The 144,179-nt window shown below is 36.4% G+C and overlaps 5 protein-coding genes, 1 long non-coding RNA gene and 1 pseudogene across 10 annotated transcripts; 2 read left to right on the top strand and 5 right to left on the bottom strand.

The window, feature by feature from the left end:
* Positions 1-27,576: 27,576 nt before the first annotated feature.
* On the top strand, positions 27,577-30,304 carry LOC132123194 (geminin coiled-coil domain-containing protein 1-like). Of its 2 annotated transcripts, XR_009426467.1 has the most exons (4): positions 27,577-27,877; positions 27,985-28,101; positions 29,099-29,972; positions 30,234-30,304. XR_009426467.1 is itself a non-coding variant. In XM_059533767.1 (3 exons), exons 1-3 carry the CDS (start codon positions 27,578-27,580, stop codon positions 29,897-29,899), a joined length of 1,218 nt encoding a protein of 405 aa, XP_059389750.1. In that variant the 5' UTR covers position 27,577; the 3' UTR covers positions 29,900-30,203. The 2 variants fall into 2 exon arrangements, 1 of the variants encoding a protein (XP_059389750.1); XM_059533767.1 differs by lacking the exon at positions 30,234-30,304 and having other exon boundaries at positions 29,099-30,203.
* Positions 30,305-46,385: 16,081 nt separating this feature from the next.
* si:dkey-23k10.5 (GTPase IMAP family member 8) lies at positions 46,386-50,040 on the bottom strand. The gene is made up of 5 exons (XM_059534119.1): positions 49,919-50,040; positions 48,719-49,381; positions 47,380-48,084; positions 46,634-47,302; positions 46,386-46,522 (listed from the first exon to the last, which is right to left on the bottom strand). Exons 1-5 carry the CDS (start codon positions 49,947-49,949, stop codon positions 46,386-46,388), a joined length of 2,205 nt encoding a protein of 734 aa, XP_059390102.1. The 5' UTR covers positions 49,950-50,040.
* A 9,886-nt stretch (positions 50,041-59,926) lies between these two features.
* On the bottom strand, positions 59,927-67,507 carry LOC132123023 (GTPase IMAP family member 8-like; annotated as a pseudogene).
* Positions 67,508-70,179: 2,672 nt separating this feature from the next.
* LOC132123022 (IgGFc-binding protein) lies at positions 70,180-82,318 on the bottom strand. The gene is made up of 17 exons (XM_059533554.1): positions 82,152-82,318; positions 81,470-82,040; positions 80,677-80,942; positions 79,813-80,151; positions 79,095-79,677; positions 78,617-78,816; positions 78,395-78,536; positions 77,953-78,281; positions 77,235-77,811; positions 76,554-77,155; positions 75,028-75,592; positions 73,592-74,187; positions 72,428-72,989; positions 71,478-71,680; positions 70,937-71,317; positions 70,528-70,814; positions 70,180-70,332 (listed from the first exon to the last, which is right to left on the bottom strand). The coding sequence occupies exons 2-17, from the start codon at positions 81,882-81,884 to the stop codon at positions 70,323-70,325; spliced, it is 6,057 nt and encodes a 2,018-aa protein (XP_059389537.1). The 5' UTR covers positions 81,885-82,040; positions 82,152-82,318; the 3' UTR covers positions 70,180-70,322.
* Positions 82,319-97,696: 15,378 nt separating this feature from the next.
* si:dkey-262k9.2 (uncharacterized) lies at positions 97,697-115,209 on the top strand. 3 transcript variants are annotated; one of them, XM_059534116.1, is made up of 8 exons: positions 97,697-97,842; positions 106,443-106,494; positions 106,962-107,009; positions 107,994-108,020; positions 109,193-109,288; positions 109,377-109,442; positions 110,168-110,210; positions 114,591-115,209. In XM_059534116.1, the coding sequence occupies exons 2-8, from the start codon at positions 106,452-106,454 to the stop codon at positions 114,634-114,636; spliced, it is 369 nt and encodes a 122-aa protein (XP_059390099.1). In that variant the 5' UTR covers positions 97,697-97,842; positions 106,443-106,451; the 3' UTR covers positions 114,637-115,209. The 3 variants fall into 3 exon arrangements, with proteins under 3 accessions (XP_059390099.1, XP_059390101.1, XP_059390100.1); XM_059534117.1 differs by lacking the exon at positions 97,697-97,842 and adding an exon at positions 99,745-99,832; XM_059534118.1 differs by lacking the exon at positions 107,994-108,020.
* A 3,144-nt stretch (positions 115,210-118,353) lies between these two features.
* LOC132123193 (uncharacterized) lies at positions 118,354-122,152 on the bottom strand. The gene is made up of 3 exons (XR_009426466.1): positions 121,847-122,152; positions 121,541-121,586; positions 118,354-118,901 (listed from the first exon to the last, which is right to left on the bottom strand). It is a non-coding gene; the product is annotated as an uncharacterized LOC132123193 (long non-coding RNA).
* Positions 122,153-123,044: 892 nt separating this feature from the next.
* fxyd5 (FXYD domain containing ion transport regulator 5) lies at positions 123,045-132,685 on the bottom strand. Of its 2 annotated transcripts, none has more exons than XM_059533764.1 (6): positions 132,495-132,685; positions 128,494-128,539; positions 126,253-126,351; positions 125,800-125,940; positions 125,152-125,205; positions 123,045-123,978 (listed from the first exon to the last, which is right to left on the bottom strand). In XM_059533764.1, the coding sequence occupies exons 1-6, from the start codon at positions 132,504-132,506 to the stop codon at positions 123,905-123,907; spliced, it is 426 nt and encodes a 141-aa protein (XP_059389747.1). In that variant the 5' UTR covers positions 132,507-132,685; the 3' UTR covers positions 123,045-123,904. The 2 variants fall into 2 exon arrangements, with proteins under 2 accessions (XP_059389747.1, XP_059389749.1); XM_059533766.1 differs by having other exon boundaries at positions 123,071-123,978; positions 126,259-126,351; positions 132,495-132,669.
* Positions 132,686-144,179: the final 11,494 nt, after the last annotated feature.

The following is a 144,179-nucleotide window of genomic DNA, read 5'->3' as shown; positions in this document are numbered from 1 at the left end:
AAAAAAAATTTCATTCCATACCAACTTTAAAACAAATGTTTCCAATTGATGTACATCTAATTTCATTGCTGTTTTGAAGAACCAATTAAAGTAACAGTAGCAATGTTTATAATCTGTGAAAGAATTATTCTTTTGAAAAATATATTTTCAATTAATCACTTGATCCAGTTTGCGAAGCCTGAATGATTCACCAATTAATTCACAAATCAGACTGCATCAGTTTTCAAACTTACTGACTCAGTTATTTGGTTTCAGCCCATTAGAAGTGAAAATGATCACCAAGTAAAATCTGGTCTGTTTGGAACACAAAGCTATTGTACAGCTGTAGATGTCTAGCACACACATTTTATAACACCTTTATGATGCTTTTAATGCTTTGAAAGCTCCTGTCTCCAACTGAATTAAAAAAGTTCAAAATGTTTTCTTTTGTGTTTTAGAGAAGTAAATAAAAAGTCATGGTTTGGAATGGCATTATGGTGAGTAAATATGTTTTTGTTTTATGGGTGAATTATCTTGTTTTCTTTATTTAAAACCTTAGTCTTATGGGCATGATACAGAAAAAACAAGATGAAGAGCAAAATCCATTATGGTATGAGAAAAGTGAAGAGTAAGGATTGAAAGAAAGAAACAGGATGAAATGAGAGAGCAAGAGAGAGGAAACCTGTTTCTACACTTATTGAGATGTGGATCTGCAGTGTTCCGTTACCCAAAATCCTTAGGGTGAGGCCAGATCTGTGTGTATAGCGACCAGACTCAACACAACCCCATTTAACTTTAATCAGACATGAAGATGTGTGTGTGCGTGAGATCGAATCTGTTTTTGATCGCTTATCTTCAAGTCCATCAGTTGGCAAGCTTCTCGCTGAGACTCTTGCATCCAGGTGGATGTGAAATGAAAAACACCTCTTTAATTGCACGCATTTGCTATTGTGTGTGTGTGTGTGTGTGCGTGCAGCTGAATATCTCTTGTGGCTCTGCCATTTAATGCTGTGTGGTGTCGGAAGCGTCTCCATGACAATGCTCTTTTAAAAGAGGAAGACCGTCATGTCTGGACCGAGCTTTCAGGATCCCCATGCTCTCTTGAACATGATAGCTTTCACAGTGATCCAGGCGTCACATGAGAGTGCAAGTGATTTTGGGAGTTTTGAAAGTACGCTAAATAAGATAATTCTTGGGTGCACCAACACACACAAGCATACATCATTCTACATCTCAAGATCTGAACAGTGATCCAAAAATGATTGTCATATAACAAAATCTATAATCAAACATACTCAATAAAGTGAGGATTTTGTTACTTTGATATGTTTAGCTTTATATAGATAATGTTTGAATATTTGGTTACATTTTTCTTACTAACTAAAATGTACTAAAATGTATTAATATATGATAAAACACCAACTAAATATAAAGGATTTTTAAATGTATATTAAACAACAACAACAAAAATGTATAAAAATTAATACTGGCATACTTATAAATTTTGTGTCACCAATAGTGAAAATGCAATGCAATGGCCCAATAGCCCATAATGAAAATTTTAGAAAATATATGATATTATTCATAATCAAGTCAGGATTTTGCATAATAAATAAAATGTTTCAATATTCATTTTAACTTTGCTCTTTCTCATAATTAAAACTATTATTTTTTGTATAAAAAAGAAAAGAAAAGATTTTATATATATATAGATAGATAGATAGATAGATAGATAGATAGATAGATAGATATTAATACTGGAGTACGGTAGATGAATAAATGTACATTATGGGTCAAAAATGTTAAATAAAACATGTTAATGTTAAGGAAAAATGTTAATAAAACATACTGTTGGCCAAAATATGACAAGAACAAATAATACAGCATGATCTAAAAAATATGTTTTATTTAATCATAATCAATGATATATATATATATATAATATAATGTTTGGATTTTCGTTTTGATTTAGCACTTTCTTGTCAAGTAAAATGTAATTTTAATAAACTGAATGAATTGTTATTTTAGTAAGATTAAAATGAATGAATATGACAAGGGATATTTTCATCAAGACATAAAAACAATGACTTAAGTAAAAATAAATTTGTAAAAATGAATACTGGTGTCTGTGCATAAATGCACATTATGTGTCGCCGTTTTGAAAATGTTGCATTTGTGAACTCAGTTTGACTTTTGTACATTCATGGGACATGTGCGTGTGAGAAGACTCTGATGCTGGCAAAGCGGCGCCCTGTCCCATCTCAGTCTTGGCCTACATAGTGTCCATTCAGAGCGACGAAGGGTTTGCTCACTGTGAAAACACACCTGGCCTACTAATGACACTACTAATACAACAATAATGTTCGAGTAATGTCAGAATAATGTCGGAAAAAACAGCAAATCCCCCTGCTAGTCATTAATGGGACCCTCTCCGATGGTGATGTCATCCATCCCACCTGCCGTAGCAAAGAAAGGACTTCCGTGTGCTCCAAGGAGACGGGGGTCACGGGGTCAACCACTTAGTGTTCACGTGAAAGGAAGGCTAAGAGTAGCCAAACTGGTCACCAGAGTGATGTTCCCGCACACAAACACACTCACGGTAGCCCGAGCTGGAAAAAGTGAGCATGTTACGTGCTACGCTGAGCATGTAAAGGTGGCTACATCTCCCAGCTTCTGCCTCCCAGCTCTTTGCTGTGTTGTTTTAGTGGTCTGATCCTAATCTCCTTTAAAATGTCAATTTTCACGTAATCAAAACACCATCTATATTTAGTTTCCTGCAGGCAGGGTCATTATGTTTTATGTGCTATGCTTGATAGCCTAGCCGGACACACTCATTCGAACATAACCTCAGCTTTAAAAACTATTAAGAGCTTGTCTTTTGGATGCACTCTGTAGCAACCTTTAAGAAAGGTCTCTGTGGTATATTTGAGTCACTTTTAAGTCAAATTTCTTTTAAAGTTCACTGTAATTGTGTCAACTGACAGGATGTTAGTGCTAATACAGCTAGCTAGTTTCTATGGTAATCAATGGGATTCTCTCTCAAAATATGCTCTGTTTTCTTGGCAAACCTTTAAAATACAGATGATAGCGGTGTGTGCGCGAAAGGATTAAAAGAAGCGCGCAGCTGTGCTGAGTGACTCTGGGAAGGAAACCTGATCGGATGAGAAGTCCGGACAGAAGACGAAACAGGGTGCAGAAAATGAGAGAAAGAAGGCTCTTTTTTTCAGTCTGCAGATACAGCGAGATAGTTTTCTCAGGCTGTTGTTTTAGCCACTGAGAGAAAAACCATGTGTGTGTTTTTCCATTTTTGTGTGAGAAGACCCTGAGAAGCAGAGAAATTCCCACTCTCCACTTAATACCTTTGTATGATGGGACTTGTCATTTGGCCGGCTGCAGGGTTCTGTGCACCTCTCCGAAGCTTAAGCTTAAGAAAACGTCATGCTGTAGAGCAATGGTGCTCAACTGCTGGCACGCAGGTCTGGTCTGTAAGGGTCATGGACAGAAGAACAAAACAGGTTGGAAAGGTTGCGCATTATGACCTCCTCCTCAAAAACCATTAACAAAACTACACAAGATAAAAGACAATACAACCTGGATTAAACTTGAAACAAGGTTAAAGAGTCCAGGAACATAGGAAGTGAACACTGTAAAAAAAAAAAAAAAAAAAAAAAAAAACTGTGCTTATTTTTTCATTTTATTATCAGTGTCAAGGTTAAATGTGTTAAAATAGGCTACCATAATTTTTTTAGGAGATGACTTTCATTTAGCAAAGATGTATTAAATTGATCAAAAGTGACAGTAAAGGCATGTACTGTAAAATGTTACAAATGATAATAAATAAAAAAAAATTTGCAGTACAACTGTTTTCATCATTGACTATAATAGTAAGAGGTTCTTGAGCAGCAAATCAGCATGTTAGAATTATTTATGAAAGATCATGTGACACTAAAGACACTGAAAATGTGGTATGGAAGGCCAGGTTTCTTTGACAGGGGCCCTTCAGCTCATCATTTGCATTTTTGGTCTCTTGTTTCTCATTTTCCTCTTGACAATAGCTCATAGATTCTCTATGGGGTTCAGGTCTGGTGAGTTTTCTGGCCAGTCAAGCACACCAACACCATGGTCATTTAACCAACTTTTGATGCTTTTGGCAGTGTGGGCAGGTGCCAAATCCTGCTGGAAAAAGAAATCAGCATCTTTAAAAGCTGGTCAGCAGAAAGAAGCATGAATTGCTCCAAAATTTCTTGGTAAATGGGTGCAGTGACTTTGGTTTTCAAAAAATACAATGGACCAACACCAGCAGATGACACTGAACCCCAAATCATCACAGACTGTGGGAACTTAACACTGGACTTCAAAAAACGTGGGCTATGAGCTTCTCCACTCTTCCTCCAGACTCCAGGACCTTGGTTTCCAGATGAAATACAAAACTTTCTCTCATCTAAAAAGAGGACTTTGGACCACTGAGCAACAGTCCAGTTCTTCTTCTCCTTAGCCCAGGTAAGACGCCTCTGACGTTGTCTGTGGTTCAGGAGTGGCTTAACAAGAGGATTACGAAAACCATATAGCCAACAAACATACTAAAACATTATATCGGACACAGACTACATCACAGGAGGAAAACAGACAGGGGGAGAAGCTTTGGTCTCTGGTGTCTAGAAACCAATCCACCAAAGGTGTTGACCTAAAACACAAGCATGAAAGCCAGAGGCCCAGACAACCTCCTTTTCAGAGGTGGATGTAGACCAGTCGGTAGCCACACTGTTGTTGTCTAGGTATTAACATATACCATATAGATCAAACAAACATTGATCCTGTCAAGGTCATAAAAATATAATGTTTTATTTTATTTTTTTGTTCGGGAGCTTTTATTAAAATAGAGAGATTATCATTCATTCTAAATGTTAACCAGGGTGGCGTAGATGTCCGTAGATGTACGGAACTATTATTACTTATGAATTTAACCACTTACAAGGGGCACGCAGGAGCGTGGTTTTCAAAAGGAGGGCCAGAGACGTGGATACAAAAAAATACAAAAGCTTTATTTCAGTAACTAAACAGCTGTCTAAAAAACCAACAACACTTAAAGATTGTGGGACCAAATTAACATACATTTACGACAAAGAAACGAAAAGGAGGCCAAGGCTTAACAATGGCAGGTACACTATTTTAATGAGAACAAGGCTCCTATATCACTCTTTCACCTTGTGCACAGGTCTCAACTAGAGGGTGACATGCAGAGGTGTCAAGTAACGAAGTACAAGTACTTCGTTACATCACTTAAGTAGAAATTTGGGGTATCTATACATTACTTGAGTAATTATTTTTCAGCCGACTTTTTACTTCTACTCCTTACATTTTCACAAAAATATCTGTACTTTCTACTCCTTACATTTTTTACAAATATTAGAAGTATATGCTAAGAAGTATATGCTAAATGATTAAAATATACCATTCCGACACCCTATTGGTTTGTACGCGGACATCGCACCTGCACATGACACAAATCACATCACACTCCAGCGAGGACATAGCCAGTTTTGGGTTCGTTTATCAAAAAATATATTTCTTAAAAGTAGGGTTGGGTATGGAACCGGTATCCGATCGCCTCAGAGTCAGTCCCCTTAAATTTCATATGAGACCGGCGTCAGACCGGTCTCCTATCTGTCTTTCAGCACACTCTTCAATCCACAGAACGCGAGCGGAGCAGCGCGAGCGCACTTAAACACAAAAAGAGGACACAAGGTATGTGTTTATCGTTAGATTGTTAGAATATCCGTATCTGTGCAGTTCTTTGTCATAAATACAGTTTACAAAAGGTCTCGGGAGCAGTCGGTTTCTCATCTACTGTAAAGTTTTCGCTTGTCACCGCTCATCAGACCACAGCCGTTTCCTCCAGTGAAAATCTAGCCCTTAACACATATGAACGAACATATACTTTAATTACACTTATTTAAATATACTTAATCTAATCATACGTACTTTATACATACACTACTGTGCAAAAGTCTTAGGCACGTTAGTATTTTCACTTAAAAGAATGGTGTTCGGCCAGTTATTTATATATTTTGCTGTAGTGTGTCAGTATAAAATATCAGTTTACATTTCCAAACATTCATTTTGCCGTTGTCGGACTGCTTGTGCATTCAAAATCGCACTAGATTATTATTAAAATGAATGGCAAACTGATATTTCCTACTGACACACTACAGCAAAAGATATAAATAACTGGCTTAAAACCCTTTTTTGGGGTGAAAATACTAATGTGCCTAAGACTTTTGCACAGTACTGTACTTTACAAACAACATTGTTCCTACTTTATAAAGAACGACCATACAGTAATTCACAGAACTGATTAAAGACAGTGACAGACAGCACTCATCTTAACTAAATATCAGAGTGAGTGACAGAGAGACAGTAGAAACATTATGTGTGGTTTTGTATTAAATAATGACCCAGATTGTGAAATACATTTATTAGCCTTAGATTAAAGGTGCTCTAAGCGATGCCGGGAGTCGTAACTGCTTGTTGACGTTCAAATTGTTGTCAAACAAAACGGAGGCATGCTAGACCATCCCTCCTCCTCATCTGGCACTAACCCCCCAAACCCCACCCCCAAATCTTTCTTGTCGGTTATTGGATGGTACAGTTTGTTATGTTTTGTGATGCGGGTGAGCCCAGTTTGTTTTTCTTGTTGTTTGTGGAGCCTGTGGTGTCTATAGAGACCCCGTTTTTTTACAGTGTGTTCAGGGGACAAGCAGCTAGCAGATAGTGAGGAGATGTTTGCTGGATGTGACAAAAAATGTTTTGGCCTAAAAAATGTGTGACATCACTTAGAGCACCTTTAAGGGAAGCACAACTTGGGAAATGAAAGCATCCAAGGTGAAAGCTATAGCCATATTCCTTTACACCAGAGGCGGAAAGTAACGAATTACATTTACTCGCGTTACTGTAATTGAGTAGCTTTTTTGTGTACTAATACTTTTTAAAGTAATTTTTTAAATCTGTAATTTTACTTTTACTTAAGTATATTTTGTTTGAAGTATTTTACTTCGCTACATTTTAAAACACATTAATTACGGAGTAAAAAAAATAAAAATAAAAAAAATAAATCGCTCCCTGGAAACTACGGCATAATGGGCAGGAGGGCAAACTGGCACTAAAATCACAAGAAAGATGCAGACGGACAAAACAGGCGTTAGTGGTGCAGACACCGCTGAAAACGAAACCCCGTCATATTCTGAAGTTGAACTCGAAGGAAATGAAGTGAAGTGAAGTGAAAAAAAAAAAGGTTAGAGAAAAACGTACCGTGCCATGGTATAACAGTAATACTCACTCTCTCAAGAAAGTAACTCGTAGTCTTGAACGCAAATGGAGAAAAACTAACTTGGAAGTTTTTAAAACTGCATGGAAAAACAGTATGTCCAGGTATAGACAGGCTCTAAAAACTGCTAGGGCAGAGCATATCCACAAACTCATTGAAAATAACCAAAACAATCCAAGGTTTTTATTTAGCACAGTGGCTAAATTAACAAATTACCAGACGCCACCTGATTCAAATATTCCACCAACGTTAAATAGTAATGACTTTATGAATTTCTTCACTGATAAAATAGATAACATTAGAAATACAATAGCGAATGTAGATTCTACAGCGTCTAACACTTCAGTTACATCCATCGCACCCAAAGATAAACTGCAGTGCTTTACAAATATAGGACAGGAAGAGCTAAATAAACTTATCACTGTATCTAAACCAACAACATGTTTATTAGATCCTGTACCCACTAAATTACTAAAAGAGCTGTTACCTGTAGCCGAAGAACCGCTTCTCAATATCATTAACTCGTCGTTATCTTTAGGTCACGTCCCAAAACCATTCAAGCTGGCGTTATCAAGCCTCTTATTAAGAAACCAAAACTAGATCCTAGTGTACTGGCAAATTATAGGCCTATTTCAAATCTTCCATTTATGTCTAAAATTTTAGAAAAAGTTGTGTCTGCTCAATTGAGCACCTTCCTGCATAAAAATGATCTGTATGAAGAATTTCAGTCAGGTTTTAGGCCCCACCATAGCACAGAAACTGCACTTGTTAAAATTACAAATGACCTGCTTCTTGCGTCAGATCAAGGCTGCATCTCATTTCTAGTCTTACTTGATCTTAGTGCTGCGTTCGACACCATAGATCATGACATACTCATAGATCGATTACAAAACTATACAGGTATTCAAGGGCAGGCTCTAAGATGGTTTAGATCCTACCTGTCCGATCGCTACCATTTTGTTTACTTAAATGGGGTGTCATCTCATTTATCATCAGTAAAGTATGGAGTGCCACAAGGATCCGTCCTAGGTCCCCTTCTATTTTCAATATACATGTTGCCCCTTGGTAATATTATTAGAAAATATGGAATTAGCTTCCACTGTTATGCTGATGATACTCAGCTATATATCTCAACGAGACCAGATGAAACTTCCCAATTATCTAAGCTAACAGAGTGTGTTAAAAATGTAAAAGATTGGATGACAAATAATTTTCTCCAATTAAATTCGGATAAGACAGAGATATTAATTATTGGACCAAAAAACACCACACAGAATCTTGTAGATTACAATCTGCAACTAGACGGATGTACTGTTACTTCCTCTACAGTCAGAAATCTGGGTGTTATATTGGACAGCAATTTGTCTTTTGAAAATCATATTTCCAATGTTACAAAAACCGCATTCTTCCATCTTAGAAACATTGCCAAGCTACGAAACATGTTATCTGTTTCTGATGCAGAAAAGCTAGTTCATGCTTTCATGACCTCTAGACTGGACTATTGTAATGCACTTCTAGGTGGTTGTCCTGCATCGTCAATAAACAAGCTACAGGTAGTCCAAAATGCAGCAGCTAGAGTCCTTACCAGGTCAAGAAAATATGATCATATTACCCCAATTTTACAGTCTCTGCACTGGCTACCTATTAAGTTCCGTATCAGTTACAAATTATCATTACTTACCTATAAGGCCCTAAATGGTTTAGCTCCTGCGTACCTAACTAGCCTTCTACCACGCTACAACCCATCACGCACCCTAAGGTCACAAAACGCTGGACTTTTGGTAGTTCCTAGGATAGCAAAGTCCACTAAAGGAGGTAGAGCTTTTTCACATTTGGCTCCCAAACTCTGGAATAGCCTTCCTGATAATGTTCGGGGTTCAGACACACTCTCTCTGTTTAAATCTAGATTAAAAACGCATCTCTTTCGCCAAGCATTCGAATAATGTATCTCTTAAATTGTGAGTGTAGTTGCATCTGCATTTTTATTCTTTAGCTTGGGTTAAACTAATTTTACTTTGTTGGATCAGCAGCTATGCTAATGATGTCTCTATTTTGTTTCTATGTTTTGCCACGGGATTTACATCCCGTGGTAACTAGGATTTACACAAGCTCCAGTCTGGATCCAGAACACCTGAGAAGAGATGATGCTGACCCTCAGAGGACCCCAGATGATCCTAACCTTGAATCAACAAACAGAACTAACAATTATTGCTACATGTGTGACTGCATCATATAATTACTATTAATTAATAATATTGATAGTTCATCATCTAGCTGACTACGTCTTGTATTATTATTATTATTTTTATTTTTCTAAAATCCTGTCAAACGTGCACAAACTACTAGCTACTACTAAATATTGTAGAAACATAATTTTCTGTAAAGTTGCTTTGTAACGATTTGTATTGTAAAAAGCGCTATACAAATAAACTTGAATTGAATTGAATTGAATTGAACCCCTGGCCATATGTATGCTCTATTATGCAGTGTAAGCTGTACTTGCCTAGGAAGACCAAACTAGCAGCTTATAAAATCTCGACAAGACATCGCAAGAATGTAAGCTAAATAATTGCATCGTTGCATTGGTGGTGCATTGGTGCATTAAAATGAAGCTTTGACATTTTAGCAAGAGGTTTTGCACAAATTAGCTAAAAAGACCGTGGTGAGGAGTGTGCTATTTTTGTTTTAATGATGTGCGCGCGCATTTATAGTGCGTTCTTTCACTGTGTGATTCAGTCTCCTAAAATGCATTTAGAATGATCACAAAATTGAAGATATAGGGGCAGAAAATTCACATATTTATATAATTTCATATATTAAATCAAAATCACACAAAGAATGCCATCGTTTCCTCCAAAAATCATCATGAATATATACATAGCCTACATATACCTATATAACAGTTCAGTAAACAAGTTAATTAAGAGACTTGCGTTTTAGACACCATATTGCCTTTTTAGCTCTATTTCTACAACAGAAAATAATTCCAAACACAGCCACCAAAGCACAGTTTTGCGTCTCTGAGCAACGTGACAGTGTTTCGTTCCTGAATGAATCAACCGTTTAAATTATTCGGTTCAATCGCAATGATTCACTTATTAACAGTGACTTGCTGATACATACTGGCCATTTTAATTTCACATTTAAAGTATCTTTTGATTTTTTTAAATAATTAATTTCTTATCATTTCAAATGAGTATTCAACATTTTATGTCTTGTATATCAAAACTTTATTCATGCATTTGTAACTGCAGGTTAAATGCATTCTTGTCCTGCACTAAACAGTGTAATACATCTAAATGCCACTTCCAATGAATCTTCTGCATTTCCTCTGCATTAAAAGATGAGTTTGTTGATACTGATTTGCCTGGTAACAGCCCAAATGTTTTATTATTCTAAATAACTGATTCCTTTAATTAAAAACAACTAGTTTGAGATTAATAGACCTATCCCAGGGGTGTCAAACTCAGTTCCTGGAGGGCCGTAGCCCTGCAGAGTTTAGTTCTAACCCTGCTCCAGCACACATATCATGTAGTTTTCAAATAAACCTAAATAATTAGATTAGCTGGATCAGGTGTGTTTAATTAGGGTTATATCTAAACTGTGCAGGACTGTGGCCCTCCAGGAACTGAGTTTGACAACCTTGGCCTGTCCCATTTTGACTCCCTCCCACTGTTAAAATGTAACTAAGTAATTTTTACTCTGAGTAAAGTTTAAATGAGCTACTTTTTACTTTTACTTGAGTAGATTTTTAGACTGGTACTTTTACTTGTACTTAAGTAAAATTTCATTAATGTAATGGTACTTTTACTTGAGTAGAATATTTTTGTACTCTTTCCACCTCTGCTTTACACGTCTGTATGCCTTGACCCCAGCTCAACCCTTTCCTTGTAAAGTTCACTCAAATTCTTGAATTGAGTTTGCTTGTCAATCCTCATAATGCTGCGGTTCTCTCGGTTGGTTGTGCATCTCTTTCTTCCACACCTTTTCCTTCCACTCAACTTTCTGTTAACATGCTTGGATACAGCACTCTGTGAACAGCCAGCTTCTTTGGTAATGAATGTTAGTTGCTTACCCTCCTTGTGAAGGGTGTCAATGATTGTCTTCTGGACAACTGTCATATCAGCAGTCTTCCCCATGATTGTGTAGCCTAGTGAACCAAACTGAGAAACCATTTTGAAGGCTCAGGAAACCTTTGCAGGTATTTTGAGTTGATTAGCTGATTGGCATGTCACCATATTCTAATTTGTTGAGATTGAATTGGTGAATTGGTGGGTTTTTGTGAAATGTGAGCCAAAAAATTCACAATTAAAAGAACCAAAGACTTAAACTACTTCAGTCGGTGTGCATTGAATTTATTTAATACACAAGTTTCACAATTTGAGTTTAATTAATTTATTGAGATGCACCTGTATGCACAGAAATTATAAATTGCATTGACTGAATTTAAGAACTTTTTTTATACTTTACTTTAATACTAAAATCTGAAACAAAACCAGTTGGTGTAGAGATCGAGATGCTTAAAAATAATAACACACATTAGCACTGATTATTCATTAAACATACTTGGTGTTAGGAGGAATACTAATACTGATTCATGTCTTGCTAACAGTTATAAAGGACAGAAAGGAAAATAAAAAAAAGAAACAGAATGAAGGATAAGTGTGGTGGCAGTGTCAATAATAGTACAGCATTTCAGAAGAACAGACAAAGTGAGAGTGAAGCCATATGTCATTGCCAGAAATGGAAAAATAAGCAAGCGATTAGTGTGACACACTTTTCCCCAATCTGAACTCATAATCACTTGCTCCAAACCACTGGGGACTGAGTCCACCTCACAGAGAGAAACAGAACGAGAGAAATGATGACGACACTTGTCACCCTGGAAACGGGCAGTGGTTACCCTAGTTTAAGGTAAACTTCCCGTCCACACACCTCCCCACTCCAGCTCTCTGCTTCTCTGGGAGGAAATTGGGGTTACGCTCTCACCAGAGGGCCAAATCTAAAGTTTCCCCACATTTATTCTGAGGGGAACCAAAGCAAGAGCAGTGCCTCGGGTTACGGCTCTGACTGAGAGAAAGACACACACAGAGAGGTAAGGATGGAGTGAAGGCAGTCAAAGGGTGTAGACAGGAGAGAAAGAGGATGGAAAAATCTGAGGATTGTTCAACTAAATGTGTACCATTTGTGTCTTTTGCATAAATATGGGTATAAATGATTATAACAACGATTAGCTGATGCCAAACTCACAATGTATTTGTACAGATAAATAAATATGAATACACTATTTGAGGTTGGTAGGATTGTTTATTTATTTTTGTTTTTGTAATGTCTCTTAAGCTCGCTTAATATCAAAAATACAGTAAGAACAGTAATATTGTGAGATATTAATACAATGTCAAATGCAATTTCTGTGATTCAAAGCTCAATTTTCAGCATCATTATGCCAGTCTTCAATGTCACATGATCCTTCAGAAAACAATCTAATATTCTGACTTGGTGCTCAAGAAATATTTCTTCTTGTTATCAATGTTGAAAACAATTAGTCCTGCTTCATATTTTATGGAAACCATTATACTTTCTTCAGGATTCTTTGATTGATATAAAACAGCATTCATTTGAAGTAGAAATCTTTTGTAACATTATAAATGTCTTTACTGTCACTTTTGGTACATTTCATACATGCCTTATTGACTAAAAGTGTTTATTTCTTTCAAATTTCTCAGTGTTCATTTTTTTCAATATTTTGAATAAATAAATAAAATATAATTTGACTTAATGTTTAAAAAGTCCTTCAATCGAAAAGGCCCAATTTCCTAGAGTGACCCAGGAATGAGAAAGAGAGGGAGCTAAAGGTGCAGTCAGGGTCCTGAGGTTCGTCAAGCCATTGAGCCGTGTGATTGCACTCATTGTTGAGTAAACATCGGCTGACAAGAAAAACAGTAATGCTTCCTCTTTCCCAGAAACCCACTAGGGCTCCTCAAAAACACTGATGGACCGCAGCGTGTGGCTGTAGAGCCAATCAGATAACTCGTCATGTGTGAGGGGAATTTTGAGTAGGATTACAGGATAAAGATGTGCACATGATCGACGGCGGGCCTGAGAGAGAAGAGAAATAAATAAAGTTTCTCACAAGATGTGAAGATAAATGACTAGTGCTGATTAAAGTAAAGGTAATAATCCAGACAGATTATGGTTGCATTCGATAACAGAGGTTTTAAAAATCAATATGATTTTGAGGTATTAGGTACAGCTATTAGATTATGGCATCATATAAAAAAAATAAATAAATAAGGGATGCTTGGGGTAATTACAGATACAGCACTCAAAATGATCACTTACTTTCAGAAATCATTATAATATGCTGAATTGTGCTCAAAAACGTTTCATATTATCATCAGTGTTGAAAACAGTTACTGATACTACAGTATATACTGATACTAAAAGTCTGGGGTAAGTAAGATTTTAAAAGAAAAAATACAACTTTTATTCAGCAAGGGTGCATTGAATTAATCAAAAGTGACAGGAAAGACATGTATGATGTTACAAAAAAAATGATATTACACATAAATGCTGTTCTTTTCAACTTTTCATTCATCAAAGAATCCCGAAAAAATTTATCACGGTTTCCACGAAAGGTATTAAGCAACAAAAACTATATATATTGTGATGAATAGAAATAAATGATGGGAATTTAGGGGTAATTAATGTACACGCCCCCCTTCATCGCAATGAATGAGTGTTGCGTAATTAAATGAGTGTATACAGCTGATGTGGGAGGAGATGAGGATTATTTAAGGACGTTTTGAGTGCTGCTCGGGAGGGAGAGTCGGGGAGCTCTCACTTGTGGGGACACGCTAGACGGCCGCTCGGGATAATTAGTGTCTCCGGCGGTGAAGACAGACAGTTAGTGGGGGGTAAATGTGTCAGATGGTTAGGGAACGACTGCCGGCTAGGAGAGCTCCTGATCGATGCACCCATAAACTGTACACTACAGAGAGACTGGAGAGACTGCTTGTGTCTGCCGAGACTGCTTGACTTGTGTCTGTCGAGTGACGCAAACGTGGAAGGGGAGTTTCTGTGTCTCCTCCTCGTCGGACGTTGAGCTCGTCTGCTTGTGGACCAATACACTGAAAAAGGGGGGTAACGTGTTTTTATGTGATGGTGTCATGTTTTAACAGTTAATAAAGAATTGTGTGTTACTGACATCCGAGTGTGCTGATCTCTGCCCCCTGAATTCCGTGCGGTTGTTACAATATATTGACAAATGATAGCACAAAAATAAAGAAAATGGTTTCGTAAATCAGAATTAATGTCTTGCATGTCCTAAAGTGTTATATTTGTTTATTACAAACCACTGTGAGGCATTTAGGTTCGTAAAGTATAGCCTAAACACAATGCATTTCATTCACATTTCAGTTTAGAAAATGGCTTTTGGCGTCCTCTATTGGTTACAAAAATAGCATAGTTAGCCTGTTAAGAGGATTTAAATTTGTCAAATGTGTAAATTATTGTAGCAAAAGTCAAATATCCAAAAGTTTTTAAACAAACACTTTTTAAAATATACATTCCACATATAAGTGAACAAAACCGCAATAAAAAATATTTTTATTAAGTAAAAAAATTCGGCTAATTTGTTCTTCTGAAACAAACATATCACATTTGTGTTAAAAATTAGGGGTTAAATTAGGGGGTTTAGATTGTGTCACCATGTACTCTCTTTCTATGCTAATATATGAAAACACAGTCTACTGATATAATGTGTAGGCTACTAATTTCAGATGACATTTCTGAAGGTGTTTTATCCTCTTGTTTTGTCAGGGTGTTGGATGCAGAACTTTCCACCAGCAGATGGAGACATATCACCGCTACGTCATACTAATTGAATTTCATTCATGTTATGTGTGTGTGTACGCGTGCATGTGTCGGGAACGTTTCCCATCAGGTTTGTAAAAGGCTTGTAATTTCTGGATTGGTTCCTTTTTCCTCCTCTGAATCGTCTTTCTCTTTCTCATGCCACCCCTTCAGGCTTGGCCCCTGTCCAGATCTAACCCTTTTAAATCTGGCACACTTGGCGTCTAAGACGCACGCACAGGGTTCAAATTCTAGTACACAACATGAACATACTATTGTCCAGGTTTGTCTATATAACAAGAGTAACAATACATTTACACAGAACCCCCTGAATTTAATTTAGGGCCCGAATGTCTTATCAATCTACCAAAAACAATCTTTCTGGCTTTTTAATCAAGTTGAAACATTAACACAGATTGAGCCACTATAATTGTATTAAATATTCTGAAAATGCATTATTTAGAGACTATTCTGCCTCACACATTATGTAATTTAAGGTGTTACTAGAGCAGTTTTAGGCCTGATTGTTTTGTTTTGAAGATGTTGTGATCTAGGACTCATCATGACAGGGGAGAGGGGGTTATTTCTTGGGCTAATTGGGGTGCAGCTGGGGTCGATGCCAGGGCCCCCTTGAAGCAAGAAGTGCACCACAATCAGGAGTTCTGATGGGACAATAGGGTCATCATCCGAGCAATGCTGACAGCCGGCAGAGCGCCACACACACAACCATTCCAACTACACAAATTCTGTGTTTGTATGTTCAGACAAAAGGGGTACAGACAGACCCCCTCAGAAGATCCCCAAAAGTTTGAACTCTCTCAACTTTCTCCCCTCCTCTTCTAATTCCCAACGCATACACACACACACACATTTGTTTTTGTGAAAAGTGGGGACATCCCATAGGCGTAATGGTTTTTATACTGTACAAACTGTATATTCTATCGTCCTATATACCAACCCTACACATAACCCTAACCCTCTTTGTGCATTTTTACTTTCTCAAAAAAACTCATTCTGTATGATTTATAAGCGTTTTGAAAAATGGGGACATGGGTTATGTCCTCCCAAGTCACCCTCTCCTTGTAATACCTGTGTCATACCCATGTCATTATACAGAGTTGTGTCCTGATATGTCACAAAAACACACCCACAGACACACTATAAATATAAAGTGAGGTCACCTGAGGTCATTAGAGCAGAATAGTCTACTAGTAACACACATAACACACATACAGTAAATGCACATACATTAATGCAAAGCATTTAGTCATTCTTTGATTATATTATAAATTATGTTTACACAACCTTTCAAAAGTTTGGCTATTTTTTTTCACTTATTCAGCAAGCATGCGTTAAATTTACAATAATAATAATAAAAAATCTAAAAAACAATCATCTCATATATTATGAGCAGAATCATGTGACACTGAAGACCAGAGTTAAGCTGCTCAAAATTCAGTTTTGTCATCACAGGAATAAATTACATTTAATTATTTATAAAATTGAAAACAGTTTTTTAAAATTGTCATAATATTTCACAATATTATTGTTTTGCCGCAGTATATTTGAACAAATAAATACAGCCTTGGTGAGAATAAGAGACTTTCAAAAACATAAAAAAATACTGACCTGAAACCTTTGAACGGATGGTAACAGGGAGTTTCAACAGGGAGGATAACCTCAGCTTTCAAGAAAAATGATAAATGGTTTTATCCATTCAGACTGAGCTGTAATTGTTCCAAGAATATAAATAAAATGAAAAAACTTTAATTTGATTATAGGAAAATACAAAAAATAAGAGTTCTGAAAGGGTGTTTTTGCAGTGATGCCATAGAATAAATTTAATATTAAAGAGTGTTTAATAATAATAATAATAAAATATATATATATTTTATTTAGAGGAAAATATTATATGGTTAGAAAAGATGGTCAAGACCCCTGACTTGTAATACCTCCCCTACTACATTTACTTTATCTTCCTCTCTCAATGAATGAGGTCACTTTAAATAGACAAGACATTCAACACCCATCATCTGAATTCCCAACAATTAGTCTGATAAGACATCTCACATTTGACTAAAATATCGTTTTTGTTATTAACCCTGTGCTTTGTGCTTCTGCATCTCAAAACATTATTCTGTTATGCCAACAAATCAAATAAATATATGATCCATAGACAGTGTAACATAACACTTGAGAATTAGTTTTACATGTCAAACATCAGGGTGGAGTCATACAGAATTATAGAGTAATTGTTGTTCAAAAGCACTTTTCATTAACTGTCTGTTGACTGTGAATGCCATGTGTGAATCCTCAATTCCAGTTCACCAGCATAGCATTTACACTCAAGACAAATATTCAGAGGATTCAGAGCTTCGAAAACGATGGAGAAGCAAGAGAAAGGGAATCAGACTGAGCCAATAAGGATGCTGTTGGAAGATTAGAAAGATGAGACAGTTCAACTGTCATCCTCCCCCTGTCAAGACACTTTCTGCATCATTTGTTTTGCTCTAATGTTCAGTGATCAGTACAAGTGTGTGGGATTTGCAAGCTATCAATTATGTGATCATGTTTTCTCTAACACTTTCAATGCAGTCTAAAATCTTTTATGTTGTGTCAGATTATCTGACTGAAAGATTTCTCTGTCATTATGTCTCAGAGACACTCCTGGAGATCAGATAGATGGGAGATCATCCCAACTGCTGACGTCCCAAGACGGTGTGTATGACCATTCAGGAAAAACAGACTCTTCAACAAGTTGCTCAAATGGCAAGGGTTGCTAAAAGGTTAACCTCAATAAACAAACCTCAGAAGTGGTGCAAGTCCTCCCCATTAGGGTGAAAAGGTTATTCTTTAAAGTTGAAACAGTTCATCGCTCATGACATATAGCTCATGACATATAGGGATCCTGAAGCCAACATGGCAGTTTTGTCACAAAATACACTCTCAAAAATTAAGGTTCTTTAATTATATCAATGGATCCATAAATAACCTTTAACATCCATGGAGCCTTTCCATTCAACAAAATGTTTTTCATACCAAGAATATAATGATTCTTATAACAACTCTCATTGAAAAGTTCTTTGGAGAACCAAATATGGTTATGGCATTATTATGAAAATCCTCTTTTTAAATCTAGGAGTGTACATGCAACTTTGAATAAAGTATTTATATCAACTTAATTCTAAGGTGACACAGTGACTTTAAGCAACAACTAAAAAATAAACCATGCATCAAAATACCACTCCAATTAAGATTTATTTTAAAGGAAGATTGCACAAGCACTCTTTCAATTTGTGGACATTCTGGCACCAAAAAAGCATTATATATTGGCTCTAGCTCTATAGCATGTGTTAGAAACTTTAATCAGTTTGAATTATTGGTACATTTATTCAAATAATCACAAGCTTCTGCCTGTTTCTGCGTCTGTTGGCATGGTGATCTAACGGCTAGTTCATTGCCTGACTGTTGCCACTTGCAACGACAAACTCATTGTCTTGTTCGGCATAACTCCATTTATGCTGAAAATTACAGTGAGCAACTGTTGCTTTTTGTTTCTCGTATCAAACATTCACCTCTGTTGTTCCAGTCTCATCACAAGTCACCTAAATAGAACTTTTCATACATTAGATCAAAAATATAGTGAAAACAATACATATAATTTATTCCAATGATGACAAACTTTTCAGCAGCCATTATTCCACTATTCGCTGTCACGATTCTTCAAAATTTATTCTAATAATCAGATTTTTTTTCACATTATTTATTTTTGTAATATTGTCTTTTCTCTCACTTTTGATCAATTTAAGGCATGCTTGCTAAATAATTCGTTTCTTTGCAAAAAATAAAATATAACATAAATCTTACAGACACCAAACATTGTATGCCGATGATGTATTTGGGATTAACTCAATAGGAAACTCCAGACGCAACTACTAAATCAGTAAATTATGTTTGAAATTTGACTTTCACGGATCAGTGCTGAGTTCAGGTTTTCAAAAATATTTTAAGACCACTAAATAATAAGAGATTTGTGGGCAGGCTTGAGAGTTTATAAGATTCTTTTTAAGATTCGAACGGTTGCATGACTGTTATTAATCCCTACATAGAAAAAGGACTGCAGACATAAAACTAAATCTTAACTCAAGTGAATTAAGTGGTCTTTAAAGTAATTGAATTAGATTCAGCAGTATGCACTTTCTGATCATGCAAAATACAACCTACTCTCAGGAGATCATAGAATGCTTCAGTGATGATGTATTTTTGAAGGGTACCCCGAAAGTTTGCATCACCCTGGTTCCCTTGACAAAAACCCAATAGGATCTTTCCAATGGCTTTTGGTTTATTGCAGAAAATAAGCTCTGTGATCAACAAAAGTTTATAATTCTTACACATTTTGTACATCATGATAACATTCACAAATTAACAAGACTTTTATGAATTTTGAATCCTAACTATAACCGTCAGAAGTCAAATGTTTGATCAAACTACACCACGGTTTCATGACTTCAGTGTCATCACCACTAATCTTCAGACAACTCTCAGTCTTTATTTAAAAAAATAAAAATAATAGTAATAAATCCCTGAAAGTTTGAGTTTGAAAGTTAGAATAGTTTGCAAGAGCATGATTATAAGTACAGCAAGGCTGTAAAAGTAGACTAGAGAGTAGATTATTTTATGTCCTGAAATCCTCCCATTTAGCTGTTTGTCAGCAACCACCTTTTTCAAAATATAAAAGCTTTAAAAAAATCAAAAGGGGGTGTTATGATGTATTCTATTGTCATGGAATAAAATGTGAAAATATTTCAAGCTTTAGTGAACCACTTACTTTATTTCAGGCATAAAAATATGGCATTCCTGCTGCACTTTATTGCAGCTTATTTTTGGTAAGAACTGTCCACTTTTTTATATGCCTTAACGATAATAGACTGGCATTGAAAGTTTAAATAATGGTAAAAAAAAAAGTAAATGAATGTGTATAGCAGACTTTGTAACTTTAGGCAGAAAAGCACAATATAAAATTATGTTTAATGTCATCTAATTTGTTTGATAATAAATGTAAAACTCTTAAGCCACTAAAAAACTTTTGACAAATGTATTTGCTACTCTCTCTAGCCAGTTACCTTCACAACGCGACTTTTGTCAGACCAGTACAAATGAGGCCTTCATGAGGTGTGTTTGCAGGTGATGTGATATGAACTGAATGAATGATATCACTCATTTTTCATTCCAGTCAATGTTCATCTGGTCTTTTTAAAAAAGTCAGAACATTATGCTCCTTCATTTCATTTAGTATTATATCTTGGGCTGACCTACATCCACATATTTTTGAGTAAACGCCCAGGTGAATGACCCTAGAAGAGGAACACCATAACCTAAACACACACACACTGGCACACACCCTCAGTAGTAGATTAAAGGAAGTTTTCCAGGAAGTTTTCTATTCCTCACGCTCCACTGCTCCTGTAGAACACTTTGTCTATTAAAAATTTCAACCTGCAACCTTCTCTCTTATCAACATCATATGATCCGCCCGGCAGCCAATCAGAAGCCAAGTTGAGGATTATGTAATGGTTAGGCGGCAGGCCCATTGTGTTCGAGGGGAACCGAGTGGGCGAGTGGAGGTGTTGTCGGGCGCTGGGTGTCACCTGAGATCAGGTGTGTTCTCGGTGAAGTTTATGTTGTAGGTGCCAGACTGGGGGAAGGTATTAGACATTCCACTGTAATCTGTCTTTTCACTGATCATCTAATAGTTTCATTAGAATAAAGAGAAGAAATGAAACACAAGCACATAATCCCAGGCAGTGCACAGGAGTGGGTTGTGTTTCGGTAATACTCACATTCCACACTTAAACACTCGGCCTATACACATCTATACCTGGCGGAAGCCAAGAGTGACTGAGTAATGCAAGAAAGGTGAAGTGAGTTAATGAAAGTGGGTTAGAAACACATTTTGATTTTACACTGAGTCTAAAAAGGTGCAAAGTGTCCTGTACATTACTGTTCAAATGTTTGGGATCTGTAAGATTTTTTTGTTAATGTTTTTAGAAAGAAAGAAGCCTTTTATGCATACCAAGGCTGCATTTAAATATATATAAATATATATATATATATATATATATATATATATATATATATATATATATATATATATATATATATAGTGAAATATTATTACGATTTATTAAATGAATTCAGTGCACACTGAAGTAGTCTAAGTCTTTGGTTCTTCTAATTGTGATGATTTGGTTCACATTTAACAAAAACCCACCAAATCACTGTCTAAACATTAGAATATGGTGACATGCCAATCAGCTCAACTCAAAACACCTGCAAAGGTTTCCTGAGCCTTCAAAACGGTCTCTGACAATCATTGACACCCTTCACAAGGAGTGTAAGTCACAAAAATTAATTGCCAATAAGCTGGTTGTTTGCAGAGTGCTGTATCCAAGCATGTTAACAGAAAGTTTAGAGGAACAAAAAAGTGTGGAAGAAAAACATGCACAACCAACCGAAAGAACCGCAGCCTTATGAGGATTGTCAAGTAAACTGGATTCAATAATTTTAGAGAACTTCACAAGGAATGGACTGAGGCTGGGGTCAGACATACAGATGTGTCAAGGTATTTGGATACAGTTGTCGTATTCCTCTTGTTAAGCCACTCCTGAACCACAGACAACGTCAGAGGCGTCTTACCTGGGCTAAGGAGAAGATGAACTGGACTGTTGCCCAGTGGTCCAAAGTCCTTTTTTTTTTCAGATGAGAGCAAGTTTTGTATTTCATTTGGAAATCAAAGTCCTAGAGTCTGCAGGAAGAGTGGAGAAGCTCATAGCCCAAGTTGCTTGAAGTCCAGTGTTAAGTTTCCACAGTCTGTGATGATTTGGGGTTCAATGTCATCTGCTGGTGCTGGTCCATTGTATTTATTGAAAACCAAAGTCACTGCACCCATTTACCAAGAAATCTTGGAGCACTTCATGCTCCCTTCTGCTGACCAGCTTTTTGAAGATGCTGATTTCATTTTCCAGCAGGATTTGGCTCCTGCCCACACTGCCAAAAGCACCAAAAGTTGGTTAAATGACCATGGTGTTGGTGTGCTTGACTGGCCTGCAAACTCACCAGACCTGAACCCCATAGAGAATCTATGAGCTATTGTCAAGAGGAAGTGGAGAAACAAGAGACCAAACAATGCAGATGAGCTGAAGGCCACTGTCAAAGAAACCTGGGCTTCCAGATCACCTCAGCAGTGCCACAAACTGATCACCTCCATGCCATGCTGAATTGAGGCAGTAATTAAAGCAAAAGGAGTTCCTAACAAGTATTGAGTACATGTACAGTAAATGAACATATACTTTCCAGAAGGCCAACAATTCACTTAATTTTTTTTAATTGGTTTTATGAAGTATTCTGATTTGTTGAGATTGAGGGTTTTTGTTAAATGTGAGCCAAAATCATCACAATTAAAAGAAACCAAAGACTTAAACTACTTCAGTCTTTGTGTGTTGAATTTATTAAATACACAAGTTTCACAATTTGAGTTGTATTACTGAAATAAATTATCTTTTCCTCGACTTTCTAATTTATTGAGAAGCACCTGTATTGTTCAATAAACTTTTCTTATTATTTTCAATGTAGCATAAACTGTGCAGCTTAATATTTCTTTTTTCTTTTCAGGTTTCTTTTGATTAATAGAAAGTTTTTTTTGTTTTTTGTTTTTTACAGCATTTATTTGAAATAATCTTTTGTAACATTATACATGTCTTTAATGTGACTTTAAATTAATTGAATGCATTTAAAAGTATTAATTTCCTTAAAAAAATAAGAGAGAGAGAGAGAGAGAGAGAGAGAGAGACTGGCCCCAGTCTTTTGAACGGTAGTGGTGTATATCTTGTTTGAGATTAGTAATTTGACTCTTTAAGACTAAATGTTTTTAAATGGCAGACTTCAGCCTCATTGTCTGTATAATGTGTTAAAACTTTAATGAATGCATTGTACAAGCCAATATATTACTCAGCACCAGCCAAACAAGTTTGTCTGCTGATATGCATTACTCAGACAGAATGAAATCTCAGATTTCAATTTATGAATCATTTTATTTCTGATGCTAAAGGGCTGTTATGGTGTGCACATGACATCTGTTGCGCAAGAGGCTTCAGTCTACACCCTTAGAAATGACATCTACATTACTGAAGTGGCATATGGAATGTAAAAGAAAATGCATTTATACATGTTTTTACATTACATATGCCATAATAACAACATAATAGCGGCATAATAACACTCTAGTGAAAAAGTCCTTCCCCTGATGTACTCTTACAACAAAATCCACCAGAATATTTGTTTAGAACTCTTTTGAACTGGATTTGCTTGTGAATGGTGCTTGATCTCTTTTGATTTAGATGAGATGACTTTTACAGGAGAAAGCAATATTATGAATAAAGGACTATATTTTAGTCGCACGTAACACTTTGAAGTTGAGAAGGTCTTGATGCATTTGTTTATTATAAACATGCAGCTATTTAATCTAAAAAATATGTTCATTCCTGGACTGGTGTTATGTGAATCACTTATGGATTATTTAGATTTCTATCAGCTATTTGGACTCTCATTCTGACGCCACCCATTCACTGCAGAGGATCCATTGGTGAGCAAGTGATGTAATGCAAAACTTTTGCCAAACTGTTCCTATGACCAAGCAAACTCATCTACTGTACGTCTCGGATGGCCTGAGAGTGAGAACATTTTCAGCATATTTACATTTTTGGGTGAGCTTTGTAAGCTCTGATGCAACATTTCATTTACTAAGAACCAGTAAAAGCAGTGAATAAAAAGAAAAATAGACATACAGTAACTCGGGTATTGTGGTTTACATACAAAAAAGTGACATATTACTTTACTCCAGCACACAAGCAACACTGCACACAAGTACTTTGGCAACTTTTTGACTACAGACTATAACTCTCAACTTAAAACAACTTAACTGGCACAAACTTCTAAAAACTAGAAATACTCCAGAATAGAAGGAGTGGAAGCACCATAGATGAAGTCAGGCCTGGCAATGAAAAAGAGGGTGTAACATTAAACGGATGTTAGCGGGGCAAAGGGGCGCTGCGGCACAGACATGAGCAGTAATTTTATCTACACGGCCTGTATATCCTGCTGAAACTAATATGGCTTTGCTCACACCACACAAACGGACCCCTCCTTAGGGCTGCCCTACATGTCTCTTTACTGAGAGAAGGGACCTTCGAGATCGGGCCGGAACATGGGCAGTCACGGCGGTTGGCGTAAGAGCCCTGGGCTTAATTGGCAGTGTGTGCTCGGCTGGAGACCATTGTTCAGGTAAAAGAGGCTTAGTATCGTTGCACGCTAACAGCACAGTCTGCTTTGACACGCGTACGGAGCGTAATCTCAATGGAAGGAGGGAGCAGGTAATAATGAGATAGAGTGAAGCGGGGAGGGGATGGAGGACCCCTGTGAAGAAGTTAAGGGCTCGGTTGACTTTGTTTTGACTTTTCATTGATGTATGATTCTCAGATAATTGGCTTATCATTGTTCCACAGGTCCAAGGACCCCATAAAACTATTTTAAACATAATTCTGAATTTAAAAAAAATGCAATCTGTTCTCAAACTCATATTCACTCTCAGGTTGGCAAACAACCAAAAAACAATCCACAGAAACAGAGCTGAAAAATCAGACCTGTCAACAGACAGAACATCAGACCTGAAAAAAATAAATAAATTCTGCTCTGCCAGCAGACTGACTGATAAACAGTTAGAGCACCTGACAGCAAAGGACAGAGGCCGTTTGAGGTAAGACGAGAGTGACAAACTGCCATTCATGTCATATTGAGGCACCTGACAACAGCTCCGCTCTTAATTACCCAAGCTGCCTCCTCTGATATAGTTAACACATACACGGGTGTTGGGTGCACCAACACACACACTCATTTCACACTCCTCAAGAGTGGACTTTCTTCAATAGACTCCCATCTCTTGCATATTCTACCACACACTTATATATTCTGTGGTTTGTATCATAATTTTATATATAAATTGACATGAGCTCTTTCCAAGTCATAGTGTACATGAATGTTACTTCATAGTATGTTTGACAACCTAACAGTCCACGTCCTGAAGCAGCATTCACAAAAGGTGATCAAAATGCAGGTTCACTGCACTTAAAAATACCATTCAAAGGTTTGATTAAATCACTTTTGATTATTTTAATCCAGTCATTATTGAATAATTTAATGCATCCTTGTATTGATTTGTTTGGAACTATAAATTCATTAATTGTGTGTTTGCAGGTTATGCAGGACTGTTTAGGAAAAGTTTATGTTTAAGTTCAGACATCATTATTTGTGATTGGAGCACATTCTGTCTGTTTTCTATCATCTTATTTATAATCACAAATAGCTATAGCTCACATACAAAGATTAGTGCACACTTCTGCAGAATTTGAGCTACTGGGTTTTTGTATCTCTGGTATCAGGACTATGAGAGAAAGAGAGAGGGTGTGAATGAGGTTGGACAGAGGTTACAGATGAAATGACAGAGCTTTTAGCCTGTTTAATTGGCAGTTACAGTTAGTGAATTAAACACTTTCACCATGTCCCTCCTCTCCTGCCTCGACATCTCAGCTCCTTTCTACACACAGGCAAAGCTGCTCACGAAACCTGCATAAAGTCATTCTGAAACCCTGCAATTAGTGCCCACAGACCTCTATACATCTAAATGGGGACATGCCACAGACCTCTATTGCTTTTTTATATAAAGCTGATAACAATTATTTATATATTATTTATAATTATTTATAATATATAATTATTTATATATATATATATATATATATATATATATATATATATATATATATATATATATATATATATAGGGGAAACACTTTAAATGAAATACAGCACCAATGGTTGTCAAATTGTGCTATATACAATCATAAGAAGAACCCATTCTCCTCCTTAGATTTAAGATATGCTACTTCACTCTCATATGTTTGCTATATATGGGAATTGGATGCAATGACAAAAGCTTCTGAATCACATGCTTTCCTAGGTCAAACTTATTATATACGGTGTGCATATATATATATATATATATATATATATATATATATATATATATATATATATATATATATATATATATATATATATATATTCAGTATAATCAATACATCTATTTTTTTCTAGCCATATAGCTTCATTTGGTGATGTCTTCCAAATCAGGTGCAAAGTACAAAACCCACGTGAACATTAAAATTATAATCTTTCTGTTTCATTTTGAATAATAATAAAAATAAATAAAATACTGACACAAATGCTCAGAAGTGTGTTAATATGTCACTCTGTGGTATGCAACTCTCATTTAACTCCGTGAGAGGGGGTCATGAACATGTCCTTTAGCTCGTTTGGTTAAATTAATTCATCATACTTCTAAACTATCAGTTGAACAATTATACATTAACCCACTAGACAGCGCGCAGCACCCAGATGCGCAGAGGAACCATCTACCTCTCCATCCCAAAGCAATAAAACCTTGCGCGTGGTGCATTAGTAGTACAGTCACGCATCGCTTTCTGCTCGAGCGCTTGCTCATTGCGCATCTACAATCCAACAGTTGAACGCGTCACGTCATCAGTTTGACAGCTTCCCAGCGAGTCAGGTTCCCGCTGAGCTCTGGAGAGAGTGTCAGAGCAATTTGAATCAAGTTTTGCGCACTTGTCTCTCTAAGTCTTTGGAGAGCTCGCACCTACCCGTGCCACCCTGTCCCAATAAGTGGTAAGTGCTTCTTATTATGTATTCACCTGTTAATGTAAAGCAATTGGTTGGCTGGTTTTACGCGCACCTGCGAGAGTTTTTTTTTTTTTTTTTTTACTGGGTCTCCGAGTACCATGTGCATTCATCTTGATGTTTACATGCCTCTGATACACTGACTTATTAGACATGCATAATTATTGCTCAAAAGCAATGCCAACGCTAATAATGACCCAATACAAGGAGAGCTGGCTGCTGGAGTCAGTGTAACACGTGGGTATTGTAAGGGGCATAAAACATGAAACGGATGTCAATTTTAATAAATCATTGAATAATAGCTATGTCAAAAGGCGTCTTGCTCTTTGATATGGAGTTTTTTTTGGAATATTTTTTTTTTTTTTTTGCAGTTGCACATGTTTTTGTCAATATAACAATTTTCCTATTCATTTATCGTGACAGAATCATTTGTGATTTCTATTATGTTTCTTTTTTTTATAATAATAAATTAAACTGGATTAATCAGATAGCCCTATTAAATAACAATACATTAAAAATGCAAATAACTTTTCACTGCAAGTTGTAACTTTGGCACCATTTTGGAGACTGACGTTTACAATGTAAAAACTGTGATGGATTTTGTAGAGCACCATGCTGTCCTGCCAAGACCTGAGCTTTGCAGGAGGGCAGCGCTACGACTACTCCGCCTCCACGTCAGCTGAAGGCAGTGTTGACGATTCCACAGCAGCGCTCGTCTCCCTCTGGGAAGCCGGTCCCCTGGACAACGCTGCCCGCCAGCACGAGCCGCCTCGGCGGGGTAAGTCCTGCAATATGCCGCGACCAGCGGCGCGAGAGGCTTCCCGCCTTGACAAACTGGATTTTTTCCATCTCCAGTGTCATCGGCCCATCTGGCCTGACCAACTGTCACCTCAACTTCAACGAAACAAACAGGTATTTAAACAGATTGAAAATAGATTATAATATACTTATTACGTATCCAAAGCTACACATTGTTAATAATTGTGCTAAAAAAAATAAAAAAAAAATTCCCCATAAAGCTTCAAGATACCCTAATGCAAAGAGAAGAAGAGCTGGCCAGACTGCAAGAAGAGAACAACAAGCTCAAGGAGTTTTTAAACTCATCATATGTTAAGTCTTTAGAGGAAAAAACAAAGGTAAGAAATCTCACAACTTATTACATATCTTTAGACTATTGTGTGTATCATGTACACTGTAAAAAAAAGTCAGTAAAATATACAGTAAAACACCGTCAAATTCCAACGGTAATGGAGCGTAAAACCAAAAACTTCATTTTACTGTATTAAATAGATTGAATAACCGTTAATTTTGAGACTGGATAAAACTTTGTTTTTTTACTGTAATAAAATGTTGAAATTATAAATATTTTCTGTGAAAACAAATTAATATGCATACATTTTACAATTAAATATTTTAATGTTGAAAATGTCTGAAAACCTTAGATTTTACGGTATTATTTGAGTAAAACTACATCTTTTGGGGTTGTGCACATTGGAATTCACAGTATAAATCTGTAGATTTTTAAGCAAACAAAAACATCCATTTTTACAGAAGCAAGATGTTAAAAAATAGGGTCCACCGTAATAATACAACCAGTAAATACCATTTAAAAAAAGCAAATATCAGCAGTAAAAGACAATAAAATTGATAGTATTTTTTTATTTTAAAATTCAGATACTGATATACAGATTAAAAGTTCACTGTTAAAAAAAAACTGTCAAATTTACGGTAAAATACCGGCAGCTGTGGTTGCCAGGAATATACCGTGAAAAAAATGTGGAATCTGTAAAAGACAATACGGTATACTGGTTTTGTACATTTTACAGTAGACAACGTATTTTTTTACCAAAATCATGGTAGAAAAAAACAAATATATTTGTCAATTATACAGTAATTTTATGTAAAAAATGCAACTTTCCACAGCTTTTTACGGATATTTGCAGTAAAAAAAAGTTATAATATAATAGTGTGTCATTTTTTTTTCTAAAACTAACAGTTTACAGAGAAGGATTATCTATACTGCATCCATTTTCGTGTGTTGGTGTGGACGGCCCTTTATTGTCGCTTATGTCAATATTTTTTTTTATCAACTCTTACATTCTTTTTTCCACTTTGTCCCTCTTCAAATCACAGAGACTCCTTTCTAACTGCAAGGTTCCAGATGGTCCAAGACATCGAAAGAGAACTTATGATTATTTCCAGAACCTGAGCAAGTTATTTCAGAACGGTGAGGGGAAGCAGACTTGCCGCAATCTTTCTTTAGAATTTTGCTCCGCTGAAGATTTGCCGGCCACCCCACCTCTAGACTCATGGATTCTAGAAACTCTTGGCCTGAGAGACGAGAACACTGTTGACCCAGAACACAGTTTCAAAACCCCTTCTTTCAGCTGTCCAATCCCTACAGAAGATCCTTACAGTACAACAAATGTGAACAATGCAGTCGGCTTCAGCCCTAATGCCGAGGCATGCTGCGATTACAGCAGCATCGTAGACTCATCGAGCAACTGCAGTCTGTACACCTCCAGTGGCTACAGCACATCCCAGAGCTTGGGTTCAGATTATTCAACCCTTGACCCCTCTGCTCTATACACCATCACAACTACAGGCTCACTGGTCAGCTCTCCACCATTGATGACCATCGCTCAACACTTCACACCACCACGAGCTGCCTCGACTCCATTACATCCCCAGGATGTAAGCCCGGGTCCATACTACAACACACCAGGCTGTGATTCCTCCAGTCCACCAGGGGGCAATAGTCAACTTTTCTCCACACCTCATGTGTCCCCTAGCAGGACAGACCTGGCATTTAGCATGTCACTTAGTCCACAAAACAGTGTGAAGACACACAGTTTCCCTCAAGGACAAGCTTTTACACGTAGAGATGCACAAGGGGGATGGAACTTCACCTGGGTTCCTAAACAGTGTTCCTAGAGACATTTTTGAGGATTGATAACTCAGCCTGCTCCATATTAACAAGAAACACAAGAACTCTTCACTTTTACAGGTGATATATTATATATTTTGAAAGCTTTGTGATTTTGTCATGAATTTGTATATAGGGTTTTTATTCATCGTGATTGAAAGGCTTTGATATTGAATGCACGATTATGACTGAATTCTTTGAAATCAAACCTTTTTCTAAGTAAATGTTTTATTTTTTCCAAGATTTTGGTACTTTCAAATTGTAAAAGAAAACATTAAGACTCACCCCTTAAATTAACATTGTCAACACCCTTTTTTTTTTTTTTTTTTTTTTTTTTTACAGATTTTACAAAGCTGTCTAATACACAAACACAGCATATGTCACTAGATTTAAGACACCTGTATCAAAAACATAATAGTGCTACACTATTAGCCCTAACCTCTCATTCCCACAGCTGTCCAGCTTTCCTTCCCTCCTTTCCCTATCACTTTCCCTCCCTCTGTTACTCTCTAGTACATCTTCTCCATTTTCCTGCCACTGTGAGACAAAAGAGAGGGCTGGCTAGTCTCGAGGGAGACTTCCTTCCTAATCTGCACTGCAAGTCTGAGACCCCCATGGGGGTCTAAAACGGGATACTTACACCCCTCTATCCCTCCCCTCTGCCCAGTCTCTTACTCTCTGCTCTGCACTCAGGGAGCTGGGGACGGTAGGGAAAGTTTGGGCCTTGAGTTAGCCATGGAGAAGCCAGGGTGAGTGGTCTATCTCTAATAACACGGTTAAGCCCCCTGCAGATGGCCTCCAGATTGAGAGCAGGAATGAGCACCTTGAGGAGTCTGGAAAAAATGGAGACAGGTTGAAGAACAATTAAAAGGAGACTATACATGGTTGGGGGTGAGGAAAAGGAAATGTGTTCAATACATAACATTTACCTACAATAACTAAATTGTCATTCTGCAATTCAATATTATACATAAAACGTACATATACTTGCTTATATATTTTGTCTCAGATTAAACAATAGCCTGTTCCCATTCAATCTCAAAGTTTTGGACATTCAACTCAATGGAAAATAGAGTGCTGCAGTGATAAAGCATATTTTTGTAGACCAAAACCCATAAACGAGTTTGCATTTTAGCACTTCAGTGCTAAATCATTGTTGGGGGAACCGGGGTGATGCTTACTTTTGTGTTTGCCTACATTTGCATCACTCTATATACAGTACAATGGAAAGGACACCAAGCCAGCCAGCCAGAGCAGCGTTTTAATTTAGTTAAACAGATATTATTTTGCTTTTCTAATTTTACATGCAAGTATGTAAAGTATATCATTCAGTCACTATTTCATATTTATGCCGTTGTTCTTTCTCCCTTTCCCCCCGTGATTTTGTCTATATCGCGAATATAAGACGACCCCCCCATTTTTTAGGACAAAAAAGCCTATTTTTAGGACAAAAAAAACTTGTCTTATATTCGGGTATATACGGTAATTATATATTCAATAGTCATAATATTTAACAATATTACTGTTTGTTGTTGTATTTTTCAAATCTTGAAACTTTGTGTGTGTGTGTGTGTGTGTGTGCCTATATCAAACAAGTAGCCCTCAAGACTATTTTATCCCTTCAGGGAGCCCCCACTCACAAAAAGGTTGGAGACCCCTGTCATAATGAGTAATTCTCAGAGAAACAATTCACAGTTCAGTGGCTATTGTGAGGGATACTAATTCAGAAGCAGCAGCTATGCTTATATTTGAGTGTAAGCAAATAAATCCTACCTGTAGTAAGTTGGTTTAGGTGTTATACATTGGGAGAATACGCAACAGAGTTAAAGTTAATGTGTAAACAGGCCGTGTGTGCATCTCTAATTAAGGAAGCCCTGTTCTCTTGATCTCTAGTAGGCCTGAAGTAATACATCATGTATAAAGTAGAGAGAGTATGCTGGAATGCTGTTCTGCCCGGTATAATAGTTAATGTGTTTCTATGGTTGTGAAGCTTGAGTAACACACTGTAAAGAAATGTAAAATGTTTAGCTGCAGCTGTGAAATATCTTCAAATATTGCTATGATTCAAATATATATATATATATATATATATATATATATATATATATATATATATATATATATATATATATATATATATATATACATACAGTACAGACCAAAAGTTTGGACACACCTTCTCATTCAAAGAGTTTTCTTTATTTTCATGACTATGAAAATTGTAGAGTCACACTGAAGGCATCAAGGGCTATTTGACCAAGAAGGAGAGTGATGGGGTGCTGCGCCAGATGACCTGGCCTCCACAGTCACCGGACCTGAACCCAATTGAGATGGTTTAGGGATGAGCTGGACCACAGACAGAAGGCAAAAGGGCCAACAAGTGCTAAGCATCTCTCTGGGAACTCCTTCAAGACTGTTGGAAGACCATTTCAGGGGACTACCTCTTGAAGCTCATCAAGAGAATGCCAAGAGTGTGCAAAGCAGTAATCAAAGCAAAAGGTGGCTACTTTGAAGAACCTAGAATATGACATATTTTCAGTTGTTTCTCACTTTTTTGTTATGTATATAATTTCATATATAAGTCCGCATGTGTTAATTTTTGATGCCTTCAGTGTGAATCTACAATTTTCATAGTCATGAAAATAAAGAAAACTCTTTGAATGAGAAGGTGTGTCCAAACTTTTGGTCTGTACTGTGTGTATATATATATATATATATATATATATATATATATATATATATATATATATATATATATATATATATATAATGGGATACTAGTTTACTTCTTATTGAGTGCTGTGCAATAAACACTATTCAGTATATTGACTACTTTTGTTGAAGCATAGTCAGTTAATCACTGGTGCAGTGTGCTGTGATTGCTATTACACATTTGTTTCCCCATGCATTCACATTTTGCACACAATACTCATACAATATACTGCAAAAGTATAGTAAAAGTATGCTATTCTGAACATAGCTCTGGTTTAAAGTAGTCTTCAATATAAGATAAATATTGACTGTCAATAGCATACTAGCTACTCACTGAACATTGCACAGCATAAACCATATGATGCTAAATATATTAACAAGAAAACAGTAGGCATTATTCTATAATAAATGTTGGCATAATAATTCAGTGAACAGCATCCAGTTTTCATCTTGTAATTATTTTTTTATTTTTATTTTGTATATTTAAATACATTTTGCAAGACAAAAAGTAATTTACAGCTGATATTACTTCAATTGTATTTGTCACTGGAAATGAAAGGTCAGGTTGAGCATACTGCACTATGGGTTACAGTATTCCACTATACAGTATTGTGCTCTGAATACTGCACATTTTGTCAAATGCAAAATGTGCATCCTGCAAATAGTATTCAAATGACATACCTTTAATGAGTTAAATATTAGATCATTAACATTAAATTTTTTTTTTAAATAAGAACAAGTTGAGATTATGGGAAATTTAGAAATGTCATATTTTGCAGGTAACTGAAGGAACATTTTGATCTGTTATTTTTTATATTTATTTTGTACTGGAATATGCATTTTTTTTTTTTTTGCTTCATTTGTTGTGTGCTGATACACTGTGGATAAAAACATTCTAAATATTAAAAATACAGAACATATACAGTACAGACCAAAAGTTTGGACACACCTTCTCATTCAAAGAGTTTTCTTTATTTTCATGACTATGAAAATTGTAGATTCACACTGAAGGCATCAAAACTATGAATTAGCACATGCGGAATTATATATGGAATTACATACATAACAAAAAAGTGTGAAACAACTGAAAATATGTCAACTTCAAAGTAGCCACCTTTTGCTCTGATTACTGCTTTGCACACTCTTGGCATTCTCTTGATGAGCTTCAAGAGGTAGTCACCTGAAATGGTCTTCCAACAGTCTTGAAGGAGTTCCCCGAGAGATGCTTAGCACTTTTTGGCCCTTTTGCCTTCTGTTTGCGGTCCAGCTCACCCCTAAACCATCTCGATTGGGTTCAGGTCCGGTGACTGTGGAGGCCAGGTCATCTGGCGCAGCACCCCATCACTCTCCTTCTTGGTCAAATAGCCCTTGATGCCTTCAGTGTGACACTACAATTTTCATAGTCATGAAAATAAAGAAAACTCTTTGAATGAGAAGATGTGTCCAAACTTTTGGTCTGTATAGCCTACTTAAGCGCCGGCAATAATGTAATAATTATATTTTAGTATTCTATTCTGAACATAACCGGCTCACAGCGACACCTACTGGACACACACACACACACACACACACACACACACACACACACACACACACATGCTATGCAACTCTCAGCAATCTCTGAAATAAGGCGATCGTAATTGCTACAAAATAAAACGTTACTTTGATTAGGAAAAGTTCAGAGAGATGAGGATTTGTGTGAGAGAAAATCATTTCGTTGGTGGCAGATGGAGGATTTTGGTTACCGCACATAACACACAGAGGTGTCACTGTAATATAATGAAGCGCGCAGAGAAAGCGTGACAGAGAGCAGTTAAACTATTGTGTGTGTTGGTGGGTGTGTAGTGTTCCGCTCCGAGGATCGTGTTGCTGCTGTCGCGTGGCGAGTGTCTGACTGGAATGCGACGTGACCACATGACTCGACCCCTCACGCAGCTGGAGAGCTGACATCGTCCCACATATTCGCAAATACAAACAATTATATCTTTAACAAACACTGCTATTACATGGATATAAAACCGATATAAAAACACCTGTGCCTCGTTTTGATATTAAAACATATAAATGTAGCCTACGGAATTATTATTATTAAACGTGCAGTACGTAACGTTACTCATGTTTATTCAACGAAGCCTTTTTGAAAATCGATCAGTTTTAAAATTGTGGCGAGTCTCCAAAAATAAATAAATGTATGGGAAACACATCCCACAGCACAACCACCTGAGCCCAACTTCAGTCTACTCATCACCTTGACTTTAACTGCGTTTGTAGACGGCACCGCTAGGCAGACCGATATACACAACACAGACCGGAAGTTAACTTAGGTCCAGGCGCGTGCGCCCGATGAAACCGTCTATACAACATGAATGCACCAATAGAGCAACACATTCCACAGGCCTTCATTTGCACACAGGCTTTAATATAATCTGTTTTAGACTAAAAAGAATGTTTTGAGTTCCGAAACCTACAGGATGTTTTTTACAGTACAGGGACTATATGTCTATATGTCTATATGACTATATGGGATTATATGTCAAAAGTTCAAGGGAATTTTGGTTTCTCAGTTAAAGATAAAAGCTAAATGCTAAGTTGAAAATAAATTATTAAAAACGTGATAATGGTAAACACGTTAAGTCACATGGTTACAAAACAAAATATTATACTATTAATATTGCTATGTTACATGTACAGTACAAACCATAAAATAAATACCAGTGTTACCGTTCTAGATAAAGTGTGCAATTTCAAAAGCTGTTTGTAGTTAGAGCAGCCAGTCACAGTGACATCACGTGTTCAGTCATATAATAGTCTGGTGTGCTTTTTCAAAAACATAGATCCATACACCCATTTAAAGGTGCTCTAAGCGATGCCGGGAGTGGTAACTTCTTGTTGACGTTCAAATTGTTGTCAAACAAAACAAAGGCTAGCTAGACCATCCCTCCTCCTCATCCGTGCACTAACCCCCCCAAACCATAGCCCCAAATCTTTCTTGTCGGTTATTGGCTGGAACAGTTTGTTATGTTTTGTGATGCGGGTGAGCCCAGTTTGTTTTCTTGTTGTTTGTGGAGCCTGTGGTGTCTAGAGAGACCCCGTTTTTTTACAGTGTGTTCAGGGGACAAGCAGCTAGAGGATAGTGAGGAGATGTTTGCTTGATGTGACAAAAAAATGTTTTGGCCTAAAAAATGTGTGACATCACTTAGAACACCTTTAAAGTTGGGTTTTCAAAATATGAAATCAAATTTTACTGAAGAATTGTATACAGTGCACGTTTGATAAATGACATATTCACAAAAATGAAGCCATCAGTTGAAAAAATACTCAAAACATAGTCAGTAAAGATTTGATTGATACTGATTACTGAACATAAGTGACTTTTTCGTTCCCTTCTGTTCTCTATGTACAGATCTAAACAGGTAATAAAAATGTATAAAATAATAAAATTACGTTTTTTTAATTACCTCCAGTAATATGAAGGTATCTCTGTGGATAAGGAAGATTGTTGTGTTATAAAATAGAGCAGGCTATATAATTAGAGGTTAAAGTCCCTTAAAGTTAAATTAGTCCACTAGATGGATAACTAAGTAATGTTTTCAGGCAGTCTATGCAGGCATCTAAGCAAAGCAGCTATTTACTTAAACATGGAAAGACAGAAATTGTCTCTGGTTATTGACTGTAACCCTGTTCCCTGAAAAAGCGAGAACGAGATGCTGCGCTCAGTAGCGCTAGTGAGAACATTCTTTGTTCGGCCGGTTGTGAAGCATATGTTAAACACGCCAAGAATTGGCTTAATGACCTTGGCTGGTGACGTCACTGATAACGTGAACCTGCAGGTTAAAAAATGGACGTGAAACGGAAACATCCTCAGGTTACCCCTTTGCCTGAAGAGACGTCCGGACACGTCGAGCATTGACGTGCAGCATCTCGTTCCTGCTTTTTCAGGGAACAGGGTTACAGTCAAGTAACCCGAGACGTTCCCTTATCAAAAGCTACTCTCGATGCTGCGCTCAATAGTGCTAATGGGAATGAGAATACCAATGCCGCCTCACTGTAACTATAGATGTCTGGTGTCCTGAAACGTGGCAGGAAGAAACAGAGCATGTATCATTTCACTGGAGGTCACTGCCCCCCGAAACACCGGTGGTGGCGGAGGTTGTTCAGTGATCCCCTAAGGGTGCCAGGAAAGAGCCTTACACTTCTGATGGAATTTTCCATGGCTCTCCCTGAGGGGACACACCCTTTGTCCTGGGCACAGCTTAAGGCCATTGCTTTGGTCTTGATGACCTTACTTTAGTCCAGCTCCATCTGCGGCTGCCAAGTGCTACAAGCTACAAGCTGCTCCCCAGTCTTATGAGGGGGTGCACAACTCGCCACACTCTCTCTTTGAACCTCCTGCCCCAGAGGAGCTGGATCGGGTCGGGACTGTTTCATTTATTTATTTTTTTGACAGCCCCGACACTTGAGCACAGTGAGTGAGAAACAAATTAAAAGTCTCCTCCTGGCACTCAGATTTTTTTTTTTTTTTTATCAGCCTGATATGCATGCAGAACCCATGGTGTGTAGGGCAGCACTAGTCTGACCCTCAGCATGAAATGTGTTCCATCCAAGTGTAGATATTGCTACATGGCTTGGCAGGGAACAATTGCTGTCTTTTTGTATATATATATATATATATATATATATATATATATATATATATATATATATATACATTTTTTTTAATGATGTTGCTCCTGTAGGGGAGAGATAGCTGCTAGCATCTCTCTTACCTATCAAATCCACCCCAGCAAACACAGAACGTTGTGAGGACGTCGCCGGTTCATCGTCATTTGGTCAGCGCGACATTACCTTATATCGACGTTGTGAGGACGCCGTGGTAAAGTTCCATTTTTTGGAATCTCGGCTAACGTCCCGGAAAAGTCGTGGGCACGTTCTCAAAAGACGTTGCTAGTTAGTCCCATTGGGGACGTTGTAGCAACGTGGTCTGCTATTCTCCAGATAACTTTTCATATTATTGCACTACATGTATTATTATTATTATTATTAAGATACCATTTGAACAGCCTATTATTTGTTATTACATAACAGGAGGATATCCAGACCACCAAACTGAGAAAAATATAATTAGGAATAAAGTTCCACAAAGACCCTGGATTCTTTCTAAACTGTTTTAACCAATTAATTTTAAAGGTATAGTTTAAAGTACTAAAATCCAGAAAATATTAAGATCACCCTTTTCACTTATGTTCATTACAACGGATTTTCTAATATAATGAATTTAGTTTTTCCACAAAAACTGAAAAAGTATCTGGTCAATATTTTTACTGAGCTTTGACTCCAAATGAACAATTTGAGCAGCATAAATAAGCCTTGAGAGGCCTTCAGCCTTTTTAAGAAGTACCCTGCCTCTCAAAGAGAGATCTCTTTGTAGCCACTGGTTAAATCTCTTCTGAATTTTATCTGTAAGGGGTTGAAAATTAAAGATGCATCTTTCTTTTTGGTCCTTCACTATATAAACTCCTAAATAACAAACCATTTCTTTCACAGGGATACCATGAATAAAGGAGTCATTGCAGTTTTTTTATGGCCAAAAGCTCACATTTTTGAACATTTAAATGCAGGCCAGAGGCTTTGGAGAAAAACTCAATAACACTTATTGCCAAAGGGATCTGCATAGCATCCCTAAGAAAGAGGGTTGTGTCTTCAGCAAGGTGACTGATAATCACCTCTCTTTCAGCTATAGCTACTCCTTTCAGATTGCTGGATTTTATGAGCACAGAGTAGCTGAGCAGCAACAAGAAAAAGATACGGTGAAATGGGGCAGCCCTGCCTTATTCCTCTTGAAATTTAAAAACAGTGGGTAGCACCATTATTTAGAATAACAGAACTACTGCCATTTGTGTATAAAGTTCTTATGGCACTACAGAAAAAATCTCCAAATCCAGAGTTTTTCAAGACACTGAAAAATAGAGCTATATGCTCTAGAGTGTCGAAAGCTTTATAAAAGTCCAAAAGAAGCACAAAACTATCATCAGCAACTAGAAAGGAATAATCTAAGATATCTAAAACTAAACGTATATTATTTGATATGTGTCTATTACTAATGAAAAAAACCCTCTATTTATAACCTGCAGGTGCACGTTATCAGTGACGACGTCACCTGCCGAGGTTATTTAAGCCAATTCTTGGCGTGTTTGACACACATGCTTCACAACCGGTCGAACAAAGAATGTTCTCATTAGTGCTATTGTGTGCAGTATCGAGAGTAGCTTTTGATAAGGGAACTCTAAAAATGATTGTCAAGATTACATTTCAATAATATTTGAAATGAACAAATACTGACAACAATGGTGTAACATAATAGTTTATTTAGTACAAATCTGCTTAAAACTGGCAGACCCTGTTAATGTGTAAACTCTAGATCAGGTTTTGATTGGCGAATTTAACAGAAAAGTGGGCCTATTCTATTCTATTCTATTCTATTCTATTCTATTCTATTCTATTCTATTCTATTCTATTCTATTCTATTTTATTCTTAGAAGTGCCATTTTGTGTGCTACAAGTTCTCTTATTCATTACTGTATATAAAGGGCCTTGTTCTTTCTCCCCTTAAACGGTCTCTGGTTAAACATAAAATCAGTATAGAGAGTCATAGAAAAGCTCACCAGTTGTTTTTGTCTCATCTTTCAGTTGTTGATTTTTGATCCTTCTTATGTTTGCTCTCTTTTGCTGTTCTCTCCTCTTCTCCTCCCTGCTGCAAAATCTCTCTGTTTAATTCATAATGTCTGCCTCTGTTTCCTTGTACCATCTCCTGTATTTTCTTAAGCAGTTCTATGACTTGAGATCCATTGCTTGAGATCCATTGCAGTTTCAGTTTTAATTGAACTAGAATGACTCATGATGTAAGTTATAAATAATGTGATACAGGAAGCATTATTTAAAAGCTTTATGTACTGTATATAATTTATATAGTTTTATTTTTAATGCTGCTTCGATGACATTAAGTCTTGATATGCTGATGCATGAAACGAGTAAACAAAATAGTTCCCTTTCAGTCGGTCATGTTCTACGTTACGTCAGAAAGAGACTGACAAATGGGGGATCTTGCCCGAGAGCCCAATCACCTTTGAGTGGTTACAAAACAAGCCAATGGACACAGAGTACCTTGGTCTGCGGAATTTGCATCGCCACCTCCGCCCCGCACCCGAGCCGAGCCCATCCCTTGCTGCTTTCACCGGAGTGTTTACAAGCGAGTCGTGTGACGGCACGATTCAGCGGTTCATCTGGGTTTCCTGCAGTCAGCTCCCGCGTTCCGCTGAGTGCTTCAGCACCACTGAAAGTGGTTTTTCTCTCACTAAAAGAGTAAACAGGTTGCGTCTTTTTAAAGATGTAATTTTGACTGTGTGTTTCTGGGTGTGGTCAATAATATCGCTCCTCGTGACGGCCACGGTCGCTGTGTCATGTGCCAGGCTTTTCAGTACAAGGTTCTCCCATTCGGGTTGGCCCTATCTCCCCGTGTCTTTACGAAAGTCGCGGAGGGAGCCCTGGCTCCTCTCAGGGAACGAGGTGTCAGTATCCTCAACTACCTTGATGACTGGCTGATTCTAGCTCACTCTCGAGCATGGTTGTGCAAGCACAGGGATCTGGTGCTCAGACACCTCACCCAGCTGGGTCTTCAGGTCAACTGGGAAAAGAGAAAACTCTCCCCTGTGCAGAGGATCTCTTTTCTCTGTATGGAAATAGATTCGGTCGCCATGTTCGCACAGCTTATGAACGAGCGCATGCAGTCACTGCTGAATTGTCTGAGACAATTTGAGGGCAAGAGAGTGGTTCCAATGAAACTGTTTCAGAGGCTCCTGGGGCATATTGCATCTGCAGCGGCAATCATACTGCTCGGGTTGCTCCATATGAGACCGCTTCAGCACTGGTTTCACGACCGAGTCCCAAGATGGGCATGGCAACAGGGCACACTCAAAATGACTGTCACTCCGGCATGCCTCTTATGGTTGCGCCTTTTTGGCCCAGCCGGACCTGGTTCCCCAAACTTGTACTCCTCCCGACAGCCCCTCCCTAGCCAATTCCTCTGAGGAAAGACCTTCTTTCTCAGAGACTGAGCACCCTCTGGTACCCACGTCCTGGTCTTTGGAACCTACAGTACACGTGTGGGTTCTGGGTGGGTCATGGAAGGTTTAGGTACCTTGCCACCTCAGGTTGTAGCTACTATCACTGAAGCTAGAGCCTTGTCCACCAGACATGCCAATGCTTGAAGTGGAACCTCTTCATCACTTGTTGTTCTTCATGTCGTGAGGACCCCTGGAGATGCCCGATCAGGTCAGTGCTTTCCTTTCTTCAGGAAGGGTTGGAATGAAGGCTGTCTCCTTCCACCCTGAAGGTCTATGTGGCCACTATTTTAGCTCACCATGACCCTGTTGAAGGTAAGTCTCTTGGGAAGCATGATCTGATCATCAGGTTCCTGAGAGGGGCCAGGACGCGCAATCCGCCATGCCCTCAGCAAGTTCCCTCTTGGGACCTTGCAATGGTTCTATCTGTACTGCAGAGGGCTCCCTTCGAACCTTTGCTTTCAGTAGAGCTAAAGTTTCTATCATTGAAAACTGTGCTCCTATTCTGCTGCAATATGCTACCCAGTGTATTCTGTGTCAGCTATAGGCCCTCACTCGTGCTGTCTCTTTCTGACATAACATAGAACATGACCGACTGAAAGGGAACGTCTCGGTTACGTATGTAACCCTCGTTCCCTGAAGGAGAGAACGGAGACATTACGTCCCCTTGCCACATCGCTGTTCCTCTGAATGGCCAGGTCACTGGGCCTGGCTCCTCAGCGAAGACTTGAGTTTGAGTTGCTCGCGCTGCTCCTTATATACCCGCTCTGCGGGGCGGAGCTCGGGATGCAAATACCGCAAACCAAGGTATTCTGTGTACCATTGGCTTGTTTTGTAACCACTCGAAGGTGATTGGGCTCTCAGGTGAGATCCCCCATTTGTCAGTCTCTTTCTGACTTAACGTCTCCGTTCCCTCCTTCAGGGAACGAGGGTTACATACGTAACCAAGACGCATGGCTAAAGTTTGGCTAGTCAAAGAACAGTCAGATGTGTTGATTCCAAAAGAACCGATCAATAAGCAATGAGCCACAATCACATTTACTAAATGAATGAGTAAAGTGTATACTGTAAATATATGGTAAACTAAAGGTAAACAAATAAAAGGAGAAAGTTAAAAAGTTGTCCTTAAAATTTAAAGCTGTGCTTTCTCCATTAAAAGCCAAGATTTTAAAGATGTTGACAAGCCATATAGCTGTACATATAATAGCGGTCCACCGCTAGAGTTTTTTTTTTTGGGAGGCAGTGATACAGAAGATGCTCATGGAAGAGATGAGTTTTCAGCTGATTCTCAAATTACTATTAGTGTTGGTCTTCATTAAAGTATGTTGCCTTCTGCTGGTACTGTAGATGTCCCTAGCTTTGAAATAAAGGACTTACTTGACGATGGTGATCTTCCTTAAGTATCTCAAGATTACAGTCAGAATTCTGTGTCTCCAAATGTATTTCCAAACAGATCTAGTTCTCTCAGGTGTAAAGGGTTTGATCTCCGAGCTGAAGCTAGAGCTGCACAACCTTCATGACTGATACCAAAATCCCTGCAGAAAATAAACAGCATACAGCATTGATTTGGCCTAAGACTCACACAAACACAGATTGTGTTTTCACACTTTTTTTTGGTGGATCATCTATTCTGTTTGTGACACTATACGCTACAAAACCATGCCTTTTTTTACTACCAAGATGCAGTTTCTGAGGGTGAGTTATTCCATAACGGACACAAACAGTTCTGTCCTTGAAGAACTGAAACGTAAACAAAGGAATTATGATCCATATTACAATGTTATTGCTTTGTTGGACTAAACGTGCTCCATATAATTTCATTCAGTGGACCCTTACCCAGTGGTGGAGCTAGAGGGTGGCCAGGGGTAGCCATGGCTACCTTGGAAATAATCACGGTCACCCCACTGGCCACCCCGATCGTAATTGCGATCTATTATAAATAATAATAAAAGTTTCTTAGATTCACTTGTCACTTACAGGCAAATGCGCTATGGCGAGAGTTTCCGTAGCATGCGTTTCTTTCCTGCATTTGTAAAAAGTCAAGGACTGAGAGAGATGAGGAGTGAAGCTTCGCTTTTGTGCCTGGTTCACACAAACACATCTTTTCAGGTGAGTTATTAAAGTCAGATAAATTATTATGTTAGTTCCGTTCAACTATTTGTGACTCGGATGCTCAAAACTATGTTTATTTTATCTTTGAATATATAAATGTATGTTTTAATCATGAAACATTTAATGTGATTCAACATACCACTATAATTACTAGCTTCTAAGTAGATTTTATATACAGTAACGTTACTTTTCTATGTAAACAAGCTAACGTTAGATGGATGTGAATAACCGTTGCGCTCTCATCACATTGATTTATTTCATTTACTCCATTAGAAAAGTGAAACTTGTATATTATATTCATTCATTACACACAGACTGATATATTTCAAATGTTTATTTCTTTTAATTTTGATGATTATAACTGACAACTAAGGAAAATTAGTTGTCATTGGTTACTATTCTAATGGTTAGAATGGTGCTGGTGCTGGCAGGAGTTGTAGGTGAAAGGGAGTAAATGAACAGCGCTCTCTTCCACCCTCAATACCCATGGCAGAAGTGCCCTTGAGCAAGGCGCTGAACCCCCAGTTGCTTCCCGGGCGCTGGATATAGCTGCCCACTGCTCCGTGTGTGTGTTCCGGTGTGTTCACTTCTCACTGCTGTGTGTGTGCACTCGGATGGGTTAAATGCAGAGCACCAATTCTAAATATGGGTTACCATACTTGGCAAATGTCACGACTTTACTATACACAATTTCCAATGAGGAGAACATTAAGAATTTTGGGCCTTGTTTATCTATGAGTATAGCAGAGAAAATCCAGGAAGAAGAGAGGGACCAGGTCACCAGGACCAGCAGATGGAATAAGCTGGATTCGTAGACTTTTACCAATAGGCCAAAAAAAAAATAAAAATTTTTTTTTTTTAGATTCACTCCAATCTCTGCTTGACTCAGAACCACAGGGGCATTCAAGTCACTTTGGTCAGTACAAGATGCTGATTTAACTTTTTTATATAAAATTCAATGATTTTGTTTTTCTAATTTTACATCTACAAAATAATAAATAAAGAATGTGCATTGTGTTTTTGCTGTTTTTATTCAATGTATGAAGGTGATGCAAACTGAATCATTATATATTCTATGGTAATTATACAATATTATTACACAGCTCTGTGGAATACTTGATTCTGATTGGTCAGTCGCGACATTCCGGGGTACGTTATCCCTAACCGGTAAAAGGTAATTTGTTTATTTTATTCTTACAGGGACAATGCATATTAATAAACATTTCTGTCAATATGCCAGAGTTAGCCAGAAGGCTATTTTTTTACCTGCAGTCCCTACACAGATGGTAATAGTCACCCGAAAAGAGAGTAAAATTACATATTTAAATAACAATAAAACAATTACAGTACATTTAGTAAAAAGTACTATTAAGCTATGATGTAAAACAAAAATACAAAAGATCATCAATTAGACAATAGCAGGCTCATCCGGGTAAGAGCAGTTGGCACTGTACATTTACTTGAACTATTATTTCTTGGAAGCTTTGCGATTTAGCTCATAAAATATTACAACTTGATTCAAAATGGTGTACAATTATTTAATCATGTCCTCCTGGTATCATGAAAAATGAAAAAACGTCAATAGAAATCTACAGCAGTAGAAAATATCTCTCTTTAAAATGTCAAGGAAGGTCTGGCCTGCTCTTATGCACCGCCTGCCACCGGTAAGAAACAAAAGAAAGCAGAAGACCCGCAGCATACACTGCAATCAAACAGCAACCTTTAAATCACCATTTCAGTGTCAACCTACTAGGTAATATCACACAACAGTGCCACGCCACCTATATCACCTACACCAGGGGAGGTTAAATGTCGATGCAGGCCCGGTCCTGTACAGAGCCACTACACTGCAACACAAAAGAGGAGAGCAATATCATACAAAAATGACAAACAATATTTATCACATTGAACATCAAGCTGGAGAAAATCATTATCAATTTATCATTAATTACTTTAGCCACGTCATTCATCTTTGGAACAAAATGTAAGATATTTTAGATGAAAATTGGAAGGCTTGTGACTGTCCCATTAACTGCCAAGTAAATAACACTGTCAAGGTCCAGAAATGTATAAAAAGCATCCTCAGGATAATCCATCTGCCATCAGTGGTTCAACCATAATGTTATGAAGCGACTAGAATACTTTTTGTATGCCAAAAAAACGAACAAATAACAATTTTATTCAACAATTTGTCTCCTCTGTATCTCTCCGCATCACTGTAGCACTATTTTGAAGAATATTCGCTGAACGCAAACAACGCATGCTCTTCTGTGCGAGCCGCGACACAAGGATAGCTTTTTTACAGTAGATGGCCAACCAAAAAAATGGTTCTACCACGGCAGCAGGTCTGCAGAGTGCATTTGCAGCTTTTGACCGCTGAGTGGCGCTTAAACCACAAGTTATCAAACAAGCGCATCAAAGCACATTTTCACAAATCGCCGTCAGCTTTGCCTCACTGATGTTACATTTGACGGCTGCAATTGGGGAAAATGAAAGAAAAACACTGTAATTAAAATATTTAATATTCATGTAATATTGATATAGATGAAAGTTTAGTAATTGAAGTTTTGTGCATTTCTTAGAATGAATTCAAGCAGGATAAATGTCAAGCCTATGAGCCTGTGCTTATATTTTCTCTAAACTGCACAGTCTAATACCATATTTTAGATTTGACACATTTAATAGGTGTGCAGTATTATTTACATAATGTGAATTATGTGAATTATGTGTTATGTGAAATTGTGGTTTACTTTGCATCGGAGCATTAAAAGTGGTAGCCTATTTAAGTGAGCTAGGCTACATGGATTACATGCATTTACAGCGATATCGTTGACTTGATTGAAAATGAATGCATAGACACTATTTAAACTGAACTGAGATGATGACATCATTCAATTATGTCATTTTGCATTATTGAAACACTGCTTTGACACAGTCCTTTTTGTTTAAAGTGCTATATAATAAAGGTGACGACTTGATTTGACTAAGTACAGCAATTTTCACAGTCGTGATAATGAGAAAACGTTTAGTCACATGGTTATCAACACAATTTAATACTGTTAATATTGCTATGTTACATGTACAGTACAAAACATAAAGTAAAGACCTGTGTTACTTGCCTTCCCAGCTAGGTTAAGTGTGCAATTAAAAAAGCTGTTTATCGTTAGAGCAGCCAATCACAATGACATCACGTTTTCAGTCATATAATAGTCTGGTGAGCTTATTCAAAAACATAGATCCATATACCTATTTAAAGTTGGATTTTCAAAATCTGAAATCATATTTTAATGAAGAACTGTATACAGTGCATGTCTGATAAATGACATATTCATAAAAATAAAGTCATTAGTTTAGGAAAAAATACTCAAAACATAAAGTGAAAAAAGATTTGATTGTTGATAAGTTACCGATTACTGAACATAAGTAACCTTTTTTGTTCCTTCTCTGTTCTCTATGTACAGATCTAAACAGGTAATAAAAATGTATAAGCTGATTAAATGAAGGAAACAAGACAATGTTAGACTGCATGTGTATCTAAATCAGAATCCAGGCCTCAATCAAACTCAGGAATAGAGCTAAGAGACTCCACTCCAGAGCTCATTTTTGAACTTGACTCTTCAGGTGCTTCTTGGGATCTCTGGGACACAGATGCTGAACCTATCCCTGAAGAAAAACTGCGTCTTCCAGAAACTAAAAAAAATAAATACAATAAAATATTAATATCAGAATCAGAAAAACCTTTTAAACAACAATTTAAAAGAACAACTTACATTACAAAGAACAACCTTTTGAACAACTTACATGCTACAGGATCATCCATACTGTGTGATCTTCTAATGGGTACAGCTATTGTTCTTTCAACCCAGTTTAAAGTATCTTCATCTAGTCTAAAATGACATCCTCTATTTCTTGCCACCATCTCCTCGATCTTCTCCAGGAGTTCTGCGACCTGAGATCCATCACTACAGTTCTTAGTGTTGAGAACATGATATCTGTTCCCACATTTCTCAATGAGCCACTGGAGAGTATCACCTTCACTTGCAATGAATAACTCTATGGGAGTTTCTCCTAGTTCCTCTCCAACAGCAAAGAGAACCAATATGTGATTCCAGATTCCTTCACCAAAAGGCTCCATGATTTTCATTAATGCACCTTTCTTTTCCTCTGCAAAGGAACAGTCAACGCTCTGGACTAAAATGAAAGCATGTGTTCCAGAAGACTGTTCTGCTACACTTTTCAGAAGGTTGCGTTTAGCATCCTCAAGTCTTTTCCCAATAAGGAAATCTTTCTCAAAACCCGGTGTACAAACCACAGAGAGCTTCCTCCCGGCAACTTCCCCATTATTATTTAGATTCTCTTCGATTCTTCGGTCAAATAATTGACTTCCCAAAATTGTGTTTCCTGTTGAACTTATGCCGGAATGGTGAGGTCCAAGCAACACCAACCTCATTTCAAAAAGTTCAGCAACTCCTTAAAAAAGACAGAGCACAGACTGTAAATATTGTCAGTAACTTCAGATTAAAACAGTGTTTTCAATGTTTACTCACCTGATGTTGAAGGTCTTAATTCGTTTCTTTTTTTAACTTCAGCCTCCATCTGTTTTGCTAATTTCTCAACTTTCATCCTTTTGGACTGTACCTCTTGCAAATTCTTTTGCTGTATTTTAAAACAGCATCCACTGTTTCCAGCAACCATCTCTTCTATCTTTTCAAACAGCTCTGTCACCTGATTGCCATCATCTGTGTTTTTGTTGTTGAAGACATGATACCTGTTCCCGCATTTGTCTATTATCCACTGAAGAGCTTCTCCTTCACTCTCAATGAACAGCTCAATGTTTGTGTCTTGCAACCAGTCACCAAAGGTAAAGAGAACAATCATGTGGTCCCAGATTTTTAGACCAAGAAGAGCAACATGTTCCTCTACTGCCTTTCTGTACACTTCAGTGAAGGAAACGTCCACTCTTATGACAAGCAGAAAGGCATGTGGCCCTGGAGGACAGTGAGATGAACACAACACAATCTCATCTTTATAGAATCTTGGGGTGTATTTTGAGTGGTAATTTCTTCTTCGGCCTGGAGTGTCGACCATAGTGATGTGTCTTCCTGCAACATCTCCTTCTCGTACTGCAGATGTTAGTGATCTTTTGGAATCAAATACAGATTTTCCCAGGATGGTGTTTCCTGCTGAACTCTTTCCAGATCCATTATAACCCAGCAGCACCATCCTCAGCTCTGAGACCGGATGCTTATTTTCTGCAGGCAGACATAAATATTTTATTATGGTAGGTTTTTGAACTCAGTTTTTTAATTACCTCCAGTAATATGAAGATATCTCTGTGGATAAGGAAGATTGTTGTGTTATAAAATAGAGCAGGCTATATAATTAGAGGTTAAAGTCCCTTAAAGTCAGATTAGTCTACTAGATGGATAACTTTATAAGTAATGTTTTCAGGCAGCCTATGCAGGCATCTAAGCAAAGCAGCTATTTACTAAAACAGAGAAAGACAGAAATCTCTAAAACTGTTTGTCAAGATTACATTTCAATAATATTTCAAATTAACAAATACTATGACAACAATGGTGAAACATACAGTAATAGTATCTTTAGTACAAATCTGCTGGCAGACCCTGTCAATGTGTAAACTCTAGATCAGGTTTTGATTGGTTCATTTAACTGAAAATTGGGACTATTCTATTCTATTCTATTCTATTCTATTCTATTCTATTCTATTCTATTCTATTCTATTCTATTCTATTCTATTCCTAGAGGTGCATTTTGTGTGTTACAATTTATCTTATTCATTATATAAAGGGCCTGGTTGTTTCTCCCCTTAAACGGTCTCTGGTAAAACATAAAATCAGTATAGAGAGTCATAAAAAAGCTCACCAGTTGTTTTTGTCTCATCTTTCAGTTGTTGACTTTTGATCCTTATGTTTGCTCTCTTTTCCTGTTCTCTCCTCTTCTCCTCGACCTGCTGCAAAGTCTCTCTGTTTATTTCATAATGTCTGCCTCTGTTTCCTTCTACCATCTCCTGTGTTTTCTTAAACAGTTCTATGACTTGAGATCCATTGCCCCAGTTTTTAGTATCAAGCTCATGATATCTGTTCCCACATTTCTCAATGAGCCACTGGAGATTTTCATTCTCAATAAATTGTTGAGTGGTTGTATGATGATCTTCACAGGTGAACAGGACTATAGTGTGCCTCCACACTTCATGTCCAAAACATTTCATGTTACCACATAGAATGTCTTTTTCATTTTCTTTAAACGGTGTGTCTACATTTAAGACCAGCAGCAGCACATGAGGTCCTGGAAGACATTTTGTCACACTCAGGATAATTTCCTGTTTGTACAGTTCAGGGTTTTCTTCAAAGGGTAAATTTCCCCACCACCCTGGAGTATCAACCACAGTGATCTTTTTGCCAGCTCTTTCACTGTGTTTCTCCACACATTGCAAAGTCTTCAAGTCAAACTCCTTTTTGCCCAGGATTGTGTTTCCTACTGAACTTTTCTCCGCAAGTTTTGGACCCAAAAGGAGAATCCGCAGCTCTGTTAAGAGAAAATCGAAGCAGAGGTATGCCAGTATGTACTGTATTAAATAAACGGTCTAGATAGAACACCAAGCTGTTTACGGCATTTCAATTAATTGTTAAATAATGGCATTACAATAATGGATGCCTTGAATAACTAATCATTTTAAATATAACATTCTATTTCAATTTACTCCCATTGCTTCAATGGATTCTAGTTTCAGTTTTAGTTGAACTGAAATGACTCACAGCATACAGATAATGTGATACAGGGAGCATTATTTATGAGCTTTTTGTATATAATTTATACAGTTTGTTTTTTATGCTGATTAGATGACATTAAGTCTTGATATGCTGATGCATAAAACAGGAATAAATAAAACAGTTATCAGCTTGTTTTTGATGTGTACTCTATACAAAAATATGGAATCCAAAAAGCATTTAAATGTACATTAACCAGCATTATTAATCATGTTTACAAAACCAAGGACAATGATAAACACTGAGCAGCTCTTGTTTCTTGAGTAAAGTAAGCTCAAATATTTATCACACTAACCTGAGGAACTATGTGAACTGCTTGGATCCATGATCCCACTGAAATTCGTCTTCCAAAATTCTTCTTTAATGGGTCAAATATCTGTTTCAGTCCTTTAAAATAATGCATTAACTGCAGTTATATACAGTTAATAGTATAAGTAGTTTTCAGAGATGTTTTTGCGTTGCCCAGTATAACGTGTCTACAGAGAGCAGCTGAACTTTGTTCCCTTATTGCTGCTGTTTTATTGAGTCATATATTTTACAACGGTCAAAGAACAGATGTTTCAGATGATTCCAAAATAATTAATCCATTCCACAATGTGCCACAATCACATTTACTAAATGAATGAATGAGTAAAGTGTATAGATATACGGTAAACAAAAGGTGCACAAATAAAAGGAGAAAGTGCAAAAATTGTGCTCAAAATTTAAAGTTGTGCTTCAAACATACGTTTAAGCCAGGGCTGTACGTAAATTTTTTTTTTTTTTTTTCACAAAGCACTGGTGCTACAGAGGTTGAAATCTTTTTTGCACAGGCTAAACAGTTGTAGCACAAGTATAAGACGTCTGTTAGCATGTCTGAAAACAAACGCAAGTAAAGGAATCCGTCACTTAAACGTACAGTATGGGATTTATGGCCACCAGGGATCACTCAATCAAAATAACAACAAAAGACGTACTTTGATGACGTTGGGAAAGAGCGTGGACTCATGGGAGTTGTTGTTCATTGGAACACGCGCTCTGTCATACACGGGTTTCTTGTATACAAACAATACCTGATGCGCGCGGATCCAGGAGGCAGAAAACCGCTATCTGTTATGCCGAGTTCAATAAGACAACATTGTAATTAACGTAGATTTCGCATTGTTTGTAATTTCTTGTTGACTCAATAATAAATAGCAATTTCAGAGTTGGATCTGTTTGTTTGTGTTTCATATTAATATAACATTATGTAAAACGTCCAACGAATCAAAATCCGGACATACTGTGAACATCTGACACCCAGCACTGGCTCAGTTAGTACAACTGACCACGCAACAACACCTTGGCATTTTGACTAGCGACAACACCACCACTATGCTACCACTAGCCTAAACCCTTTACTCCGGTACGAAGAGCGTGGGTCTTTTGCCTCCTGGTTGCGTGCGCAAGCAGTGATGATGTCGCCGAGAAGTACATGTATTCCGTACTCATTCTAACTTAGTATTTTGACAATCACGTCTTTTCGAACGGAGAGATATATGAATTATCAGACCCCTATCAAATCAATATTCCATCTAGCTAGTAGTAATATATGTTAAAAAAAACACGATCGCCTTTAGTTTATAATTATAATTACGTTTATACTATGATATCGAACAAGATAGTGAACTGCATTTGAAGCTACTTTATCCTGCTAGATATAGAACAAATGTGGTTTTACATTATACTATACATGAGAGCTAGTCCGTCTGCGTTTTACACAAGACATCATCGTTTCACAAAATATACAGATAGATACAGTTAGCTGAATGGATGCATACCTGTTTATTAGAATGCAAGCGAGTTCGGCATCTCTCTGTAGTTTCAGCTTGTCACGAAGCTCTCTCCATCTTGGAAATGCAGCTCCAATATTTACCCGTGTCTTGTTTCTTCTCTTGTCCCAAAACCTTCTTGGGTCATTTATTTCACCCGTATGTTTGCGCTTCACAGAACGTGCAGGCAAAGCATAATCATGATCCATAACTAAGTTATTGATTGAGGTACAAATACTAATATAAACAATATAAATATAAAATATAATAGTCTCGATCAAGGCTAGCTACTACTTTTTCTTCTTCGTCTCTCCTTTGCTTCTGTTCACTTTTGTATTTGGCGGCTCCGCCGGGTTCCACAGGAAGTTAGATAAACTAGAGGGGTCAAAGGTTATATGGCGTCATAGACGGGCGACAAAACGTAAATAAAGAAACTATATTAAACTATATTATAAACTATGTTCTATGTATATATTATATATATATATAACATAGATATAGTGATTTCTGCTATTTTTAAAGCAGAAAAATTACATATTGTGCCTTTAAACAGGCACCGATGTTCCATACAAAACACAAAAAATACAAGCCATCATAGACAGCAAGATACTACATATTTCTTCAAAAGCAGATCTTGGAGGAAAATTTAATCGTCCACGGTCAAAAATCGTCATTTCGCACACCCATAACTACCAAGTAGCCTATAATCAATCTCTCACACACACACACAAACAAGCACAACGAATCTCTTCACCACAGGCGTAGGGTGAACCAACTCAAGGGCAAAGGTACCAGGCCTTTTTAGGCAAGAACCAGACATGTGTGTCATGTAGGCTAATACAATATGTCTAATGGGACAGAATTTGTGTTTAATAAATTATGTAGCCTACAGAAATGACATTATCACTTTGATCTATCCATGGGCGGATCTACAGGGGGGCAGGTGCCCCCCCACTCTAGAGCCTTGCCCCCCCCCCCCCCCCCCCAGCTGCCCCCCTAACTTTAATGATCCAAAAACTGTACTTACAAAAACAACCCACCACTATGTCCAATACATTTACCAAAAGTGAACAATTTAATTTTTAATTTTAAATGTATTATTCGCCTGCCCCTCAAATACTTAGTTACGTCCCTGATTCAAACGTGCAGAGCGGCGTTCGCTCAGTCTGGCTCATACACACAGCGAGTCTGCTTCGGTGCGGTGGCCCTGCAACCAGAGACTGAACTGCCCCGGACAGATCCTCTGAAGGTGAAGTGAGTTTCCCCAGGTGTAGTTTAAACACACGTTAAACTTAAAATTACATTTGTAATGAATGTATTGTATGCTATAGACGATTCAGCATCAGCAAAAACAGCGAGTCTACGTTACGATAACGCAAAATCAGCGGTCAAATCGCTCCCTCGTGATTTGTAAGAGCACTCTTCTCTTTGATTAGCCTGATTTTGATTTTAGTAAAGACAAGAACAGCTTAATGAAAAATATAAAATATTGAGGGACAGCGCTAGGGCTGGGCTAATGCTAATGGGGCTTAAGCCCCGAAAGTTTTTAGTAAAGCCCCGAATATTTTGTTAAATTGTCTTTCTCACAGAGCAAAACAATTCATCAGAAAAACAAATGTGAATAAGATTAAAACAGCCGCGATTAACTAATCATGACCAGTGCATATTACATTTTTATTTATATTTTTCCCTTTGCATTAAAGGTACTTTTGACATGCTTTTGCAACGTTGAGCATTGTAGCCAATCACAGACATGTCTGTTGATCACATCGGCCAATCAAAGGAGTTTAAATGAGTCGCTGTGCTGAAGATGTGTTTTGCGCGAGCTCACCGAGTTCACGTTCGCAAACCTGTCATTATTATTGGCAATAAACTTAAGATGCAGATAAGAGATTCACTTGATATTATTATTGATGCTGCTCTGATGCACTACATTACGCAACGCTCTGTTTGTTGTTAGGAAGACTAAAAGTTCAGCGGTCTAGCTAAAATTATTAAATAAGTTAACAAATGCCTGGTAAAATGTAAGTAGATAATTTAATATTTGACTGTTTTACAATAGAAAAGTTCAACTTTTTTTATTTATTTATTACATTTTGCCTTTTTGAATTGAAAATATGCTATAATTTCCTTGATTCATTTATGTAAATTAAAAATAAAATATTAGTTGCAAATAGTTACAATTATTTCACTAATACAACAAGCCTTTCTTTTTCTTTATTCCCTTAAATCGCTTTAATAATTAATTAATTACTTTAAAACCCTCTGGGCTTCTTCGGGTCAAAAAAGACCGAAACCATGTACGTTTTAAATTTTTAAATTTTTTTGCTTCATCGGAGGGGGATGAAACTTGGTGACTTTTGTTGTATTACCTATGTGAACACACAAAAAAATCAAGGAGATGATTCTGATATGTTAAAGGGTCGTAAAAAAAAATTGCACACTTAGCTTCCTACGGGTCAAAAATGACCCACATAGGAAATGAATGGGAAATACAAGAAAATCCGAAAACTCAGAGAAACTTTGGTGGTACAAACTACAGATCAGCCACTGTGCAGAAAAAAAGTGTACAGCAATGAAGGGGTGACACTCTAAAACATCAAGAGTGCAAATAAGACACCCTCCCCCCCCCACACACACACCCACACACACAAACACACACACACACAGAGAAATTAACTGGTAAGACTGAAACAGCAAATTTTGCTATATTTTACTATATAATCATAATAACTCCAAAACTATAGCAAGGAGAGTCAAAAGGTAGGTATCGTTTGAAAGAACTCTTTTTAAATTTTTCAAAAATATAAATTAGATTACATTTAGACATTGTCCTGCAGAGAAATTGCGGATAAAAGACAAAATATATATATAATTTGTATTATGATTTTGCATATCTTTCTTATTTGTCATGGAATAACTCAGGAAGGAAATAAGGTAGGAGGAAAATTCTTTTTTAGTGAAGTCCCCCTACATGTTAGCTGCATCTGGATAAAAAATAATAATAATTTGGATAAAGGAATCAAAAGTTACAGCATTTGGAACAGAGATAGCCTTTTTGTACAGTCTTTGACGCCCCCTCATGGGCAATTGTTTCTCCATGAAGAATATCTAGTCATAAAAGCAATAGATTATGTTAATTTTAGGCTCATTGTAATTGTAATAATATGCTGTAAAAAAATGAAGTGCCATTTTCAATGATCTGTGAATGTTTCATGAGCTGTATGATGTTTTTGACACATTGCAGTACATTATTTTATAGATTATGAAAAAAAAAGAAATTGTATTTATCACCAAATAACTCAGCAATACTTAAGATTTTTTCAAAGTGGATACATTCACTGTAAAGGTCATACCCTAAGCTTTCAAATGACATCAACTTTGTGTTAATCAAGGCAATATTTTTGAAAAATATGGTAATGAATATTTTCGCAGCTAGGTGGCGCCTGCTGGCGGTACACTCGGTTTTAGAGGGATTACTCAGCACTCGTTAAGAGTTAATAAATGTGATTAGATGCATTAAAAAGCTGAGATCCTAAGCTTTAAAATGATATATAGATTGTGTTGTTCCATTCAGTGGTTGCTTAGTAATTCGATTTTTTTTCTTTCCAAATGGGAATAAAAAAATAAATAAAAAAAAGCTATGGCAGCCTATAGGCGGTTACAGGACATTACACACATTTATTATATTTTAAAGCCACTGGATGGCGCTCTTCTCACTTGAATTTCTTTTTATTTTAGGCCTGCACTCTATTTTGATGTGCAATGGTGCATTTATTGAAAAAAAATTAAAATTAAAATAAAATAAAAATATATATATTAATTCTAATGGAAAAAATTGCTCATAAAAAATATATAATTAATGCAAAGTATCATAAAAATCTTTAAAAATTCTAAATAATATACAAAAAATATTATTGAACAAAAATATATTTGATTGGTTTTCCTGGGAAAAAAAAAGTTAAATTTTTAAGGCTTCGGTCTTTTTTGACCCGGAGGAAGCTAAGTGTAACCCATTTACGAAGAAGCCCAGAGGGTTAAATAAAAATACCCAATTTTAGTTTGGGCTGTTACGTTACAACACACAATACAGTGCCAGTTAGGAGATCGAACATTTGATTAGCTAAGCCTAAGCAGTCCTATTAAATCCAATTCCTCTCAGATATCACAGCAATGAAACCAGGTTACAACTGGGGAAATAACAAATACAATAGAATTAAGTATTCTAAACATAACTGGTGTGTGTGTTGTGAATTAAAAAACGTTGTAGTGTGTAAGGGCATGATTAAACAATAACTACTGTAGTTTAAAAGTGTTTTTGTGTTTTTTTTTTAAAGCAATTCATATATAGGGATTCCATGTACCCCTGCCACCCTGCCAAGACCTCTTGCCACCCCTTTGCCCCCCCATGCAAAATTTTCTAGATCCGCCACTGGATCTATCGCACTGTCCAAAAACAAAACCATCGTTATAATCACTGAAGCTGTATACACTACAACATTAAACCCTTACATTGTAAGTACATTTGCGCTTTGTTGTTTATGATGAGAGAATTCGCGGAATTCAGTCATCGAACGTGGGCTCGTTCAAAAAACCTGATGAGTTTCAGCGATGACTCAACTGAACGCCTCTGATTGGTAATTGCTTTCCTAAACTCAACAGAATCGTGTGTGATTGGTTGTAATGCGCAACTGTAAAAACACCTAAAATGAAATACGGTCCAACATGAAACAAATCTTAATTGAATGCCACAAAGAATGGTGACAAAGGGGGTTTTCAGCTACATCTGTAACAAAAATAAAATAAAATAAATAAATAATAAAAAAATAAAAATAAAATAATAATAATAATAAAATAGACGTAGCCTACTCCATCGATTCTCAGAACTTAAGTTTCGTTTTAATTCCTGCTCGTTTACAAGCGAGTGACATAATTTTCCTCTTGCCCCACATAACTCAATTTGATCTGAATAAAAATTACATACGCGCAGAAATACATAGGCATAATAAGTTTTCTGGCAATTCCACAGGATAAAGACACGTGTAGTGTAGGTATTGTGCTATTCATCTTGATGGTGTTGCTTTGAACTTTCTGAAGTGCAGCATGATACAAGGATTTCTAAATGTCATATAACATATTTACATTTACTGCTTTACCTCTGTCAAAATGTACAACTACTATTTGCAACTACTGTTATGCCTCTGTCCTCTATTAATAAACAGGATGTTTATATGTCAAAATCTTTTCACAGTTCATTTAAATCTATGCTATTCATAGTTTTAAACATTGGCGATTACATAATCTAAATAATTTAAATAACTAAATAACATTTTTGTCTCTACAGGTACTTTTTCATAAAGACAATAGAGCTGAAGAGAAGGAATGCTGGATGTAATCTTATATTGTTTTGTCTGATGCTCCTTCATTCCACCACTAGGAGGTGGTGTAACTTCTATTCCGGATTTCTTCACATTATTAAATTGCTCTCATCTCCTAATGATGAACCCTATTTCAAGGCCTCACTGCCTATTGTTCTTGTTCAGTCCTCATATTGGTATATGCATTTCTATTTCCTTACTACTGTGTTGTTCTTGGATTGCATTTTTGTTAGCATTTTGAGAATTGTGGACTCCTGGATTTATATTTTTGGACTGACGTTTAAAGAAGATTTCTTCTATTCAGATTACATTTTTCTATTGCCTCTCGAGGAGAGTTGTTTGAGTTACCTTGTGGTACATCAGAATCACTATCTAAGACTGTTGCCACTATTTGTTCTCCCAATATGAATTAAAGCAAAAAACTCAGACTTTAGTCTCATTTGTTTCTTATTCCTCCGCATTTGGGTTCAGTCTCCTCCAGTGGTGGAGTGCTCAGCATTGAGGACAAACACCCACACCAGAGATGTATCTGTTTTGGTTGAACCCCCAGCTGGATCATAACAGCTATGAAACGAAAGGGAAGTTTTCATATTTCCTATGCATAACAAATCGGATGTGTGGACTACTCAACACTTCCTGCTCTCTCCAAATCATTTATTCTAAGTGGCTTTCCAAATGATTTATAAACAGTTCTCAGTCATTTGAAATTGAAGCAGAAATGTAAAAGATGTCAAAGTCATCATGTTGAGAAAAAATAATGAATAAACTGTACAATCATAAACCTTTAACAACAAACAACCATTTAATCATTAGCAGCCTATTGTTCATTATAAATTTAATTCACTATACTTGCACAGTCTGAAATAGTCTGGATAAATGGCCAATGTGAACATTTTTATTTTTTAATTCATTACATTTTTAACAAAGAACTGTGTATTTGTACAGTACTGTGCAAAAGCATTGGGCCACTAGTATTATCACCAACAAAAAATTGTTTTAAGTCACTCACTCCTGTGTTTGTTACTTTTTTGCTGCTTAAATCACAGGCAGTAGTTTGAGGAGAATTTGTAGCATTTTTGCAATATCTTTTACTAAAGCATAATTCTTAAATTTAAACACACCCAAGTCTCTGAAGTCAACAGAATAAATATTAGAGCTGACCTCTGTAAGGAAAACAGGGCTTTTGTAACAGATTTAGTGATTGTTCTATTAGTGAGTGATCACCCAGTTCATTGAGGCAGTGAAACAGATTAATGAAATTTAGAATGCGATGTTCTTACTGATGATTTTCTTCTTGATATACTTATATAAATAAAGGTGACTGGACTTGCTAATCTTAACAGAAATTCACAGTATAAGTGACTTCACAGTGTTTATTAAATCCTAGTAATATTTATGCACTCGTGCATGTTTGTATAGGATTTTTTAGCAACAATGTAACAAAGTAAATTGATAAAATATACAGTAAATTGGTATGTAGCCATTCTGATTAAGAATTGCATAGAAATAAACATTTGCAATTACATAACTACATAACTACATTTTACATATTTAATATTTTTTTTATATATCCCTCCATGGCATATTTACGTCCCACTTGAAGGTGTGTCCCAAATTGATCAGAAACACCCCAAAAGAAGGTTTTGACTGACAGCTGTCATTGTAAGACAGTGAGCAACTCTGTTTGTCCAAGTTGTCCTGTTTACAGTAGGTTAGTACTGGATCATGGCCCTATCTAGATCTACTGTAGACTGAAGGAACACACACTCGAATAGTCCAAGGTGTGGCTCCACCTGTGCGTTATTTTAATAACCTTTCAGCCTAACAAGAAAAAACACCTGAAATGTGCATGCATGCTTATGATACAGCAGAAGGTTGAAGATTCCATTTAATCCACCTAATATTAATAATAGACAACTGTATGCAATCTCATACACAGGTAATAATATTGTAAATCTTTTATTTAAATTAAGTATTCTGATGTTAAAATGTATTAACTTCTTTAATGAAATTGTATTGGATAAGGATAAAGTAATACAGTTTCAATTTTTTTTTCAGCAGTTATGATTATCATCAGGGAGTAAATTTGTGCAAAACAGAATGTGATATATAGGTGATATAATGTAACCTCATATAATAACACACTGGAATGTAGTAAGGCATTTCAATTGTATTTTTTTATAAATGTCAGGTTTGAGCATTATTTATATCTTGTAATTTTAGTTAGGTTTATTAGTATAAAGATTTACAAAGTCAAAAAATACTGGGGGGGGTTTTACACGCGAAACATGAACACATGTTATATTGCACACTGTAAACACAATCAAAGCTTCAAAAAAACACGAAAAACGTGACCTTTAAATATAGCTAAAATTAACTGATTCCAACCACGTTACCACAAATTTTTTTAGTAAATTCAATTAATTGTTTTTTTCAGTGAAACTGTCTTAAGTTATGTTTTACACTACCACTGATAATAAAACACACACACACACACATATATATATACTTCCAGAGGAAGGATTGCATGTAGCCTTCATCAACTTTCTAACGAAACAAATTCATATATTTACATTTAGCAGACGCTTTTATCTAAAGCGAATTACAGATGAGGACAATGGAAGAAATCAAAAACAACAAAAAGAGCAATGATATATAAGTGCTATAACAAGTCTCAGTTAGGTTAACACAGTACTCATAGTAAGGGCTTTTAAATAATATAATTAATAAAAAGAAAACAGATAGAATAGAAAAAGCATAGAGCAAGCTAGTGTCAGGGGTCTTTTTTATAATTGTATAATAAATGAAATGAAAATAGATAGAATACAAAAAGGTTAGAAAGGGAGTTAGATAATTAGAATTAGAATAGAGTGCTAGAGTGAGAGGGTCAAAAAAAGATGGAAGAGATGTGTTTTAAGCCGATTCTTGAAGATGGCTAATGAGCTGCTCAGATTGAGTTAGGAAGGAAACATTTCATTTCAAGTCCATAAAAGTCCAATTTGTGCTTCTTTGGGATGGCACAATCAAGGATGTTCACTTGCAGAATGCAAGCTTCTAGAGGGCACATAAGTCTGAAGTAATGAATTTAGGTTAATGTAATATATCAGTTAAAAAAAGGAACTTTTTATGTACTATTGTGTGCAGATTAAAATTAAACTACAATTCAATTTACAATTTAAACACAATAAAATAAAACAGTTCAAAAGAATAACAGAGCTGTGTTCATAGCCTAATACTGGCCTAATCCTGTTTTTTTTTTCCAGCTCATTCTAGAAACAAAAGAGGGCAACAAAGAGGTGCAGTAACAAACTGAAAAGATTGTAGCCTTAAATAAAAAAAAAAGAAAATCGTCAAAAAATTTATAATTTTTTTAATTATATATAATATTTTTGCCATATTTTCTGACACACTTAAAAACTAGACGCATATCTTATTCTAAATCAGGTTCTTAATCAGAATCTGGAATAGAGTTAAGAGACACCCATCCAGAGGTCATTTGTGAACACAGTTATGTGCTGAAATTGAACTTTTCAGATGTTTCTTTTGATGAGACACTCATGGATACATACGCTGAACCTCCAGAGGAAGGATTGCAGACTTCAGAGACTGCAAAGAAATAAGTTCATATATCAGAAAACCTTTTTATAAATTATGGTGTGTAGATAAAAAATACACTTACCATTTAAAGGGATATCCATACTACGTGCTCTTCTACTGGGAAGAGGATCTGTTCTTTCAACCCTCACATTTTCTGTTTCATATTCCTGTTGCTGAATCTTCATTCTTTTCTCTGCTCTTCTCCTCTTCTCTTCCACACATTGTAAAGTCTCTCTGTCAATTTCATAATGTTGTCCTCTGTTTGATGCCACCATCTCCTCGATCTTCTCCAGGAGTTCTGTGACCTGAGATCCATCACTACAGTTCTTAGTGTTGAGAACATGATACCTGTTTCCACATTTCTCAATGAGCCACTGGAGAGCGTCACCTTCACTTGCAATGAATAACTCTATTGGTGTTTCTCCTAGTTCTTCTCCGACAGTGAACAGAACCAACAGGTGATTCCAAACTCTTTCACCGAGAGGCTCCATGATTTTCTGTAGTGCACTTTTCTCTTCCTCTGCAAAGGAAAAGTTAACACTCTGGACTACAATAAAAGCATGTGTTCCAGTGGAGCTTTCAGTTACACTTCTCAAAATGTTGAGTTTGGCATCCTCAAGTCCTTTTTCAGTAAGGTAATCTTTCTCAAATCCTGGTGTATGAACCACAGTGAGCTTCCTTCCTGCAACTTCCCCATTTTCTTTGAGATTCTCTTCTGACCTTTTTCTGTTGAATGCCTTTCTACCCAGAATTGTGTTTCCTGTTGAACTCTTGACAGAACAATAAAAGAGAATAGAGCATGAACATTACTTAATGAAATTATAATGTGACTATGTAATGCACCATTAAACCAATATTTCATGATTTACTCACCTGACTTTGAATGTCTAAATTCATTTATTTTTTGCACTTCATCTTGCATGTGTTTTACTATTTTCTCTACTTTCATCCTTCTGACTTTCACATCCTTTAAATGCTGATTATCAATCCTAAAACAGCGTGCTCTGTTTCCAGCAACCATCTCTTCTATCTTTTCAAACAGCTCTGTCACCTGATTGCCATCATCTGTGTTTTTGTTGTTGAAGACATGATACCTGTTCCCGCATTTGTCTATTATCCACTGAAGAGCTTCTCCTTCACTCTCAATGAACAGCTCAATGCTTGTGTCTTGCAACCAGTCACCAAAGGTAAAGAGAACAATCATGTGGTCCCAGATATTGAGACCAAGAAGAGCAACATGTTCCTCTACTGCCTTTCTGTACACTTCAGTGAAAATAACGTCCACTCTTATGACAAGCAGAAAGGCATGTGGCCCTGGAGGACAGTGAGATGAACACAACACAATCTCATCTTTATAGAATCTTGGGGTGTATTTTGAAGAGTAATTTCTTCTTCGGCCTGGAGTTTCAACCACAGTAACGTGTCTTCCTGCAACATCTCCTTCTCGTACTGCAGATGTTAGTGATCTTTTGGAATCAAACGCAGATTTTCCCAGGATGGTGTTTCCTGCTGAACTCTTCCCAGATCCATAATAACCCAGCAGCACCATCCTCAGCTCTGAGAGATAACCTTTATTTATGATAACCAAATGTATGCTCTATTATGGTACAGTACAGCACGCCAACAGTTAACATCATTTACATCAACCATCATGTTGACAACAGAGGTCTATATAAATAGTGAGTTTTCATGATATATCAAAGTCCTTTTAAGGCAAATCGGTTCACTTGGCACAAGTTGGCATCCATTTTGGAAATGGTATAAAAGTAATAAGCAAGTAAATATCCAGTTCTTATATCTGCTTGAAAAAGGAAATGCATAAAACTCTAAAACTCTTCGTCAAGATTACATTCTAGTAACACATTTCAAATCAGGAATGAAATCTGATGACAATGGTCAAAATCTTTTCTTTAGCTCAAATCACATTTCTTTTTTTTCTCCTTTTTTTTCTTTTTTCTTTTTTTTTAACCATTTCTGGTAAAAACACAATAATAATAAACAGATTTAGAAAAAAGAGCTCACCAGTTGTTCTGGTCTTGTCTTTCAGCTGCTGAATCTTCATTCTTCTTTCATTTGCTTTCTTGTTTTGTTCTCTTCTCTTTTCTTCCACATGTTGCAAAGTCTCCCTGTTTATTTCATAATGTCTGCCTCTGTTTCGTTCCACCATCTCCTGTATTTTTTTAAGCAGTTCTGCGACCTGAGATCCATTGCCCCAGTTTTTAGTATCAAGCTTGTGATATCTGTTCCCACATTTCTTAATGAGCCACTTTACTTGACTTTCATCCTCAATAAACTGTTGAGTGGTTATACTTCCTGGTTGATCTCCACAGGTAAACAGCACTATTGTGTACCTCCATACTTCCTCACCAAAGCATTTAATATTTTCACATAGGATGTCTTTTTCATTTTCTTTAAACGTTGTGTCTATATTTAAGACCAGCAGCAGCACATGAGGTCCTGGAGGACATTTTGTCACACTCAGGATAATTTCCTGTTTGCACAGTTCAGGGTTTTCTTCAAAGGGTAAATTTCCCCACCACCCTGGAGTATCAACCACAGTGATCTTTGTGCCAGCTCTTTCACTGCATGCTTCCGCACAATGCACATTCTTCCTCAAGTCAAATTCCCTTTTACTCAGGATAGTGTTTCCTGCTGAGCTTTTCCCAACATTTTTTTGACCCAAAAGAACGATCCGCAGCTCTGTTAGAGAACCAGGAGGAAGAAGCCTAAATGAGTGTTTTATAAACAACACGCTGAATAATTTCCCTCAGAAATGTAAACAATCTGAAAAGATCTATATGTTAATATTAGGTAGATTTGTATGATAATAGATTTATATTAACAACCGTTAGAACAAGAAGCGAGTTTGTTGTTGTTGTCCATCGAAGTAATTGATGCAGAATTGTCCCTAATTTGAAAATGAAAGTAAAATGGGCATGGGCATTTTTAGTTAGGGAGGGAAATAGGAAAAACTTCAACGCTCACAACCCCCACCCTACCCCACTGTGATACCGGTGGGCTATTACCGGTGTTCATCACCGTCACAACACTACTTCTCAACAGAGCCTATAAGCGGTTATTAGTAGTTATTGTCCGGAAGCAGAGAGGAAACGTTTAGGCAATGTTAGTACGCACAAAGGCTACCACTGGTATATGCTGTCGTGTATTACCCTTATTGGTAAGAATTTCTATAAAGCCTGTATGTATAATACATTATAAGGGTATTCTGAAGGCATTATAATGAATGCATACTGCATTATAAAAAAAAAAATGTATATGTTAGATCAATTCATGAATAATCATGACAACAATTATAATACATCATAATACTTACGTCTTTGTGGTTAAAAGTTTAAGATTATGATTATTTATAACACACAATGAACACCATATTAAATCTACTTCATTTACAGTATAATGGACTGTATCATATCTTGACATTATTTAAGATCTGCAGTATCTTACTACAGCTTGTGAGTGGTTAGATGTTGAGTGTTATTAGTGTGTTTCCTGTGGAGCTAATGTTAATTTATTGATGTGAGCTTAATTAATTAAAATGCAATGTTTTATATGGTTACATTTTATTTTGATGGTCCCCTTAATCAATCGGCTATAAGCAACTTTGCAACAACATGCAAACTAACTCATTCGAGTATTAGTATGCTCAAGAATGGCAGAATCTAGCACGGTAGAATAAGTTGATGTACTTGCGAAGACACTTATATTCAGTTTATCTGTATCCGTTGACCATCAAAATAAAATGTTAGCATATATTTACATTAGCGGACATACTAATAATCTAATGACTGCTAGTTGATATGTAGTTGCAGAGTTACTTATCAACAGCTGTCTAAAGGGTACCATCAAAATAATAACTGATATTACAATAAAAAAAAAAATCAAAGCAAATGTGTCATATTACACACTCATCTGATCTATTACCTGATCTTATGGCTGTTTGAGAGAAATTTTATTATAATAATAATTATTATTATTATTATTAATATTATTATTACTACTACTACTTATAAGTGGTCTTTGGCCACTTTAAGTAGCATAAGAAAAATGGCAAGATATGATACTTATAATACATTATGACTATGATAAATATGATCCTTTGTAAAAGTAGATGCAACTTGTTCATTGTGTTAAAAATCATACTCTTAAAAGCTATAAGCACAAATAAGTAAATATTATAATATATTATAACTGTTCTTATGAATACTTAGGAGATGACACAAGTACAATATTATTATAAGATTTTTTTATAATGCATTATTCATTCATTATAATGCTTTAAGGATACACTTGTAGCCTGTCATTTGTTTACATTGCAAAGGTGTTCAATTTTAGACAACAACAACTGCAACAGTAATAATAATATTAATCACTATATTCCAGTGTATCAGTTGTTTAATATTTTGTATCAATATTTAAGGTGGACTTATTGATTAGGTGCAAGAATAGACAGTAGTGATGGTTAAAATAATAGATTAATGCTGAAATAGTAAATTATGCCTTGTTTCTAAATGGACAGAGAGTTGAAAGTAATAGAGCTGGGGCCTGTTTCACTAAGGAGGTTCAACCAACTCTGGGTTTAAACTTGAACTCTGAGTTGACTTACCCTGAGATGGGAAACTCTGAGTTTTCGGATACAGAACAGCTGAAATGAGTTGGTTTAATCAACTCTAAATTGACTGACTCTGAGTTAAGCGCGTGCGCCACTACTATAAAAAGCCAGTATCAATGGATCAATTCTTATCAGTGTTATAATATCACAGGTGAAAACTGGCAGAACATTAGATTAATGAATTAATAGCTAATCATTTTATGGTATCTCATGGGCAAAAAATATATATAAGATAATCATATTAATAATAATATTTTAAGTGTATTTTTCTAATTTTACAAATGATCTGCCAATAGAGTAAGAAAAATACGGCAGTGGCTATTTACACTAAGTGGAATTAACATACTTTCTTAGCAATAGATCCTATTTACAGTAGGCTAAGTGCAAGTAGCTCTAGATATTATTAATATGATTATCTTATATATATATTTTGCCCATGAGATACCATAAAATGATTAGCTATTAATTCATTAATCTAATGTTCTGCCAGTTTTCACCTGTGATATTATAACACTGATAAGAATTGATCCATTTATTATGATCCATAATATTCTATTTACCATGTAAAATTAGCAGTTCTTTGCAACAGGCTAAGTGTAAATAATAATTAGATGCTAGTTATACTTTATACTGGCAGATACATTTGCACCACAGTATTGTTATACATAAACAGGATGCAATAATAAAATATTGTAAATGATTATATTTATTACCAATATAAATAGTTGTATCATTATTAAACACTCGTTTAAATTTACTTCCACTTTTAGAACATTTTGTTCATTTTTATTGAAAATAAATTCTAATGTGACATGTGATGGGAAAAGTGAGAAGAATAAGCTCGGCAAAAGCCGGACTCTTACCCAATCAATCACGTTACAAGCTAGTTTCCGTGCCAAAAACATTACTGCCTAGTGCCTACACCACTGAAGCCGTTATTCACATGTCGTATTTAACCTTATGTGTCGATGGAGGGCGGAGCTACAGTAGATTTGCACTTAGTAATAGACACTCCGAATAAGGTTTACCATTTGCATTAAGATTATTTTTATTACCACAGTGGCATATAATTTTGCTTAAGTAAAATGCACTTACGTAAAATGACCCCCCCCCCCCCCCCCCCAAGGAAACAAGACAAAATTTCTTATATCATTTTCTTATATAGAAAATCAATCTTTATTTTAGAATTCTTTTTTATATTTGTACTTGGGCAAAAAAAGAAGAAAAAAAAACACTAAGTAAGAAGAGCATTTTTCCAGTGTGCATTAATGAAGTGTTTAAAAAGGGGGAGGAGACCGAAATAAACTCTGGGTTTATCGAAGAAAACCTGCTCCCAACCAGGTTAGGTTCATAGTGTAAGTTACCATGGTAAGATGGACTCCTTGTGTAAGTTACCTCTCTTTCAGAAACGGGCTTGACTTACCCTGCTTTCTCAGGTTTGACAAACCTCCCATTCTGAAACAGAAAACCTAGAGTTTCCCTCATTTCAGGGTAAACATACTCAGAGTTTTCACTTAACCTCCTTTGTGAAACGGGCCCCAGATGAGGAGATGGAGACAGAGGAAGAAAAAGAGGGAAATGTAGAGGCACAAGTGACAGAAAGGGAGCAGGGAACAGCAAGCCAGGAGACAGAGGCTGATGGTGAGAAAGAGGAAAATGTAGAGGCACAAGCGTTTTCTATAGTTTTTACTATAACCGCTATTCTTAATTATTCTGTAGAACAGAGAAGAAAAAGCCATCAGGTTGGGACAATTTAAGACATTTCAGTTTCTGATCCCAGAGCTATTATTAGGTGGAAAGAAAATATTTGTTTAACTTTTAAACTTAAAATTGTCTTTTCTATTTTTTCTTTTTCAAAACTGCATCAGAGCATTTGCTGCCGTATCAATACATAATCATCCATATCGATACGCGAATCAGCAAGGAATGCATCACAATATATTGCTGTATTGATATTTTGAACAGTGCCATTTAAAGCCTTGTTCCATGTGCCCCTTTTATACTTTGAGCACCTGCCCCTCCAAAGGTCTCTGCACGGCCCTGAATCTAATGTAATGTAATACTGAATTGGATTATTTATAAAATGAATTATTAATTTAATCAATAAAACAGCTCAAAAATTAACATTTGACTTACTCACCTCCAAATGAACTGAGATTCATCATGACTACCAGCTTTGGATCCAAAACTGCTCTTTAACTCTTCTTGACAGACCTTTGATATAAAGCATAACTGCAGTTGTGTGCATGCCATGGTTTTGAACAAGTTTGAATATTGCACAGTCATCGCCTTTCTCCGTAGGCTAAAGAAGTTGTTTACAAAGGAACAGAATCCGAAAGCTAATTGCTCAGTTAGCTGGCCAATTTTCTACAACAGTATTCCTATTTACAGTCGTGTTTATGTGAAAACAGGGTACCTGATTTATCAACGGTAATCAACAAAAGCATTTTATACTGTTAATATTGTCATGTAGCCTAACGTGATGTTTCAAATAGAGAGTAAAACCAGTCATACCAGTCTCGAGACGTCGTGTCAGAAGGAAAGTGAAAGTGCTTTCTGTTGCTTCAGAGCAGCCAATAAAACAGCGACACAATTCGTGCTCTCATTTGAACTGCTACCTGTAAAACTAGTGTGTCGATTCACAAAAAATACAGTACAAAAGAGTCTTAAAATAAACCTGATGCAAAATTAAATTGATAAAAATACGGAGTATTTAAAGATCCAGAAGCACATGCAAAAGATAAACGTAAAAAGGAGGGAAAGTGCAAATAAAATTACTTTAAATTAACAAAGTTGTGCTTCAGCCAAAATAGCTACTTTTCAAACCAATAGCACTAGATAGAACTGAACAAAACGCATTTTAACAATATTTAATTGTTAACTGCTAAACGTGTGCATTTCCTGCAATAGCGATTAGTGTAAAAATCATGCATTTCTTTATTTTGTATAACATAAAATATTTATTTTAACAATACCTGATTTTTTCTTTACATTAATTTATTTTGTGTTCTGTCATTCAGAAACGGCACAAGCATCAATAATCTCATTTCATAAAGTCCCTTTTCAAGTAATGTAATGAAGGATTCTGAAGGGAGAAAAATCAATGTGGAGATGATTAAAATTACTAAATATTTCAAGACAATTCTTTTATTAACTGTTAAATGAGCAGTTTGGGTATGCGAGAGAGTCTCATTCAGAGAGCCCCATACTGTTTGCACATTGTTTTTCCCATCAAATGTAGAGTGACTGCAATGTCCTAAATAGTTTTCTGAAAGTAAAGCAGAAATCTATCCTGCAGTGGTAATAACATTACAATATTTAATGATATATTAAACTGAAAATCATATTGTGTAAAACCTGTATGACTACTTCCTTCTGCAGAATACAAACAAATCCAAACAACATTGGACCTTATTGATTCTCTTTCTATAAACTTTTAATAATAATAATAAAATATCAGCATGCATATTCTGAGGGTTTCATAAGGATGATAGATGAAAACAGTTTTCATCTTTAGGTGAATATAGAATTTGCTTTTATTTTTTAAACAGTATACCATAGACTACCATCATTTATTGTATATCCATTGGAGCAAGATTAAAGGACTAAATTAATTACTAATTAAAGGACTAAAGATGATATGCTTAGTCACGACTTAGTCAAATATATCAAGGAAAAAATACAAAGTTAAAATAAATTGTGTACATTTTCTATTCTCCTCTTTATTATCATGAGGCAAAAATGAATTATCCTTTCTTTCATTTATGGAACAACTCAGATATAATGATTAGGAATAAATCTATCTTTCTCTACATGGTTTAACAGGAATATAACTTTTCCGATTTTTGTCTTATGAATAGCTGATGTCTGTTTTCCCCTTACCTTATAAAGAATAGAAATGCAGTGCTATAAGCTGTTCCTTTTGGTATAACTCAACTTGTAAAATGTAATTTAAGTTTTAGTAAGAGTGACATCAGAACCTTATTTAAACTTAGATGGAAGTAGAAAAAAAAAATAAAAAAATAAATAAAAAAGTACCAAGCATATTCAACAAATGCTCCAGAAATAATAATAATTATAATTTACTAAAGGCATTTTTTTTTAACTGGGCCTATCTTATTGAGTTAACAGACTGGAAAGAATCCTGGTTGTTGTTGATTGTTAAATGTTATTATTATTTAAACAATATTTTATATAAGTATTATTAAAATAATAGTAGTATTTAGTGATGAGAAAGGTGTTTTTATGATTGTGATTAGTTACATTGTTACAAGTGAGTCAGCAGTAAAGAGATTTACATTGAAAGAGATTTTATATGGAAAGATTTCTACTTACAACAACACTTTGTAAGATGTAGCAAACAAACTCAGTGAGCAGTGCTGTCATCAAAAATCACCCCTAACAGATGAAATGCCAAAGATAACGCACGCTTTCCTCAGCAGACATTCAAAGTAAGTTTTATTGTGAGGTTGAGCTGAAGAATGAATGCTGTATCAGATGCAATCACACTGGCTTAGTCCTTCTCTCTCTCATACTTTACATAATACAGTGAGCTTTTAAAACAGTACTGTTTTAAAACCACTGACCTATGGCCGAATCACAGCCGTGCTGATATAGAACCATATATTGGCACTACTACTCCTGTGATATTGTTTCTATCATAACATACATGTGACTTTTATGTGAATTCATTTTAAATAATCTCTACAGTATATTTTTTAATATCTAATTTAAATAGAGTCTTACTGTAATCACCCCAAAGTAATAAATCAATTCATAAAAATAATAATAATAGTAATAATCCAGAGTACACTTACAAAAAAACAAAGTAACACAGCATTGTCTCTCTTGCAGTGGTGGCAAACATTAAATGGTTTAAAAGTGTTAAGTCCGAAATTATGACCAAACATTTTCTCATGAATATTAAATAGGTTAAGTGACTTTCGTCCAGCAGGGGCTGAAAGATTGCTAGGAGGATGGCGTTTAAAAAACCAGGATGTTCAAGTAAGGAATTGCTATTTGCTGCCATCTACTGGGGCTTTGTGTACATAATCATAATCAAGATGGAAAGAAAGAGGACACATTTTGGAGGTAGATTTCAGATGTGTATTTTAATGTGCTTAATCTCAAATCATAAAAGTGCAATAATAAGATTAGACTAAAAACATACTGAGTATGTATGCAGAAATCTTTCATCTTACACCAAAGCTTCATGCTAAACCCCAATGTGCAATTAAATACAATTTACAATTCCTCTATTAGATAAAAATCACCTTTAGTAGCAATATCTTCCTCCCAGTTTTGTTACACATCACTGTAATAAAAAATATACCAAATAAAAAATTGGTTAACATTTAATGATTTAATGGAATGCGACCAATGTGATTTATTTTGCAATGTCCATATGATGAAGGCATTACAGTTACGTTAAATCCTGTATAATGGCTTTAGTTTGTCTAAACTAGCAGAGTTGTCATAAGCAAACAACAGTAATACATCAAGTACTTACCATGTAAAGAAGTCTTCAGCATTCCAGGATGATGCAACAAGAGACATCATTGTGGAGTTTCTCCCATTAGACGTCATCATATCATCTGCAGTGACTCCATTAAAGTTGCCACAGGCTCCACAAACCTGGTTTGTCAAAACTGTGCTAATGGATAACACGACCTCTCCAGTGCCAGAGAAAGTCACTGTCATGGTAGACACCTTCTCAATGATCACAGCCTCATTTGTATATGAGACTGACACCCCCTCTTTAGACATAAAGGGATACGAGATCTTCTTTCCATTCACCTGTTGAGAGAACAAGAGAAATATGTTTTCAACAGTTTCATTGTGTCAAAACAAATATTTTTAACAAATATTCTTAGAGAAGAAATACTATAGAATCTTAAACTTTTTTTTTTCCCACTGACCCAGCTGTGCCACTGATTGTTGACTGTAATGATCATGCTCTGGAAGAAGATGTGGACCATTATCACTTTACCGGAATCATTCTTAGCACATGCATGTACATCCAACACCACACGGAACCAGTCAGGAGACTCTTGATCACATAAGAAAGCCATTTGAAAGGCTCCCGGCCGCTCCACTTTCCCCGTCACACCATCAAAGGACTGCAACTGGTCATTGGCATCAAATACACAGCGGCCTCGATCAGTGTAACAATCTCGATGGCCACCCCGAACTTCACAGATCCCTCCTCTGGCACAGGTTTGTCTTACACACTCCAGCAGCCCAGCAGTACGACAGACACACTTCATGTCGCAGGTGTCAGTCACTAAGACTTCGCCAACCTATGTGAAAAGATCAGAGAAAAGATTGCACTCTTGGCTGAATGATGGATGGCTTAAATCATAGTTTTAGGAAAAATCTGAGGATACGCAGCTCTGTAAAGGAGATGCGATGCTCTTTTCAGACAGTAACAATCCCTTCTTGAGAAGCATTAAATCTCACCTTTAGGTATTTGCCATTATGGACACATCCACAGTCTCCCACAGGCACACACGCATCACCATCTGAGAGCCAACCTTCATCACACTGACAGCCTTCCATGCAAACATCTGGGCAGTTGTTAACGGAGCCACTAAGGCTGGCACAGGTGTTCACACAGTTATTAGAGCATTGTGCATAATGACTGTTAGCTGGACAGTCCACCGCTTAAAAAAAGAAAATGCAAAAATACATATAAAATAACATTCATTAGGTAATTGTCATTCAATATATATATATTTTTGATAATCTCATGCTCACCATTATCACAATTTAAAATAACTTTTATATTTGATTAAATTTTATGTATTGCAAACATTAAATATTTTTGTATTTTAAATGTAATTTGCTCCTGTAGTGTAAAGCTGAATTTTCAACAGCCATTACTTCAGTGTTACATGATCCTTCTGAAATCATTCTAATATAGTGTTTTGATGCTCAAGAAACAAGTACAATAAAAATGAATACTTTTATTCAGCAAGAATGTATAAAATTTATCAAAAGTGTCAATAAAGACATTTATAATGTTACAAAAATATATATTTGATATAATGCTGTTCAATGAACTTAAATCATAGAATTCAAAAAAGGTATCATGGTTTCCACAAAAATACTAAGTCAAAAAATAGTTTTTAACACTAATAATAATATAATGTATAATAATAATGATAATTAATTGCAGGAATAAATTACATTCCAAAATATATTCAAATATAAAAGTTATTTTAAATTGTAATGATATTTCACTATATTACTATAATAAATACAAAAACTAAATGCAGCCTTGATGACCGCAACATTAAAAAATCTAATATTTTAAAAACTTTTGGCCGCTGGTGTATAAATGAAGCAAAATGAGTATAATACATAACTTAAAAGCATTGATAAAAAGAAGAACAGCTTTACAAACTTACGACAGAATGAACTATTTCTCCATGGCATGATTTGTATCCCAGTTTGTTGGCAAGTAATGGCATAAGCCTTAAGATTTTCACAAAGTATCGCTCTGTCTCCATCCATAACACACATGTCAAATACACAGTTAATCACATGTTGCTCAGGATTCAGCTGATCGTGACAGGCACTGAAGGGACCAGTGACAGCTGCCATAAGGCCACAGGCATTATCTCTGCGGTATCTCTCAGCTTTGGTCTGATCACACTGCTGCGGGGAACTTACACCTCTGCACTGAACATCAGTTGCTGGCAATGCCCACGCCTGTCCAAATTCATCGACACTGGTGCTTTGTGTGCCATTGGGCAGCAAGAAGTCATCTGCTGGTTTGCCATTGTAGTTTCCACAAAGTCCACACATGGAACCTTGATAGTTTGAGGGTACATAGACTTCTGCGTGGTAACTGGCGTCATACAGAACTCTCAAGCCAAAATCTGTTTGCACTTGGACATTTTGACCAACCTGGTTAATGGTGACTTGATGGCCAAAGGTTGAAGGGAGGGTGACAAATCCATTGTTCACCTGTGAAAGAGAACCAACAGCAAATATGATTTCAGCATAATTACCTTTATTTAAAATTTTCAAAACGTTGAAACCAGCATAACATACAGAACATTCCTCATACTTTTACTTCTGCTTTTCAATTCTTTCATATTGGTTATTTGTTAATCATCTTTAAATACTTTATCTTATTTTTTAAACATGCACAGTCTTTTATAATATGTAACAAGTCTTTTATGATAACCAAAGCAGCATTTATTGCCTTTAAATGATCAAAAATACAGTAAAAATGGTAACACTTTAGAATATGGAAAACATTATGTTTTTTACCATTTAAAATTTGTCTATTTGAATATATTTTAAAATGTTAATTTGAAAAATTTTGTATGCTAGAAGAAAGATTTCTTATATTATCAATGTTGACAAAAGTCTAAACTGCTTCATATTTTTTGTGGATACTGTTGTACATTTCTTTCTGACATGGAATCCTTTTATAACGACATTATACTTTACAGTCATTTTTTTTTACATTTCAATGCATACTTGCTAAATAAGTATAAATAAGTATACATTTCTTAAAAAAAAAAAAAACATCTTTGAGGCCAGACTAGATGAAGACTTACGATGACTCTCCAGCGTTCGCCTCGTCTGATGCTGATTGTCAGGTTGTAAACAGTAACAGTCAAGTTCTTGATGACAGAAACCTTTCTGTTTGCCATCTGCTCATTCTGTGTGTCCACAGAAAAATTCATCAGCTGTCCTTCAGCCCGATCACATACCTTAGCGAGTGTATAAACACATGCGCCTTGAAAATCAAACCTCCTGCCATCAAAGGAAATGTAGTGAGGGTCACCGGAAGCCACACATCTTGCATAACTGACAGGGTGGCATCCCAATACTCCATTCACAACCCTGCACGCTTCTCCTGGACCACAGCTTGATTTCTGGCAGGAAACAATTCCATTTCCCCCACACATGCAGCGCTCTAAGCATTGCTTATGGGCATAAAATATCTGGTTTTTGTTATAATAGCGTCCCTGATAGAAGCAACCACATTCTGCTTGTGGCACACAGGTTTGGCCGCTCAGGATGTAACCCCGATCACACTGGCAGGCCTCAGCACAGGGTCTGCTGCAGTTGTGCACAGAGAGATTAACACAGGTCTCAGTACAGCCTGGAGCACAGGGGTTGTAGTGGCTGTTTGGTGGGCAGGACGGAGCTGTGATGGATCAGAGAAAGTATAATTTATATTTAAATGAGTTTGTATTTTGACCAGTGTTGTTGTTGTTATTATTAGAGGATGGTCCTAGCAATACAAGGTCATGGGTTTCGATTCAAACCAGGAATTGATCAAATGTGTACTTTGAATTCAAGTCGCTTTGGATAAGTGTCTGCCAAATGCATAAATGTTAATTAATAAATTTTTCTTTTTTTGCTATTTCAATAAAAAAATATAAGTATTAGATGAAAAACTGAAAAAAGAGAGATAAATGGTTTACTAAAACTAAAACTGAAATACAAATAAAAAATACTGAAATAAAAACAAATTTAAGCTACAGTACGTACATAGAAATATAAAAAATGAATAAAACCGACAAAAGCACAAAAAAACTCAAATGAAAAATGAAAACATAAAAATCTAATATTATTCAGGTACTTCTATATACTGGTTTAGTACTGATAAATCAGACCTGTTTTAGAAAAAAAAAACATTACATTGAGTAAAATAATGAATATACCATGACTAAATTTAATGAATCAGCATGTAATTTTAGAAAATAAAATTTTAGTTAAATAAATTAAATATGAAACCAAATATTCAAAGATTTTATTAATTTACATTTTACAAAAAACTAAAACCCAAAGCCTCTGCTATTTTTTGTTAGTCGACAACATAAAAAATTGTTAATTAACACAATTTTGCCCATAAGAGTAACAATGATTTGAACTTTGTTATTGAAACAGTTGAATTTTTAATTTTACTTTCATCAAGAACACATATTCAGCTTCTTATTCATCATAAAAAATAAAATAAATAAAAAATCAGTTAGTTACTTACTGCAGAATGTGGCATTTCTCCACGGGTGAACCGTGAGATTTTGACTCTGACAAGCAGATGCGTAGGCTGCCACTGCGTCACACAAAACAACCTGATGTCCTTGGAAGTGGCAGGTGTCGAATATGCAATCCTCTAGGTAAGATCTGGGATCAATCTGCGCATGACATTCTCTGAAAGGCCCTGTCTGGTTTGTGATGATCTCACAGTAGCGCTGGGCGTTCTCCCTCTCGGTCGCAGTGCAGGTTGAGCATCCAGCACCAAGGCAACCAGCTGAGGAACAGCCAGGTGTTGCAGCAACCTGCCAGCTCTGTCCCAGACTACTGGCATTCGGTGCCATCATACCATTATGCATTGCAAGGTCATCCTGAATAACACCGTTGAAGTTTCCACAAAGTCCACAGACTGCACTGCTGTAATTGTAAGGCAAAGTGACGCTCACCACATTGGACCAGTCAAAGGTCACCTGGAGACCAAAGTTTGTCTTCACAATAGCAATGTTACCACTGCGGACAACTACAAACACATCTTGAATCCAAAAGGGAAGTTCTGCTAGCTGGCCATCAAACTAAAGAGAAATTAAAACACATTTGTTTACTATTACAGAAGTGCTCATTTAATTGAAACACAAAGAATTTAAGAATTCCAGTTCTAATTCCTATTCTAATTCCGGTACTTTAAAAGTCCCATTCATAAATCTTTTAGTATTTTTGAAGAAAACAATAGGACAAACAAACAAGAAAGCTATTTAATTGCATTAAAATAAATGTAATAATGCAATAAATGTGTTGTTTACACAGATGTTTTAATAACTGTCCACATTAGTGCAAACCAATTGGCCTTAAATATTTTAGAAAAATGCTCAGCACAAAAAAGTTGTAAAATATTTCATTTTGTATTATATGTTACTGACAAAACTCATATTTAGTATTTTTAAATAATTGTAGTCTTCAGTGTAACCTAAAATACAAAGAAGTACTAAAAAGAACAGGCTCAGAAGAGTTATTTCATAGTGAAACCGTATGGTCGACACTGATTTTGATCAGCCACCGAGAGCCATGCAAGCCATGTTTCAGGAATCAAACTATATTGTTTGCATGCTATTGATCTGATTCACTAAAAAGAATCAGATCAGAGTCTTTCGTCTGGGAACTACACTGAATATTCTATAATAATTTGATTCACTAAAAAGAACCAATTCAGTTATTTCTTCGGATATTAGACTATACTGGTCATTCAGTATGGATTTGATAAGCTAAAAGAACTAAGTCATTTGTTTGGGGATTTGAACTACACTAGTCTGTTTTGTAATGTATATTCATAAGTGCAACAAATAAAATAATTAACAGTGTTACAAAAAACTGAATCATCATATTCCCTGTTAAAATGCTCAATGCAAATGTGTGAATCATTAAAGGATCCAAATATCCTTCAGTTTTTTTTTATATGTAGATATCATTTTTTTTCAAATATAACTGATTGTAAATGGTTCTCAACCCTGCTGGTGTATATCATGTGACTGCACTCACCAGTAACTGATACGGATGTTCTCTGGTCAATGTGACGGTGAATCCATTCACAGTCACATTGACAGTGTTAGTGAAGCTCACTGCGCTGCTCCCACGATGATCATTCTTAACAGTCACATTAAAAGGTACAAGACTCGCATTATAAAGGCACAGGGCTGCCAACTGATACACACACGTGCCCTGGAAGTCAAAATGGAATCCGTCAAATGTGCGGTAATGTGGGTCTACTGAGCCTGTGCATATTGCAGAGCGACTCACTGGCCGACAACTGCGACTTCCATTAACAATCGAGCAGCTCTCACCGACAGCACAGGAAGATTCACGACACACTACTGCACTTAAGTTACGGTCACACTTGCAAAGCAGATGACACCGCTCATCAGCCCAGAAAGTTTGGCCTTGTTTGTAGTAGGCGCCTTCATAAAAGCAGCCACATTGACTGGTGGGCACACAAGTGCCAGCGCTGAGGACAAATCCACTGTCACACACACAGGCTTCCACACAGGTACCAGTGCAATTTGGCTGTTGATTTGGGTATGGACACGTTGCTGGACATGGAGACGCACAGCCCTCATAATGACTGTTGGGCGGGCAGCTCATAGCTGTTGAAGAACAAGAAGAGGTTCATGGTTAAAAGTTAATGAAAACAAACATGTGCACTGAGTGTTTCATCAAACTTACAGCAATTTAATCTCCTTCTCCAATCTGTAATAATGACACCCTCTCGACGACAAAGATCGACATAAGTCTCCAGAGCCTGACAGAGAAGTCTTCGGTCTCCGTTATTGAAGCACAGATCATACACACAGCTTTGCTGGAACGCCTTTGGGTTCACTTTAGCATGACATGCACTAAAGACACTTTGGCCTGTAGATGTCAGGACACCACAGAAAGTGTACGTTTCATAGAGGGCAAGTAAGTCACTGGAGCAAACAGGGCAGTTGGTCTCACAGCCATCGTGACATGCAGATGTGACGCTGTCTTCTGCTGTCCAGCTCTTTGCCCACTGGTACAGACTTGGCAGAAGGACTCCAGCAGGGTCTCTCCGCTCATCTTCACCATTACCGTTGAAATTTCCACACAGGCCACACACAACTCCATAGTAACTACTGGGCAGATGCAGATCAACCCGCCAGCCCCAGATGTAAGCGACACGCAGACCAAAGTTAGTTTCCAACAGAGCAGCATTGCCACTCTGTCTCACCCTCACTTGGCTATCATGATGATCAAAAGGAAGATAAAACCACAAACCATCCACCTGAAAGAGGAAAAACAGACTGATTGTGGTTTTCAATGTAAAGAAATTGATAACACATTATTTTAAGGTCTAATTTTAAATTCATGACCCTGAGTATGTATCTTTAAAATGTTGGTAAAAACATGTGCAGTAACTCATTACCATGATCTGTCCTGTATGGTGGTTCACCATGGTAAAAGTGTTGCCATATACAGTAACTTCCACTTCTCGCACATAAGACACATCAGGGTTTCCACGGTTTTCATTGCTCTGGGTTACAGAGAAGGGCACCAGTCCACTCAGATTCCCACAGGTCTTAGACAAGACGTATTTACAGGTGCCTTGGAAGTTATACTCATGGCCATCAAAGGTGTGGTAGTGCGGATCACCCCAGGCCCAGCATGTGCTGTTGTACTGGGGCACACACACAGCGTTGCCGTGTTCAAAGCGGCATGTCTCTTTCTCTCGACAGTGGAGATCTTGACATGGATCTGTAGACAGAAGCAGCGAGAAGAAACATACAAACAAAAAAAAATCATTTAATAACTGATTACATATGTTGTGTAATTTGTTGCATTGTTCATGTTTTTTTACACATCTTAACCTGGGTAAAAGCAGCCCCACTTTCCCGCTCTAAGGAAACACTGTGTGCCGTTAGGACAGTTTGCTCTTTCACATGTAAGTCCATTCACTGGATCACATTGACACTTCTGCTGACACTGGTCCAGGTAAACCACCTCCCCAGCCTGAAAACACAAACCCGGTCACAAACAGGACAATAAAAGAAAGAATTCTAGACACAATGATCACAAAGCCATCGCTTCACCGTATACTTGCGTCCCTGCTGATAGCAGCCACATTGCTGATGTTCAGTGCATTGCTGGCCATCAAACATATAGCCGTCGTCACAAGCGCAACCCTCTGTGCAGGTTTTAGGACACTGGATTATCGTAGTCAGTCCAGGGCAGGCAGAAGAGCAGACGTCCGTGCACGGTTCATAGTGACTGTGAGCTGGACATGACATTGCTGGAACACAATGATGAAGACAAACATGTAAATGATTGGATAAGAACACCTCACTGTCACTTTTGATGAATTCAATGTATCATTGCTAAATAAAAATATTCGTTTCTTGAAAACGAATCTGGCTGACCGCAAACTTTTGAACAGTAGTGTATTTCTTTCAGCTATGCTGTTTATTACATAATTACAATAGTTTTCAATTATATTTTGGTTTTAAAAAAAGTTTGATTAACGAATTATGATGAGGAATCATAAAAACGTTCTCTAGTAGAAAAACTTACGGCAGAAATTGTCTGTCCTCCATCTTTGGATAACGACTCCGGCTCTGCGACAACTAAAAGCATATCTCGCCACACTATCGCAAACCAACCTAATGCTGCCTTCGGATGCACAGGTGTCAAAGACACAGTCGTTGAGATAAACTGAGGGGTTCAGCACAACGTGACAGGCAGCAAACGGCCCATTGGGATCAACCAGAACTCCACAGTAGGGAGGCTTCTCAAAGATGGCTTTCAGTCGAGGATCACAGTCCAGACATGTGTCGCCTTCACAGCCATCCTCACACATGACTCCAGGGACATCGACTTTCCAGGCTCTCCCGAATATATTTACGTCCTGTGTTATATTGCCATCTGGGAGACGGAAGTCATTCGAAGGGATGCCGTCAAAGTTGCCGCAGAGTCCGCAGGTCTTGTTGCTGTAGTTGTCAGGAATGGTAACAGTGACGTGGTAAGACAGGTCATAGGTCACATAGAGACCAAAGCCAGTCTTGATGATGTAGTAAATACCTTCCTTATATGCCTGGACCAAGGGGCCCTTTAAACTGCTTGAACTATAAGGGAGGTTAGTCAAAACCCCATTGACCTGTGGGAATGGTGTCATATTAGAGTCCTACCACATTGAGAGTATTTCAACATCAGTTTTACACGTTAAGGGGACTCAAAATCACATGATGGGAGCTTCATTGAGAAGAACACAAGCAGAAAAACCTCCACTTACCAAGATCTGGGGCTCATTTTGTCTTAAGATGATGGTGCTGCCGTAGACTGTTAAGGCCACTTGCTGGGTAACAGACACTTTATGATATCTATTGGGCCACCATCTCTCATTCTCCACCTGGATGGAGAAATGGGTCAGGTTGGTCCGTTCCAGGCCACAGGATTGGGAGAGAATGTAGGTACAGGTTCCCTGGAAATCAAAGCGCAGCCCATCAAAGGACACATAGTGTGGGTCTCCCGAAGCTTCACAAATGGCCTGTCTGACTGGCTTGCATCTGTGAACGCCGTCCACCAACTCACACCTCTCATAGGGGCCACAAGATGACCTTTTACAGACCACCTGTGGATAGAAAAGCACTGTATTAATGTTTTTGTATGGGGCAAGACTTGTAACATGAGTTCAAAAAATGATCTAAAAAACATATCGGCATAGCAGCAAGTTCAGCTCATGTCACATCCCTCTTACGAGACAACAACTAATATGCATTGGACTTGGAATAAGCCAAGGAATCAGAAGAGAAAATAATTTTATTTTTAGACCTTACGGTTCAAAAGTTATTAGTAGAAATATGAGTGCAAATGTGGCCTATTGGTGGCACTAGAGAGTTTTAAATAGAGACTCCAAATTTGCTATGGTTAATATAGAGGCTGTCCTCTATTTGTGTGACAAATTTAATAACTATCCCGCAAGCAGTTCCATGGGCTGCCATAGACTTCCAGAGTGGAAGAAGAAGAAGAAGAAGGAGGAGGAGGAGGAGGAGGAAGAAGAAGAATAATAAGAAATAAATGGATACAATAGGTGATTGGCCCCTAAAAATGTCTGAACATATCTCTGAACAGTAGTATATTTTCATTGTCATCATACCTGGCCATCCGGTAAACACATGCACACCTCCTCACAGTTATTGCCAGGATAGAACTGTTGGTAAAGGAAGTAGTAGCGGTTGCCATAGAGACACCCACACTGAGAGAAGGGGACGCAGCGGTCCCCACTCCTGATGTAGCCGTCGTCACACACACAGCCCTCCATACAGGGGCTACGACAGCCAGTGGGAGGAGCCAAACTATGACAGGTGACTTCACAGCCAGAGCCACAGAGCTCATAGTGGCTGTGGACAGGACACTGAACACCTGACAAAACAAAGGCATTTAATTAAGAAAATAGTCTAAAAAACAAACAAATATTTAAATGTATATAAGAAAAAATGAAAATTAAAACCATGTACAAAATATATATACACATATTTAAATAATGTACCCATTTTCACAGTAATAAATAGGACTTCCCATAGGAAAAAATATAGCTCCCTTTATATTTTCGGAAAGAGGAGATTTGCAAGAAGATCCTCTTATTTGGGAGTCCAAGGCATTATAAAGTTTGAAAACACCCAGTCTAGATTACATGTCAGGTTTGATCTCGGACTCAATAGCCTTGTGCAGAATGTCCTAACACACCCTTCTATCCTTAGCATCTTTGTTTTTGTATCCTGCTTTACATTTAGCAAGGCCTTTGTTGACATGAATGGAACTGGAACTGCTGTGTCTTTGCTAGAAAGTCTATAGCTATACCAACAAAACCTCTTGTGTATGAACACAATATTACCATGTATATAGTTTCTCAAAAATCTCTAGATATAATTGCCCCGGGGTTCTCTCACCACAGAATTCAGCAGTTCTCCAGGGGCTGATGGTACTACCCATTGCCTGACAGGCAGTCACATATGCAGTTATGGCCTGGCATAGTAGATCTCTCCTTCCATTATACAAACAGACATCATAAACGCAATCCTCAAAAAATGGAGCATAGTCTAGCACAGTTTGACAGTTCTTGAAAGGTCCATGTTGGTCTCGCAGCAGCCCGCAGAAATCAGACGTCTCATAAACACTCCTTCTGGTCGGGTCGCAATCCTGACAACTCTCTGTGCAGCCATGGACACATTCTGGGGTCTCGGCTACACTCCAGCTGGCACCGAACTCTATCGGTCCTGAAGCAAGTAATGCTGTTCCTCTGACAATCAGATCATCTTCTGGAATTCCATTGTAGTTTCCACAGAGGCCACAGATGGCACCCATGTAGGTGCTGGGGACGGTGACGGTGGCAAAGCTGTTCCAATCAAACGTGACTTTGAGACCAAAAGAGGTTTGAACGACAGCAGACCAGCCACTTCTGAAAACAGAAACCTGACCTTCAATAAGATGAAGAGGAAGGTTCCACAGCTCACCATTGACCTGAAAAAGAAAGCCAACTTTGTTTAAATTTCTCACTGAATGACGTAATGTAACATCAAGCTATATGGAAAGATAAAACTGTTTTCCAAAGGTTTAAAGCATGCAACTTACGGTAACAGAGCCGCTGTATTCTCTATCAATAACAATGGTGAGATTATACACTCTGATCTGCAGTAATTTTGTGAACGTCACCACTCTGCTTCCCCGAAACTCATTTTGCACCAGAACATCAAAGGGCACCAGTCCAGGATATGAGATACAAACACCAACCAACTGATACACACAGTTTCCCTGAAGGGAGAAAATTTGTGATAATGTCATTATTCTCAACAAAGGCTACTTAACCAAAAACGGAATTACTAACAAAAGACTTTTATGCCTATTATGCATATACTAAAGAAGCTCTGACGTTTATATATATATATATATATATATATATATATATATATATATATATATATATATATATATACGTATATATATATTAAAAAATAATTATAATCTTACAAGTATTGTTTTAGTATAGTATATTATGCATTAATACTACGAAACAAAATCTATGTTGAAGAAAATATATTTAAACGTACACTACGGAAACCATAAAAAGAGTCTATTTGCTAAAATATTTATTATCTGTGTGAAATGGGTGGAAAACTCTAATGATTTTTTTATACATTTTCTTGCTTTTCCTCTCCAATTTTTGATTGCATAATACAGCAAAAAATATGTAAAAAAAAAATGTCTTGTCAGTAAATTAGTACCTGGAAGTCAAAATAATTCCCATCAAAGGTGTAGTAGTGGGGATCACCCAGTGCCATACAGGTGCTTTGGGAGACAGGATAACAGCCCCTAATGCCATTCTGCACCTGGCAGTGCTGTCCTGTCCCACAGCCTCCAACCTGGCATTCTAGATGTCCACCCTCTGTTGAGCAACGACAAAGCCGCTGACATGCATTATCCACCCAGAAAGTGTCACCAGCGGGAATGTAGTGTCCATTGTAGGAACAGCCACACTGAACTGAAGGTACACATTTGGATCCACTCAGAACAAAACCAGGATCACAAGTGCATGTTTCGACACAGGGTAAAGTGCAGTTCACAGGAGACCCGAGGCCCATGCAGGTCAAAGGACAAGCGCTACCACAAAATTCATAACGGCTGTTCTCTGGGCATCTGTAAGCTGGAGACAGATACAAAGACATTAGCTACAATATCAAGCCAAGTATGCTTTGCAAATGCTTATAAAACTATTACTCACAACAATTGGCTGCTTCTCTCCAGTTGGTTAGCTGTATCCCAACACGTTGACATACACTTGCATAGACCTCTAACACCTTACATAAGTAGTTTCTGTGGCCATCTGTCATACAGACATCATACATGCAGTTCTGGATGTAAATACTTGGGTCAATAACAGAATGACACTGACTGAATGGTGCCATCAATAAGAGTCCACAGTATTGTTCACTCAGCCACTGTTGAAGTGCTTGAGCATCACATCCAGGGCCCCCATTGTCATCTCTACAGCCCTCCTCCAATGTTAAGTTGTGGACTTTCCAACTCTGTCCAAATGTTGTCGCACTGGGAGCCAGGGTGTTCGAAGGCATAGTGAAATCATCATTAGGATCACCATTGAAGTTGCCACAGAGCCCACAGACTTTGTCCATGAAGGCAGAGGGCAGGGAGACCATGAGATAATGGTCCCAGTCATACTGCACACTCAGCCCAAAAGAAAACAGGATGGTGATGAAACTGCCTGACTGGAACATGGACACCCCAACATCATCAAGAACCACAGGGAGGCTCCACAGACTCTGGTCAATCTGCAAAAATCAAAATATAATAATGCATATTAAATGGAAAAACTTGCCTTACTCAATAAATAATAATAATAAAAAAAACTATAGATTATACAATTAACTCAAACTATGTTTTGTGTTTTTTTTCACCATTAAATAATTTTTTATTTTTTTTTATTTAATATTACATTGCAATATATAGTAATCACGTTTATTTAAAAGTTTAAATAACAACACTTTATAAAAACTATATAACTAATACATTTCTTTCTTTTTTTGTTTTTGTTTTAAGCATAAACCTAACTGTTTTTTGATCAATGCTGATTTATAGGAAGTCCCGCACATGACATGCAAGAAAAAATTTATAAATTGTGCGCATGATTTAGCAAATCAAGGGAACGCAATAGTAATTGTATGCACGTTTTAGTACATTGAGGGAACTAATTAGTAAATCGTGAGCACAATTTATTTATTTTTTCTTGCATTTTTTTGCAGCAGGTTTCGAATGAGGTTTCTAAAATATTTAGCACTAAAATGACCTAAATCCATGCAATCACTATTACTTAAAAAAAAAAAAAAAAAAAAAAAGATTTACCCTGACTTTCCCAGGCTCAGATCTTCCAACGCTGATGGTGATTTTCCCAATATTCACAGTCACACGTGCCACATAGGAGACACTAATGTCGCCACGGTTTTCATTTTTAGCCAGGACTTCAAAAGCAGGAAGACTGTTATTTTCATGACAGTTCCTGGTGACGACATAAGTGCACGTGCCCATGAAGTCAAAGTAACGCTGGTCAAATGTGCAGTAGTGAGGGTCGCCCATTGCCCAACAGATTCCAAGTGGTTTCTTCACACAGATGGGGAAGGAACTGTTCATCTGGCACTCCTCATCCTCACTACAGATGATGCTGAAGCAAGAGCGAGGTGCTGGCAAATCTACTATAAATGGAGAAGAGATGCATGATGTTTAAACAGCATAAACATAAAAGAGGTTATCGTTACTATGATTCAAATTCATTAACTTCTTCTACTGTAATTAAGACCACTGTCTTACTCATTTAAAAAATGAAATATTGGTTTATATAAGAATTTTTATTTGCAAAAACTGGTTATAACTCCACATTTAAAAAAAAAAAAACAGAAGGAATCATATGCATGATTTTGACATACCTGGATCAATGCATGCAGCTGGGGCCCCGTAACCATTCACTTGTTGTAGTCCCACACTATAGACCCCATAAGAAGCATTTGAATGGGTTAATTTGTGCCCACCTGCCCCAGGTTGGTAAACCAGCTCAGTCCAGGAGTACCCACTGTTTTCAATGACCCTCCACTGAAGGTTTCCAGGTAAAGGCGAGCTATCAAAACGAATCCCTGCTTGTTTATCGGTAGGAACAATCAGAAGGGCTCGGTTGTCAAAGCCAGCTATCCCATCAAGTGCGTACGAAGAACAAAAATGGTTGTTGGGCAGAAGATTCATAAGAAACGGGTCATATATGACACCACGGGATGTTCGCACACCATTAAACAGAAAAAACACCTGGATTCCATTGTCAGCATTGATGTTAAGGCCATTTGGAAACTGGATTTTGTACTCTACAATGCGCCCCCGTTGAAGAACACCAGTTAATGTAGTACGGCCAAACTGAACGGTTATATTTGTTGACTGTGATGCTTGGATATAGATGCTGTCGAACTGGTTCTGGATGCTAAAAGGTGCCACCAGGAACTGAGTTCCCCAGGTTTGCAGAGGCAGGAGTTGCTCGTAAACGTGATTGCACTTAGAAAAGCGCCACGTGCACATGTGGCCCGAGTACACAGCGACGGGAAGTTGTGAAGATATGCGGGTTCCTGTGAGGTCTCCTTGGCTTTGAATTTGCGCATTTTCAAAAGGATCCATCACCACAACTAGTTTACTGCCAACACCGTACAAGCGGCCTTCAAACCGGACTGCCGCTCGAAGGAACACTTCCACCGTGTTCTGCTCTTTACCGTTGACAAGCACAAACTCCTTCAGCATGGATGGAGGGGAGTTGGTGGGAGTGAACACAAAATATTCAGTACCCCATTCACTCATAGGGTAGACCAGAGACGTATCCGCCGTGAACTGTTTTGAGTTTAGTGAGGAAACTGTTATGTCATCAGATGCCTGAATGAAAACAGTTTTGCGGGACCTCCTGGTGCCAGAGAGCTCAACAGTTTTGGGGAGGGTCACAGTGAAGCCCTGACCTGCAGTCAGTTGCAACTCCTGGGTAAAAGTGAGACTGGGAACGCTGACTTTCACCAGGCAATTAGAATTCAGAGAGGTGATATAAAGCTGAAATAGTGGCAGGTCAAAAGGAGATACATAGTTCTGCATGAACGCAGTGGCAAACTCTTGTCCTGCAGATCGAGCCTGGCCACCATCTTTAAGAGGTTAAGAGAGAAAGACTGAGAGAATTTATGCTACAAAAAAAATCTAATTCTATTGTAGAAGAGACATTGGCATTAAATGCCAGTGCATCAAATCTTTCTAATTTATCTTGTAAAATAATAATAATTTAAAATTATAAATTTTCATTCATTTTATCAACAAATTAGTTGACATCTATTTTTATATTAAAATGTAAAAATTTCATTAAATAACAATCCAAAAGATAAAAAGCCTTACCCCAAAACAGAAATATCACAAAACAAATCGGTAAAAGTTTTGGTCCCATGATTAGCTGGAAACAAATGTAAGTGAATATGATGAAGCACCTGTAAATTTCAACATGCATTCTTTCTTTTTTCTTCTTCTTTTAGCAAAATTGCAACATACAGAAATAGCACTATCCACTAAATCGTGTTCGTATATATATATATATATATATATATATATATATATATATATATATATATATATATATATGGGTTCTTTTAAAAACTACAAATTACATTTCACATGCCACATGAAAATAACTAATGCTGCTTACCTTCATGGGAATCAAGAATTATACAGTCTATCTTATGCAGCCTTTTAAATACCTATTATCCCAGTCTCAAAACCAATCAGAGCACTGCCCAGTTTGGATCCTGGAACTGGGGACATGACCCATTTATATACAGTACATAAAAGGATCTATTTTTTTTCCCTCTAGGCATGAATGAATAGTATCACTTTACAATATCATTCCTGAGAACATGCAGTCTTCTCAACACATTTAAAACAATCCGTGTTTGATTTTAGAGCACATACATATAATGTAGACATACAAATAATATGTAGAAACGGCAATCCTCCTATAACAGCATGCAAAACCTGAGAATAGTTTTCAAACCACGCTGAACAATATAAGCTTGTGATGCATGCACCACGTGGGTTTGGTTTTCATAAGCATACAAATTATAATCATAATAATGCTTCTAATTCACCAGCCCAGTAAAACACATTCTACAGCAATATATACAGCAAGATATTCCTGAATGACAAAAATAATCTCCTTAATTACTTTCTAACAACTGTTAATTGAATCAGGGTTTCTGTTTATACCAAAACCTGCAAACAATCAGCATTTCAAGATGATAATTGGGCTGATAAAACAAGCATAAAGTTTCCTTTTCTAAATTTTGTTTATACCATTTACAGTATATAGTGCAGAAAGTTACATTTGCAATCCAATTTCCTTCCTCTAAAACAAAACTAAAAAGCCATTCCCTGTCATAATATCTGGGAAAAATACAATCCAAATGGGATTTGAGCAGCAGAAAGGCTTCCTACAGTACCTTACAAATGCTATTATCAGAGCACACAAGTGATTATGTCAATATTGTAACCATGATACTTCCTGCCCAGTTAGATGCCATGTGAAAAGATATTCCCAGAGCTGAAACAGCAGATTTACAACAAAAGAGAGATAACAGCAAAACACACCTCGCAGTGAAAACAGACTGAAGGAGGGGAAATAGAGTTAACACATTAGTTAACTGTGGTTTCTGTTCATTGACATGTACTCCCATGAGTCCAGAGGAACAATGGAATGAACATTACTGTACATATCACCCCCTTTTAAAGATCAAGCATGGCGAAGCCTGTGGTGAATAAAGCATTATGCCAAGCTCAAGAGGACAGCAGCATCCAATTCAGACTGTACAGATTTACAGATAAAGTATCCTCTTGCTTGTTTTGCAGCATGCAACATTAATTCACTTTGCTTCTTTTTCTGCAAAGGTCTTGCAGTCAAAGGCGAGGTAATGAGATTCCTAGCCATGCAACAAGGTGGCCTTTCGCTCTTTTTCCATGCAGCCTTCCATGCAGAGTTACTACAAAGAGATTTGATGAAAAAATAAATCATATTTATATTCTCCTGTAGCACTTTTTTTTCACTTAATTGGTTCAAATAATAATATATAGTGGGGGAAAAAATACTGTGATGAACAAAAATTTTGGAGACGAGTTGTAACTTATTATTCTCTGGAAGAAAATTAAATAAAAATTTAAATCAGATGGGCATCAATATTGTTAACTTCTCACAAGCTTTATTAGTTACAAGTTACTTCTACTACTACTGATATTCAAAAGTTTGAGTTGATAAGATTTAAAAAGGATGTCAATGTTTTGAAAGAAGTATTTTATGCTCACAAAGGCTGCATTTATTTGATCGAAAATACAGTAAATCAATAATATTGTGAAATATTGCAATTAAAAAAAAAGTAATTTATTCCGGTAATGTAAAGCTGACTTTTCAGCATCATTACTCCAGTCTTCAGTGTCACATGAACCTTTAGAAATCTTTCTAATATGCTAAACATTTCCTATTATCAATGCTGAAAATAGCTGTTCTGCTTAATATTTTTATGGTAACCATGATACTTTTTTAGGATTCTTCAATGAATAGAAAGTTCTAAAGATCAGCATTTTTTTTTTTTGAAGCAGTTGTTTGTAACACTATAATTACATTTAATCTCAGTTTTATAAATTCAATGGATCCTTCCTGAAGGAAATGGTATTCCATTTCTTCTGAATGGTATAGTTTTTATTGATGTAAAAAAGCTCCTCACCTCAATTTTACCTTTATAAGGAACTCTGATTCTCTGACAGGCAACACAGCAAAGCTTTACATAAAAACAATAATAATAATAATTAAATGGACCACTGTATTAATACTACCTAAAAAGTACTTAACACAATGCACAAAAAACTATATAATTTTTATTTAAAAGAATAGAATCAAAGAATATCTGACAGAAAATTCAAAAGTTTCTTTTAGTTTTCTTTTATTGGTATTCAATTATATCATGGTTAAAACGAAAGCATTTGCAGAAGGCAGTGCAGAAATGATCTATTTCCGTGTGCTTACCACTTCCTGTCAAAGTCCTCTGCAGGTTTAACATGCATGTGCATCTTCACACGCAGCACTATCGGTCTACAGAGAAAGCTTCTTTCTCTGACCTTTCTAAACTAATGCAAACAAATTGCATGCAATGACTTATCAACAGATTTGGGTTTACCCCAGTTTAACGTCACTGGACGGATCGGTGAGTGAGTGAGGAAAGCACATTCTTACTAATTAATATGTGTTTTGCTGATGCTATTGCTTATCAGAGCTAATAACCAGAAGGTCTGAAATACGTGCTTAAGATTGCAAGTAGCAGTCTTATTGTTCTGACTGTAAATGCAGTTGCATGCCCAGTGTTGATCAGAGTAAAGAGAAAAAGAGGACCACATATTGATCAATTCAATGTACAATAAGGCAACGTAAAAGACACCAAATACAGCAAGGTACAGTTAGGCTATTAAATGTCTTTAAAACCTGTAAATAAAAATCAACAAATATAAATTAAAATGGTTTATGCATTAATAACCTCTTAACAAGCTCTTGATACATTGTGTAATACTGCCATCTAGTGATGATATAGACCTATCAGACTCCATTTAGGCTATATTGGCTGCTAGATGCATAGCAAATAGTTGCCAAGATTAAATTGCTAATCTAAATTCCTGTCGGTCAATAACAGTGGTGCATTAAGAATGCACTGCACAAAGCCACCAAGTCTCAGATCTGAATATGAATAGCACAAACTCACAGCTTAGCTGCATTTACTCTGCGCTAGTGCCATCAATATCATCTTATAACACATCCCATAGGGGCTTCCTTTGACATGGGTTCATTTGGCAATATGCCATGCATAAATAGCTCAATATGGTGCAATTAATGCATCAAACTTGCTGTGGGTTGCATGAATATGAATGTGGACAGGAAAAAAGCATTTTCAATCAATGCAGAGGGTAAGGAGCTGCTGTATAGAAGGCCAAAATAAGACTGATTATATCTTGTTTAGAACTAATACAAACATAGTACCTTTACCATAATTTGTCCAAAACTCAGGACCGCCCAGCACTTTATGATAAATAGCCATTATAGACTGGTTGGTCTTGACCTGAAAATGATTGCAAATTAAGGGCGTGATAGGGTCATAAACAGCAGGGGAATAATCAATGCTAAATGCAACTAACAAAACCTGACCATTTAATCATGCATGGTTAAAAAGGCTAACAAACCTTTAAAATGGAAAAGAAAGCGTTGATGCCTTGCACCAAAACATAGCCAAATTAGGTAGATGTCAAAATTCAAGACATTTTGAGCAACCAAAACAAATTATAAACAATAATTTTCCATGATAATATTAATGTAATGAACTATTATGTTTTGAGGAATTCTGGTGTCAAAACTATATATATACACACACACACATATATATATATATATATATATATATATATATATATATATATATATATATATATATATATATATATATATATATATATATTCCTTCTCCTTCAATATATTATTATTAATATAAAAGTTATGTTCCTCATAAGTATCTTGTCTTATTAAAGACATATTTATATTATGCACATTTAATTACCATTATTTAAAAAGTGAAAATCAAAAATCAACTCTGAATGCACAGGTGTTTCTAAAAGGTCAACTTCAGCCCTTCATATTATGTCTGACATCACAGCTGCAGTTCCTACAGAGGCCACGGGTTGCAGCAGAGCATTACAATTTCACTAAAGCAGACGAGATTGACACTCCATCTCAAATTAGAACACGGTTCCTTGAGTCACTTGTTTTGATTAAAATATAGCAAATCTTATATTCAAAATGCAGTGAATGAGTTACAACTGCTATTTGCAATATTCAAAATATTATTAGTCTAATCCATCTTCACAAAGCTGTAAAGAACAAAGACTTTGTATCTCCAGCCTGAACATTTAAATAGTGGGGCAAGCTGAAACTTGCAGGTTCAGGCTGGAGATGATTAGAATACAAACATGCCCTCTAACTACTGTATGACTAGTACAAACCCCCTCTGGCCGTTCACCTGGTTAGATCAGGTTGGATGACGTGCCATATTTCGCTAATATTGTAACCCTATACCAAGCCAAACACAAAAACATGCCTGTTGATTTTCATTTACAAAACAAACAACATTAGACAAACAACAAAAATAGTAAATAAATAAAATTTGCTATTTGAAAACATTTCATCCTTTTTTTTTGTTAAATGTGCCTCATTTTTTCAGACCTCAATTGAAACGCCTTGGGCTGTTGTTCATACTTTTATCTCTATCCGTGAACTAATTGTTTGATGGAGTGCTTTAATATCTGAATGTCAGTGCATCTACCTGTGCGGATCACCTAAGGCTCAGTCAAGGCATCATGGAAATATGTGACCTGTTTTTCAACTCTGCTTGTGGCCCTGCAAACCTTTGTGTACTCGAACAACATGTACTAAAGCCCATTTGTGCTGGAACCTGCTAGTTATGATGCAACCTTTGCAATTCAAAACAAGCTGCCCCTATTCTTGACTCGTGGTCCCCTCCCCACGCACCTCCACTGCACACAAGCACACAATACGGCTTGTTTCTGTTCGTGGTGACGGCAAGAGCATATTCAGACAACACCCCTCTGCCCTCTTGAATGGTTATGTGGTCTTTGGGTAAGAAACTGTGAAGAGTTTTCACAGCTGAGACAGTTTCTAGATCCTGATCGTTCTCAAAACAGCTGTTATACACCATATCAGTCCATCAAAGCTGCAGTGCGGGCTCTTCGAAGACATGCATGTTTGCAAAGAAGGTTGGCACATAGTTATCATGAGCCATCTCCTGTTTCGTGCATGTCCGTTTTAAGGTCATGCTAGTGAACTGCCAAATGTTGATAAAATTACATGTTTCTCTTCGGTGAGAATGGTCCATGAAGAGTCATGACTCATCCTGCACCAAACAGATGTGTGTCTAGATCAAATGTAGAATGAGAAAGTCACACCACTTGACTCTGACTCTAGCAATAGCAAAGAGCAAATAATTGCTCTAGCACAAAAAAACGAGCACAAGAAACTGTATTTCAGGGTAAGCTTATTCTAAAATAAAAAGAATAGAAAAAAACTAAGAAAAAAAAATTGTACAGTACATTGAGAATAAAATGTAATAACATTACAAAGATTATTATTTAGTTTGAAATCTTGAAAATCAAAAATGTTGAAATCATAAGAATAAAATTGTCCCGACATGATATTAAATGTGTAGCCCTGATAAAACTGAAAATAATTTGTAATAATAAAAAAAAAAATGTATTGAGCCAGGATTCATTAAATTGATCCAAAATGACAACAAGACAAGACGTCTATTATGTTACAAAAAAATCGTATTCTTTTGAATTGCCTATTCATTACAATATATATATATATATATATATATATATATATATATATATATATATATTAATCAACAGTGACAATAAGAAATGCCTCTTGAGCAGCAAATCAGCATATTAGAAAGATTTCTGAAAGGTCATGTGACACTAAAGACTGAAGGAGTTAAAATAATTGATTCATTATATAATTATATTAATTATTTTAAAGGCCAATATTACTGTTTTCCCCCTTTTTATCAAATAAATACACTTTGTGTGACTTACAACCATCGGTGTGATTGATTAACTCTTTTGAGAACACGGAAGATATTTCATAGATATATTCCCATAGTTAGAGACTTTATCTTCCTTTCTTTAGAAGTCATTAACAGTGCCAAGCACCTTTTCAAATTAACTGTTTATCAGTTCACCTGTGACTCAGACACGCTAACGTCATGTATCCAAGAGTGATGAATAACAATGCAGTTTGTAAAGCCAGCTTTCAAACAAGTGTGGGTGTACCATAACTGGTTCTTTAACTTCTCAACAGCTGCATGAATGCCAGCAGAACCAGTCGTTCCTTTGCTGACTTCAGCTGAAAAATCCGTTAGAAAGGGCACAGGCGGAACCCTCCGGGTAAGTGTTATTTTGGCACCGTAGAGTAGCTGAGGAGTAACACCTTTGCCTACAGGGCTTCAACAATCCTTCGTCAGCCAACTAGAAGAAAGAGAGACATGAGTGAGTCAGATGCATGACCGATACTCAAAACAAGATCATCATGGCGTCAAGGAGCCAGGAAGACAAATATACAAACCTTCAAGGATCACATATTCTCAAAGCGTACAAAGAGATTTTCATAAAAAATAAATAAAATACACTTCAGGAATAGTTCTGTCATCATTTACTCATCCTCACATCTTTCAAAACCTGTAAGAATGAATTTCTTCCAAGGATCAACACAAAAGGAGAGTTTTACAGCACATGTCCGAGCTGCTCTTTTACATATTGAAAGTGAATGGTGACACTTTTAATGCAAGATTTTTAGTGAATAATGGCTTACTCTCAGCTATTGCATGACTTTGGAAGACTTGAAATGTAATGCATAAGTCATATAGACTGCTTTTAGGATCCTTTTGAAGCTTGACAACCTCCAGTCACCATCCACTTCCATTGTATGAAAGGACGCAACTCAGACTCTCTGCTAAACCTCTCCTTTGGTGTTGTACTGCACTAAGGAGTCCATCAAGGTTTGGAAGGCCTGAGGCTTAGTAAATTATGGAAAATGTTCATTTTTGGGCAAACTCTTTTACAAAGAAAAGTTGGGACGTTTTTTAAATTTTAATAAAATGAAAACTAAAGGAATTTCAAATCACATGAGCCAATATTTTATTCACAATAGAACATAGATAACGTAGCAAATGTTTAAACTGAGAAATTTTACACTTTTATCCACTTAATTAGCTCATTTAAAATTTAATGCCTGCTACAGGTCTCAAAAACGTTGGCACGGGGGCAACAAATGGCTAAAAAAGCAAGCAGTTTTGAAAAGATTCAGCTGGGAGAACATCTAGTGATTAATTAAGTTAATTGATATCAGGTCTGTAACATGATTAGCTATAAAAGCTTTGTCTTAGAGAAGCAGAGTCTCTCAGAAGTAAAGATGGGCAGAGGCTCTCCAATCTGTGAAAGACTGCGTAAAAAAATTGTGGAAAACTTTAAAAACAATGTTCCTCAACGTCAAATTGCAAAGGCTTTGCAAATCTCATCATCTACAGTGCATAACATCATCAAAAGATTCAGAGAAACTGGAGAAATCTCTGTGCGTAAGGGACAAGGCCGGAGACCTTTATTGGATGCCCGTGGTCTTCGGGCTCTCAGACGACACTGCATCACTCATCGGCATGATTGTGTCAATGACATTACTAAATGGGCCCAGGAATACTTTCAGAAACCACTGTCGGTAAACACAATCCGCCGTGCCATCAGCAGATGCCAACTAAAGCTCTATCATGCAAAAAGGAAGCCATATGTGAACATGGTCCAGAAGCGCCGTCGTGTCCTGTGGGCCAAGGCTCATTTAAAATGGACTATTTCAAAGTGGAATAGTGTTTTATGGTCAGACGAGTCCAAATTTGACATTCTTGTTGGAAATCACGGACGCCGTCTCCTCCGGGCTAAAGAGGAGGGAGACCTTCCAGCATGTTATCAGCGTTCAGTTCAAAAGCCAGCATCTCTGATGGTATGGGGGTGCATAAGTGCATACGGTATGGGCAGCTTGCATGTTTTGGAAGGCTCTGTGAATGCTGAAAGGTATTTAAAGGTTTTAGAGCAACATATGCTTCCCTCCAAACAACGTCTATTTCAGGGAAGGCCTTGTTTATTTCAGCAGGACAATGCAAAACCACATACTGCAGCTATAACAACAGCATGGCTTCGTCGTAGAAGAGTCCGGGTGCTAACCTGGCCTGCCTGCAGTCCAGATCTTTCACCTATAGAGAACATTTGGCGCATCATTAAACGAAAAATACGTCAAAGACGACCACGAACTCTTCAGCAGCTGGAAATCTATATAAGGCAAGAATGGGACCAAATTCCAACAGCAAAACTCCAGCAACTCATAGCCTCAATGCCCAGACGTCTTCAAACTGTTTTGAAAAGAAAAGGAGATGCTACACCATGGTAAACATGCCCCGTCCCAACTATTTTGAGACCTGTAGCAGAAATCAAAATTGAAATGAGCTCATTTTGTGCATAAAATTGTAAACTTTCTCAGTTTAAACATTTGCTATGTTATCTATGTTCTATTGTGAATAAAATATTGGCTCATGTGATTTGAAAGTCTTTTAGTTTTCATTTTATTAAAATTTAAAAAACGTCCCAACTTTTCCGGAATTCGGGTTGTAAATAGCTGCCTTGCATCCACTGAAAACTTCTTCAGGAGAATCATTTGCTTTGATATTGTGTCAGTGCATATGTTATAATGGGAGTCGGCAGGGCAAGCTAAGGCTTGATTATACATTTAAAGGACATGACGATTGTTCCTTAGTTTAGGTGGATTACATGTGACTAAGTCAACCCTTAACCTGTTTGCTGATCACCAAAAGTCATTGCATCAGTCAAACACCTGATATTACAAAGCGTTCACAGGTTTAAATGTCTTTCATTTATGAAATTTATTTAACACTATACATCCTATATATAAAATAATAGTCAGATTATTTTTTTAAACCATTTACTGGAAGGTTTGCATGTGTTTAATATATTTATAAGTGAGTTGCTGCAGTTCAAACTCTCAGTATTAATGACAATATAAACTAATGCTCACTTTTACTTGGTAGAAAAATATGATGAGGGAAGAAAGAATGTAGAATATTGTCTTCAAGTTTTTTAGCAAAGTTTTTATCACTTTGATAAGATATGAAATATGATACAGTATAGGCTTTAACCATATTTGCTACATTATCAATAAAAACTTTGCTGAAAAACTTGTAGTATAATGAGTTTGACCACGCAATTTCGAGTTTTCCTTTTATACAAAGCTTAAGCAGGGGTTTAAAATCAGGCAACTTACGTTTTAGACATAATTTGGTCAGTTCACATATTTCAGCCAGTTCATTTTTCAAATTAACATGGTTCTAAATGAAGCTTCAGAAGTTCCTGATAAGAATTGGCCATGGTGACTCCCTCTCCTGAGACATAGTGAACTGTGAGTGTGAGCTAGTTGAGTAGTAATGGACACAGAGGACAACCAGCTCAATGCTCGGAGAGGCCTATGTAGCCTACAGTTTGGTAAAACCGCCTAACCGAACCGATTAGCTGTGCTGGTGTTTCCTTCTTTTTCTTCTTTCCATTTTACAGCGGTAGGTCCACTTCTGCCACCCACTGGGGTGGAGCATAAAACCGAGATGGAGAAAAAAATAAATAAAAGAATAACCCCAACTAAGTAGCCTACTATTGACCGATGCTGACTGACATGTAGGCTATACTCTGTACAAGTTCTGAAGAATTTAGTGTTTTGTTCGCGATTGAATCAAACTTTTAAGTAATAGCTTTGTTTTGTTGACAATTGTGGTAAATAATTATAATCTTTAAACATCTTGTCTCTTTGCAGATCCATGTATTTCTTTTTAATAAATGATAATTAGACTTGTTTTGTCTGTGACTTTAGAATGAGTGAATGACTCACTCATAACATGCAAAGGCTTGCAGCCACCTACGCAATGTAGCCTACAGTACAGAAAGATTCAAAAGATTTGAGTCGTTGGGATGAATCAAAATCCCCAGCTTCTGTAAAGCCAATACAGTTGAGTGAGTGAATCCTGGACTCAAATGAACCGATTCAAAAGAGTCAAATCATTTCCGAATGAGACGGGCTTCCTTCTGATGCTAAACATTCAGCGAGCAATGTAAATAATGTTTTTATTGCTACAATGTTGTCAAAATATTACGCTTTAGCGCTTTACAATGTGACACGCTACTTAGTTAATATCATTTACTGAAAAACATTTGATAAAATCTACCCTCATTAAAAACTTTATCCTTCTGCTGTAAAAAGTCGAACGAATGCTATAAGCAACACCATGTATAGAAAAATTAAATAACAATTCAGTTTGTATATTATTTGCTTAAACACATACCAGTAACATTTTTAAGTCAGTGAAGAAGTATGATAAGAACACTTCATTTCGTTATTGTTCAAACTAATGCAATACAAATAAATCAACCAGATCTGGCCTTGCTGGAAATAAAGAAAATGTAAACCAGTGTAAGGACAGGAAAGAGACTGGTTCCCCTGAAATGATGTTGAGCAGATGAAAGATATAGAAGTAACTATTAACTATTGTGATATTCATCATTACATTCAGCACCTGAGGGGTCCAGCCAATCCTAGTTCTTGTCAAACATGTAATTCATACAAAAAATACAGCACTCTTGAAACATCAATTCATATTCATTTGAGATTCATGGAATCTTTCCCCCCAGCATTTACAACTATCCTATGTGAATCATTCATGTGAAAATGGTGACTGCATAAGAGAACCAGAATCTGAACTGATATATGATACAGAATAGGTCCCTGCATAAATGTCAACAATACACTCTGTACAAATCCATTCTTTTACAGTCAGCAAGGTGTAGGTGAAACTCCTACTGGTGTCAGATTTCATGTGGAACCTCAGCCAATGAGACATTCACATCACAGCCCTGTCAAATGAGCACGGGGGTTAAGACAGCCAGGAAGTGCCCATTCCACAAGGAAAGTTGACATAGGAGCTCATGTGAGAATAGAGACAGTCATAAGCGCACGTGAACGAAACCTCCAGCACTGGACTAGAATTTGGTGAGTGGGACTTTTTCTTCACTGCTTCTAAAAGCACAATATAGGAGTGCATGTCTCTAAAGTAAGGAGGGCTTTTATTTCTTTTTAATAAACCATTAAAGTTAACTCAGGAATACGAAAAGCTGTATCTCTTAAATAGTTTTTCTTATGTACATTTCTGTGATACAATACAGAGCAAATGGCAGCAAGCTACAAGAAAAAATAAATGAAAAATAAATGTCTGCAGATTCATTTGTGGCTATTTTGCAGAAACATAGGTGCTCAAAGCACTGCTACAGAGTACATCACACACACAAATGTTTTTTTTTACAGCTTTGAGTTAAAATTAGATAGACATCATAGTGCTGACAGTCATCAATGAAGGCAGTGTCCTCTGTGACTGTAAACAGTAACATGTTGACACTTGCTTTCAGTGTCCAGCAATTGCATCAATATGCAGGTCATTTATCAGCTTAGTAGACTAGATTGTAACTAGCGTTTTGCAAATTGCATGTATTTATAGGTGAATTTTCTTGAAAAGATTGACGGAGCATCTATGTATCTATCATAAACAGTAACATAGGGAACTTGTCCCTTGTTTATACAAAACAGGATTAGTTGCATCCTCTTTTAAAGAGTCATTTGTTTAAATTCCCTTATTTGTTTCCTCTGGATGTGGTTGTGCAACTCCAAAACTTCAGTGTGTGTGTGGTGTTGGGATGGCTTAAACTGCTCGACTTCACAGTGAACCCTTAAGAATTTCTTGAATTTTTGTTGCTGAAAGAAGTCAAGACAATAAAACTGTTGCCTTTTTATCACACTTTTAACGCCTCACTGTATGCATGATAAACACATTTCACACTCTATCAGCACAGCACAGCATTGTTTGCCACATGCATATATTTGCATATTTAGCAATACCTAATAGGGGCATGCCATTTGTTAATAATAGCATGTATACTGTTATTATCATTATTTAATATCATGCATGCATCTTTTTTGAGAGGAGGAATAAGTTTTGGTCAAACTGGGACACGGGAAGGACTCGTGATACCCTGGTCTGTTCTCGGTTTTGGTTCCCAAATATTTTGCATGAAACTCACATGATGACTTGCTTTCACATATCAGTGCATCAATTTAAAAATCATTTATCTTTGACATCGTGGCACATTTAAAGCTTTTATTGTTTCATTCCGCTGCTAAACATAACTTCCCCACAAAAGATTCACTTTTATGTTCTGCTGCTGCAGGTGAAGTGCACACATGAGTGTCACCTGCAACTTTGTCATGGTAGCAAAGCTGACTGCTCAGTGGCTTGTTATTTCAAATTGGATAATTGACACTTAAAGATTTAACCGTGTTTGAAACTTCCATTTTTGTTTTTTATAAATATCATTATTTTCAACAATATGTAAAGAACTGAAACATTTACGCTTTAAAGATCGCTCATATTTGCATTATATTAGAAGCGTACTGGTTTTGTGGCATCTTATACAAAACGTACCAAAATGCATTTACAAAAGCAATGCATTTACAAATGTATTGCGTAGATACAGTCTTCACCTTCATCTGAGTGTGCAATGAATAAATATCTACGAATTCATGTAACCTGTCGCTTGTCTTCCAGCGCATGCACAGGTCTCTGAGAAAGCATTTGTAGCCCATTCTTCCATATAGTTCTTAAAACTTATGTAATCACAAAATTAATTATGGACAATTACTTTAACCTTCTGAGACTTCTATTTTCTATGAATAAAAAGGTTAAAAACAAATAGCTTTATATCATTATACCAGAAGACATATTTTAGCCTATGGCGTGCTTCTAAATATTGTCTTTGAATAATATAGAGTCTTGTACTCAAAACGGTTGAGAAACACTGGTGTAGTTTTGTGCACATGACGTGCAAAGCGCAGTTTTTAGATCTGAGAGAATGATTCTGCTGCTCTCAGAACTCCACTTCAGTCAGCTCAGCTTCCTGTCCTCTTCAGTGCAGCAGGGGCCAAGGAAGTGGTGAGTCTGTAATTAAACTTTGTTTTACTATCAATATTTTATGCCCATGCAGATGCATTTATAGTGCATGCAGTGTTTCATTGGCTGCTGGATTTTTCACTAGTGATGTTTATTTGCAGTTGTAGTGAAAGCCATATGGTCAGTGCAAATGTTGAATATATTGAAGTGCTGTAGATGTTTCCTCCTCCAATGTGAAAACAGGTTTTTGGTACAAATAAACTATGCCAGGCACTATCTTCAGGTTATGTAAATTTGCATATACATAATATTATTCCCTACAACCTACCTTATTCCTAAAGTTTGTATTGCATGGCAACTATAATGCTTAAAGGAGTTATCTGTCTCAAAAGCTCTTCTGAAAGAGTAACAGATTCAGATTCACAGAATATACTAGTTTATTTTTGTAAATGCAACAGTGTGTGTCTGTAAAGCAAGGCTGCCAGTGGTCTCAGACAACGGTTTGGAGGAAAACCTGGTATGCAGACTTGGATGTTTTTTTGCTAAAGTTTACCTAAACTGTTTGCACAGCTTTCAGATACTAAAGCAAGATTGTGCAATATGTTTGTCTTGACTGCACTCAAGAATATTCTTTCACCTGTCATGTTTGTGAACATTGTCAGTTGAGTTTGGAGTTCTGTTCAGTGCATCAGGCGACCTAAATGATGTCACACATATAGAGAATGTCAAACCACTACTTGCCAGACGTGAGGTTTTGTTTGAAGTGCTATTTTTTTTTAGCAAATTTTCCCTTTACCAGCACACCAGTTTCTGAGCCACCTCATACTTGGATGCTTTTGGGTTTTTTGGGGTGTTTGCGTATCTTGTCACACTTGTTTTGTTTTTTTTTATTTTTTTATTTTTTTTTTTACCATGACCTCCACCAGCAAATACCATGTAACACAAACTTTATGTAATCATAACCATATCCCTATTATATGAGCTCCATGTGGTTGATTGCTGCGGTTAAGTGTGCTTCTGAGTATGTTTTATGTGCTGCTTTATTCTAAAACCCTTTGATGAATGTTTGATGTCCCTACTATTGTACTATAGGTCCTGTCTATCATCATTGCTGTTCTTTTGTAACATATCACCCCTGTCAAAGCTCAAAAGGAATAAATAAATAAAGGAATAGTTGGTCCCAAAATAAAACGTGCTGCTACCAGTTACTCACCCTTAAGCCATTCTAACTTGTCTTCTTCTGTGAAATGCAAAAAGAAAAATGCTTTGAATAATGTGCTGGTCACTCTATTCTATGCAATTGCTATGAATAGGGAATATAGGATTAAATAAACTATCAGAAGTGCGAGTGATATTATGCTTTTATATTTTTATCAGGACTTTTTCCAGCCCTTATTGAAATAACATGGAAAACAAACCGAACTCTGTTTCCACAGAAAAAAAAAAAAAAAAGTAAAACCGGTTTAGAATGACATAAGGGCTGACTAAAGATGATAAAAATTGTATTTTCTTGTAAAAGTTGCCTTTAAATCTAATTCAAACTGTCCAAATTCCGTCTTACTACTAATATTTTCTGTTGTACATAGTGTTATTTTGATCTGTGCTTTTATTGAATGTCTTGCTCATAGACCATAAAGGAAATACTGTACGAGCAAAGCAGGATTTCAACCTCCTGTTTTACAGCTTCTGTTTTAAGCAATCACACTTTTGAAACTTTTGTTTGTGTTTCTCACATAAACTATGTTTTTACTATCCCACAAGTCTTTCACTTTCAGTCCAGGCCAAATTTAAACATTTACTGAAACCATGTCTATTAACTTTAGTCACATATCTGCAGCGTTGAGGTTTTGGGTTCACTCGAGGTGTTGGCAGTGAGGAACTGTAGATTAAAAGATGGCTTTCTATGTTTAGAATCTTTGTTGCGATATACAGTGTTACATGTCAATTATGCCAGTAAGCCATGTGAAAGTGTGAAATAAAGAAAAGAGCTGGCAGAACAAGTATTCACACTTTGGGAGTTGGCATAATGGGGAATAAAGCAACAATATGTTCAGTTTAAAGTAATTTGATTTAAGCAGACTTTTAGTGACTAAAAAGGAAATTCAGTCTGTAATACAGCCTCATTGTACTGCTTTGGAGTTTTAGTTTATAACAAGAAGTCTTCAGAAAAATAAGCTTTTGAATGCTAACTTAATGCACATTAAGTGTTTTTGTCCTAACCAGCCATATCAGCTATACGTCTGGTTAGGACACTGTGCATGTCTGTGCTTTTATAGAACCTGAATGTTACATAGCTATAATACAAACATTATAAACGGATTTACTGATTCAACTGGGAGTTGTTAGTGAGTCTGGCCTAGATATGTTTGAGACATGAATGAGAGTTTATGACTCAGATGAAGTAAGAAATCAGACCAGATTATTTTCCGTAAGAATGGAGCAAGGCAGTTTCTTAGTCACCAGTTTATTTGCTCCTGTTTTCTGTGGAAAATAGTTTGTGTGCTGTACAAAATAATCTGCATATCTTTTTTTGTTGACCCTTTCCTCGTCTGCTTAAATTCTACATGTAATCAGCTGACCCTACGACCCTAGCTTTGTTAGATGCATATTCCTGCTCATATTATGAAGAGTTTACATAATATGAGCAGGAATATGTATAATCTGAATAATGTTAACCAATCTATCTGTCTGTCTGTCTGTCTGTCTGTCTGTCTGTCTGTCTGTCTGTCTATCTATCTATCTATCTATCTATCTATCTATCTATCTATCTATCTATCTATCTATCTATCTATCTATCTATCTATCTATCTATCTATCATCCACAAAACTTTCTCAGGCTAATTTTCCAATGATTTCATCATAATGAAGAAAACACCAAGAACTCACCACACATAAATATTCTAGCAACATAAACCCAAATAATCCTAGTAGAAGAAGACACAGAAATCATACACTGCAGGACAAAGCCAAAGCCTGTTATACTTTGTGTTGATTTATGATTTCACGAGGTATAAAAGTGGTTTTTCATTGATGGCTTTGCTGCAGGCTCATGTCGGGCCTCTTTTGCAGGACTGCACATATTAATGATAGAGCACAAATTAGGTGAAGGCAAACCAAGTGCAAAAACAGGAGAACAGACCAAATTCAATTTGAATTCAAATAAACACAAATATATTAGCCACTTGTTCAGCAACGCAAGCTTCAGGAGGACTGTCAACTCGCAGGCGTTGGACAGCACTGATAAATATTTTCAAACTGGTTCAGCTTATTATTTCTCCGAGGCAGGCGGGTGCACCAAATTGGAATTTAGGGAGGGGGTCGGAGGGGGATTTAGATGTCTCTAGGTTACTGTTGATGGGAGATTTGCTGTCACATTTTTACAAGCTTGGATTGTGCTTGCTCTGACAACCAGTCCCACATCTTCTGATTAACAACTTAATTGCGAAAATCTCTCTTGCCGTGAATTGAGCGTGGAAATTCCAAATCACGAGACGAGTTAAGCCACCACAATCTCTCTCTCTTTATGGAGAGCCTGTTTTCTTTCTTTTTTTTCACATTTACTGCAGTCCCTTATGGATGAGTTTGCCAAGATAGCCTATCATTAAGACTGACATAGGCCTACTGGTATCACTACCAATGCTTCTTTCATTTTCACTTATTAACAGTTTTTGACACATTTAAGACATGTAAGCCACAGATGAAGACATGATTGCACAATTAGAACAAAGTGTTCCAGGCTCCTTTCAGCTGCTGTAACAATAATATGATAATTTGCTAATTAGACTAACAAATATAGACTTGCCAGGGTCAAAGCAAACTCTCCTCTCCGCTCAGCACAGTTCCAAGTATTCACAGGTTGTTCTACTAAGCTCATTTGACAGTGTCAAAAGCTTTATTCATTCTCTTGCTTTTATTTATGTTTTCATGACCTGTCCCTCATGCTGATCCAGCATTTATTTATGGGGAGTAATGGTCATATCCAGACAACTCACAACTAGGAATTTTCCCACCTGCTATTGGAAAATTAACAACAGAATTCCATTCAAAGTGAGATATTCATAACACCTCAGTGAGAACCACAAACAAATAGCGTCGTCGAACTGGCACGGCACTAAATCTACTAAAAAAAATATTATTGTAAATTAAAATATATCTTTTATTGAATTATTTTTTTTCTGTGAATACATTAAATGTGTAAATAACGTTATGCATTTTTATTAAAAGAACATTATAGCTTTTCGACCACAAATAAATGTTCTTGTGACACCATCTTGTGGTGCGTTCAGATGAACGTGCATATATATGTATAGGTAGAGTTGACTGCGTCAAGCACATAGACACGTCCCCCAATTTATTGGTCAACTTGATGTCATTCACCATAATAATCAATGAATATTCGAAGTTGCCCCAATCCTGCACAGCCAATGGTATTAAAAACCACAGGCATTTAAAGTCCCAAAGAAACGGTATAACCTTTCACAGGTGAGCATGTGTTTTGTTTTAACTCTAAAATTACAAGTTTTGAACTTAAACATAGTAACTACTGTTACTATGGTCTGCTATACGTAATACATCCGCCATATTCGAAGGGTCAACTTGACGTCATTCACCAACAGTAACATAAGTTACCAATGTTTCAAAAGTTACAAATATTTAGTTAATACATTTAAAATTAAAACCAACACATTCTCACCTGTGGATGGTTATCCCGTTTCTTCTGAAATTTAAACCCTGGCAATTTTTACAACCATCGGCTGTGGAGGATTGTGGCGTTAAATGTTCATTGATTATTATGGTGAATGACATCAAGTTGACTGTTAAAGATGGTGGAAGCATTCTACATACTAGACGCAGTTGAATGGGGCATCTACCTATACATATCTGTAGCTGTTATGGTGAATGACCTCAAGTTGACCCTTCAAATAGGGTGGACAGCTTACATATAGTGGCCCATGGAAAAAGTCGCAAATGAGGCTTCTACGTATACATATCTATGTCAACATGACTCGTGATTAAATGAAACAAACTGAATATAACACTAATATTCCATGCTGAACAATGCTACTTCACTATTTTTAATGTCAGAGTAGAAGAAATAATCAAACGCGCTCACCTAAATGACTCTCTCTTCAGTTCATTTAGATTCATTCATTCAATGAACGATTCATTGATTCAGATCCCTTTGCTACTGCTTTCGACTCATCTGTGTAAACATGTTTGTTGTCTTTATTCTACATTTTTACCTTTATTCTAATTTGTATCTATTTGAGATTGTCCATTCTTTTAAAAGCATTAATTGTGCCAGCACAAAATGACTGATTAAATTATAAATAGGCCTATTATTAGCTTCAGTCTTTGCAAAGGAAAACTTTCCAAAGTGGACATCCAGTTGGGGTAGTATAATATGAACGAAGAAAGCAGGTGTATAATGTCCAAGTGTCCCTTCCCTGTTTGGGGTTCCCAGTTATTGTGACATCATAACAGTAATTAACAACAGGAAGTGGAAGCCCAACACAATGGGCACCAACAACAATATCTGGATGAAGAGCAGCGGCTTGTGAAATTGATGTGCAGGCCACGGAAGGGGAATTTGGAGCTTTGGCACCAAGCAAAAGCCTTATTTAACCATTTTGGGTCTCCGGAAAACATCATTCCCCAGCTAATTCCCATTTCCTAGTCCAAAGTGGAAACAAAAATAAATACATGTAATTGTTAAGAGTAATAACAGCCTGCGGAAGCTGAGCTTGGCCAGCTGCATGTGTCAAACATCTGCCTGGATTATGACCACAACAAGGCCGTTCTGGGAAAGTTACAGTACCATGTAGAAGTAAAATCTTGAAAACATAATAGGTAAAGAGGAACGATCCTCCACGTGCATTTATTTTAGCGGTATTGATTCAAGTCATTTAGCAGCTTGTCTGAGGATTTCAGAATGAAGGCTGTTAAATCACTTGGTTCACAAATTGCCTAATATCACAAGTTTAATTTAACTTTAAGGAGAAGACTAGCATAGAAATGGCCTTGAAGATGAAGATAATATATGTGAACTAAAGCCACAAAACTCTTTTGAGATTAGGATCTCAAGGGGGCAAAACTGATAACTACCCACACGGTTCAAGAATTCACTGTTATGGGAAGATAAACCAAACTAAAACTGCTTAGCATGACTAGCCTGCATGGTTCTTAATGGAGCTTATGGCACTCAGCATAAGTTTCCCATTGAGGGTGCTTGTTCAAGTGCTTTGGTAAACAAAACAAAAAAAGTTGCATTCACAAGTGCACACCAGGCCACAAAGTTGACAAGCCATGAACCATGAGTCAGCCCACAGAAAATTCATGATGGGATAAGGACTAAAGACTTCTGATGAATTTGAAATATTTAGCCTGGCTAACCACAGTTCAGTTTCATACTGGGCTGATTATATTTCTAGTTATTTATTAACAATGGCATATATTTTCAACTATGGCATGGTGTAATAGATTATTGTGATCCATTTGAGATTAGAGAGATAAAGCAGTTCTTCTATGTGGATTTATCTAGGTTACACTAGGTCAGGTTCACGGGGTTGAATATGTATCAAAGCTATTGAGAAATCTAGGTGTAGTGTTCTAATGTGTACATTGATTTTTTTCTCCTTATCTTTTTTCCTAGAATAAGAAGATGCTGCGTTTACTCTTTCTGTTTTTGATTCTTGGAGGTGCAGGTAAGTTCATTCTATCTAGGCTTACATTATTCTGCCGTACTTTGATCAAAAGTTCTCTGTCCCATACAGATGGTTATTTTTGTACTCAGTCCATCTTTTTCTTCTCATGTCTGTTTAAAGCATCTGTATCAGTGACAGGCTTGTGAACCAATCCTCCTGTTACTCGCCATTTAGCAGATGCTTTTCATCCAAAGCGCCTTGAACACTCTGAAAGTTTTGTGCTAACACTAGAGATTTCGTCAAATTATGTAAATTCTTTATTAGCCACTTAGATGCATGAAAAATGCAATGCTATATATATATATATATATATTTATAAAAGTTAAAATAGTGATGCACAACTGGGCTGTTTCACCTTCACTGTCTGGCAGTCGAATAACCTTTGAAGATATTTAGTTGTGACATTTAAAATAATTGTTAAGGTTCATGTGACCTCTAACCTTTTATTTATGTATTCAAATCAACAGCTGCAACATCAGAAGACACAGAAGGAAATTCTTCAGGAGATGTCATGGGTATGACATCTCTCATGTTTTCTGAATATGTGTGGCTCTCATCTTGTCATATTTAATCCCACAATCACAAAGGAAATAAACTAATAGTAACTATTGAAATCATATGAAAAAGGAAAATAATTTTTAAGACCATGACATAATATTATGTGCATGAATAATGTGTGTGCTCATAAATAAGTATACTTTCTACCTCAAAATCTCATTCTCAAAATAAGTGTTGGATAAGTTGCTTTAAAAAACAAAAACAAATGAATTATTAACTACTAATCACGTTCAACAGTGTAATTAGATTCATGTAAAATTAATCTATATAAAAAGTATTGCATTACTTATTAATAATTACTTTCTAAATCCCATATCAACCTTGCCCAGCTGAATAATACAAGGATAGATATGAAACTGCTTATTCAATTCTTTCAAATAAGTGATATAAAAGGACATAAATTAAAAATATTAAAAATATTACATTTTGATGTTAAATCCACTTTTGTTCTATAGCCTATACAGTATTTAATGCAAATACGTCCGGTATAACTGTAATTAAATTACTGAAAAATTAAGAGGAATCACTTATTTTACTTTTTCAAGGGAGTAGTAATTAAATTACAGTTATTGATTACTCATGTATTACACCCAACACTTCTCAAATATATATATGAAAATATTTTTGTATTATACAAAACTTAGTAATGCATTACATCCAACATTTCACAAATTATATGAAAATATTTGTATATTATATAAATACATTATTTAAATTTAAACTATATATAATGAAATTTGTTTTGTGTTTGTCTATAATAAATAAATAATTTTATCATTAAAAAAAAAAAAAACATAATTGTATTTTCATTTTTACTTGAACATGTTTTCATGACATCCAGATAGTAACTATTGTTTGGTAAACAACAACTGTTATATTTGAATGCAATGTTCTGTCTTTAACTTTTTTTCTATTCGGTCTTCATATTCCCATTTACCCAGGTGACGATGAAGACTATATCTTAAAAGGTGGGTTTTCCTCTCATGTAACATAAAGACAGGTTGTTACTGTAAGACGTGACCAGCTCCTCTGCCAGATTAATTCCTGAAAGAAATCAATTAGCGTCTCCCAGCAGTGTGCCGCTGATAGCCCTGGGTCCATCCACACCACTGTCCGTCTCTCTAATGGACGATGACAGTTCATTCAGCTCTACTGTGCGTGGAGCTGTCTGTCTTCATCAGCAGAAAGAATGCTCTCTGATAGAATTACTGAGCTGTAAAGGCAAGCTCTGCTCACCAGTTCTGGCCAGAGGCAGATGGGAGGTGGGAAGGAGGGAAGTAAATCTCGCTGATATGGGCGCGATCAGAATTGAGATGAATTTCCCATCTAATTTCCTATAAAAGGTGAAAAAATAAATTTTAGTGTTTAATATAAAGAACTGGCTCGGAGATGTGGCCTATTGACATATCAAGGTATGCTGTTCATATGGGTTCGAATCTGGTATAATGTTGCATTTCATGTTTCATTAATCATGAAATGTATACAATTTCATCTTAAAGCAGCACTAAAAAGACAATACTGTCATTATTCAGCTCAGTTTAGTGCAATGTTGATTCAATGTAGTAGTGTCAGTGTTGCAAAGTTCATTAGTTTCAAATAAAGCAGCCCTACAGGAGAATATTGTGATTGTTCAGCTCAAATCGCTTTAGTGTTGATTCAGTTCAGTTCAATAATGCAAAGAACATAAATTCCTTTGAGTTGAATTTAGTTTGAGTTTTGTTCTCATGCAAAAGAATCAGTGCAGTCACAGTTATAATATTATGGAATATTAAGTGTCTCAAACCTTTTCCAACAAAAATATTAAAACTATTATGTGACTCTGTAAACAGAAAACAGCAACAACAACAAAAACACTTGCTTAACCAATGGCAGACAGGGAAGTGTTTGGGTTACCTGCTTAAAACAATCAGTATCTTCAGTACTTCAGTTTGGTGGCACTAGAGGAAAATATTCACAGTTGCCTTAATAAAATGGCTAAACGCCCCATAAAATCATTTTACAAGGCTGTAATGGGTCCTTGTTTAAACATATTCAGTACTAACATTAAGAATTTTGTAATCATTTACAATATTTTTGCAGTTCATGCTTGAATATCAACCTTGTATGTGTTAATTTATTATTATTATTATTTTTTTTCCAGGGAAAACATTGCCTAATGTATACGCAGATCCTGTAAAAATTCCTAAACCAAGTCCTGGATCAGATAAATCCACAGGAGATGATGAAGCTAATGAAGGTTGATAAAAACTTTTATATTTCTGACTATTATATTTCTGGAGTTAATCTACAGTACATCCTCCTGTTTTTTTATTGTTTATTTTTAGGTGGAACATTGGTAATCATCATAGCTGCGGTTAGCGTCATCGTTCTGGCCATTGGAGGTATCGTAGGTAGGTTGAATCCCAGTCACACTAACACAGACATTTACTAGATCACTTCAGTTTGATACTAAAGTCATTCCATTAGTTTTCACAAACAGTATGTGCAAAAATCTTATATGATCATGATTAGCGAAAAGATTCAAGCAAATGGTAACTAGATCGTATTTGTATTATGTTTACATGCAACATTTTGTGTATTTGGATATAAACTGAAATACACAATGTGGAAATACTGACAGCTTCTGTAATGTAATGTAATTATGAATCCTCCATGTTATACCTGTGTTATTATTAATTTGAATTAAATATTCTATAAGCTTAAAATAATTAATGAACATTTGTACTTCTATAAAGTTGTTCATACCTAAAATGCCATTTTAGATTCTGTCAATTGTTCAGTAATGTACTGTACATTCAGTGCCTATGCAAATCTATGAAAATGTGAGTAAAGGAACACACTATACATACGAATACCCATGACTACTAATGAGACATCCTTCTAATTAAAGTTTATATGATACAAGCTGTAAGTGAATATCTGAAAGGTTTGCCTTATTGTTAAAAGTCAGTTTAATATGGGTGTGTACTTTACAAGAAACAGAGGATCTAAAGCTCTAAGTCAAACAGTTCTATTGATGGATGTTGGATGTCAACAACAACAAAAAAAGCAACACAATTTTCATACAGTAACTTTTATGTGAGGTTATTCATTAAGATCCCTTTTATCTTTACAGCTATTGTCCTCTTCAGACGCTACTTGCTAAGCCGGGAACAGGGGTAAGACTCATTTAGTTTTGCTTGTAATTTCAAATGACCTGTTTTCCAGATAAACATATTTTCAAGAAATGTTATTAAAGATTTAAAGCATGCTGGGTTGAATATAGCAAAGTTCCATCCAGTTGACAGAAATGTGTGTGAGCACTCCACAAACTGTTACCCATGTTGCCTTCAAATGCAGTGTGGATTTGTGCATGCCTTTGTATGTAGAGGTATGGAAATATCTCATGTACTTCAAACTCACTAATAATTCGGAAAATATTGAAGCTGAAGCTGTTTGTGGAAGCACAATTGATTATTTATTAGTTGCTCCACATGGTCCCCTTTTTATACTGGATCTAAGAAGGATTTGGCAGCACTTGCTGGAAAATGGGTGGGGGAGTTTTTTATTTTTTTGTCTCACCTTTAGCTTACCTGACACTTTATCTTGAGTGACACATCGGTGCTTAGATTTACAAAGCAGCTTGCATGATCCACCCTGTCAACTTTTGGGGTGGTTCAACCAGTCGGATGGGTAACAGTTCTCTGAATCCTTGGTAACCCACTAAACACAAGACGACATTGGTAAACAAGACAAGAGGGCCATATGCAGGAGGGATAGGCCACCATTAGCAGCGGGTTGGTACATGTGCATTGATGACTATACTTTCCAGCCATCTGTCAAACGCCCCTCATGCCATGAACTATTACAAAACAAGCCTCTGAAACAAAAAGCAAGAAAAAAGATCAGAAAACAAGCCAGGCGCTGACTAACTTGAGCAAGATATGACCTGCTAAACCCTGAGAGAGTTTACAGTGTGGGAATAATGTCATGGCTGCATCTGAAAACTATAAACTTGGATGCGAAGTAAGAAAACTGACCTTTTTCCATATCTTTTTATCATGGTGTTTTTGCATAGGGACAAAAGTGCCCGAACCAGTTTGTATGTTTATCGGAGAGAGAGAAGGAACAAGGAAGAAAAAGGTGTTGCAATTCATGTTGCATTATTTTTTATTCTTAGTGCAAACACCGCCACACTCCCACACTGCATGTCCTCACCTGAATCAATAGATTAAACAGTATAACAAATTACATGCCATTGCATAAATAGTGACATCATAAAATGATTCAGTATTTGAAGCAGGATCGGACCATTTCCTTAAAACTTGAAGGCCTGTTCACAAAAGAGAGATAACTATATTTGCATCTTCCAATGCAAAAACATGTTGTTTATTATAAATAGCATGTGATCTGCAGTTACTGTATGTTGATACTGTATGTACTGTATGCATAAGCTTTGGGTGGATTCTGAATGGTTGTCAATGTATTTATCACCCATCAGCTAGAAAAACTTGTTCTGAAAGTGATCCAAGTGATATCATTTCTAAATGTCATTATCATTATATTTGTGGTGTGGAATTAGAATGATTATTAAGACTTTATAGTTATAGTTATCGTTATTGTCCATGGTGGGAGTGGGCCTTAAAGTCTCTGCATCTGTAAGTAAGCATTTAAAGACATAGTTCACCAAAAAAGAAAATTCTGTCATTGTTTACTTAGCTTAATGTTGTCTTGAATGGATATTAGCTTGTCTATATCCAATTTGCAAACAAATCTTTCTTTTGAGTTAGATCCTTTTATAGAAATCAGCTGATCTAGTTCACAAAACCCTGAATGATTCATTCACAAACTAGATGGATCCGATTCTTGAATTCAGCTCACTGACTTAAATGTGCAGTATGTAGAGTTATTTCTCCCACCCCCCACTCCATAGACTCAACTTTGACGTGGGTTGCCAGATTGATGACATGCAACAGGAATGCACACAATTGACAATGTAATGCGACAAGCCTAAGGGGCCGTTGACACAGAATGCTGTCAACAATCTGTCAACAAAAGCTTGCATCACTTGCCCTGTCTTCAGGGTCTTAAAATTCTTTTAACTTGACACAGCATCTTAAAAATGTGTGTCTCATGTGTGAGATGCTGCAAAAGATGCAAGACATGAGCGCAATAGCCATACACGTCCATCTCGCATGTTTACATAGAAAAACAATGGAAAAACCTGTTCTATGTGAACAGCCCCTAAGTTGATGAGTTGATTTATCTGCATTTTAATATTTCCCTTGTCATCAAGCTTTTAGATGGAAGCTTTTTAGTTTGGGGGGAAAGATTGACTTAGTTTGTTTGCTGGCCTCCATGGCTGAAAATATGTGTTTTCCACCAACTGGCAGCACAAGGTGTCGAAATTCTATTCGACAATTTGGCAGTGGGTTTAATCACTCAGACCAAAACAAAAACAGACATTCTGGCACGGAACACACAATTTCAAAGTAAAGTAACTAGCTGTAGCGTTGTTGTTATTGTTGTTTTAAGAAACAAGTATTTTCGAAATACCTATAGACATATTATTATTATTTTTAATTTTTTTAGGTGAACTGTCCCTTTAAGGTGACAAAATCAATGCGTTTAAATATAAAAAAAAAATACTCACTGTTGTTTTGATCGGTTGGGTAACTGAATTTGGCTGAGATGGTTACCTATTTTGCACAGTAATCAGTTTGAGTGAATTGCTGAGTATGGTGATATGTGAGAGAATGCTGGAAGGGAGCAGAGTTTGTCTGACACCTACCTCCACACAGCAAGCTTAAAGATCCTCTGTTTTCTCTCTCTCTCTCTCTCTCTCTCTCTCTCTCTCTCTCTGGCTTTCTTTATTGAGGTTAAATTCTTCTGTAGGATTACAGGTTACCTCAGGGGAATGCAGTTAGCTGAGCCACGTCTTTTTTTTTTTCTCGGTGTTGAGTGATAGGGTGGCTGAAAGGGGCTTAATCACACAGCAACCACAGGGTCTGTGGATCAACACCGAACCTTTCTGAGCATGTTCACAGAAAGCACACTCAATAAAAAACAAAAACCATAAAAGCCCCCCAAAATGCCTCGCGGGGAAAAAAATCTTGACTTAGTTCATAAAGCCATAAACTGTGAACAGCTTCATCACAGAGGCAAATTAAACACCATTTACCCGAGGAAAGCAAGCGTACGTACATGTGTTTGAACAGCATGAATGTGTCACAAAGAGCGCCATTCATCTTTCTCATCAACTATATGCTGAATGTCACTCTACTCAGCATGCAACTCATGGTTAAGCTCCTCTCTCATGTATGTATTTATATTGCCTTAAGTACAATGTGACCCATAGCTGACCCTATTCTTTACAGATATCAGTCGGGCTGTGTAAATTTATCCAGCCATTGTTGGTAATACTGCAGTGCTTTCTCTCTTTAGACACTGAATAAGTCTTGCAGATGTTTAGCTTGGTGTGTCTGAAGCATGTTGAAATGGGTCACATCATCAGGAATCACTTTTTCATTTATCTTTTGAGATAACATTTAATTGTACTATGATAACTTTATCCACAGTTCAGAAAGACTATTACTGATCTTTAAACATGGCTTGGTAAATCCTTGAATATCTTACATCATATATATAAGATGTTGAATATGATTGCCTTTGCATCACAACTAACATTATACAAATGTAAAAATATAAATCTATAAATATAATAATTATTATATAGCTTGGTCAGTCAAACATTCAGTGGTCTGAAATGAACTAGTCCAACAATGCCTGCCCACTTTTTCAGCGCTTTTGGAAATGGAAAGAACTACAATCCCATTAAGCTTTGCAAATGACAGATAAAAATGTTGAATGTTTAAGTTTATTGAAAAATATGCATACAAATGCATACAAAGAGAAATGGACGTGTGGATAATAAAGATTTATTTTGACATAAGTTGCTTGCTTCGATTCTCTGATTGTTGGAGATTTTTTTGCAGAATTATGGGTCATGTAGTTTGTCATCAGGAAATCCACTGTTGAACGATAATAAAAATAAATAAATAAAAAGTTTAAGTCTGTGTTTAATTTATTTTTTATTTCAATTTTTTTATGCCAAAAATGAATGGGCTTTTTCTTTTCCGGAACCCTGTTGCACTACATCGGCTATCACTGATGGAAATGCAAATAATCATTCCGCTCATTATCTCAGAGGATGTGATATGAGGAGGTCTTGTTGCTAGGCTTATTTAGTTAATTTCTATTCTAAACGATTTGCTGACAGCAAAAGTATCTAATTAACCCACAAAAAGTGAGTAATTTTTAACTAATCTCATGACTCGCTCCGTTTAAAAATAAAACAGCTTTCATTAATTTTTCACTTAGTGTGCATCATTTTAAACATATGTCATTAATTTTATTATGTGTAAAACGTTTTAATGAGGGGAAAATTCCTGTTAAGGGAAAAGGCAGAAAATAAATAAATACATAAGACACAGTGCGTCTTAAAGATTTAATCAAAGTCTCTATAGCGAACTGACTGTTCTCTCTCTCTGTTTCTCTAGGGCCTACTCTGTGCCAGCAGAGCAAGGACAGAAAGCTGCTGTCTAACCACGAGGGCCTCTTCATTTCCTCTCTCCACTGGATCCTTTCAGGGATGAGCTGCAAGCATGCGATTTCTCATCCGAACGTAGTGGATTCTATAACGTCAGTAGACGAGAGTGTGTTGCTATCATAAATTTTCTATGAACTGTTTTTAAAAGCACAATGTATACCGTGTTCATGCACACATGCCATATGTTGCACTCACAGAGAAAGTCCTTTGACTGTGGAGTACAGCTCATTAGGGACTTTTTCCTCTTCACCTGCAATTACTTTTTATTTAAATCAAGTTCAAATCATTTTTTGAAACTGTGCATAAAAGTGTGTAATATTTTCCATCTTTTACTTTCACCTTAAAAGTAAGCTATTCATAGTTTTTTTCCAAATATCCAAATATAAACAAACACTGTGGCTCTGGTTTATTTGAGCAAACTGATGCAACAACATTGGTTCAGCCAATGGCGTGAGTTTGGGGCGGGACTACCTAATTAACCAGCCAATGGCAGACAGTGCCACAAATCATGAACTGCAGCTTTAAGCAAACATCCTCCCTATTTCCCCTTACAATCCTCTAATGTAAGCAGTGCAATTCAAGGCAGATTAAAGATAAAACTAGTCTCTAGCTCTCTGATTATTTGAAAGAAGAGAGAAAGAACCGGAGAGAAAAGCGAGTGAAAAAAAGTGGTTTTGAACACCCACTTGTCAAATGGTGAATTAATCAACCACTTTAAATAACGATGTTGATTTCTTTTTCCTTTCTTTCACCGTGGCCAACTCCTCTAAAGCAAAGCAGATTGTAAATAGCTTTGGGATGCTGGATAATCTGATGGGCAGATGAAATAAGGATACAGACACATACTGTAACACATACATTGAGGTCCAAAAGTCCACTATGCACTGTAAAAACAAATTTTTTTAATGTTGAAAAAAAAAAATTTGAGATTCAATAAGCTTTTCACATCTGAAATAGTTAACCTTGGGTTACTCTAAACCCCAGGTAAAAGCAATCCTTCTTCACTCAATTCATGTGTTTTCAATCACCATTAAACAGTTTTCCATTCAATGAAACGACTATTGATATGCGATGTTTCCATGAGGGTCCAAAGCAAGTCAGTGAGGAAACCAACTGGGTGTGTATTGCTAAGCATCTAGCAGTTAGATTCTGGCACTGCAATGTGAGGTTAACACTGCAAAAGTGTTGTCGAACCGCCTTCTAAATTACAAGTGTGAATCTAATTTAATAATGTTTATAACAACAGTAATTCCCGTGGTTAAGTGCAGTGTGAAAATCCCTATAATGTGTTACTTGCCATCTCTTTTTGATTAGGCTATTTGTGAAATATACTAGCAATTTCTTAGTAGTGAATGTAGTAAAAAATGCAGCATTTTTTTCAAAAGTATATTTTCAGATTTTGAATCCCAGATCTTTAGTGTGGACTTTTGGACTCCAGTGTATCCATGGCATCATCGATTGAAACTGAGACACTATAGCGAGCTGCTTACATATCCTCATCTTTCTCATCTTTTTTCTTCCACTTTTTTTTTTTTTTTTGATTAAAATGGAAATCAATCAACCCCTTTTAGCCTGAGTCTCAAGACTCAGAGCTTCTCAGCTCTTTACTCTGAATTTACACAAAGACGGCAGGCTAGCAAACACTTTTAACACGGCTGAGAATATGTTTTTCTGTTCTTTCTTACTATCTTGTTAAAGGGGCAGTGCACACAAAAATGAACCTTTAATTGTAAAAGGTTCAATTGTAATTGTAACCATTAACTTAACCCAATATTATTCCAGATCTATATGACTTACTTTTCTTCTGTCTAGCACAGAAGAAGATATTAGGAAGAACCTTTGGGGTCCAAAAAACATTGACATAGACATAGGTGTGTAATATTAATCAAGATTTGCAATATAGCTATTCTGATAAATAATTTGCTAAAAGTGTAGACAATAACATTTCAGATGACTGCAATTGGAAAAATCAGCTATTTTGAGTCATTCTGAAAGCCAGTTTCACATCATTTTGACATTTTCCTCCCTCTTTTGAATAGAGGTTTTTATAAACCGTCAAGTTTTATTAAAATTTCTCATGGGTTTTTTGGGCAGGTTGCTTTATGGGATTTTACACTGTAAAAATCAGCGATGTAATATAACAATTGTTCACAGATTCACATTTCAGTTCTGTTACCGGTTTCTCTCAGTGGTTGAATTTAGAACAGAGTGGAAAATGCAGATGTTGATTTTCCCTCTGAAGGTTGCGCTCAACAATCTTTGGAGATAAGAATTGACATCAGAGCTTATTTTCTTTTATGTTATGTAATATTCTCTGTCACCAAAAATGTATACTTAAAATAGTTTTATTAAAGGTTAAGAGGATTGAAAGAGAATATCCATTTATATTTTTCTTTTTTAAATGTTATCAGTAATGTTTTTCCTTTGAACTCTTTTGTAGCATCGCTTGGTAGTTGATGCAGTAGCTGATACTGTACGGCTTAAGAATAGAGAATAGAGTCTGGAGCATTGGTAGTGTACAGACTTGATTCTTTATGATAACCGTCGCCATAATTAATGGACATTTGTGTGATTTCTACTGAAGTTTAATGCCTGTTGCTGTATATATTTTATAAGACAAGCTGTCATCTATTTGTTGAATGAGACATAAATAAACATTATGGTTCTAAACAACTTTGCTAGTATTATATGTATCTGATTTGGGTGGAATTAATATAGAGATCATAAAAATGACTAGATGCACAGTTTGATCATCATCCTCTACTCAATGGGTGACATCTGCTCCATTAGCATGGTGCTATTGTGAATGAAACAATTTCCTTTGAAAATGTGTAATTTTTTTTTATAATACATTTATGTAAAATAAGGCATTTAAGAATAAATTGATATAATTCTTAATTATTGAATCAAATAAAAATGTAATTTAAGGTAGTTTTTTGTGCTTGCAATCAATGTTATTTCAGTATTATTAAATAATTTGAATAACTTTTTTTTTTTTATGTTTTGGTATTTCTATTAATTTTTAAATGTTTCTTATAATATTTGACTTTTAAAATTCACATTTTAAATGTATTTGTATTTCAATTTTTGTACTTATTATTTTAATTAGTTACCAAAGCAACATTTCAATTTTCTAAGTTTAAGTTTAATTAAAGTATATTTTGAAACATTTCTTCATTTAATCTTTTTAAATTTCACCTTTATTTAAATTAACTTTTTAATTATTTACTCATTTAATTTTAGCTTTAGTTATCAACCATTCAGTTTTGCTGTTCACAAGAGCATCTTGGACGTTCTGCTATGGAAGAAAAAAAAATCTGCCTTTTTTATGACAGAATTTGCATTTTGGGTTAATTATAGAATAGTTACATAAACACCTTGCACAATTTTCCAGCAGAGATATGCTAATGGTAAATGTCCCCAATAGATGGTCTTGATATTTCCATTTTTCCTCTGACAACAGCATATACTCATTTTCCACTGTTGACAGCCGAGCTTATGCAAGATAATAATATGAAACTCCACTTAGTCTAAACTCAGGCGGTATACACTGATAAAGCGGTATTTTATTTATTTAAAAAAAAATCAGAAACATGAATCACTAAACAGACTCAGTCAAATTGTTTTTATTGTCTCCTCGTCCGAGATCTCATAATAAATGTGTCTGAAGGCCTCTTGAGGGCGCTTGTGAGCTACACAAAGATTCTCTCCATTTCCAAAAGATTGACACAAGTATTGAAATAATAATAATAAAACACAAGTACAGGCCTATATTTTACAAAGTTTGACACTTAAACCAAGCAGTTTGGTGCAGGAGAGCAGAGGGATGAAGGGATTTTGTGTCTGTGATGCGTGATTACGTTGGGATCTGCCAAAGTCCCAGCCGGTGTGTTACTGCTGGCGTTTAGTGCAGCACGATAGCACACATCTTATTCCCCGGCGCCTCTGTGACAATCCTGGAGATCGGTTTGAAATAATGAACACACTCACACACACACACACACAAACACACACACACACACACACACACACACACACACACACACACACACACACACACACACACACACACACACACACACACACACACACACAAACTCTCCATCTTGTCCTTATGATGTTGTTCTCACAAGGGGGAAATGTAAGTCTGTAACCGCCGTGGAAACAGGACTGACTGGGTGTTCTGCTGTTCTTCTGTTTATTTGCAGGGCCAGCTGATCAATGCCGGGGAAAGTGTTAACTTCTGGTCACCTCGTATGAACTATGCACCCAGAAAAAATAAAATAAAATAATGTTAGAAAGAGGTTGGAGAGAGAGAGAGAGAGAGAGAGAGAGAGAGAGAGAGAGAGAGAGAGAGAGAGAGAGAGAGAGAGAGAGAGAGAGAGAGAGAGAGAGAGAGAGAGAGAGAGAGAGAGAGAGAGAGAGAGAGAGAGAGAGAGAGAGAGAGAGAGAATTTGTTAGTTTTGCACTTTTGCACAAAAAAAATGTTCCATTCATGTAAATCAGTTTACCTGGAGGCCATTTTGGCAATGAACTAGTTTTCTATGTAGGCAAAAGTTTGTCAACATTTCCAGAGTTTTACTTTATTAAAATGAGCAGCAATGCATTGTGATTCATAGTAAGGATAAAATAAATTTTAGAATAAATAGAATTTAGAATGAGTAATTTCTAACCACAATCGATCATATTTGTGAGCAGATTTTCTCACCGGTAACATCTTGTGGAAATGTCCCTAATGGAATAATTTACCCAAAAAATGAAAATTTGCAGGAAATGTACTCACCCTCAGGCTATCCAAGATGTACAGTAGATTAGTTTGTTTTTTCATCTGAACAGATTTTGAGATATTTAGCATTCCAACAATTGCTAACCAATGGATGCTCTGCAGTGAATGGGTGCCGTCAGAATGATAATCCAAACAGTTGATAAAAACATCTCAATAATCCACAAGTGATGCATAAATAAGTGAAACCAGTTCTAAATAAATATGTTGGTAGATTTAAATGTGAGAGGACAACAGATGATGGATTTTTTTATACTGGAAGTAGTGTTATTATGGGTTATGTATTTTGGCCATAAGTGACGGTTTTAAGTTAAAATGCCTTAATGATGGATTTGTTTCTTACAAACATGCAGCTGTTCATTTCAAAAGATGTTAATTGACGAACTGGATTTGTGTGGAATTATTATTGTGATGGACTCTCATTATGACGGCACCCATTCACTGCAGAGAAGTGATGTAATGCAATTTTTTTTTCCAAATCTGTTGTGATGAAGAACCAAACTCACTTACAGTTACTGTACATCTTGGATGACCTGAAGGTAAGTAAAAGTTTGATCAAATTTTACTAAACATTTAATATAGGGTGATGTTACCATGCATCCTCTTTTTCCCGGACATGTCCTCTTTTTGGTCCTAAAAAAAAGCGTTTGGCTGGGATTTCTAATCGACAAAAATTCTACAGTCACCATTCACCGTGTGCATTTTTTAATTAACATTTTGTTTTTCATGGTATTGGGCTACTTTTGCCTACTTTTGCCAATTGGTTGATTCTCCCCCATGGGTTAAAGGTTTGAAATGTTGAATAAATCTCATTTGACTGAAATACATCTTGTATTCTACAGTATATGATAAAACTATGATGTTAAGTTTTGTGAAGGAGGGCCTCTGGTTGGAAGCTTTTTTTTAGCTGTGTTTATGATCAATATACATTAAAGTGACCGTAAAATATATATTTTAGGTATGGAAATGACAATTTAAATGGTTGATATTTGGGATATAGACCTTGCACCCACAGTCCTCGTTTTGGAAAACTAAAATATGAACACCCTATTTAATAAGTCAGCTTATTGCCACAGGGCATTAAATATTCCATTAAATATAGTATAAATCAGCTGTTTAAAGCCTCCAGCAGGTTTTTCACAGCAGCTCTGTGTGAGGTAAACCCAAGTCAACAACTGCTTTCTCTCCAGGTAAAGTGTTACCACTTGTTAATATTTTGCAGAGATATAAAATTTTGCCTTTTTGCCTTAATAGCCGAGATCATTTGAAAAGGCTCTTTTCATAGAAGTGTGTCATTATTCTTCTCTTATATTACTAAAATTATATACTGTTTTGTTGTCTCTCTTGCACGAGTCAATTCAGTTGACATTCTCTCCATGCAATGGTTGTGTATTTTCATTATCAGATGGCACAGACAGGTGTATAATAAGCACATTCAAGTTTAACTCTTCGCATTCATTTTATGTGGAAAGACGGAAGTCATGTGTTTTAGAACAATCAATATAAAAGCCCTAATGGCGTATAAACACAATGAAGTCCATAATGATTATAAAGACACATCAGAAAGAGGCAAAATGTTATAAGCATTCTGATCGCTACATGCATTAAAAAAGTACACAATGAATATGTACGAAAGAGCATACCAATTTCAAAGCAGTAAATAGCATGTAAACTAAGCACAGTATGCAAATTTTCTCAAATTAACTATCGATTTGTCTAAATGATCAGTTTACAGTATTGCTCACACAAAACGTATTAATAGAGAAGTGTAGTTTTCATGGTGTACCACCTACTACTTTAGCCTGTTATTCAGAATGTAATATTAGTCAATTATGTACTGTTTATATACCATATACAACTACAAAAACATGAAAATATTACTTTTGGTCAGTCCAATCAAACAATGAATCAAGAAAGAGGTTAAAAATGTCAACTTGTACTATTTTCGGTTCATCTTCATAAGTTATGGGGATATAGTATTCTACACATTGGGATCTTTTGTATATGTACTGAACATTTTGGCAACATTTGCATAATGCAAAGTGTATACTATATACTGTTTGGTAGTATGTGACTGTGTGACAAGAATACACTCATGGTAAACAGTTTTTTCTCACCTTCCTTTGCCAATATGACACCGTGGCATTCGTTTCACTTTGCCACCTTACAGATGGAGAAAGAATAAAAAAGAGAGGAGAGAGGTTTGGGGATTTAAATTGTAATAGTTTATAAAAGGTACAAAAGCTGTCCCTTGTACATAAAAGGTCCATTTTGAAACCTTAACGTTACATTTGATTAATTAAGGTGTACATATTAGAACCTAAAAGGATCAAAAGTGTACCTTTTGAAAAGGTACCTCCCCAGTGATAGCTTTTGTCCATTTATTTTTGACTGGACTGAGACTTGAATATGGGTTTACTTACAACCAAGCACCATGATTCCCATCACAAAGAGAACTGCGGCGATGGTTAACCCTACATGACGTAGATTGGAGTAATCTGAAATAAAAAATAAATAAATAAACCTAAGTCATGTTATGCATTAAACATGATGCAGAACACACTAACAGAAGAATCCAGTCGAGCAGTCTGGAAACATACATAAAGTCACATTAATTTTAATTGCATGCTTGTGTGTGGATGTCACAACAGACTTTTAATCATTAAGTGTCTCTCACAGCAAGAGAAGCAACAAAAGTCAATTTCATAAACAAATCCTTAAACTTTATCAAATGCAGCATCCAGTACACAAAGCAGGTAACCCCCCCCCCCCCACCCCCTCTCTCTCACACGCACACACACACACAACAAAGGCTTTGAAGTAACAGCGAACTGGCACTAGACACCTTTAACTGATGAAACTCTGAAACATATTCAGGCACTTATAAACTTAGTTCCTGGGGAATGAATGCAGAACAGAGACATCTTCGGGTCACAGCTAATGAGGCTATTTCCTGAACATCAGATTTCTTGTAGCTGCCCTAACAATAGGAAGTGATTGAAGCAGCGGCTGTCGCCAGGTCATAAGCTTTCAAATACAGCTCTTGAGACAGTAATAGTGCTCCCGAGCTCGGCACCTCTGTGCTTCTTATAAACACAATACTTTCCACTGACAGGGAGATTGAGTTCCTCCGGTCTTTGTGTTTGAACGCACTGACAGCAGCTAGTACGCTGCTGTACCAGAAAATCAGCAGACAATTAATTGGTAATGAGTTCCACATGATCACCAAATGTGACCATGGACCACAAAACCAGTTATAAAGTTCCATTTCTAAAAAAAATTATATTTTAGATTTAAAAATCTTAATACTGAGAAAATCACTTTTAAAGTTGTCCAAATAAAGTTCTTAGCAATGCATATTACTATTTAAAAAAATAGTTTTGGATATATTTACAAAATATCTTCATGGAACATGATCTTTACACAATATCCTAAGGATTTTTGGCATAAAAGAAAAATCTATAATTTTTCCCCATACAATGTATTTTTGGCTATTGCTACAAATATACCCCAGCGACTTAATGCTCCAGTGTCACAAATATGTGGTCTATTAATGTTACCCTCAGGTTATCCAGATGTATATGATTTTGTTTCTTCATCAGATCAGATTTGGAGAAATGTACTATTATATCACAAGGGATGCTCTGTAGTGAATGGGTGCCATGAGAATGAGAGTGCAAACAGCTGACAAAAAACACCACAATAGTCTACATAACTCCAGTCCATCAATTAAACTGCAGGCTTGTAATAAATTCAACACTAAGATTTTTAACTGTTGCTTATACGGCTAAAATAAAACTTTTCATTCATAGTATTGCTTTATCCAATAATAAAAAAAGTAATCTTATCTGAATCAGGAGAGAAATATGCACAGATCAAGCACTGTTTACAAGTGAAAACAGTCCAAAAGTCTAGTTCTAAACAAATATGTCTGTGGATTTTGATGTGATACATCAACAGGGAAGCATTTTTACACTGGAGGAAGCGTTATTATCGATTATGTATTTTTTGCCAGCAACAAAGTTAAAAAAGTTTTAATGGATTTGTTTATTATGATGTTTTTATCAGCCATTTGGGCTCTCATTCTGACGGCACCCATTCACAAGTTATATAATGCTACAATTCTCCAAATCTGTTCCAATGAAGAAACAAACTCATGTACAAGTTGGAAGGCCTAAGGGTGAGTACATTTAAGCAAATTCTTATTTTTGGGTCAACTCAACTATAATTACTCAATAATAATAATAATGTTATTTGAATAACACTGCTATTGGATTTCTGTGACATTCCTTATGTTGTGTGTTTTATCATCCATTAAGTGAGAATCTATAAGTCCAGTCACTTGAAAAAATTGTAGCACAAACAACACATGATTTAAAGTATCATCCATGTCTGTAGAACAAACAGTGCGGCACGAGTTACAGATGACATTCAATACTTTGGGTTAGAGGTTTGTTCAAGCAGTAATAGTGAAGTCTGCATCAGTGAGCACTATTAATGAATGAATGATTAAACAAATACTTACTGTAATGAAACGGCTCATCCCATTTCTTGTCTGTTGAGGAAATTGAAAAATTTAGAGAGATGTTGACATCATAAACAAGACCTAAAAACAGTCCACATGCCTATAAAATGTAATAGACTCTATCATTTTCATAATATGCTAAATAAGCCAGCAGAATATGTGACGGTGTGTGTGATCATGGTGATGGATTCATGAGCCTGCTGCATCTAATGAGAAGAAACAATCTTTCACTTGTCCACATCACATGATCTTCAACACTAATTCTACGATTCAGTCAGAGTTGTGTCAATAAGATAAAGTTTATGCAAATTACTTTAAGATTTGATGGGTAAAATTTAGTGGAGACTGAAATTAATGTAATGAAAATCAGTGAAATGTAATGAAAATGTTAATTATTTGACCATCCTTAATCAATAATTGATTTTGGATCAAAAATATATTAGGAATGCAGCTTTAATTTTGTAGTTTAATTTTAAATATCATAATAATTAATATTTGCATATTTATAAAAATATATACAATATCATTTTTAATTAATGAACAATACAAAAATCTGGAATTCAAATTTTATTTTTAACTATATTAATACAAAAATCTCATATTTTTTATTACATTTTATATTACTTACATATTATTATTATTTTTTGTATAATGTCAGACAATGTTTGCTCAAAATTTATTAAAATGAAAACATGCATTATTGACAAAGATTTTAATAAATACAATGGGAAAGTAACACCTCCAATACAGTATATTGGCCTCCCATAGGCTATAGAATACATTTGTAAATTGTAAATGTAATTGTAAATTTTCTGAAATAAAGCTGACTAAATAAGCTTTTCATTGATGTATGGTTTATTAGGATCAGACAATATTTGGCCGATATACAACTATTTGAAAATCTGGAATATGAAAAAAAAAAAAAAAAAATCAAAATACTGAGAAAATCGCCTTTGAAGTTGTCTAAATGAATTAATCAAAAAATTAAGTTTTTATATATTTAAAGTAGGAAATTTACAAAATATATTTACTTCATATCTTAATGATTTTTGCCATAAAAGAAAATTCAAAATTTTGACCCATACAATGTTTTTTGGCTTTTGCTAAAAATATGCCCCAGTGACTAAAGACTGGTTTTGGGGTCTAGGGTCACATTTATGTAAAAAAAAAGGAAAAAAAAAGAGGAAGATGAGAAAGTTTTACCCCACTTTACAGCTCCGGCGGTCGCGGTTATGGAGGTGGTGGTGTTAAGGGTCGCTTCAATGAGAAAATAAGAGGGAAGTGAGGTCAAGTAAAAAGACAAAGAGAGAAACCTAATCTAGCATGTACATTCTTTTCTCAAATTCACAGAGTTATGAATAGGAGTGATCTTTTGAATCCCGTTTTTGTCCACAATGTAGGTTGACAGCAAAGACTTTCCGAGTGAAAAGCAGATGCTGCTTCTTATCGCAATCCTATGGATTTGTCCGTAATCGCTTCTAATTAAATTCCAGCAGCACTCATTTTCTGTCTGGCCCTGTCTTTCAAATTCAATTTTTGCATATTTCAATGGCCCTGCTCTCCCAGGATATATGGTTGGTTGATTCTTCATAAAGCATATCAGCTTGCCACGACAGTGCTCCTCAATCCCGCTGAAATGCTGCATTATCTTTAAGCCTCTCAGCATGGAAAGAGCCTTGAACATTTTCTAATTACCTGCTAATTATGTGTGCCCTTGATATAAATTACAATAGTAAAGAGGAAGCCTCTCAGCTATTCATGCAATTCTGAGCTTACCCTCCCACAATCCCACAATCCCACACTGAAAGTCACTAAAACCAAAGTTGCATTTCAGTCAGAATCAGGGCTTACGGTGTGCGGCAGACATCTTTTTGGAGGTCACAGAGGATGGCACAGGGGAGTCTGTAGAGTCTTCAGTGTTTGCTGCAGTTACGGTGAGGTTAAAATCCTCTTCATCTGGGCTCATTGTCACCTCTGTCGTTTTCAGGTTATCTGAAGGAACGAGGCGAACACTTTCATGATTGAATTGGACTAGAGATATAAGCCAAAACAAATATCGCCAGTTTATTATGCCACCAAAAATCAATTCCTTCTGTGACAGAACAAACTTTACGAAGACATTTTGTACTGGGCCTGTAACTCAGTTTAGCTGTATTGGAAACACTTAGATTCAAAACCGCAAACAAATTGGAAGTATAGAATAAACATATACTGACTATAATATAAAAAATAACAGGCAATCCTGGGATGGTTATGTGGTTATGCTGGGAAATAAAAATGTAAAAAAGGAAATCAAATTCCTACCCTTACCCTCGTCTGTGGGTTCAGGGTTATTAAACGGAGGTGTGGGGCTTGTCATTGGTGCTGGGGTCTCTGTTTCTGTCACGTTCTCAGCTGCAAAACCTTTAAAGACAGAAACACAGAAACATTTTGGCTACGGTTAGAAAACTTCTTCACGAAGATGGAGAGTTTGGGTGGAGAAATCTTGTGCTCTTTAGGTCTCTTTAGGTATTATGTGGGTATCTTTTGGATGCTGATCACATCTTATATTTTTTGGAGTTGCTGAAAAAGTATATTTTCTGGGATACAGTTCAAGATCTTGGGATATTGATTTCCCAGGGGTATTTTCAACAATGTACCTAGCCTATTTTTCAAAAATCTTTGAAAGCTGATGGCTATCTTGTAAAATTATTTATAGCATATAAAAATACCATTACCAGAAAACGGTATAAGCAAACACCTGCTTAAAATGGCCAATTGATAGAAATATATTACGTAATTTAAGGCCCAGAAACGGATTGATTTCAAAGTTACAGCAAGAAATGCAGTTTGTATTAATATAAATATAGACACCACAGACACACACACACACACACACACACACACGTGTAGACACTATATAGCAGAAGGAAAACAGCAGCAGCAACATGGCTTTAAAAAAAGGTTTAGACACAAGAAATGGAGATACATTTTTCAGAACAGATCATCACGCAAACAGCTTGCAGCACAATTTTTTTTTTTTTTAAAAACAACAACTTTTTAGCAGAGTTGTTGTCAGCTTGTGTAGTGTGTAACAATTAGCATTGGGGGGGGGTCAGATGCACAAACGGTAATAAAAACTTGCCTTTTGTTTTCATTTTCTGCTTAGGAAAACTTGAGAGTTTCAACTTGGTACACACTGAGCTTCTAATATAGACTAATGAATATATTTGTTTTGTAATTTGTTAATTTGTGTGTAAATGCCATCATATAAATTAGGCTACAAATGTTTTATTTATCATCTATATTTGAAGTGTTTTGGTGCCACATAATAATAATAAGATTACTGGAAGTGGTAGGCCTGTTTTGAGAATAAAGTCAAAATACAAGAATAAAGTCATAGCAAGACGAGATTAATTGATGAACTTTTTTGAGAATAAAGAAGTGTATTGCATGAATAAAGTTAATAAGCAGATTGGAAATAATATTTCATGTAATCAAGTCCAAGCGCATCAGGCACCCTGCTTTTTGTGTTCAAATTGTGTACATTTTATCATGAATTGCAATCAATATATGTGCTTTTCCCTTTTTAGTATAGTTGTATCATGAAATAAACATTAATGAACAACAGAAGGCATGAAAGAAAAAGTACAATGTAATTCATGTTTAATCATGTAATCGAAAAGTTACAGATCTAATTGATTCAAATGCTTCTTGAGCTGAGTCGAATACAGCAATATCTCACACCACATTAAAGAGTGTAAAAAACACATTTATTGTTTTTATTTCATGATAAAATGTACAGAAAGTTGAACATTTACATTATATTAAAAGTAACAAAGCGCAAAGCTTATTACGATTATTGAAATGAATGGGCTTGAATGTGAAATAGCCTATTAATTCCAATCACAGGCCTGAAGGCCTACTGTCAATAAAACAGCTTATGAATAGTCAAGTAAAGTTATTTACCTCAGAAATATTTATATACATTTATATATATATATATATATATATATATATATATATTTTAATGAGTGTTTGAAGAACACATTCAGTGATCCGGGCCAGCTTAAGAGTTCGAGTTTCCACACACACAAGCAGCAGATGAATGCAAATGTATTCTGAGGCTGGCATAATAACAGTGTGGTGATGTAGAGTGCAGCGGTTTGTAATGAAGGCAGGCCTCTCATAGACCCTGCCACAGAACAAGGACTAATTGTGGTCTAGCAGAGATGGGTCGCAGCATATTTGTGTGCATTTTCCGGTTATGTGCAGTTTTTCCAATGAATCCCTTCACAAGATGAATGGCCACATGAGACTGAGCAAGTCTACTGGCAAACACTGTGATTATTGCAGAATGGCTATAATCAATCTTTTATTGGAAGTATTAATCTGAAAAAGATTAGACCCACTGGTCATTTGTGGTTTTGGGTAATGTAGGATTTTATTAAAAATGTGCATTATCAGATTATGCTGACAAATGTTTATGATGTATACGTGTAACGTCATAAAATATGGTGTGTGTGCATGTGTGAAAGACAGAGGAGAAGAATCATGATAACTCACTTCTGAAGACGAGTAACAGAAAAAAGGCGGCCCCTCGTAAAAGGATCTGAAAAAGAGGAAACACAAGTACACAACCAGGTTAAAAACACTTCTCCTTGACTGTGGAAAAAGTTGGCTGTGGAAAATTACTTTGAAATTTTTCCACGAAATATTGCTGTTATTTAAGTATTCTATGCTATTGCAACTTTAAAGTAATGTGAACCCATTTTACTTCCATAATGTGACGTTTGTAAAAAATTTTTTTATATTTTTTAATCTATTTGGAAATGACTAATATATAGTGAAACATAAATAAAAATCAACACATTTTTTCCCCCAGTTTTGATAATAATGATAATAATAATAATAAATGTTTCTTTAGCAGCAAATAAGTATATTAGAATGATTCCTGAAGGCTCATGTGAACTGAAGACTGGAGTAATGATGCTGAAAATTCAGCTTTGCATCGCAGGAATAAATTACATTTACAATATATTAACATAGAAAATAGTTATTTCAAATTGAAATAATATTTCACAATTTTACTGTTTTTATTGTATTTTTGATCAAATAAATGTAGCATGGGTGAGCATAACAATCCTAATCTTCTGAATGGTAGAATATTGTAAGTAGTTTCATTTCAGATTTCATGTTAAATATTTAGCAATCATGCATGTGTCATGGTGCTTTACAGTTCTCTCTTGCTACTGTAAACATTCTACCTGTGTAATAAAAGCATTTTGAGATGAAATGTTTTAACATTTCCCAACCTTATCATTAGCCAATCAGTTGCGGTTGTTTTGGAAATGTATGCCGATAAAAGGCCAACAATAGAAGGCTGCCAGTGTTTCTGCGGGGAGGGGTTGACATGAGCAAGTACATAGCACAAACACTGGATTATGACACATCAGATGACAGGCTGGCATTAAAGCACCAAGCTCTCCATTAGTATAATCAAACAACTGCAGGACCAAAAATAAAGCGGTTCTGTAGCTGTGAAAGAACAGACTGCCGCAGACTTGGCCAAAGCTCATGGCTTTAAATATGAACCAATGATAGCAGAGTCTTAGGGTGTCAAGGAGTGTGGGGTATGATGCGTCACTGGGTAAACTGTGTCAACCCCTTGGCAAGCCATGGATTATAAAATAAAGCATTTTATTTTATTTTATCTTTTCAAAAGTTTGGAGTCTGTAAGATTTGGAAGTCTTTTATGCTCACCAAAGCTCTCATTATTTGATCAATTATACAATAAAAATCAGCAAAATTGTGAAATATTATTACAATTTAAAACAACTGTCTACTGTTTGAATATATTTTAAAATGTAATTTATTCCTATGATGGAATGCTGAATTTTTAACAGCCATTCCTTGAGTCTTCGGTGTCACATGATCCTTCAATCAAACTCAAAACATTTATCTGAAATAGAACTATTGTTTACAAAAATGCAGAAGTCTTTAATATCACTTTTGATCAATTTTAGTGTTCTTGCTCAATAAAAGTTTTTATTTCTTTAAATGTGGGGTAAGTTGTGCCAATTTAAAAAAAACTAATAGTGAAAATCAGATTTGCATTCAAATGCAGCAAATGTTATATTTGTCTTGTTGATAAGTAGGGATAACATTTTCTAATAATCAAAGACAGAAATAGTATCAATAATATATATACACAGTACAGACCAAAAGTTTGGAAACATTACTATTTTTAATGTTTTTGAAAGAAGTTTCTTCTGCTCATCAAGCCTGCATTTATTTGATCAAAAATACAGAAAAAACAGTAATATTGTGAAATATTATTACAACTTAAAATAATAGTTTTCTATTTGAATATACTTTAAAATAATAATTTAGTCCTGTGATGCAAAGCTGAATTTTCAGCATCATTACTCCAGCCTTCAGTGTAACATCCAGTCTATCACATGATCATTTAGAATTCTAATATTAGAATTAGAATTTAGAATTCTAATATTCTGATTTATTATGAGTGTTGGAAACAGTTCGGCTGTCTAATATATTTGATGAATAAAAGGTTCAAAATAACTGCATTTATTCAAAAAAAAAAAAAATTCTAATAATATATATATTTTCTTTACTATCACTTTTTAGCAATTTAACTAATCCTTGCTGAATAAAAGTATTGATTTTATTAAAAAAAAAGAAAAAAAAAATACTGACCCCAAATTACTGACCAGTAGTGTACGTATATTGTTATAACAAAATATTTATATTTTAAAAACATAGCTTTTTTTTTTTTTTTTACTTTTTATTCATCAAAGTATCCTAAAAAAGTATCACATGTTCTGAAAAAATATTAAGCAGCAGAACTGTTTCCAACTTTGATAATGAATCATCATATTAGAATGATTTCTAAAGGATCATGTGATAATGATCCTAAAAATTCAGATTTGCATCACAGAAATAAATGTTAATTTAAAGTTTAATAAATTTTAAAACAATTATTTTAAATTGTAATAATATAATCACAATATTACATTTTTTTTCTGTATTTTTGATCAAATAAATGCAGGCTTGATGAGCAGTAGAAACTTCTTTCAAAAACATTAAAAATAGTAATGTTTCAAAACTTTTGGTCTGTACTATATATATATATATATATATATATATATATATATATATATTTAAAGGGATCTCTACATAAATGCTGTATGAATAGTTTCATGCTTTCTCGTCTGATTTGTTAACACTATTACAACGAATCCTGCAATGTTCCTGACTGTAACAGCTTCCTCTAAGCTAGCAGAAACGTGGACATAGCATGTTCTGCTGAAATCGGCAGATGGAGCCCATGCAGCATGAAGCCTTTGTGTCTTTACAGTTTAACTGAATCTGTCTCAGTTAAGTAAAATCTTCTGACTTGTCAAAGATTATAAATTAAAATTAAATTAAAATTTAATTTATGCATTTAGCAGACACTTTTTTCCAAAGCGACTTACAGTGCATTCAGCCTATCAATTTTTACCTATGATGTGTTCCCGGGGAATCGAACCCCCAACCTTGTGCTTGATAGCGCAATGTTCTACCAATTGAGCTACAGGAACACTATATTATAAATAATATTATAAATGCATCATATCAAAACTTTATGCTAAACATTTTCTGAATAAATGAACAAAAAACAAATTATTTTACAACTATCTCTGCTTTCCCCTACAACAATAAAAAGGCATGGTTGTAGTGCCCACTTACAATTCATGTGAGTCTTGCTTCACACTACTTCCTGTAATTGTGAACTGCTGCCACGTGTTAATACTACACATTCAGTTTGTTTAAAAGTTAGATCAAGCCCCTCATTACCGTCTTGTTTAACACCTTTTAATGCAGAGACGACCGAGTCATAAAGCGGGGTATGAAGATAATTCAATGTCTCAACGGATCTATGCAATAATATATTCATATTGGCTACAGCTTTTAAAGTAACATTTCAAATTTATAGAACATGGCATTAACTATTAAAATAAAAGTTTGAATGCAACTTTATAAGCTGTCATAAAAAGTGGAAAAAAATATAAATTGTGCCTGTGTTTTTATATATATATAGATAGTATATAATAAGATAATAAAAATAAGGTTTAATACACCCAGCTGACCGTTTAACGTGAATAAATAAACATTTATTATTATTATTGCACATTTATTTTTTCATTTTCTATTTTAATTTGTGGCCTCTATAAGAACTTTTTCATTAGAAGTAGCCACTTTGATCCATGTGAGGGCAAGCATGTATTGAACTGTGGCTGTGTACTTCATTTTCTTCTGCAGGTGAGTGACTGTGTTTACTTGTTTGTAAAGACAGATGGTCCTCTGGGTCTTCCATGATCGATGGATCAGATGAACGAATAGGCTGGTCCACCGTGATCTCACATGCTTGAAGCACATGTGCCTCTTGCTAAGCATATCATGTTCCTCTCTATCTCTACATCTGCTTACCTTGTAGCAACTGTGTATCACTCAAGCTCAGAAACTCCAAAACTAAGCACAAATAGTTATTATTTGATTTCACTTACCTTGCTGTTCATTTTGATCTTGCGTACCACATCCAATCGGAGTCATACAGAGCACATCATCTGCCGGTGTGTTATAACTGTTGGTTAGTGCACCACGCCCTAACGTTGAACTTCCTCTCACGCTCAGTTCTTCTCACTGGTGTTGAGGCCCCTCACTCGTGTCCACATCTGCCAGTCCTCTATTATGCCCGTCTCATCAGCTATTGTCTACAATTCAAACTATGTTAATGCCAGGCTCTCTCACATTGTGTGTATCAGCACTGTAACTCATTGTCTAAGCAGCTCTTTGTGTCGGTTCTGTATTTGTGTATGTGCAACACATAACCGAGAGAAGTGTTATTTGATTGCATTTTAATATCTTTTTATGTATTATGTATTAATTATTTTATGTTTTATTATTTTTATAACACAATATATATATATATATATATATATATATATATATATATATATATATATATATATATATATATATATATATATATATATATATATATATATATATATATTATATTAATGTAAAAAAAAATAGTGCTAGGTCAAGTTGATTTTATTAGTCGGTTAATAAAATGTGTAAAAAAAATTACCACAGGCCTGTATGCAGGAGGGAAATGAGTCATATTTAGACTTAGAGACTAACTAACACTGCAACCACCCAGAACACCTTAGCAACCAACTAGCAACTGCATTGCAAACTTGCCTCACAATTAACTTGGGAAATGTAAAAACTGACTTTTACCCCCAGGTGTTTCTCATTTAATTCCTAATAATTAAAAAAAAAAGAAAAAGGATAAAATACAAATTTATATATATCAAAGAACTGCTGATATAGTTAAATTATGCATTTAAAAATTAATGTTGGAGACACGGTTCAGATAATTTGGCTTCCGGAAGGAATTGCTGAAAAATGTTTGAATCTATACACTATAAAATAAATAAATTAATAATAAATCATATTTATTAGAAAATTTATTGTAAATAAAACAATGATTATTACAACAGTGTATCTGCATGATTTTTAAGCTAAAATTTAAGACTTCATATGATCTGCATAAATAAAATGAAGTCTATATAAGTGGGGTAGAGCAATGTCTGTGGTAACATATTAAACTATAAAATGACTGTAAAAAATATATTTACAGTTCAGATAAAGAAAGAACAAAATGTTTTATAAAATTATTTTATAAAAACGTCTCGGTTACATATGGTAACCCTCGTTCCCTGAAGGAGGGAACGGAGACGCTACGTCGGTGACCGACGAATATGGGATATCGCATAGATAGACCAATCTACTTCGAGTGTAAACTAAACGAGCCAATGTACATTGGCATGCAATTATTGCATCCAGCTGCTGCTGATCACTGGCTGAGTAAAAGAAGGCAGCAGGTGCAATGCATTCCAGTTTTCCGCTGAGGAGCCGAGCTGGGGACCCGGCAGCTTAGCGGCAGTACAGCAACCATGGCGACGGGACGTGGTGTCTCCGTTCCCTCCTTCAGGAAACGAGGGCTACCATACATAACCGAGACGTTCCCTTTCAGTCGGTCACTCTAGTTTAAGCAAGCCGACACTAACCGGGGCCTCTCAGTGCCACTACCCGTTTAAGGTGAGAACACAGGAGGATACCGGCTCTACACGAAGGCTATAGAACCTAGCAAACGTGTTAGGGGTCGCCCAGCCCGCAGCTCTACAAATATCTGTCAGCGAGGCACCACGAGTCAGCCGGCCCGAAACTCTAGGCATGAATCGTCAACCGAAAATGCATGCAGGTCCCCTACCCTCTTGATGGAGGCCAGTGCAAGCAGGAGCAGAGTTTTCAATGAAAGAAACTTTAGCTCAACTGAATGCAAAGGCTTGAATGGGCCCTGCTGTAGTGATTTAAGCACTAGAGACAGGTCCCAAGAGGGTATACAGGGGGGCCGGGATGGATTTAACCTCCTGGCCCCTCTATGGAACCTGACGATGAGGTCATGCTAACCCAAAGACTTCCCATTCACGGGGTCATGGTACGCAGCAATAGCAGCAACCTGGACTTTGAGGGTGGAGGGAGACAGCCTTCGCTCCAGCCCTTGCTGCAGAAAGGACAGCACAACTGCAATCGGACATCTTCGGGGGTCTTCTCAGCGATAAGAACACCACTCGACGAACAGGTTCCACTTCAAGGCGTAAGCGTGTCTCGTAGACGGTGCTCTTGCCGAAGTGATGGTGTTCGCTACCTCTTGGAGTAGGTCACCTAGAACCTGAGGGCTGTCGCAAGGAGCACTAGTTCGGGGAACCAGGCCCGCGTGGGCCAATACGGCGCTACTAGCAAGACTTGCTCCTCGTCCTCCCGGACTTTGCACAGTGTCTGTGCGAGAAGGCTCACTGGGGGAAACACATACTTGCGTAGGTCCCGCGGCCAGCTGTGTGGCCACCTCCAAATCAGCTGGACCATCAGGGGATGGAGTTGCCATTCTCCTGGGAGCATTGCTCGAGACAGCTCGTTGGCTGTATGACTGAGCAGGCCTGGAATGAGAATGGCACAAAATGACCTCAGAACCTTCTGACTCCAAAGGAGGAGGTGGCGGACGAGTTGCGACATGCGACGAGAGTGCAGACCACCTTGTCGGTTGATGTTCGCAACAGTCGCAGTGTTGTCCATTCGGACCAACACATGCTTGCCTCGTAAGAGACCTTTGAGACGGTTCAAGGCAAGGTGCGCTGCTAACAACTCTAGGCAATTGATGTGCCACTGCAGTTGCGGGCCCGTCCAAACCCCTGAGACTGCATGCCCGTTGTACATGGCTCCCCACGGTGGTGGAGGCATCCGTGTAAACCACAGCATGCCTGGAGATCTGCTCTAGGGGCACCCCTGCCCAGAGAAATGCAAGATCTGACCACGGAATGAGGGTTTGGCGACAGGCCAGTGTAACTTGGACCCGGTGAGTGCCGTGCTTCCATGCCCACCTCGGGACTCGGCCATAAAGCCAGTGCTGGAGCGGTCTCATATGTAATAGGTGAGCAGTGTAAGTGCCGCCGCGGCCGCCATATGCCCCAGGAGCCTCTGAAAGAGTTTCAGTGAGACCGCTGTCCTGCTCTTGAATGTATTCAAGCAGGCTAGCACCGACCGCGCACGTTCCTCTGTGAGGCGTGCTGTCTGTTCGACCGAATCCAACACCATATCGAGAAAAGAGATCCTCTGCCACGGCGAGAGTTTGCTCTTTTCCCAGCTGACCTGAAGGCCCAACAGGCTCAGGTGCCGGAGCACCACATCCCTGTGCTCGCACAACTGATCTCGAGACTGTGCTAGTATCAGCCGGTCATCTGAGAATGCGAACACCCTGCTCTCTGAGAGGAATGAGAGCTGCCTCCGTGACTTTCGTGAAGACCTTGTACTGAAATACCATTCCTTCGAATGCAAACCGCAGAAAAGGTCTGTGGCGCGGAAGGATGGACACATGAAAGTACACATCCTTCAGGTCGATTGCTGCAAACCAATCTTGGGGACGGACGCACCCGTAAATGCGTTTCTGTGTACGGGCTGTAAAACCCCGTCCTCTTATCGGCTGGAGGGACCGGCTCTATCGCGTCCTTCGCCAGTAGGACTGCGATCTCTTCCCGCAAGACAGGGGCATCGGATGCTTTCACTGTAGTGAAGCGAACACCGCAGAGCTTGGGGGGATGCCGGGCAATCTGAATCACATAGTGGAGGCTGATGGTTCACAGAAGCCAGCGAGACGGGCTGGGTAAAAGGTGCTTTCTGGCAGTAAAAGGTGCCGTCCACGACTTGGTGAGCTCATCATGCACTTCCGGAAAGAAAGGCACTGGGGTGGGGCGCTGAGAACCAGCGCGCGCCACCCCGAGAAACCAATCATCCAGCCGCGAGGGTTCGGGACGCGGTGGGGGAGCGTGCTGAACTCGTAGTTCACAGCAGACACAGTTGAGCAGAGCGATACTAACGCTCGGCTCCGAAGCGAAAAGCTGGAATGCATTGCACCTGCTGCCGCCTTATACTCACGCAGTGATCAGCGGCAGCTGGATGCAATAATTGCATGCCAATGTGCATTGGCTCATTTAGTTTACACTCAAAGTAGATTGGTCTATCGAAGTGATATCCCATATTTGTCGGTCACCGACGTGGCGTCGAGAGTGACCGACTGGAAGGGAACTTCACATTTCAGCCTTCAAACCATTAAGAAATTAAGAAAATGGATGAGGTAAAAAAGTATTGATTATTAGATTAATTAAAAGAATTATTATCAATCAATTATTTTATTAATTAAATAAAATATACTACATATATTTTATAGTCTTAAATGTTTAGATTATTACAATGCATTATCTTCTTGTTGATCCACCAGTTCACATTTACAACTCTGTGTGATGCTCCGTAAAAATATGGGTCGATTTCTCATTGATCTGAACAAAAACAGAAGACGGGTTGATTGAAAATGGAAATCCATTCTTTGATAGTAGGAGACGCTTTCAGAAGGGCACTAGCATTTTTTTTAATGTTTTTAATGGACTTTTGATAACAAACTTTCCTATCTTCATCATTTGCTGTTTTGAAGAAGCAGACTTGAAGTCATTTGCCCATCATCCAATCACTCCGCTGTGTTGGAGAAACAAGTGAGATATTTAAGACATCTTATCTTGTTTTCTCTAAATTTTCTCTCATGCTCTGCATTTTTCCCCTTAAAATGGTTTAGATAAGTGACATACACTACTATGGAGACTTCTCTGAAAACAGAAGGAAGGAAACCATGTAACCCACAAATGTGGTAACGAAGCAGAACACCATGTTCCAGAGGTTGTCATGACAGCAAGGCCTCCTCGGCCTAAAATTAGGTTTGACTACAATCACAAAAGTACTGAACCATTGTTTAGCCTTCTAAAAAGATCTGTAATGAACATCACAGGATCTCTGAAAACCCTCCTCCTCCTACATACTCCAACATTCCTTGAGAAAGAAATTCAATTTCACAATTCTCAAATGATCAACATCCTTATCTGTCCATCTGATTCAATAGTAATTGTAAAGCACGGTCAACTTAACCTGTGGTATCAATAGACCACTGCTTTGTCCCCCACATTACCGTCTGTTCTGCAACAATAAACAACAGAAGATTGCCAGAATTAAACAAAGATTAGGCAGACCGCCCCGTCCCCATGTCACGTTCTCAAAGCTGACCCCGCAAACCCAAGATTCCTTCCTCTCCTCTTTTTACATAATGCTACAATTTGTCACAATATTTTCAGTTTCTTTAAAGATAATATAGCTATCTTTAAAGTTAACATTCTTGGTGTTAAAGAATGCCTGGCTACATACAGTACATTCTTCAGAATATGTTACTTTGTGTTAAACAGCTGTAAGAAATGTATACAGGTTGGGAAAAAATTTATGTAAATTATGCAAATGATGCTTTATGCCTTTAATGGGCCTTTACTAAGTCTATAGCATTTTTTCAACAGTTTTATCCTTCACCATGCAAAAATTTTCTGAACAGCATAGGAATAAAAAAAAAAAAGTTAAACAAACAATCAAGAAAAAAAAAAACTTGATATTTTAATACTTTGAGATTTGGAAAAAATTAGCAAGTTATTTCGTTCTTACATTAGTCTCCTTATGTCAGTCCACTAAAAGTAGTTCAGATAGCCAGGAAAAGTGATATTTTATCAAGATCTAGTTTTTTTTTTTCACTCTAGCACTACCTAGCATAATGAAGAGTTTTAACAAGGCCATTATGGAGCACCACTTAGCCTCGAGCAGGGCTGTGTACACACATTTTGAGGGCCCAAAACAAAAAAGGGCACAAGGAGCGTCGGTTCTTGTTAATACAATACATATATACAGTTAAAAGAGAAGACAGCACACTCTGTAATAACTGACTTTATTGTAGATGTTTTGATTAGAGTAGGCTGCTTCTGTCGCATCTTCAATGGAAGTAGGGGAGAGTGGGGTAAGTTGAGCCAGTGCGTAAGTTCACCCACCCCTGCATCTTGGCAGCTGTAGACTATGTATTTTGGAACCACCCATCATTTCTGCCAGACTGTGAAAAGGAGAAACACATTGGGGGAATGGAAGGCACCATGGCCATAGCCAGTGTTTGGAAATTAGTGTGTTCTGGGTGGGAATTGTGTTACAATAACCATCATGCACTTCCACTTTAAAAGAGACAGATATGTTGCTGTTTGTGAAATATGTTTTCTCTGTTTTGGAGGAATGAGCATTGCACCATTACTTTAGGTTAGGGGTATATAATTGTATCAGTTAAATATTATTTATTTATTTATTTATTTTTTCAGTACAGGCCTATTGCTGTTATGTGTATAGTTTTCATTAATAATCATTGCTATATATATGCTAACTTTGTCTAGTGTCCTTATTGATGTTGTTAGCATGACTTTTTGAACAAATATGAAATAGAATAGACATAACATACTTTGTACTAGTGTTATATGCTACTGTTTTGATAGTATTGATAACATTTCTGACAGATATAATAGTGATGTGTGTGTGATTTTTTTTTTTTTTTTTTTTGGTGTTTGCCTTGCCATATCTGGTATCCTATCAGAGATACCATCTCTGTGGGCTCTTTAGAATACTATCAGTTTAAGTTCTGGCAGTGTTGCCAAATATTGCTATGAAAATAAATGATAAATAAATAAATAAAAATATTTAATGGCTAGCAAACTCTCTGTTTAGTCTGTTTTTAGGAAGGCTATAACTTTGGTGTTCAACATATCTTTTCAGAGATGCAAACAATTAAATGTTGAAATTTAAACTTCATTTGGTTGGTTTTGTTGTTAAAGTTTACTTTAACAAAAGAAAATATGACTTTCTGTAAAAGGAAATTATTAAATAACTTTTAAAATTATTATTTATTTCACATGGGTTTGAATTAGATTCAGTCAGATGGTCATTTTACACCCAGATGGTGCATCTTACCCACTGACACAACTCGGGTCAACTTACTCCTAACCTGGGGCAAACAGAGCCACGGGAACACTTTTTTTTTTATAAAGAAAGCATATTTTTAGAACCCTTTGTCATAGAACACTGAGATCTTCTGATCTCGGCCTACTCACCATGCCTAGATGTAGACTTAAAAAATGAGGTGATCATGCTTTTGCGACTGCAGGTAAGAAACTCTGGAATTGTCTACGTCTTCTTATCAGAGTAGCCCCCTCTATTTCTGCTTTTAAGTCTGCTCTAAAGACATATTTCTTCTCTCTAGCTTTCAATACCCTTTGATCATTGGTTCAACTGTTGTTTTGTAAGTGTTGTATTCTAAATTTGATAGTCTTGTTTTATCCATCTTATTTGAGATTTTTATTCTATTCTATGCAGCACTTTGGTCGACTTTGTTTGTTTTTAAATAAATAAATATTGTATTGTATGTTGAACTGCCTTTAGCAACCTCCTATCGCTCTTTCTCTCGCTGTCTTCTTTTTTTGTGAAGGCTTTTTTTTTGTCTACAAAGTGTGCCAACAACTTTTGTTCAAGCTGTTAGCACTTTTAAAAGGCTGAGTCATTACCGACAAAACCAAAAACTAAAAACTAGGCTACCGACTATTTACTAATTCAGCGGATCAACCACTGACTTGTGGATCGTAATGCACCTACCTGGTAATGCATTGACCTTCTTCAGGGATTGTGGTCTCCACCTTACAAGGAACAGACCACTTTGAGCTGGGGTGATAGGGGTACTGGTGAGAGGGGCACCTCAGCCGATGAGGGCAAAGGGTCAGTGGTCTCAGGGGCCACCCCAATGTGCATGGCCCTGCCCTTTTATTGCATGTCCTTGCAGTTGACAGAAATAGTGGCAGTTAAGGACCAATGTAGCTATAATTATAACTAGCCATAAAACAACAGAAAACACAAACAAAATTATTTGTGAAGCATGCATGAGTGTGTCTGTCCAGTAAATCTATTTAAATGCATTAACATTTAAACTGATTCAGTTCCAGACTTTGTGAAATTATATTAAACTTAATTTGAGTGGAAGGTCTTCTCTTTAAAGCAATAGTTCACCAGAAATTAACATTCTGTAATTAAATGCTCAGGCGTTTTTTCTTTTCTTCTTTTTTTTGTGAAAGAATCATTCAGGTCAGGTTTGTGTACTGGATCAATTCATTTATTCAAAAGACTAACCTCAAAAGAATGTCTTAAATAAATAATGACTTAAATTTGTCTGGGTCTCCAGCCTTTTTTACACCACGGATCGGTTATGTTTTTGGAAATATTCTCACCAACTGGCTGGAGGGGCGTGGGTTTATATATAAAAGGAGATGTGAAAGAGGAATCAACTTGATATTCGTGCACCTGGTATTAATCTCTGTGCATGCACGCTTTGGAAATCAGCATGAGTAACTAATCCAGTTCTCTTTTGCTGCTTCTTCTTGTGGTTTAAAATCGCCTGAATGTGTAAACTGGCAAATATTTCTGTGAATCACATGCATGCAAAATATATCACGGCTCAGCTTATATATATATATATATATATATATAAACACCATATATATATAACAGATCCAAACAATCATACATTTACTAATTAAACATTTAATTTATGAAATTGTCAAATTTTTACTCCAGCAATCGCATACAACAAACGAAAATCATTAGATGATTAGAAGATCATTAGAACAATCATTAATGTACAATAAATAACAGAGTGTCATATCTTTTCCCACAACATTTGTGCTACACAGTAGCAACTCTTCCACGGCCCGGCCATCTGCCTCTGTCCTTTTTGGGAAAAAATAATGTAAGCTGTATTATATGAAAGCTTGTTTCTGCCACAGAAAAAAAAAAAAAGTAATAATAATAATTTTTATCTCACAATTCATACTGTTTCAAGGAATTGTGGGAATATGTTTAAATTGCGAAATAAAAACTCAGATTTGCAAGATATAGACTTTTTATATTTTCTAAAATTTACATTTATGGATGAACTATTCTTTTTTACAGCTGCTTTAAAGCTATGAAGCAATATCTGTGAAGCAATATAATCCATAACTCTTTTTTTATATTAATATAATAAAAACATTACAAATGGATACAATGCACGAATCAAACTGCTTTTGATGAGAGAAATGCGAAAGAAAACTCCTCTCCAGATAAATATTGGATTACGCCAATTTTGCTGAAACACATGCCTGGGTTATTATTGCATGTTTTAGAGATAATTACCTGATTGAGGTGTTCAGTGAGCAGAAACGTCTTTCTGGTTGTCAAGTGTCCTGAATTATTTTATTTTTTCAGAAAAGATGGATTAGACATGGGAAATACAGCTGTTAGTCTGCCATAGTCTGTCAGCTTCAATCACTTTTTTAATTGTACTTTTTATTGTAAACTAATTAGTGGTTCTTGCATTTTTTTTAAGCCATAAAAAACGAATGATACATTAAATTGTGCTGCTTATTGAGGAGAGGTATACTATTACTATTCAAAGTGATTGGAAATATGATTTCAGCCTGGTACAACACCACAAAAGTCAATCATAGTTCCTTCAGAAAGCACTTAGATTCTGGTACAATGTAATGAACATAAATGCTGAACACAAGAAAACATAAGGAAATAAAGATGAAATGCTGTTTGGAAATGTTACAGCTATTCAGATCATCTGCACTGTATTCTTGCAAACCTGCACCTGGGTAATGTCAGAGAATAACCATATTTGCATCTTCATCACCAACTTTTTCATTGGTAATAAAGGAATAAAAAAGAATTTCACCGTATTGGCCAGCTCTACAATAATCTGATTGCTAATGCACTGCATTTTGAGTCTTTCTCAAGAGTAAATAAGCAGAAACCAATAACCGAAACATACTGCAGCTGCAGAGTAATGGGAGAAAGAGTGCAAGACAAATTCAATCTAAATTTTTGTTACCTTAATTTGTGTTGCTTTATTATCCATGCAGTCTGCCATGTAAAAAAGCAATTTTGATAGAAAAGTTAAGCATGCAAATTCCATTTTAAAATGTTGATAGTTTGCATTGAAGTGTTTATGAGCTGACGGCATACAGTAAAGGGCTGTTTGCCAGCAACCTGCCACCAAACTGAGAGAGTAACATGATGGATGAGTTGCGACCAGCAAAACCGAGCTGGACTTGCAACTCAAATCCTACATGACACTCAAAACCAAATTTTTAAGGCAAGAATAAAGCAACATACATTTTAGCCTAGACAGAACAGTTTATATCATCCAAAAATCACAAAAGAAACACCATAAATTAGCCGGATTCCCCTTTAAGATGAACGTCCAACTACAATACTGCAGAAATAAAGCATTTATTTTTGTTCCTAACTTTTTGAGAACATTATTAAACACCAGATAACTCCAAACGAAGAAGAAAGAACTTTGCCAGAACAGTTTGAGAACATTCCCCGTTTGTGATTGACCAATCAGAATCAATCATTGCAGAGGGATGCATACAAATTTTATAAAACTTATACATCTGATCACATGATTTGAGGTTTATGTCCACAGCAGAAATTGGACAAACTATACACTGAGGTTTAGCACATCTAAGCTTGTTAAACATTACATTTCCCAATGTTAAGGCAACATTTGTTAGGATAGTACGAACTGTGGCTGCACTCGAAATCTAAAATTCATTAAACAGATATACAATAGAGATCTGAGAGGATCTGCCCTACGGCAAAACCGTATTTCACTGTACTGGGCAGATGATGATCCAAATGAAAGGAAGAGGCGGTTCCACTGGCGTGAGAACACACACATTCATTGAGTTTGTTTGTGTGTGTGAGCATGTGTGTGTGGGTGAGTTTGAGTACAAGGAGTTGTTATCTTGTGACAGATTACAACATACAAACTCAAGTAGGGACGTTGGAGTGATGGGTTCTGTTTAGTGCTTTTGTCTGTGTAGCATCTGCAAAACTTGTCATGGCTCTCATGTATTTAGCTCAAAAAGGGAATGTGAACATATCAGGGGAAGTACGATTGGTTCCTCTTTTTTTGTACAGACTGATATCATCTCATCTACTGCAGCACCCGTATCCGTTGCTGTGCTGTTGTTTACTTATAAAGAACCATATTCTACAAAGGGGCTTCAGTGCCAACCAACTGCTCCCCGGGCGCCACGGCATAAATGCCTGCCCACTACTCTTGCGTGTTCACGGTGTGTGTGTGTGTGTGTGTGTTCACTGCTGTGTGTGTGCAATTTGGATGGGATAAATGCAGTGCGCAAATTATGAGTATGGGTCACCATACTTGGCTTTATGTCACATCATCTCATAAATAAGAAATACTTTACAGAATTTGTACCTGATTAGCTCAGAGAAAAAACTAAATGTAATTGCTCAAGGATTACATTACAAGAAGAACAGTGTATAATTTAAGCAACACAAGCAAGAGATGCATATACATATAAACACACACATACACACACACACACACACACACAAAATACATATGAAATGTTTAAAAAATAAATATTATAGTATTTTGGAAGATATATTTATACATCATATTTTTGAACAAGCCTTTTTTCCTCCACCAAAGGAAACAATCCAACAGAAGTCCACGCACATAGCGTTTCTCCGAGCAACACATTTTGAACATATAGCTGTATATTAAAGCGATCACAATGCCAGTCGCCTAAATATAAGTTACACGGTAAAGAGTGGGAGAGTGACACAATGTGAATAACACCTGTGGAGGGTTAGTTGATGTCAGTTTA

Source organism: Carassius carassius, chromosome 41, assembly GCF_963082965.1.
Source record: "Carassius carassius chromosome 41, fCarCar2.1, whole genome shotgun sequence".
NCBI classification, from domain to species: Eukaryota; Metazoa; Chordata; class Actinopteri; order Cypriniformes; family Cyprinidae; genus Carassius; species Carassius carassius.
This window is presented reverse-complemented; position numbering and strand designations above follow the sequence as displayed.

Coding starts and splice junctions, on each gene's coding strand:
- LOC132123194 (XM_059533767.1), top strand. CDS start 27,578: ATGCTGTCCTGCCAAGACCTGAGCTTTGCAGGAGGGCAGCGCTACGAC. Junction 27,878..27,984: donor AACTTCAACGAAACAAACAG/GTATTTAAACAG, acceptor TTCCCCATAAAG/CTTCAAGATACCCTAATGCA. Junction 28,102..29,098: donor CTTTAGAGGAAAAAACAAAG/GTAAGAAATCTC, acceptor TTCAAATCACAG/AGACTCCTTTCTAACTGCAA.
- si:dkey-23k10.5 (XM_059534119.1), bottom strand. CDS start 49,949: ATGGATCCAAGCAGTTCACATAGTTCCTCAG. Junction 49,382..49,918: donor CAGTTCACATAGTTCCTCAG/GTTAGTGTGATA, acceptor TTCTCTTAACAG/AGCTGCGGATTCTCCTTTTG. Junction 47,303..47,379: donor ATTAAGACCTTCAACATCAG/GTGAGTAAACAT, acceptor GTCTTTTTTAAG/GAGTTGCTGAACTTTTTGAA.
- LOC132123022 (XM_059533554.1), bottom strand. CDS start 81,884: ATGGGTGCCATCTGTGGCCTCTGTGGAAACTACAATGGAATTCCAGAA. Junction 80,152..80,676: donor TGTGTTTACCGGATGGCCAG/GTATGATGACAA, acceptor TTCTATCCACAG/GTGGTCTGTAAAAGGTCATC. Junction 78,282..78,394: donor GTGGGGCTGCTTTTACCCAG/GTTAAGATGTGT, acceptor TTCTGTCTACAG/ATCCATGTCAAGATCTCCAC.
- si:dkey-262k9.2 (XM_059534116.1), top strand. CDS start 106,452: ATGCTGCGTTTACTCTTTCTGTTTTTGATTCTTGGAGGTGCAG. Junction 108,021..109,192: donor TGAAGACTATATCTTAAAAG/GTGGGTTTTCCT, acceptor TTTTTTTTCCAG/GGAAAACATTGCCTAATGTA. Junction 109,289..109,376: donor AGATGATGAAGCTAATGAAG/GTTGATAAAAAC, acceptor GTTTATTTTTAG/GTGGAACATTGGTAATCATC.
- fxyd5 (XM_059533764.1), bottom strand. Junction 126,352..128,493: donor TCTGTTACTCGTCTTCAGAA/GTGAGTTATCAT, acceptor CTGTCTTTAAAG/GTTTTGCAGCTGAGAACGTG. Junction 123,979..125,151: donor CGCCGGAGCTGTAAAGTGGG/GTAAAACTTTCT, acceptor TTTCCTCAACAG/ACAAGAAATGGGATGAGCCG.